The sequence below is a fragment of the Drosophila obscura genome, unplaced genomic scaffold (genome assembly GCF_018151105.1).
Source record: "Drosophila obscura isolate BZ-5 IFL unplaced genomic scaffold, ASM1815110v1 contig_208, whole genome shotgun sequence".
Taxonomy (NCBI): Eukaryota; Metazoa; Arthropoda; class Insecta; order Diptera; family Drosophilidae; genus Drosophila; species Drosophila obscura.
The window spans coordinates 1647984-1771047 of NW_024542799.1; the positions used below are offsets into that span (position 1 = coordinate 1647984).

General features: G+C 45.4%; 15 protein-coding genes and 5 non-coding genes across 26 annotated transcripts; 7 read left to right on the top strand and 13 right to left on the bottom strand.

Annotated features, from left to right (window-relative positions):
* The first annotated feature begins 14059 nt into the window (after positions 1–14059).
* Positions 14060–17101, top strand: LOC111064845 (tetratricopeptide repeat protein 27). The gene is made up of 4 exons (XM_022352654.2): positions 14060–14424; positions 14487–14848; positions 14905–15416; positions 15480–17101. Exons 1-4 carry the CDS (start codon positions 14352–14354, stop codon positions 16942–16944), a joined length of 2412 nt encoding a protein of 803 aa, XP_022208346.2. The 5' UTR covers positions 14060–14351; the 3' UTR covers positions 16945–17101.
* On the bottom strand, positions 16939–18371 carry LOC111064846 (WD repeat-containing protein 92). The gene is made up of 2 exons (XM_022352656.2): positions 18020–18371; positions 16939–17963 (listed from the first exon to the last, which is right to left on the bottom strand). The coding sequence occupies exons 1-2, from the start codon at positions 18292–18294 to the stop codon at positions 17111–17113; spliced, it is 1128 nt and encodes a 375-aa protein (XP_022208348.2). The 5' UTR covers positions 18295–18371; the 3' UTR covers positions 16939–17110.
* A 1035-nt stretch (positions 18372–19406) lies between these two features.
* Positions 19407–28458, top strand: LOC111064839 (sulfate anion transporter 1). 2 transcript variants are annotated; one of them, XM_022352644.2, is made up of 6 exons: positions 19407–19490; positions 25250–25650; positions 25719–26397; positions 26467–27210; positions 27283–27431; positions 27486–28458. In XM_022352644.2, exons 2-6 carry the CDS (start codon positions 25625–25627, stop codon positions 28075–28077), a joined length of 2190 nt encoding a protein of 729 aa, XP_022208336.2. In that variant the 5' UTR covers positions 19407–19490; positions 25250–25624; the 3' UTR covers positions 28078–28458. The 2 variants fall into 2 exon arrangements, with proteins under 2 accessions (XP_022208336.2, XP_022208335.2); XM_022352643.2 differs by lacking the exon at positions 19407–19490 and adding an exon at positions 22581–22601.
* A 4192-nt stretch (positions 28459–32650) lies between these two features.
* Positions 32651–47774, top strand: LOC111064750 (probable chitinase 10). The gene is made up of 8 exons (XM_022352507.2): positions 32651–32984; positions 41534–41615; positions 44454–44953; positions 45037–45993; positions 46069–46180; positions 46248–47218; positions 47283–47484; positions 47561–47774. The coding sequence occupies exons 1-8, from the start codon at positions 32982–32984 to the stop codon at positions 47764–47766; spliced, it is 3033 nt and encodes a 1010-aa protein (XP_022208199.1). The 5' UTR covers positions 32651–32981; the 3' UTR covers positions 47767–47774.
* On the bottom strand, positions 41676–41747 carry Trnac-gca. Its single transcript has one exon. It is a non-coding gene; the product is annotated as a tRNA-Cys (tRNA).
* Positions 42979–43050, bottom strand: Trnac-gca. The gene has a single exon. It is a non-coding gene; the product is annotated as a tRNA-Cys (tRNA).
* On the bottom strand, positions 43298–43369 carry Trnac-gca. The gene has a single exon. It is a non-coding gene; the product is annotated as a tRNA-Cys (tRNA).
* Positions 43543–43614, bottom strand: Trnac-gca. The gene has a single exon. It is a non-coding gene; the product is annotated as a tRNA-Cys (tRNA).
* An 891-nt stretch (positions 47775–48665) lies between the features above and the next one.
* On the bottom strand, positions 48666–53585 carry LOC111064749 (prominin-like protein). Its single transcript, XM_022352506.2, has 11 exons — positions 52338–53585; positions 52131–52278; positions 51938–52066; positions 51679–51866; positions 51448–51612; positions 51255–51385; positions 50851–51186; positions 50666–50778; positions 49662–50604; positions 49454–49596; positions 48666–49391 (listed from the first exon to the last, which is right to left on the bottom strand). The coding sequence occupies exons 1-11, from the start codon at positions 53146–53148 to the stop codon at positions 49214–49216; spliced, it is 3285 nt and encodes a 1094-aa protein (XP_022208198.2). The 5' UTR covers positions 53149–53585; the 3' UTR covers positions 48666–49213.
* On the bottom strand, positions 48683–48795 carry LOC121404512. The gene has a single exon (XR_005968057.1). It is a non-coding gene; the product is annotated as a U5 spliceosomal RNA (small nuclear RNA).
* A 3102-nt stretch (positions 53586–56687) lies between the features above and the next one.
* On the bottom strand, positions 56688–71100 carry LOC111064751 (PAN2-PAN3 deadenylation complex subunit PAN3). 4 transcript variants are annotated; one of them, XM_022352508.2, is made up of 13 exons: positions 70770–71100; positions 61725–61801; positions 60568–60678; positions 59598–60221; positions 59045–59531; positions 58868–58984; positions 58227–58347; positions 58049–58171; positions 57854–57983; positions 57645–57781; positions 57381–57569; positions 57117–57279; positions 56688–57053 (listed from the first exon to the last, which is right to left on the bottom strand). In XM_022352508.2, the coding sequence occupies exons 1-13, from the start codon at positions 70801–70803 to the stop codon at positions 56943–56945; spliced, it is 2424 nt and encodes an 807-aa protein (XP_022208200.2). In that variant the 5' UTR covers positions 70804–71100; the 3' UTR covers positions 56688–56942. The 4 variants fall into 4 exon arrangements, with proteins under 4 accessions (XP_022208200.2, XP_022208201.2, XP_022208203.2 ...); XM_022352509.2 differs by lacking the exon at positions 70770–71100 and adding an exon at positions 63319–63462; XM_022352511.2 differs by lacking the exon at positions 60568–60678 and having other exon boundaries at positions 70770–71099.
* A 3731-nt stretch (positions 71101–74831) lies between these two features.
* Positions 74832–81238, top strand: LOC111064758 (cysteine and histidine-rich protein 1 homolog). Of its 2 annotated transcripts, XM_022352520.2 has the most exons (9): positions 74832–75467; positions 79092–79150; positions 79255–79369; positions 79430–79553; positions 79618–79770; positions 79838–80115; positions 80204–80307; positions 80383–80450; positions 80539–81238. In XM_022352520.2, exons 1-8 carry the CDS (start codon positions 75093–75095, stop codon positions 80408–80410), a joined length of 1236 nt encoding a protein of 411 aa, XP_022208212.1. In that variant the 5' UTR covers positions 74832–75092; the 3' UTR covers positions 80411–80450; positions 80539–81238. The 2 variants fall into 2 exon arrangements, with proteins under 2 accessions (XP_022208212.1, XP_022208211.1); XM_022352519.2 differs by having other exon boundaries at positions 80383–81238.
* LOC111064760 (protein FAM207A) lies at positions 80678–81937 on the bottom strand. Its single transcript, XM_022352523.2, has one exon. The coding sequence runs from the start codon at positions 81879–81881 to the stop codon at positions 81345–81347; it is 537 nt and encodes a 178-aa protein (XP_022208215.1). The 5' UTR covers positions 81882–81937; the 3' UTR covers positions 80678–81344.
* Positions 81938–82020: 83 nt separating this feature from the next.
* On the top strand, positions 82021–83972 carry LOC111064755 (cyclin-dependent kinase 8). Its single transcript, XM_022352517.2, has 2 exons — positions 82021–82219; positions 82284–83972. The coding sequence occupies exons 1-2, from the start codon at positions 82089–82091 to the stop codon at positions 83521–83523; spliced, it is 1371 nt and encodes a 456-aa protein (XP_022208209.2). The 5' UTR covers positions 82021–82088; the 3' UTR covers positions 83524–83972.
* LOC111064754 (putative glycerol kinase 5) lies at positions 83541–85956 on the bottom strand. The gene is made up of 7 exons (XM_022352516.2): positions 85870–85956; positions 85472–85801; positions 85302–85395; positions 84731–85230; positions 84221–84673; positions 83987–84150; positions 83541–83922 (listed from the first exon to the last, which is right to left on the bottom strand). The coding sequence occupies exons 2-7, from the start codon at positions 85604–85606 to the stop codon at positions 83646–83648; spliced, it is 1623 nt and encodes a 540-aa protein (XP_022208208.1). The 5' UTR covers positions 85607–85801; positions 85870–85956; the 3' UTR covers positions 83541–83645.
* A 226-nt stretch (positions 85957–86182) lies between these two features.
* On the bottom strand, positions 86183–87465 carry LOC111064759 (CRAL-TRIO domain-containing protein C3H8.02). The gene is made up of 2 exons (XM_022352521.2): positions 87122–87465; positions 86183–87054 (listed from the first exon to the last, which is right to left on the bottom strand). The coding sequence occupies exons 1-2, from the start codon at positions 87278–87280 to the stop codon at positions 86542–86544; spliced, it is 672 nt and encodes a 223-aa protein (XP_022208213.1). The 5' UTR covers positions 87281–87465; the 3' UTR covers positions 86183–86541.
* Positions 87466–88212: 747 nt separating this feature from the next.
* On the bottom strand, positions 88213–90723 carry LOC111064752 (sphingosine kinase 2). Its single transcript, XM_022352513.2, has 2 exons — positions 89662–90723; positions 88213–89588 (listed from the first exon to the last, which is right to left on the bottom strand). Exons 1-2 carry the CDS (start codon positions 90609–90611, stop codon positions 88574–88576), a joined length of 1965 nt encoding a protein of 654 aa, XP_022208205.2. The 5' UTR covers positions 90612–90723; the 3' UTR covers positions 88213–88573.
* Positions 90724–90968: 245 nt separating this feature from the next.
* LOC111064753 (dnaJ homolog subfamily C member 2) lies at positions 90969–93395 on the top strand. 2 transcript variants are annotated; one of them, XM_022352515.2, is made up of 4 exons: positions 90969–91028; positions 91100–91369; positions 91506–91651; positions 91721–93395. In XM_022352515.2, exons 2-4 carry the CDS (start codon positions 91128–91130, stop codon positions 93289–93291), a joined length of 1959 nt encoding a protein of 652 aa, XP_022208207.1. In that variant the 5' UTR covers positions 90969–91028; positions 91100–91127; the 3' UTR covers positions 93292–93395. The 2 variants fall into 2 exon arrangements, with proteins under 2 accessions (XP_022208207.1, XP_022208206.1); XM_022352514.2 differs by having other exon boundaries at positions 90997–91369.
* LOC111064756 (islet cell autoantigen 1) lies at positions 93336–95204 on the bottom strand. The gene is made up of 3 exons (XM_022352518.2): positions 94348–95204; positions 94047–94286; positions 93336–93981 (listed from the first exon to the last, which is right to left on the bottom strand). Exons 1-3 carry the CDS (start codon positions 94927–94929, stop codon positions 93535–93537), a joined length of 1269 nt encoding a protein of 422 aa, XP_022208210.2. The 5' UTR covers positions 94930–95204; the 3' UTR covers positions 93336–93534.
* Positions 95205–116787: 21583 nt separating this feature from the next.
* Positions 116788–117343, top strand: LOC111064811 (enhancer of rudimentary homolog). Its single transcript, XM_022352598.2, has one exon. It carries the CDS (start codon positions 116876–116878, stop codon positions 117278–117280), a length of 405 nt encoding a protein of 134 aa, XP_022208290.1. The 5' UTR covers positions 116788–116875; the 3' UTR covers positions 117281–117343.
* The last annotated feature ends 5721 nt before the right edge of the window (positions 117344–123064 follow it).

The following is a 123064-nucleotide window of genomic DNA, read 5'->3' on the forward strand; positions in this document are numbered from 1 at the left end:
GGCTGGAGGGGCTGCTATCTACAGTTGGGTGGGTTTTTTGACCTTCAGCCGTGAGCTTTCCAACGAAGCTTATTTTTAGTCCCAAGTCGACGGAGATGCAGCAGGCGGCAGTACGAGAGGGAGAGACAGAGAGAGAGAGAGAGAGAGAGCGATGCATTGAAAGGTCATTCGTTTGACCGAACCACTGAAGTCCATGCACTGGATGAGCGTTCAAGGTCAAATCGCTGCAGCTGCAGCTGCCCTCCCTCCGCACAACGATAATTGCCACCAGCGCAACACCCCTATGGGGCATGGCGTTGGGGTCAGGGGGTTGACATTGACATTGACGCAAATTGCCGAGGGTCAAGCGCACACGACGGCTGTAGTGGCAGTGGCAGTGCCAGCAATCGCGCCATGACTGCGTAATAAGAATGAATCAAATTAGTTAAGCGCCACTTCTGGGGAAAGCTGGGGGCTACCAAGCTGGCCGGGGCGGGGACGGGGGCATGTTTCTGTGTTGGCTGTTAGTGCTGTCCATTGGATTCCATTTTCCGAGTGGGCGGCATAATGCAAGTGAAAGAGTGAATAGGGCAGTGCTCAGAATTGAACTAGAGGTGGCTTTGAAATATAAATAAATAAAAAATAAATATAAAGAAATATAAAGAAATATAAATAAATATAAAATTTAAAATATAAATATTTATTTTCTCTTTTACAATCCAATCTACCGATGCTACGAACGGCTGCTACGAGTACTCTATTATTTAGACAGTCGTCTGAAAATATTCTTTAGGATCTGCATCCCTTGCCAGTGATAATCCTCATTGGTATTCCGCCTTTCTCTCCTATAGCCCAGAACGTTCTTCTTAATTTCATTTCGTTTTTACTTTCTTATGGGAAAGTCTTAAAATTTCCATTCATTTTCTATGCATGAGTACAATGTGCACGCGTCCTGTCTTGTTGTTTGTTATGTTACAGTAATTGGTTTAGTTTTTATATGGAAAAACATGGCATTTATTTAATTGGTATGTCTGCCTTTTCATGTACAAAAGATTGCAAGAGATTGACGCACAGAAGGTCAACCCCATCTGTAGCTGGAAAGTCGTGCCCCAGCTGGTTGCCATAGACACAGCGAAAGCCTCTTAAGGGCCGCCACCCCACTACTCCTGCTCCACCACTGCGAGAGGAAAGGAAAGCTTGCGCATTCGCTGAGGTTGCTGAGGTTTAATCATCGCAAATGAAATTAATCAGAGCCCACAACAAAAGCAACAACAAAGAGTCCACAAGGAATCGCCATGAAGCGCCCATTGTTCTTTGTGTCTTCCATACAATCCATACAAAATATATATATATATAAATATATGTATGTATACTCATGCGAGTGTACATATTTAATATCAAATGATATGCAGAGCACAATTAAAAAACGTTGACGCTCGTGGCATGCAGGTCATAGACCGACCAACGGACGACGGATCCAGCCGCGATCGCGGTGCATTGTACTCCGCAGTGGCTAGGGGCGGTCGGAAAGGGAGTTTCGCGATATTCGCTTGGACAAAGACGAGCAGGAGGAGGGGAAGGGGAAGGCCGACAATCTCGAACATGACGGAAAGAAGTACTTACACGGCCCTAATTAAGCGGTCAATGAGCGGTTCCAGCGGTTCAAGCGGTTCAAGGGTGCAGCAGCGGCCAGTGGTCGTCCCCAGAGAGAGTGAGAGAGAAATCTCCGAGGGTTACCCTTGTTGTGCGGTTAATGCACATTTGCGATGAGTTAGTGACTCACGATCCCACTACTAAACCAGGTTTAAGATCCATCGGGTTAAAGAATAGGATACAGCTGCTATGCCTTGAGAGTATCATTAGTTCGAATTCGTTTCTCTAAAATGTTTGAGTTCTAATAAATAAATAAATAACTTTCATAAATAAAAAAAGCTCCTGCCCTGCAATATTCTCTCTTGGCAAATAATTCCTTAAGAATAAGTATATTTACTTCCCATCTGTAGTAAACACCGACACTCACTAACATCTCTCTCTCTCTCTCTGTCTTGGCAGCGCACAGAACTGCACTGCAAGCAGTGCATTTAATCATCGGTTCACTCACTCAATTCAAGGCGCGGCACAATAATATGCATAGATCCCAGGCCCCAGCAGATCACCAAACTGCAGCAGGGGGAAAACTGGAAAGGGAAGGCAAGGCAAGGCAAGGCAAGAAATTGCAGTAGGGCGACAAAGTTCAGGGTCTGCCAGCTGTTCTCTTGCGCAGATCTTTCTCCGATCTTTTGTCTGCATTTCTGCCGCTGCATGGAGCCCACTGCTGGCTGCAGAGGACGCAGCTAATAAGTGCCGCAAAAAGACAAAGGCAATAAAAGCTGAACAGCAGTGCAGCAGCAGCCGCAGCAAAAGAGCTACCGGAAATATTATGCGGCGACTCAATCAAGTTGTCCTTGGCGGCCCCAAATGGGTTAATGGTAGCACATACATAAATACATATGTACATACATATGTGTGGTCAGATTTTTTACTCCTTCTCCTCTTCCACCTCATCTTATTTTCTCACCCTTCATCTCTTTTGTCATGCGGTTGTGTGGGCTGGCGAATGCCCTTCTTGGTCCGTCAAATATTTTGAAATAAAAAAAAATATAAACTAAAATAAAATAAAGCAATGCTTGAACCAGATCTGATTTGTGGTTTCTACGGAGTGAAATAAGTAGTGTAATTCGATAAAGAAATTCCAAGAGTAGGGAAAGCCTTTTCTAGCTTAAAAACTTCCTTTAAATCTTTTTCTTTTCTTTTTTAAAAATTATAAAATGAAGTAGATATTGATTGTCCTTTCTGCGGCACTTCTGCTGCGACTTTCCATTGAATTTTGGTAATTCTGAAACGCGACAAAGTTGCAATCTACCTCAGACATCAGTCGACAGTTGGCCTTGGCACGAATCTCCCTGAAGATCATATCACACTCTGCACCTCTCTGCAGCTCCTTCTCGTGGCTCTGTCTCTGGCTTTGGCTTTGCCTTTTGGCTTTGGGTACTTTGGTGAGGTGTCCTCTTTCGCTGATTTTTTGCTGTTTTTTTTTTGGGGCGTGATTTACGGCGGCGTTCTTTATGATGAGTTATGAAAACATTTAAGCTCGTTGAGGATTCATTTCGTATGCGCTGCACGTTGCAGATTCATCCAAGAAACATAATTCCTGCAATTACAGGACTTGAGACCGGGGACAGCAGACAGAACCAAGATCCCTCATCGGGCACATGCAAATTGCGAATTTTGTTGACTCAATGCTGGTATGGAGGAGGGTGCAGCCATTGAACTTGAGCTCCCGTTCCACCCATTCCTCCCATTCTGCTATAAATAGAAAAATATCTTCAAGAGCAGTTTTCTATTTTCTTTGTGATTGGCTCCCTCCTATAGGGAGATTTCCATCTACCCACTGGGAACACTGTTTATTATTGGTTGGTTAGCCTGGATTTTTGTTTACATCAGATTTTGTTTTTCTTTGCTTTATTTTGCAATTGCCATCTTATCGGCCACTCTATGGGCGGAGTGGAATGTACTCTCATTCCCATTGGAATAATAAACATGGCTAGCAGAAATGTCAACTCATGTTTACCCCACACACAAAGTGGAATGAACGCAGAGACAGATCAGACCCCAACAGTTTGTTGATCCCACCATGCGATCCGATTCGATCTGATCTGTCTGAGTGGACTCTGGGGCCAAATGCTGAGATGGGCAAAATCGTAGCAGAAGAACAGATAAAACAGATACGAGATACCCAGCGGTACAGAACAGGAAACGACTGGAAATATGAAACTGTTTCTTTTTCTGTTTTTGTTTTCTTTTTGGGGTCTAAGCTTTTACTACTGTACACCCAGAGAAAAAATAATTTAATTTAATTTTAATTAAATTTTATTATTTATATTTTGAATTTAAAGCACACGGAGATTTAAATCCCTAAAAACTAGAATAGAAATTTACGAATTTGGTAATCCACATCCAGACCATTTATAGATCGAGCCCTAAGCCCACACCCTAAAAAAGGAACCGCAGAGACACAGATACCAGACCCCACCTACGGGTCAGGGTCAGGGCTCGCAAATTTAGGCCGGACGGACAATGGCAGATCGCCACCAAAATTGGGTCAAGTTTGGACCACGCTTTTCGGCAGCAGCAGACGAGACAACAAAAACTACAAACAAGAGCAAGAGCAACAACAGCAGCAAACAACAAACAACAAACAACGACAAACCCAACAAATTGAAGTCAAGGTATCGTCGAAGGTTTTTCCGCACTCCGAACTCGCCGAAACGGCGACCGCGACCGCCACCGCCGCCACCAGCGGCGGCTGGTCTTCGCTCGTATTTAGAGCGTCAGTCAATATTTGGATTTGGGCGTTGCTAAACGACTGACCTTAGGGTCGTACACGAGTAGCTATAGCTACGAATATATGAGGTTTGCTTTTGGAGCGGCGGAGAGATACAACCCAACCGATTTGGGTTGGGCGCTTGAACTTGAACAGAGATACAGCAGACCGAGAGCCAGACAGAAATTGGAAAACCAAAACTGTGGCATTCTTCCATTGATAACCGCGAAGTGTAGTACTCAGAAGATTTAACAATCGCCCGCATATACATCATAGAGAGGTAGGGTAGAGCGGCACTCACGGCCGACAGACACCCCGGCCAGGCCAAATCGGTAACCAGTTTTCCTTCGTTCATTTCTTGATCTTTGTTTGGGTTACTCATTCCTCCATTCATATTTGTTATGGATGCACAAGACACCGTTAGCTCAGCTACTTCCGATATTGAAGAGCCGCTCTCTCGCCGCTCATTTATTTATCTGTTCGATTTATGATTCCGATTTCGATTTGGATCTTATTTTCATCTCAGTCCTCAATGACAAGTGGGCCAGCCTTAGTCTCAGCCTCAGCCGCTCAGCATCAGGTGTGTGTGTGTGTCCAGTCCAGCCCATCGATCGATCGAAGCTGCTGCTGTCGACTTCCTCAACCAATTAATCAACACCAAAGCAGCGCATCGAAAATCATTTCAAAAGAGAAGAGAAGTCTCAACGAAAACTGCAAATGGCGTTAAGTGGCTTTAATATTAGATATACGATTTGGCAAATCGGTTTAAAGATAACAAACAACGCAATCGAATAAATATCACAACCAAAATATCATTAGCATTATTAGTTTTATGTGTTTGATCACAGAGAATATTTTTGTATTTTTTTTGGATTGAAAAGTTAACTTTAGATTGATAGATTAACTTTATTTTAATTGTTTGATCAGGAACCTGGCAATACGTGTATATTGTTCAGGCTCTGATTCCGTTTTAAATGGTGTTATTTTTAAAATATTGGATATAAACCATTGGAAACAGTATAAAATTTATTAAAAATTAAATTAATAAATTAATTAGGACATTCATAGTTGAATCAATTTCGAATTAATGTTCTATGGCCATACAGGGGTATCAATAACAAATGTATAAAATATACATATACATTTTTAGATAGAATAAATAAATATGTAAGATTATATGCAATGCACGAAGGCCAAATCGTACAATATTTCAATGTTTTTTGCAATTAGTAAACTGTAGTTACAGTCCACCTAAGGGACATGTTCCTGATAGTAGGCAATAGAGCTATCGATGTATTTTCTACTCTGTAAATATTTTAGTGCTCCCATCTGAATGAGTCTACGTGTGCATCCCAGGTGCCCACAGCACAGATATCCCCGAATAAATCAACATTAGGGAGCATCATCATCATATTATAATTATTACTTTCGTCTGAGCCAGTTTTTATTTCAGAAGCTTTTTGCGAGTTTTGCAAAATTTATCGACGTTCTGTCTGGCACGGCAATCGTTGCACACACCACACACACACACACACCACGCACACATGCACCTAGCTGGAACTGACAAACGTCCGTCTCCACAAAAGAGAGAAGCAAAAAACACATACATATACATATATATGTATTCGGATAACCTTGATCTTGGCAATGTGATAACCCTAACCTTGATCAACGTTTCGTGTTTGATTTTGTTGGTTTTTTGTGTTTTTTGTTGCTTTACTTTGCTTTGCTGTTGTGTGTGTGTGTGAGTGTTGTGTGGCCTTTGTTGCTGTACTCTTTATTTCTTTTGTATACATTTTAATGCCTTTTTACTTGTGTGATTCGCTGCGGGATTTTTCAGAATTTTGCCTTTTACATACTCTCGCACTGTGCGGCGCTGTCTGCGCCTTCAATTAGGCGAGGGCCCCTCCCTTCTTTTGAGTCACCCTCCTCCACCTCATGCACCGATCGGATGAGGCCTAGTCTTAGATCAGATTAGCCCCCAAAAGCTGTTCTGGCTTCCGCTTTGCAACGGCAACGGCTTTGGTTGCGACCAAAGGCAAGACTAAACTCGAAACTACGAATTTCCAAGTTCAGATCATTAATTAAAAGCACGAGCGAGCCCCCACCGTTAATTATTCAGAGTTTTTGATTTTATTCCATTTTTTTTAAGTTAATTTGAATTGATTTGAAACGAATGAACGGAACGTCAGTCCGGTGTCGTAGGCGCCTCACAGATGCTGCTCTTTTGACCCTCCCTGTATCGTATGATAAATTAACTGTAGGTTTTACGATGTTAAGGTATATGGGCATTCCATGTGGGGAAATGTCAAGTTCGGTCTCTGTTAATGATCGATAAACGGTGACTTGTTGTTTTTTTGTTTGAGGGCCTTTTCACAGAATAATTACGATCAGGAAGTTAGCAGGCGGTTCTAAGGGGCTAAGAGATAGCGTGTCCCGTAGTCGACTCGCATCCCACAAATCAGATCACCTTTCCTTCTGCTTTCATGCACTCAAAATTTCGAATTGAAGTTCGACAGCTCGTCTGCCGGTTAATCAGTTTGATTTTATTCCATTTTGTTGCTGCACTCGCTTATTTTTTTCTGTTCGTCATGATGTGCGTCCTTGACCTTGACCATAAACCCCCGAAATCGTTTTGTTCCCTATTTTCTTCATATTTGTTTTCAAAGCTGTTTTTGAGCTTGTTCTGTGTGTGTGTGTGTGTGCTGTTTGCTAAATTATCTCTTATTATTCAGTTATTCAGTGCGACATTTGTTGCTTTTAATTTGTATACCCGTTACTCAAAGAGCATCGGGGGTATATTCGATTTGTGAACAATTTTTGCACCCATAAACAATACATAAATAAAACTCACCATAATTATCCACTTTTTCCTGCAATCGTTTTTTCCCGCGCAAATTTTCAGTTTTTGCCGCATTTTTCTAGCACTGAACTCCGTTCCACGCATACACACACGTAAATTTATTTTAAAAGAGAGAGCACTTCCAATAAGAGCATAAATTAGGAGTGCATTAAAATAAGGTGAGGTCAGCACTTCCATGATGCTTGCACGCACTAAACGTGGGGGAGAGACAAATTCCAAGAGTTGGAATGCCTCACCTTTTACTATTACGACACTTGCACGGAGAGCGGACCTCTTCTTCTTTGCGCTCCTTACATGTAGGAGTGAGAAAAAGAAAAATTCGCGCCTTTTTGCATATTTTTCACCGACACATACATACGCACCACAACGAAAGATCACTGACCAAACGCACATTTTGCACATGAAAAAACTAAATTTATGCATAAAACAATATGCTTATGTGCTTATGCCTCTTACATATATGAACATATTTAAAGAATAAGTGAGGAAGAGAAGCAAACTTCGCGCCAATTTCGCACTTTTTTCACACGCGCACGCACACACTTGAAAGACAGCACATAGAAAAATGAGACCCATGGGACAGAAAAGGGTGCTCCACACATAATTCACATGAAAAAAATTAATGAATGCATAAAATAATATGCGTACATCTATATTAACTAGATAAAACACTAATTGCACTTCACTTGCTAATATTTCCGTGGATTTTACTCTGCCTGCCGTTTCTAGGCCATCTTGCCGCCGGACAACTGTTGGTGGTCTGATGCAGAGTTGCTCTCTCATTTCTTCTTCTCCCTTTGTTCCTTTTCATAAATGCTTGCTTATGGAATTGGCACTTGTATTTTGTTTCGCTCTCCCACTATAGATGTGTGTGATGGAGAGGGGAAACAGTTATTTGTGTCTGCTCGTATTTTTCTCTCTCTCTAATGCAAAGGAAGATCGAACGGAAAGGAAACATGTTGGAAGGAGGGGTGTGAGAATATGAATCCACTTATTAGATTCAGCGTATACGAAGTTCGGCGCTCGGAAGTTCTTGTTTTTGTTTTGCAAGCAAATCGCAGCGGCGTCTACTCCAGCAATAAGAAAAAAAAACCAAACGACGCGTCCTTGAAACCTGCGACAGGCCGCTAAACTCGAAAATGCCGACAGCGACAATGGCGCGACGCAAATAACTCACAAAGCACAGTGAATATGTAGGGAAGGAGGAGGCGTACGTGAGCTATAGAAAGTGAGTGAGTGAGAGCGGGGTAAGGCTCTCCTGTAAAGTGCAAGGTACTTTTGATCAAAGTGAGAGAGTGAGAGAGCAAATAGGAACCTCCTGAGAGCAGGCAGCCTGGGCAACGGCAAAACCCATTCAAAGAGAGAGAGAGAGAGGGGAAAGGTAAAGCCGAATGCAAGACACTGTATAAATTTACATCAATTATACAACAAATAAGGCAAATATATTTACAATCTATAGATTAAACCTTATTCAGTTGTAATCCCATGCAAATTGTAAGCCCTTGGAATTGAACCGATTGTGAAATTACACACGACACCCTTCTCGGCACTTTGCTATGGTGAGAGGGTATATGGGTCCAGTGGTAATACCTGGAAAGAGAGGTTTGTAATATCACAACAGTATACTACTGTTCGCAGCTATACAGGGTATTTTTACAGTCTTATTGGCCTCCGTCGCTCTCGGCACTTGTTTTTGCCAACGCCTCTTGTTTCGTTTAGTTATATTCCGTTATTATTGCGACTTCATTTGGGTGCAAAGTGTAGGGGAAATTATAATGCGAGAAGGAAGGGTTCAAGGATTTTTGCTCAGCACACGTACTCCTCGTACTTTTTCTCATGTTCTAGGCTGAACTTTTCCCTCTCTCTCTCCCTTTTAATTGATTGATTTGCAACGGATCCCAAGCCACCTCTCCACCCAATGCCACATTGTATGCATGAATGTGCACGTTCTGTTGTTTCCATGTCGAAACTTTTGATTTGCGGTCCGTTATTCGACACGTGTGCGTCTCGAATTGATTAATTCAAATAGTAAGTATAATTTCTAAGGGGTTGGGAGGGGGGACTAATATTTGGCGCGCGCCAAAACGAATCTCTAGCAAGCGGGAGAATCAACAGCAGAATCAGAGAAACAGGAATGAAGCGAAACGATCATAAAAACAGCAGCAACAACAACAAAAACAAATTAAATTAATAAGCAATAATGGTTCAAGGTCGACGTGTGAATGTTGCCTTTGATCACACCACAAGAGGAAAAGAAACAGCAACACCCACCAACAGCCACTGCTCTAACAGGTGCTGGAAAGAGGAGAACGGCGCTACAGCTGAGGGGGATATTATGACACGAATGTGCTTGCAGTTCTCCACAAGTGTGAAAAGCACAAAGGGAATTTGTGCCTGCCTACAACAACTACAAACAAATGTCATTAAAAAGTTAATTGGAAATTTAGCTGGGGTAATTTTGCCAAGTTTACAGTGACATGAATACATATTGGAATGGAAATGTGATACACAGCTGCCCCCCCAATCAGCTGTGACAAAACTATAAAATATCAAATAAATAATAACAAATAATTAAGGAAGACGCCAGGATAGCAAACTGAGATAACATCGAGTGCGGGAAACTATAAAAGAATATCCCATGTAAATAAACATTAGATATGCAAAATAAATCCCTCCCTATATCTAGTTTCATATTCTGCTTAGATTGCTTCACTCATCAGATTTCGAATCGCAGCAGATCCATCTCAATAGCAACAGATATTTTTTGCTGCTGTCAGCGCCTGGTGGCCTGCTCCCCGCCGGGATCCCAACATCCCAAACTAATTGCGCGCTATTTTTGATGAATTTTTCGCCCTCCCATATGTACGAGTAGCAAAACTATTTTCGAATGATCTTTAATTGTATTTTTTTTTTTTTGGGGTTACTTACACAAAGCTCTACAATACCCTTCCCCAGCCCCATCACCATGCCGCGATTGTTGTTGTGCTCGGCAATAGTAGATGTCCGAGCATGATCAGATTCTGCGGATTTTGCTGATTCTGCTGATTCTGTTGTTGTTTCGTTCTGGTCGTTATCCGATCCGAACCAGAAACGAGTAGCGTAGCAGCTGTGCAGTGAGTGGAGTGGGTGTGAGCGCGGCACGGGGCTGGCTGGGCAGAGAGCAGACGACGGCTCCCAAGGTCAGTTGAATAATTAAGTGCGAAATAAATTAATTTCGGTAGAACTTTTTTAGTATGCGTTGTATGGCATTTTAGTCAACAAAAGCAAAAAGCAAAAGCAACCAAAAATCAGCAGCAACAAAATATGAAAACTGACCAAACCAAACAAACAGTTAAAGCATCTCGAATGACAAAAACAAAAAACGAGAATAGACTCCCTCCTAATACTTCTGCAAGGTCGCATCGGATCAGATGATAATGATTGGAGAGCGGTGCGTGGGCGGGGCACTTATTAAAGATCTACTCAAAACGATGATACATAAATAAATGCTGGACATATCGATTATAAGTCTTGCCACAGTTCGTTGTGCAACGAAATAAACTGTAAAATTAAATTTAAAATAAAGACTTGCACATTTGTTGGCCCCTTTTTGTTTGAATCATTAACATCGGGGGAAAGCAGAAATGAAATGGAAACTGACTGTCTGCTCGCCACAAAATGGAATGCAACAATCAGTAGCAGCAGCAACAGCAGGAGGGTGAGACAGGTGTGGGGCCGTTTTTGGCGCGCGCCGATGGCGCTCTGGCAGTTGCTGTTGCTGTGGCTGTGAAAGTTGCGGCGCGAAAGTGAAAACTGATTTGAAATTGAAAATGTTGCGCCCCAGCGCCAAAGACATGGAAACCCACTGACACCAATTCGGTTGGGGACATGGAAAAATCAGAGAGAGAAAAAACAGTGGTGGGGGGGTCTGTGGGAATGGGGCTCTGAAGCAGGCCAATGTTTGTACAGTTGGAGGCGCCTTTGTGTCACGCGGCAATTAAATTATTTTCACAACAAGTGAAACAAGTGCCCGAAACAAATTCTATTTATGCATTTGCCATAACAAAAGCAGCAGAACAGAAAATAAAATAAAAGTATATTGAAACACAAACCAGAACGTGACCTTGAGAGGCAGAATAGGCGGTATAAAAGGTAAAAATTAAAAAAACATATAAATTAAACAAAATGCAATTAAAGCCAGCAAAAAAGATATAAATAAATACAAATAGAGACGACGGCAGGCCAGCAACTGTTTCGCTGTTTATTTGAAGTTAACTTCAAATTCAAACCCAAACCCAAACCCAAATTATTTATTTAGAATAGAATATGCCAGTTGAGCAAATTAAAAAAAAAAAAACAAGATATAATACATATACTGGCAGCCAGACGATGCTCACCGGTTCAGGGAGTACCCTTACCATACAAGAGAAACAAACTCTTATAAAACAAACACACATTTTTAGTTATACTTTAAAAACAACATCAAATAAGTTAAAAATCTACAAAGACTGTGCTATGAGTCGCCTTTTACCTGTAGAGTAAAGTAAGGCTGATGGAAAGTTTTTCTCTTTTTTAAAACAATTTTGTTGCGTTAAGTTTTAAGTTTTTGTTTTGTTAAGTTGAGTGGAATGGTTAATGGTGACCAGGGATTGCCGATTTAGGTTCCTAAGCACCCAAAATGCTGCTGTAAGCTCCAATGGGAGTCAGTGCAGGAGGATGGATGCCTCTGCCGTTGTAAGAAAATATCTTTGAACAGCAAGAAGGCAACTTTCCCAGTACGGTGTTTTTGTTGTGTCTTGATTTTTGATTGGAATCTCGTCTTTTACGCATTTGCATTGCAGCTTTTGTTGCATTTGTTGTCTGTGCATTATTCATGGCATGGCTGACGATCAATTTCATGGAGACAACAAGAGGCCGGCAGCGGCAGCTGCCATTTTTGGGTCATGATGACGTTCAGACTGCAGCCGCATGCCGCGTGCTGCTGCTGCTGCTGCTACCGGCGTTCCAGCCCCATGCCATGCAATGTGCATTTAACCATGCCATGCAACCCCGTGCCGGCATGCCACATAGCCCCGTCGAGGGGGGTACGGGTGCGAAACAAGCGCGCCAAAAGATGACTAAGCGCTAAAGAGCAGGAAAGCGAGCAGGCATGGAGAATGAGTAGAAAAAGGCGAAGAGCAAAGAACCCAAAAAAAAGAGAAGAGTCAGTCAGTGTCGAAATGAAAGAGAAACAGCAAAGCAAACAATGAGAGCTTTTAAGCAAAGTGGTGGAATAAGAAATTTGAATTTAATATTTAAGAGAGGCGCTGCTGAAAAACCGTTAAAATTTATTCGAACTAAAGCTGTTTGTTGGTCAATTTACAAGTATTTGTGCAGCTTTAACTTAAAGGCACTTTAGTGCATTCTGTTGTTAGTCCATCCATCTTTGTGCTGAGTATACGTAACTGCAATGCTTCGATTATTATTTTACATGCAGAATGGATGGACGCTTTTGCCTTTGATATTTATCCTTTAGCAGAGTTATTGACAGGCAAATATCTGAGCAGATACCAAATGATAGCCTTGAACTCGAGTGATTTCAGAGTCAGATAAGAGGCACACGATAGATAGCAGGACCCGCGAAACCCCCACACAATCCCAATCCAATGGTAGCTATAAAAATGGCATTTACCAAAGGCACGGCACACACACACACACACACACACACACACCCCACCACACCAATACAGGCAGCTTCTGTGCAGGCAAACTGTGCTATCGAATTTCGCCGGAATGCTTGTATACAAAGTATCTGATAGATACGGTTTCATTTCTTTTGTTTTCCCCCATAAACTGTACTGCGTTCTGTGGCGCTGCTGTTTTCGCTGTACTGTGTGCCCCGCCTCCGCACTGCACCGCACCACACCACACCAGCCAAGCAACCGTCCGTCGTCTACGAAAGCGTTGGCAATCGACGACCTTGACCGTGAAATTTAAATTTAGAAGCTACGGCGGCGACGGCTGAGACGTAAAAAAATTAAATACCAAATAGCTTTCCGACCGTCTCCATCTATCTGTGTGTCTGTGCTATCTTATATATATATATATGTGTGTGTGTGTGTGTGGGTTCGTAATTAGCAAAGAAAAAAGCTGCGCTCTGTCACAGGTGTTTCATGAGTCCACCGCCCCACCGCCCACCACCACGGAATCCCCACGGGACACAGATTCAAAGGAACTTTGCCAATTTCGCGTGCATGTGACTTATGTAAATATTTATGTGTCTGTTTTGGGATGTTTGGGGGATTTATTTTTATATGCACAAGACGCCGGGCGATTTAATTGAAATTTGAACTTGCGTCTCGGCGCCGCCGTGACTTGTGCAATGATGCAAATTGTTCTAATTATATGAAATTGGGTGAAGCTGGGCCAGTCAAGTGCTAATCTATAAATAAATAGTTATGTTTCAAAATTCTTTATTCCGATCTGTTTGAAAATGGCGCCAAATAACAACCATTCCTGTGCAGTGCTAGAAAATGCTAGAGATGGGAAACGGGTAGCAAAATATCATGGTGGCAGCCCGCAACTACGAATTGTACGAGTCTGGCAGCGCCACCAACAACGACGTCACATTCGTTTTATGTTCTTTTTGTTTGAACCTTCTTATTGAAACAATGCAATAAAAAGGACTTCTGAAAACTTGCCAATCTTGTAGAAAGTTTATGTATCTATCGGATAAAATTATTTTTGTAGGGCTGAGAGGGCCAACTAGCTAGTAATATTAAACGGAATATCAAAATCGAGGAATATCAACGTTGAATGTTTTGAAAAAAAAAAAAAACAATCGATACTATCGTAAAAGTATCGGGCTCAAATAATGAAAAAACTTTGTGGTATTTTTCTTGCTATCGAAAAAGTGCCAGCAACAGCTGAGCGCGCTTGTGTTTTTTCCGAAGAATTTGCAAATTTGTCCATTGTAAAAATTAGATGCCACCTGTCGATTTGTTTACAAATTTGTCTTCGTATTTAATAGCAGCCCATCCAAACATATCGAGAGCGCAACGACTGTAGCTCTTGGAGGCCTATTTAATCACGGAAAGCTAGAAGCGCGCCGAAAGTGGCCGCCTTGGTTAGCACGTGAAGCACGTGGAGGAAGAGTCTTTGTTTATTTGCTACGCTTATTAATTCTAAATGAAAATGTTGGAAGAGGACACATTTAGTGAATATTATTTATGCAATTTCAACGATGCAGTGCCCCTGGATGGTGAGTTCCGTCCCTCCCCTACCCAACCGAGTCTGCTAATACTAATTGTAACGCACCCAAAGATTTACCGGCGGATGAGCAACTGCGCCAGTTGTGGGCCGGCAAGGAGCTGTGGACAGTGCAGGAGATACGGCAGATCATCAGAAACTGGCAGGATAAAGACTTTAAGGAGACTCCGACGCAGCTACTCAACAGCTTTCTGCGCCTGTTCTTTGCGTTTGTGCAGAACAACTGCACCGGACCCTTCGACAAAGTCGCAGACTGCAAGCAAATGCTAAGCCAACTGCAGTTGGAGGCATTTGAGCCACAGGAGCAGCTAAAGGCCAGTGGCGAGGAGTTGAATCCCAACGTCAAGACAGGCGAACTGTTGGTTGTTGCCAGGGAAATACTGCGAGGTTTGCTGGAAGCTTACCCCGCCTCACAGGTAGGGAAGATCTGAATATTTGTGAGCTATAATTTCAAAGTCAGTCCCTCCTATAGGTCCTGGCCGTGTGGAACATACGGCTGATTTGCCAGCATCAGCTTATCATGGACGATCTGGCAGCCTCCCTCTACGAGCAGTTCAAGGCGTGCGCTGTTGTGCTGCGGCCCCAAGCGAAGCAATTTGCCAGCCGGGAGCTGCAGTGTCTGCTGCTGTTGGAGCTGGCCAACGGCTACCTGCTGTTCCATCGCTCCGAAATGGCCTCCCAAGTTCTGGATGAGCTTTGCGCCCAGCTCCAGGTGGAACTGAAAGTCGAGGGTTTGCTTGGCGTGCGAACAAAGTTCCAGCAGAAAGCCTTGCCCCAGCTCTGCCTGAAAGTGGAGCAGCTGTCGGAGGAGGCAACCAGTCCCGACCTGCCGGCGGCTGCCGACACCAACAGGCACACAAAGCTGCCCAAGCTGCTGCTCCTGGAGGATGATACACGGCTGGAGCGTATACGCTTCATTGAGCCAAAGGACAATGATGTGATGACTCTGCCCAGCGTTCTCCAGGTCCTCGTACTGGCCAAGGTGTGAGTATTGATAGATCAGTAGGACAAGATACGACCTCTTCTTATCGCTTATTTCTCCGACAGCAAACAGTTGAAGCGCTCGCAGCCCAAGGACCGCCTGGCAGACGAGCAGCTGGAGCCGTACACACAGACGTTGCTCTACCAGGAGCACGGACCCCTGCAAGTGCGTCAGGCAGCCTTGCTATTGAACTGCCTGCAAGAGTCTGGCCAGCGCCGGACTGTGGAGCGTAGCTGGAAGCAGTGCGAGGAGTGCGTCAAGCTGTTGGATCACAATGAAGAGCAGCAGTCGCTCCGGTCTAGGCTATCGTATGGATTTGCGGCTCATCTACAGCCCATCTGGCATGTGCAGCTCCAGCTGGTGGATCTGCTGCGCTCCCTGGGAATGACCAAGACTGCTCTGGACATTTGCCTGAAGATTCATGCCTGGCAACAGGTGATTGACTGCTACACCAGTCTGGAGCTGCGTCACAAGGCAGCGGAGATTATACGCCAGGAGCTGGAGAAGAAGCCCACGGCGCTGCTCTACTGCCTTCTGGGGGACGCCATCGATGATCCGCAGTGCTACGAGCAGGCGTGGCTGCATTCCAAGAAGACGAGCAGCAAGGCCCAGTCCTACTGGGGAAACTACTTCTACCGGAGGGCAGAATACGCCCAGGCCTTGGAGCACTTTCAGCTTTCGCTTGAGATCAATACGCTGCAGGAGTCGACGCTCCTGCGCTGCGGCTACTCTGCGATGCAGCTGGAGAAATGGGAGGCGGCCGTTAAATCGTACCTGGCCTACACCCACCTGGAAGCCAACGGGTTCGAGTCGTGGAACAATCTGGCCAAAGCCCTGATCAACCTGGGCGACAAGCAGCGAGCGCATCGCGTGCTGGGCGAGGCACTCAAGTGCAACTACAGCAACTGGAAGGTGTGGGAGAACTACATGCTGGTGGCTGTGGACACCGCCCACTGGGACGATGCCATGCGCGGCTATCAGCGTCTGTCCGAGCTGAAGCAGCACTACCTCGACCAGGAAGTGCTCGCGAGAATCGTGTACGGCATAGCCAAGCAGCATCAGGAAGCATCCTGCCAGCTGTTGATCAAGCGGGTTGTCCAACTGCTGGGTCAGCAGTGCATTCAGCATGGAAACGAACCCCTGGTCTGGGAGCTGGCTGCGGTGGTGGCAGCCACACCGCTAAAGAAGGCCGAGCGGCTGGTCAAGTCGTATCGGGCCTACACGGCCAAGCATTTGGGATGGGAGGTCAAGGCAGAGCATGCCCAGAAGGCGCTGGATCTATGCCTGGAGGTGGCCGAGTTGTCTCAGGCGGCGGTGCAGGAGCATGCCCCGGACGAGAGTGAAGTCATGATAACATCCACACTAAACTCGGCTCGCCTGTCCGGTACATCCTGTCTCAATGCCCTGCGGCGGGCCATCAACGTCAATGTGCCGGCAGAGCAGCAGGAGAAGGTGGAGCAGCTGGACAAACGGATCGCAGATCTTACCCAAGTGGTGCAGCAACGGATGAACACTCAACGTTCGGTTTAGCCTGACTCTGGCCTAGATTTAATCTTAGTTATACATACTTAGCTGTGCATTTGTGTGTCTGTCTGGAACTGAAGGACTTCTTGGACGTCAATTGAGTGTGGCAAATGTTGCCGTATTGTGTTGAAGTGTTGCAAAGTAAAGGGGCATCGAAAACAAACAAAATGATTTAAAGTACGTTCAGCTTGGTGGTGATCAGGACCCGGACGCTCTGATCGAAGGCCCCACAGACGGCCAGGCCCAGCTTGTCCGGATGCCAGTCGAAGCAGTGCACGGGCTGGGAGCTCAATGTGGCCGCGCTGACCATGTGCAGAGTACCAGCCACGCCCGATTTGGTGCCATCCGCATCCTCGACGACTCGCTTGTCGGGATACTCGTATTGCCAGAGGCGTATGGAGCCCGTGCCACCGCCCGTGAGGAAGATATCGCGATTCTGGGGCAAATGTCGAGCCACCCAGACAGTCGCTTTGGGGCCGCTGATGACACCGTTTGTGCCCACGCTACGGCCGGCATTCCGCTCCTCCACATAGCTGAATCCCTTGGTGGGATGCTGGTGGCGCATATCGTAGACGAGGAGTCCTCCCTCCAGCGTGGTTACGGCCAGCTTATTCATAGGAATGTCGCGGCGATCAAACTCGAGGCCACAAATGCCGTTCTTCATGGTCGCCTCCCAGCGCACGGAGAGCGAGCGAAGATCGAAGAGCTTCAGGTCGCCGTTGTCATAGCCAGCCGCTACGATTCGCTCCTCGGCGTTGAAGGTATTGCCAAAGGCAACGGCCCAGCAATCGCGCCGGCCGCTGCTTTGGTTGATCCCGTCACCCATTTGCGGTGGCGGTGAGATGTCAACCACAGGAGACTGTCCCTGGCGTATGTCCCACACCTTGACGGCACCATCGCGGCTGCCAGTGACGATTTCTGGGGCGCCACAGTCGAGCTGGTTGCCGCCAATGGCATCGATGGTATTGATGATGGCGGTGTGGGCCTTTACATTGTACACCGGCAGTTCGGGACGCTCCATATCCCTGAAAAATGTAGGCATATATGAACAGATCTAGCAAGTGGTTCCTGGTGTTCTTACAGCACTTGCAGCCTGCCCTCGAAGTCTCCAATGGCAATGTGACGGTTGCGCAAAGACGAGGCGCCGAATGTGCCGCACTTGAAGGCCACCTTCTTCTCGACAGTCTTCACCTTGACCAGCTGGTCCTCGTTCAGCTCGTAGATGTCCATAATGCCATGGCTATTCGCCTTTGAGCCCAGCACCACAAACTTGGCCGAGAGTGGAATCCATTTTGTGTCGTACACCGTGTAGTTAACGGACGCGTTCAGGTGCTCAATCAACTGGGGCTTGTCCATTTTGTTCGTTTTCTAATTCAAGCCGAGCCTGATTATGAAAAGTGAACGGAATTTCACAAACAACTTGTTCAAAATGCGTTGCCATAGTTTTTAGCTCAGAAGTGCCGGCGGGAGTGAGTTATCGATAATTCGTACTGGGTATTCCTGAAACTGTCGCAAGCATCGTTGGACTGCTCTAATGCGCAATGAAAAGGAAGGAAGCAGTGAAAAGTTAGCCAATCTAGTAGAAAATTAATTCATCTATCGGATAAAATTATTTGTTTAGGGCTGAGAGTCCCAGCTAGCTAGTAATATTAAACGGAATATCAAAATCGAGGAATATCAACTTTAAATGTTTTGAAAAAACAATCGATACTATCGTGATAGCTCTAATATTTATTAAAAAACCATTCAAACCTTTTAGGAACTTGTCCATTGTAAAAATTAGATGCCACCTGTCGATGATTTGTTTAAAAATGTGTCTTCGTATCTTATAGCAGACAATCCAAACATATTAAAAGCGCAACGACTGTAGCTCGATACTATCATGATAGTCTCAAAACCATCGATAGTAAAGGCTAGCAGTAAAAACTATCGATAGTGCCCTCGATGGTTTGACACCTCTAGCTCACACGCTCAGTCGTTTTTGGGGCCGTTTTCGCTGTCGGTGTGTGTTCCTTTTACCGCGTATGCATCTTTTTTTGGCGCTCGTCCCCAGCAGCAGCAAGCAACAGCAACAACGACAAACTTTTACGTGTGTCGCAAGCGTCGCTTCTCGGCAATAAACAAAAACAAAAGCAACACAGCTACATTCATCGGGCGGTTGAATAAGAAGAAATAACAAAATAAGAGAATAACGGAATTGCCCGAAAGCACGCACGCCCAGCGCCAGCAGTCGGTGAAAATATAATAATTAGCTTTAATCTGTTGGCTTTAACATTTCATATGTGATAATTATGAAACAAAAAGTTCTTAAAGTTCGTAAAGGATTGTGAAAAGTGTTAATCAAATATTTTATTGGCAACAAGTGACACAGCAGCCGCAGCAGCAGCAGCAACAAAACCAGAACGGCTGCTATCAAAAGTTGAAGGTGACAACAATCGACAACGCGAAATACCCAGTAACTGCAACAACAAAAGCAACCAAACAGACAACGTAATTGTTTGGCAACCGAATCGAATACCAACCAAATTTCATTTACGAGTTGTTTCCGCAAGGTAAAAACACCAGAGATTCCTACATTTCGCTCTATACATAGTTCGCTGTTAAGTTCATTTCTGAACTCTCGTCTCTTCGCCCTCTTTCGATTTCTTGTCAATTTAGGCCAATCAAATTAATTGTACATTTTGCTCAGCTTTTTCATCGCCTTTATTGTTTTCATTTGCTTGACTCTTCCGTCCACCCCGTTTTCCCCCTCTTTTAGCCCTGACCATTGCTGTTGTCGTTTCTCTCTTGAGTGCATTCGCACTCGATACACGAGTCTGATTGGGGGCTCTATTTAATGTTGTTGTTTTTGCATTCCCTTTCATACCCATATGTATGTAAATGCATACATACTATATGCATGTCTATGTCGTTCTTCCCGTTTTGATGCTCTCTATGTCCGTCAGACTGTCGCGCACTATTGATGCTGTCGATGAGGGTTCTGCCTCCTCCTCCTACTGTACTCCTCTCTGATCATTATCTTTTACTGCCTTATGAACTTTCAATGATGGAGAAAAAGAGAGAGGAGTGGAACAGTGATGCATATTTCGTGATTGAGGCCGATCGTGATGATTGCATTGCCAATAAGAGATTCATATATATTTTAAGTTGCGAGTTCTATGTATATTTTATTGATTTGCGGGGGTGATCAATTCGTGATCTGCGTGGGGTGTCTCAATAAAGTTTTTGTACCTAAAAAAAACCCCCGCTAATGAGTACTTCCACAAGTATCTGGTTAGCTTCTAGATTGAGAGTTAAATTCAACTTTCCTTTATTTGCAAGGGAATGAATGCGTAATAAGGTACATAGTATGTATGTACATATGTATAATATATTTCCAGAAAAGTACATTAAACTGTCAACCAGTTAATTTATCAGCTGATTAGTCGATTCATTTATCAGACATACATATGTATGTATGTACGTGGGTCTTATCTACACCTTCGCCATTTGCCATTATCGGAGTGCAAAAACCCCTCTTCCACGCTCGTTACACCTGTTGTGCCTCGTTTTATTAGAGTTTCTGATAGCATTTCGACTAAAAATTGTACAGCTATGAGTACCTACTAATAACAGCTGGGCTGGTGGCGATTGCCAGCAAAAAATTCTAAGGTCGGTCGCGGCGAACACTGATAACACACGGAAAACTCAAACGTTTGCGCGTCTATTGAACACTGCTCCAATTAATTTTCATGTGTGTGTGGTTAAGCTTTCATTGCGCTGTCAGAAGTGGAATTCGTGCGTGCGCAAGTGGCAAATGTTTCGTTGCACATATTCAACTTCTCTGCCCGGCCCCGACCTCGCAATTATGCCAGTCAAGCCCTCTGAAAGCTATAGAAAATAAATAAATGCCGCCACCAATCGAAATCTAAACAAAGAGATATAAAAAATCTGCCAACTGCGGCGCACCAGAACTACTTCCCTTACTCCAAAGCAAACGAGAAGGAACGTGTGAGTCGCTTCTGGGGACGCGACTCTACTTATACCCGTACTCAGTCAGCATATACATTTTTAAGCATATAATTATTTAAAACTTAAAAAAAAAAAAATTTTACATTTTTTTGCTATGACTGTTATCTACATCTACATATACTATTTATATTATACATCTAACATGTATATTCTACATGTACCATTTAGATTCTACATCTCCTCCGCTAGGGGTTGCTCGCGCACTGAACGCGGCGGAGTGTGCGAGCGAGAAGGAAAATGAGTTGCGATGTTGTTTGCGGGAGGGGGGACAGGGGAAGCAACTGAAAATTAATTTCTTCATTCTGGCTATAATTATGATCCGATCTGATTCAGATTCGGCAATCTGGTAGATATGGGCATTCTCTACTATACTGCGTTTTAGTCTATCGTATCTTTAAAATTGTGGCTGCCACTGATTTTCGTCCTTTGTGGGGGCGGAAGGGGACGGGGCGAAATTCTGAAATACACTTGTAGCAGTGTGATATCACACGAGTGTGGAAACCAAATTTGGTTGCCCTAGCTCTTATAGTCTCTGAGATCCAGGCGCTCATCGAGACGGACAGACGGACAGACGGACGGACGGACGGACGGACGGACGGACAGACAGACATGGCTATATCGACTCGGCTATTGATGCTGATCAAGAATATATATACTTTATGGGGTCGGAAAATTTTCCTTCTCTGCGTTACACACATCCACTTTTACCACAAATCTAATATACCCCTTAACTCTTTTTTGAGTACGGGTATAAAAAAAACAAAGTATCAAAGTCCAGGCCACAAACAAATGCAATCTATATCCAGCAGATACGAAACGGAAGCTAAAAAACACTGCAAAAAAATAAACACATTGTATTATTGTTTGATTGAATCGAAAATGAGCGCGCGTCTCTCTCCCATGCAATAGTTTGACTCCACTGATAAGACTTTGAACCGCATCCAAACCCCGCCGAACAGTAGCCTACAATACTATGTACACCGGCCAGTTGGCAACACGAGTTGTGGAGCTCATAATGATTACTCATAAATTTTTGTTTGAACTTATTGCTTTTTTGCTTGGTTTGGGCTTGAACTATGCCAATTTTAGAGAGAAATTCCATGCAAAACTGATCTGAGTTTGCCCAACTGACTCACTCATTACCCCCCAAATACCTTTTCAGCGTTTGAGCACTTTGGGCACTGAGTCAGAATCGCATTTAGAAGCCAACGCACACCTCCCTAATCAAACCTAAACACTGTTATTATTATTTACCCCGCCGCACTCACTGTTTAACTTTCATATTATATTATATTATTTTATGTGGATTTGTGGTAGATTAAAGTTTATAAAAAAAATAAATCTCGCGTGCCCCCATAAATTTCCAGAGGTTGGCAAATATTTTACCCCAAAATAAGCACTCCACTCCGCTCTTTTATGTACTTGCACGTCCATCAACGTTTATCAAGATGAACCTACAGCAGCAGCAGCATCCACTGAAATCTAAATACGAAATATGGAATACGGAATAAGAAACCCCAGAGATCAGACAAATAAAGGCCCAGCTCCAAAATTAGTTTGCTTTATTCTATAGTGCAGAGAAGTCGCGTGGTTCATTTACGGAAAGGGCACACATACATACATCAGAGACAGAGTCAATCAACATGATTGAAGTGCGTACTACACCTAACACTAAGAGCTTCACTTCACTTTCATTTCGACACTGTCTGGTGCTACTGTCTATGACGTGATTGGAGCTTACGTAATCAATAATGTGATATCAATTTTCCACGCCTGAATGGCGGGCGGTTCCGTGGCTCGGTTGGGAACGGAACGTAACGATGTGTATTTAGCTTAGTGCAGCTATGTGAAGGCCACTCGAGACCTGATAAGGACAAGGGCTGCCCGCTCTATCATTCGACACCCGTTTGTGGGAGAGAGGGTTCGAATGGGAAAACAATGGTGGAGCACATCGCTGTGGGTGGCCTAGAGGGAAGTTTTGTGGCAAATCACAGCCACGTGATCTCGTTGAACCTATGCTCTGATGGTTCTGTATGTTGAAAACAATTTAATCATTCTCTCAATCGGATGAATTGCGGATTTTTGTCTCTGTTTCGCAGACTAAAACATTGATTTATGAGCTGCGATGGAATTGTTTGTGGCCTGCTGATAAGCTGATAGGCAAAGTGGACGACACTTCTGCTTCTGATAAGCAGCCTAGACGGGACGTCACAAAATGTCAGCCGAAAAAACAAAAATCAAACAAAAAACCAACCCCGACAGCTGTTCGTCATTAGTTGAACGCTTTAGCCATCCATCCAACCATCCCGGCCCCTGGTCATGTGTTCGGTTAAAGCCAATTGTTAGATTCCGTTTTTTGTACTTTACTCTTAACAGCTAGCCGGTTGGCTGGTAGAACTAATGGCATCGGATCGGAGAGAGAGAGAGAGAGAAAGAGTTTACGGAGTGGAGAGGCAGATTATGTGTTGAATGTTTCCACTGAGTCTTGACGCAATTCTTTTGGAAATTGCACTCCATAAATGCTCAAATAATGGGTAGATTGAAGGCTGGCTAATTGCATGGTCTATATCTATATATATTGTATCTAAGTTTCTGGCTGAAAACTATTCTTGGTGGGACTGAGGGTATTCAGTTTTAAGTCCCTTAGCTTGTTAAATATTCCCCCCACTCAGTGGAAATCTTTGCGCTGTTTCCTCACATTTGAAATGCAAATTTAAATGCAACAAGTGGCAGCTGTTGATCTGAGGGCGGCCTGCAATGTCAACGACTGCCCATAAAGTCCAGAATGATCTTGTGATTGATTCTACACGTTGTTTAACTGGTGCCTTACTACTCGCACATATTATATGTTTCCAGTCTCGTCTCTCAGTTTGCACGGTTTCCAATCAAAGCGTTGAACTTGACATTGCGGTCAAGTCGCCAACGGGTTTTTCGAGGAAAAAGTTGTGTAAATGTTGCTCTCGAAATATATATTTAAAGATACGACTATACATACATATGTACATATGTATGTGTGGATCCGTCTTATGCAGTTGCTTTACTTTGGATTATGGAGTGCGATTATGCGTACGTACGTATAATGGTCACTTGGCGCAAAACTGTGTCAGTCGGTAAAGCAAATGTTAAGGGAACTATAGAGATTGAGCACATGGCTTTGTTATGGAAATAGACATACGAGTATTCCAGTTTGTTAATTTTGTATATAATGATTTGTAATAGCTGCAGCTATAAGTCTGCCCTTAGAGGGTTCGCCAAATTCCATTAAACAACGTTCTGAATGATTTCCCTATTGTTTATGATATATCCCACAGGAGAAATCCCGTTTGATTGTTCTGGATTGTCCACATTCCATGCGAGGCTACACCCTGCCTTGGTTTTTTACCTGTTATTCCCCGCTTTAGCGCTTATTTGTTCATTATAAACCCTCTGCTATCTGTAAAGTGTATATGCCAACTCAGACATTTTCCATAAAGTTAATCCACCATTAACCGATTACTGTAGGCGATTATAGCTTAGGCCAATAAAGGGAACAGCACGCCACGTACAATATTCCCCCGTTGAATGCGAATTTCAGTTTCTTTATTGAACATTTAGCAAGTGGCTTTCGCTGGGAGTTGGCCTGGCCTGGCCTGGCCTGCCTGATTGGATGGAGGGGGACATCTTCAGCACAGACGTCAATATAACTATGCGCAATCAGACAACGACTACGACGAGTACAATAGATAACCGATGCGTGAATTGGCTGGCAGCCCTCGGACTCATGTTGATCAAATGATTTCATCAATTAGCATTCGCCATTGTATCTGAAACTGGGCAACGCTTCGGCTGGGAACAATGGCTTCTCTTTGAAGATCAGTCTGCCGTGATCGATGTTTCAGTTGCTTTTTGTCTGTGTGATAAGCTCAACCACCCCAGTCCCGGACTGGACGGAACACCCGAACGTAGAAGGTGATGCTAATTGTTGATTAGTGGAAGTTATCTAACTAAAAGGAGTATTGGGAAGTGTGTGTTTTTCTTGTGAAATACCTATTTTCGTATACCTGTAGTCTTTCTCGTACTATCTATTGACGTACTTTGATTACAGGGGGGTCCATTGAAAGTCAAATAATTAATAGGAACTCGAAATGGATGGGAATAAATGATTAAAATGTTGCTAAAAAATGTCCAGCGATCTAATGGCATTTCATGTCTTCATTAATCTGAGTTCAGCTCTTTAAAGACAGCATTTAAAGGTCAAACTTGGTATATAGATAGTAAATACTATTCATAATATTAATTATTGTTCTAACTGCAATTTTAGAAACCCAAACATCATATAAAATCGGTGGGCAGAGAGGCCTGGAAGCGTTTAAAAGACTTGCACGATCGCCAGCAAAGGCGACGTCGACTACTAACCCACGAGGATAATCCCATCCTATATACGAACATCAATAGCGAAGACGTAACCTTGTTAATACCTATATCTAAGAAGAGACTAAGCGGTGCAATACCCAAGCCAAAAGACGCACCCGAAGGGGATACTGAGGACACAGAGGACACCAACTGCTCCGTGTTCCAGCTAAGAGAGTCGCAATTTCAGCGAGATCTACGAATCCATCCCTACACAGACACCAATGTAGCACGTTGTGGTGGAGGGAAACAGAGAGTCCAAGAAGTAGCAGAAGATATTGCCATCATGCCTAGCGATAAAGAGAGTCAAGAGTGAGTACAGCAGAACAGGCACAAAACCCATTGCAAAACAATCACAAATATACTCCTGATCTTTCCAGAACCAATCCCCTGAACAATAACAACACAAATGGAAATGGAAACGGAAGTGCAGGTGGCAGTGGGAGTGGCAATGGGAGCACACAAAGCAAACCAAAAATCCAGCCCAAGTACAGCATCCATCGGGATGTGCTCACCCACGAGTTGGTCATCAAGGAGACGGGCTACGCGGCACGCGACAAGAGCATACCCTCGTCCCTGCGCAGCTGCTGGCAGAGCTGGAACTTCTTCGCACTCTTCACGGGCGTGATACCCATCCTGCAGTGGCTGCCCAAGTACTCGCTCAGGCGGGATCTCGCTGGCGATGTCATTGCCGGCTTTACGGTGGCTATTATGAACATCCCTCACGGCATGGCCTACGGCCTCCTGGCCGGTGTCTCCGCTGGCAACGGCCTATACATGGCTGTCTTTCCGGTGCTGGTCTATCTGCTGCTCGGCACGTCCAAACACATATCGATTGGCACCTTTGCGGTGGCCAGCATGATGACGCTTAAGGTGGTGCAGACTTACGCCACTGTGGATTCCACGGGCTCCCCACTGACGGCGCCTACGAATGTTACAATGACAGGGGCGCCCCTGCTGCTGGCCAACGCCACGGCGGCGAGCCTTACGCCGCCGGTGGATGTGATCACAAACCTGGAGGTCGTCACATCCCTGGCCCTGGCGGTGGGCATTGTAAATGTGAGCATTCCTCCCTCCTACTTTTAACTGCCACAAAATTTACTTATTCCCCGTTTTCTTTTCTTTTAGCTGTTGATGGCCTTCTTAAGACTGGGCACGCTGGCCTCCCTGCTGAGTGATCCGCTGGTGAATGGATTTACGACGGCGGCCGCCTGTCATGTGGTCACGGCGCAGCTGAAGGATGTACTGGGCATCGAGGTGGAGCGGTACAAGGGCGCTTTCAAGATCGTTTACACGCTGATCGATGTGGTCAAGAGCGTGCCGCAAACGAATCTGGTCAACTTTGGCTTCTGCGTGGGCGTGATCGTCTTCATGGTGATATGCAACGAGTGCCTGAAGCCGTACCTGAGCAAACACTGTCGCCTGCCGCTGCCCGCCGAGCTGATAGCCGTGATTGGTGGCACCCTGATCTCGAAGTGCTTCGATCTGTATCCGCAGTTCGACGTGAAGCTGGTGGGAGTGATACCCAGCGGTTTGCCGGAGCCCGTTCTGCCGCGCCTCGATCTCGTGCCGAAGGTGGCCCTGGACTCGATTGCCATTGCCGTCGTCACCTATTCGATCATCATGTCCATGGGCCTCACATTCGCCCGCAAGCACGGCTACGAGGTGCGCGCCAATCAGGAGCTCTTTGCCATGGGCATTGGCAACATTGTCGGCGGCTGCTTCTCCTGCATACCCATGGCCTGTTCGCTGTCACGATCGGTCATCCAGGACCAGACGGGCGGCGTGTCGCAGATAGCCTCCCTGGTATCTGCCTCCCTGGTGGTGGTCACCCTCATGTGGATTGGACCCTTCTTCAGTGACCTGCCACGGGTAATTATATGCTCTTTAATCTTCATTTAAGCATGTTTAACTCAATGTGGACTGTCTCCTCCCCCCCTCCAGTGCGTTCTTGCTGGTGTGATCATAGTGGCGCTGAAGCCGATGTTCATGCAGGCCAGGGAGCTGAAGAAGTTCTCCAAGCAGGGCAAGCTGGAGATGTTCACCTGGATATCCACCTTCCTGTGCGTGGTGCTCATCGACATAGACATTGGGTAGGTCTGAATTACAGATAGACTGGAATCTTTGTTAACCCCCTCCATTGGCAGTCTGCTGATCGGCATCTGCATCTCTCTGCTGGCTCTGTACATTAAGGGCCTGAAGCCGTACTCCTGTCTGCTGGGCTACATGCCCGAGTCGCCCGGCATCTACATGGACCTCAACCAGCACCGCAACGCAATGCAAGTGCCCGAGACGCGGATCTATCGCTACAGCGGATCCCTCAACTTTGCCACCAGTCTGTTCTTCCGTCGGTCGCTGTACGAGGCGGTCGGCCTGGACAAGATGCCGCTCAGCAGCCCCAGTCCGAGCAGGACGGCAGGCAACAAGTCCAGCTATTCGCCTGTGTCGCAAAACGGGGGCAAGGCCAACAATGGCCAGCTCGTGGAGGCTTCGGACATGTTCAAGATCCTCATACTGGACTTCTCCATGCTGGGACACATAGATGTGGCTGGCTGCCGCACGCTCAGTGACCTGAGCAAGGAGCTGAAGGTGAGGGGAGCACGTCTCCTGCTGGCTAGCCCCGTGGATCGGGTATACGACACACTGGTGCATAGCATGGCCCTCAGCGAGGGCCCCTTCGAGATTTTTCCCACCTTGCACGATTGCGTCGAGTATGCCAATGCCTGTCGAACTGCGTGAGAGTCGTCGTCCCCACGCAGGGACGATGTGGAGCGGGGAGCACGCGTTTTGTGATATGTCCAAGTGATAGCTTGCGAATCGTAGCACCAAAACCCTTTTCTAGCTGCTAAGTCCTATTTTAAACTGAATGCAAACAAACGTAAGCGTCAACAATCAATCGTAAGTGCGCGTAAGTGTCTCCTCAAAGAGTTTACAACAACCCAAACGCCGGATACAATAATAGATTTTGTACTTAAAGTCAGGTCAAGCACTTAAGCACCGAAGACACGATCAATTTATTTATTGATTTTGCAATGCAATTTGTACCAAAATGAACACACAGTTAGATCCTAAGGATATGTAAATTGTACATAAATATAAAACTGAAACTGTTATCATTTATATAGTGACGGGGTTTTGTGCGGCTCTTTCGATGCTCTCAGCTGATTTCAAGATTATCTTTCATATCATGTTCATCCCAATCGATCAAGGATATTATTCCGATCGCGAGAAGCAGTGGTAGGCGCAGATCGGCCAACAAATCATGCTTTTTGATTCCGATCGACAGTCTGGATCCTCAGGATCTGCCCTATTTGGCCGAGATGTAGTTTATGGAAGAACAACCAGTATTTTATGTGATGCGATAATCTCGGCTGTTTGTTGACCGTTTTGGGCGGGCCATGAACAGGAGAATCCCGCGCTATTTTTTAAAAGATAGGCCAAAAGATATACCAGCCTGAAAGCATGCACTACTTTTTTAATAACGCCAAGCCCAAAAGATACTTCATAAATTTGACTACTCGAGCACAATATTCCTCGATTTTGATATTCGGTTTAATATTACTAGCTAGCTAGGACTCTTCGAACTAAGCATTTAAATTTATCACATAGGAGAATCAATTTAGCAGGAGATTGTCAAGTTTAAAGGACTCCCTTTTATTTTATTTTATTGCTTTTCAATAAATTTGTTAAACACGTCGCTGTTTTTGCTTGGCTAGCCAGTGCTGCAAAACATACAATGGAACTATCGATAGGAAACCCGCATAAATTCAAACAGAAAGGCGCCAAGCTGGGTACAGATAATATTCAGCTGTAACTGAAACTATCTTTTTAGTCAATTAAAATTGTATTCATGCACAGATCGGATGGATCACTGTAAACGAAGTATTTAAATGTGTCAGATCGACAGACATATTCTGCCTGGCCACAAATATCAAATATGAGAACTGATTGAAATAACATTCACACAAAATATGATTCTGACGTGGCAGAAGCTTGGCTTTCTTCTGGCTATCGTGCTGCTCTACACACTGCACTGGACTGCCAGCTCGAGGGAGACTCTGCTACCGGGTGGGGACAACTACAGCCGGGCCTCGTTGGAGATGTGTGGCCTGGAGTTCAGCCACTGCTACTCCATCTGCTGGCTGCTGTTCCAGCTGACGCCCTGCCCTTTGATGTCGCTGCTGGTGCTCGTCCTGATAACCGGGTCTTTCTACTACGCGCTGTTCCTCGCCTTTGGGTATTTCGATTGCCCCCGCACTCGTCAGCGGCACGCGATTCAAGTAACTCAGATCTCCCACAAAAGGCTCCTCAACCGAACAGCCTCAAGCACTGCGGAGTGTTCACTGATGGACACACAGCTTGAGGGGCAAACTGGCACGCCACAAGGGGCCTTAGATCCACCTCCTGTCCAGCCGAAGCCGCCGCCTCGCAATAGAAAGCGACAGGCACCCACGCCACCAGCCCCGAATCCCCACCCCAGCCCCAAGAATTCGTTTGGCTCGACATCGTGCCTGCAGCGCTTCACGCAAGAAGCGCATCCTGATCTTTACAGGAGTCTGCGGCAAAACTTGCAACGAGCCCTGGATGGATTGCAGAAACCCCTTCCTACGCAAACACCGCTGCCGCTGCCGCTGCCGGTGCCGGTGCCGGTGGCACTTCCGCTACCCCCATACCCCACCCAATTGAATGAGTCCCTATCTGGGTACTCGGTCGCCCAGGAAAAGATGAAATCACGTCCCAAATTGCTGCGTGGGATATTGAATCGGCTCGGCGTAAGCTCGAAAAAGAGTCAGCGAGACAAAGGCTCAAGCAGCAGCAGCAGCAGCAGTATTTTACGGCCGCTCTGGCAGAGACTGAGACCCCGCTCCCGTGGAAAGATTGAAGCTGATACTCCACACAGCACATGCAGCTCCAGCTGCTCGTCCAGATCAGATGAGAGTCGCGTTATGTGCCCCACTGAACGGAGCCAGAGAACGGCTTGGCAGAGCAGCTACACATAGCTGCAGCCATAAGCTTCTTCCTGGACAGCGCGGCCTTGAATCGGTGTGATTATATTTTGTTACGATTAAAAGCAGTTTGGAGCGAACCTTGCTACCGTGCGGGACCTTGGGGCTGAATTTGGCTTTATTAGAACACATCCGGCCAGCGGAGGTCTCGACCAACAAACGAATTAAGCGACAAACCTTGTTCTCGCATCAATCATGATCATAGGAGGGGGGCAGGCTTTTGCGCTCGTCGACTGTTCGATTTGGTGGCACCGAAAACAGATTGCTATCGTCGCTCCATTTGTCTGGCAGCAATGGCAGGAAAGAAACCGAAAGGGAAAAATAAGACCCTCATTTCCACGGAAATTAACATAAGCTGCTCTGCGCAGTTCTGTTTGGGATGAGAGATGAGCCCACACCAGTGCAGAGCCCTGCTGCCAATTCCCAGAGTGGTCTGTTCTTTCTGCCGCAGCTGAAATTGTGGCCCACGTCTCTCTCTCAGCCCGGGCAAGGCCGTTGGAAAGTGAAAAGCAGCGAATGATTTTCATAATTTGTAGCTAAAAATTAAATCACGTTCCTTATCACTGATGTGGCGGTGTGGTGCGGTGCGGTGCGGTGTGGTGCTGTGCTGTGCGATTGTGAGTGCCTTTCTTTTTCAACAATTACCAAAATCGGAAAGGCGGCCAGCGGAATTACCAACCAGAGCAGCAACAGAAACAGCAACAATGAAATTTCACTTTCAGTTTGTGTGTGCGAGTAAATCTGATGTCGGAGAGGCATACAAACAAAAGACTTAAGGCACGAACTTGCCGCAGTGAAGGTTAAGCCATCCGATTTGATATTCAATTGGTACAACTTTTGTACAACTTTTGTACAACGGTTTCGAAAGCCAAGTCAAGCCAATGCACTCATCACACACGTTGATGTGTCCCCCTCGCCCACCTGAACTGCATAGCCAATGTCCCAAACATCTGAATGTCTGTGTGTCCCAAGATCACTTCTCATTTGGATCTTCCCATCCGATCTGATCCAAAGCGATCCCCTAAAGCCTCGCCTGACCGCTTTGGCAAACAGAGCGAAAAGAGTTTTCTCGTGAAAACTGGCACAGAATGGCAATAAGCAAAGGAAACGCAAACGCAAAAGCAAAAGCAAAGCCACCATCAAATGGAAAATGGCACGCAATGCAGTCGGCGCGGCATTAAAATGCACGCAATTAAGTCGCGACGAACAAATGATTTACAGTGAAAGGCAGTGAAATTTATGGGATGCCAGGACTGGCCACAGGCACAGGCCACAGGCAGAAGTGGCAGTTCTCCCGAACTGGCAGAACCCAACCGATACAATACAGCTTCAAATTCCCGAAGCTATCCAGTTCGTACTTTTCTTTTCTTTTCCTTTGAGCGCCATTTGTGCATGTCCCACTGATTGCTGCTGCTGCTTTTGTAGGGGGATTATGTCTGGGGGGATGTGGAGTCTGATTGGAGCTTGGGAAACCCTTTACATTATTCATATCCACACAAACACAATAATAAAGGTACCTATGCAAATGCAAATGCAAATGCTAAACGCCTGCTTTCTATCGTAGCGTCTTAATGGTTATGCGCTGCTCCGGCACTGCCCTGCTCCGTCTTCGCATTTTGTAAATCATATTTGGGATTTGCATCAACCGCAGCAGCGTTGAGGGTATGTTATGGCCAAGATGGCTATGGTTATGGCTATGGGTATGGGGGGGTTATCTGTGGCCAAGACGTTTTGCTGTCGCTGTGTGGTATTTTGTTTATATGCTAATCGAAACGTGTGTTGCTGCCTTACCAAATCCGTATCGAATTTGATAACAAATGGATGGCTGCTATCCCGTTTCCTATAACTCCCCCAAACTCTCAGACCCCCATCCCAGTCGACTGTCTGTTAAACTGTCTGTTAATGGCTAACAGAGGCTCTGGCTCTGGCTCTGGAGCTCCGCTCCGCTCTTTCCATCACCACAAAAGAGTGGACCCAACGGGAGCGCAGCACAAAGCTCATTTTCCATGCAGCTCACAGCGCCAGCTAGCTGCAAACTGAAACTGTAGTTTATGTTGCTGTTGTTGTTGCTTGTTGCTGTTGTTGCTGTTGTTGCTGTTGTTGCTGTTGTTGCTGTTGGAGTTGTGGCTGCTCTGTTGTGGCTGCTCGTTCGCATATGGGGCCACTCGTACGTGGCGGGTCTGTAGCCTAAACCTGTCGCTGTTGCTGTTGCTGCTGTTGCCGTTCGCCGTTGCTGCTGCTGCTGCTGTTGCTGTTGCCCGTCCGTTGCCTTGTCTTGACAGCGTGCTGTGGCCGCAGCGCTCGAATCAGTCTCAGTTTTCCAGTCCACCGTGCAAGTACGCAGCGCCAAGCGGTTCGCCGCCATCCAAAACAAAGTAAAGTGACTGTGTCCAGTGACAAATGCAAGGCTAGCCGAGCCCAAGTCTCAAGCCAAACCAAACCAAACCAAACCGAGAGTGACCGACCACAGCCGGTTGTCCGTCCAGTGTCCCTCAACCGTGTGCTACCCCCAAAAAATTAATCAGTTATCGAAGGATCTTTTCCAATTCGATTCGAGTCGCCGAATTGCCGTCGAAGGAGAGCTACTTGGTTACCTTGTGGGTATAAGCGCGCTCTGAGTGCCGGAGACCAGTCGAAATGGTGAGTGCAAAAGTGTGTCAGGCATCGGAGAACGAGAACCGAGCCGAACCTAACCGAACCTAACCGAACTGAACCGAACCGATACGAACCCATGGAGCGAACTATAGAAAATTATCATATTCCAAGCAGAACACAAAGCATGCCAAAGAATATTGAAAGTCCGTTGACGCAACGGAAAAATGAATGTTAAACAGGCAACAACAACAACAACAGCAGCAACAATTCAGGCAAAAGACTGGAACTAAGACAGAGACATAAAAGTGGCAGAGGCAGAAACAAGGGACAGGGGACAGGGGACAGAGGACAGAGGACAGAGGCAGATATAGACACATAGACAGAGACAGCGACAGAATAATGGCCTGAAGTGTGAGAAACAGAAACACCAACAGAGACAACAACGAGTTCTACCCGCTGACCGATCGAAGTTGAAGGCAAACTTGTCAAAGACAATGGAAGGGTAGGCAAGGGGCTTCAGGCTGGCATGAGGGGTAAGGCAGGGGAGCTTCGCTTCGCTTCGGTTTCGCTTTCAAAGCGATTCAAAACTGACTGGAAAAACGCTCGATAAATCCAATCCGTGTCCGTCTTCGTCTTCGTCTCCGGCTCTTACTTCCTTGCCTGAGAGAGAGAGAGAGAGATGGAGAGAAAGATTTCCATAATGGCCGCAGCAGGCGGGAGGCAGGCAGGCAGTCTGGACACGCCTCAATTTGGCAGCAGCCGCCAACTGCCACCACCGGGGCCGGGGCCGGGGCAGCAGCAAGTAAAAGTTGCAGGCAAACAACAATAGCAATAGCGATAGCGATAGCAACAATAACAAACAAGTTTTCGCTTTTGTTTTACCAACAATTAATATTGGCCAAAAGGAAAACAACAAAAAGAAAAGACAGACCTATGGCTGGCTGGCTGGCTGGCTGGCTGGTCGATGTTGTCGACGATTGGCAAATCGTTGGCAAAGCGGCCACTAAAAAAAAAACAACAGCAAAAACAACAACTAAACTGGTCTCAAAAATGAAAAACCCGCAAAAAAAAATTAGGTTCGACTCGCAGACTCGCAGGCGAAATCGAAATCGAAGTCGAAACAGTCTCGAAACTAGTGGAAAAGCAGCAAAAACAGCGCACAGCGGCAGCAGCAGCAGCAGCAGCAAAGGCAATCAAAATCCACTTCCAAATCGAATGCGAACTTTGCGTAGTTTATAAATTAAACATTTAATGTTTGGCTCTTTCTCTTGCTACACAGTTTTGTGGTACAATGGTACTTACTACACACAGATTTGCCATGCCCCATTATACATAGTACATATGCATATATACATGTGTATATATACATAGGTGTAAACTGGTATATACAATGTGGAGCAGGTCGAAATTTAACTATTTTTTTGAAAGAGGGGAAAACAATGAGAAATGTTAATTACCAGGCGGGGGCTAGCCTTTGTGCACTTTTTGCAGCTGTTTTCATTAGTTGGCAATGCTGTTTTCCGGCCGGGCACGCCTTCGTGCCTCCTGAGACGCGGCGGGCATGGCATTGACAGCCCTCGCGACGGATGGAATAGCGTCACAGACAAAACTCTCACTTTCGTTTGGAAGTGCGCTGTCTCTGCTGGGGCTCCGCCACGACAATCGACTGGAGACAGACACTCGGCATGGAGAATTTTGTTTGGAAAACAAACAGACCGAGTGGCACGACAAAGCTTACGAGTATGTACGTTCGAAAACCCCCCCTTTCGGCGGGGTTTAACATTATAATTGCACGCAGAGGCAGCGCGGCAGAGGCAGAGGTAGACTTTCTCCCTTACGGACGGCAAGCAGCGCGAGTTTTTCATTTTCTACTTCTCTGTCGCCTTTTGTACGAGTATTATTTTGTTTATTTTGTCGGAAGTCGATAATGCAGCCCACCCACCCGGTCGTATGCGTAATATGATTGCCAGATAACGTATACAACGGCTGCCAGTTCCAAGAAGGAGCAGAACTCCCAAAAAGAATATTAAAATTATCTGGGTAACTTAAATATTTTGTAGCCAGATCTTAAGGCAGAAATCGAAATACTTCCAGATGGATTTTTGCATCCAATCTTAAATAGTTTCTAGACATTTAATAGCTATCGCAGTGAACGCAGATGGAAGCCGTTTAACCAGAAGTTTTCTGTCAGCCAAGACACGTTTGTTCGGGCCATTAAGTATTTATGTTATTTCCCATCAAATAAATAAAATTAAATTTTATGTTATTCTGCACAAAATGGCAGCAGCACTCACCAGAGCTCAGCCTCGACTCGACTCGAGTCGAACTCGGGTTTTGGCATGCCGTGCCCCAATACTCGTAACAGTTTGTCTAGAATGTTCGTTCGTTCGTTCGCGAGGGGGGAGGCTGCTCGATTCTGATCGGTTGGCAGTCACTTTGGGGCCTAGCCCTGACAGGCAGAATGCAGCATGCAGCTGCAACGGTAGTGACTGATGCTGATGCTAATGCTTAGGTGTGTGTGTGTGGGTCGTGGATTGGATGGCCTGGATCTGCCTGCATAGTGCTCTGCTCATAATCAGGGCCAGAAGGCACAAGTCGACGCTGTAGAGCTTCGCTCACATTTATGCAGATGATTTGGCTGAAACCAAAAAGCATCAACTGGTTATTGAACTCGCTGCGACAGCGACAGTCAGTCAGTCAGCGGTAGCTCGAAGAGTGAGTGGCGAATGCAAGGCCTGCCACTGCGGAGCATTCAAAAGACTGCGACTGAGGCTGAGACTGAGACAACGAACCTGGAACACATCCGCACATGTTTGGGCTTAGGGTCTGGTCTTTCTTGCAGGAAGTGACAGTGACACAAAGCAATCTAGCAGGCAAATTGCCAAAGTGAGATATGAGATCCATCATAATTAACTCACACCCTCCCCAGTAGCAGCCGCCGCATGCCACATACATGGACTTGATGTGAAGTGCCCGGCCATATAGTCGTAGCTATCCACTCGAGGCACTCGGGCCGGGGCATATCAATCATTTGTCAGGCGGCGAAGGTGACAAAACCAAAATAAAAGCAAACTCCCAGGCAAAGCCGAGCGGCAAACTCGTTCAGAGCTTTTCATTATGTAAAGGCGCTGAGTATCTGTATCTAAATATATCTGCCGTATACTCGTATCCACACATTCGACATCGGACACTGACAGCGGCATAATCGAGCAGCTCGCCGTCGCAGCCAAAATGTCAAATCATTATCAGCGAAACTTAGCGTTCAGCCAGCCAGCTAGACACGGGGCTGTGGCTGTGGCTGTGGCTATGGCTCTATGGCTATGGCTTCAGCAGTCTGCCAATAGATATATTTATGTATGTATCTGATCGATAGCAGCAGCAGCAACAACAACAGCAGCAGCAGATTGCACAACATCTCGGCTTCTCGTATTATAATTGAAGCTAATTAAGTGAAAAACTTAGTTTTTATATCACTTTTGTTGGCAGCCCTTCCACAATTGTCAGCGACAGAGTATTTGGCAATAAATTCAACTGACCAGCCATAAAGTGGCTCGACTTAATACCGTTTTATTGTCTGGGCCATAAACATCGATCGAGGCTCTAAACAGCCATAGACTAGACTGGACTGTACTGGCCATTGGCCATTGGGCATTGGACAGCCTCGAGTGGCAATCGCATCTTTTAATTTTAATTTTAATTTGAATATTTGTACGCGTTGGACAAACGAGTTTCTGGTGCGCTTAATTCGTATCGGCCGAAAGGTTAAAGTTGAGCACAATGCCACCTGCTTTCTACCATAATAATAATACAACAAATTTCACCATTTCATGGGACTGTGATTATTTTTGCTGGATGCGCTTCCCTATGATTTATTGTGTTGCTGGGGGCTGACGTCTTTTTAGACGCTTTGTTTATAAATAAAAGCGCATATGGGGGTTACATAAGGATGTTGCTGCCTGCTGCCACTGCTGCTGTTGCACTTGCTGAACTGATGATGATGATGATGATGATGACGACGATGACATAATGTCCGCACAGTCAGTTCCTTATTGCAGAGCCCGAGTCTTGGGTGCACGACACGCCTCTCGACAAGAAAGTGCAAGTGAAAATATGAATTTTAAGCAACATTTGACAGGGACAGCCAAGCCAAGCCAAGCCAAGCCCGAGACAGAGACAGAGGCAGAGCCACAGCCATAGCATTTTCCAGGCCGCTGGCTTCCATTTGCGGCCTTTGCCACTCGCACTACTTGCATGTGTGTCGGTCGCGTCGCTTGGCGTCTTTTGTTTCGGTAGAGCGAGCGAGCAGCAAAAAGCGACGAAAACTCCAATGCGACACTGACAAATGTGCAAATTCTTGGCGAGGCCAGACAACAACCAACAAACAACAAACAACCAACAAACAGCCAGCAAACAGACAAACAAACGGACATAAATTTTATTGACATTATGAACAAGTTCTTGGATCGTAGGAAATGCTTGGTGGTCCGACTCCATTAGCACTGGAACGGAAGTGGTGCGCACTCAACTGTTGAGATCTGGCTGAATAATGGCCATTATGGGTTCTTGTTCAATCTGTGCTGATGTTGCGACTGTTGTCTGATATTTACGAGTATGCTGACTCAGCAGCAGCAAACGAGGCAACAGCAGCTGGCTGGCTGGCTGGCTGGCATTTTATGTGGCTCACGTTTGGGGCATTAAAAAGTCAAGCCAAAAGTGCAGTTCGTTCCATAACTCACGGCAAGCCGAGCCCGTGGCTGGCGTATCCATCAAAAATATGAGGATGGAGCCTAGAATTGGCTTGCAGCCACAGCCCCAATGGACTGGTTTGCCAGAACAGCGACTCGTCCAGCCGGTTCAGGGCTAGGCTGCAGCAGGAAGTAATTGCCAGAGCGGCCCACCCGTAATTGAAGTCGCATTTTTTTTTTCGCCCAACTAATTGGCTAAGCTGTGCGGAGCATTAAAGCATTATTCTGATTGAGCAGCAGTGGACCAGTTTTCGGTTTAAGTACACAACTGAGTCATGTCTCTTTCACTCTGTCTCACCTTCTCCCCCTCTCTGTCTATCTGTCCCTCTCTGAACTCGTTCATGGAGCGAGCCCGTGGCCGGATTGCGCAAGGTCGTCTGGTCAGGACAGGTGCTCGCGAATGCGACTACGACTCGGCCTGATTGTGACGTATGCAACTAACTGGCTTGCAGCGCAAAGCAGCGTTAATAAATAAACAGTTTGCCACCAAAATCAAAGCCAAATTATTGCCGAAACAGTTATGACTTATGGCTGTATGGAATCCGTTAAGTCATCAGGTTTACATATACATACATATATGCAACTTGCGAGTGTGCACCCATGACGCTTGTTTGCCGGCACTGTGCTGCCATTTTCCTTTTATTTTCTCTTTAATTTTGTTGACTTGACTGTCTGCTTTATGGCGCTGTGGGGCTGTGATGCCTCACCTTGAGCTTAATTTCGGTCAAGTCGTAGTCATTCAAAATTTTAATTAAAGCTCAAAGCAGCAACGCAGCAACGCAGCAAAGCGACAATAAACAGTCAAAACAACATCGAGTCGACAGCCGTTAAAGTGTCAAACGTGGGGAGTTGGGTGAGGGGAAAAGGCAATGGCAGCAGCATTTTAATAAATTTGCAAATAATAATGGCTTAGAAAGGCCAAACAAAAGACTTAGGCGACGAACTCCACTTTGAACTGCGCTTGCAAGCAGTTGATACTCGTGTGTGCCACACTTTGCGCAATTTGTCGCACGAAGACGAAGAGCGGAGAGCGGAGAGCGGAGTGCTGCCCGGTAAATGCAAATGGCAGCCACAAATGTACGCAAATGAATTGCAATTTCTGCGCTTTCTTTGGCGCCAATCAATTCAATGCTTTCCATGCAAGTGAAATCAGCAATCGCCCAGACTGACACAGACAGACAGACAGACAGATGGTATTTTGTGGCATCCTCTGTTTGTGGTGCTAAGAGGGGGGGGGGGGGGTATACGCGACCATAGCTCGAAAGACATTCAAAGTACTGCCTTGATTTAATTTAATTTTAATTCTAATTCAATGATTGTGTTGGCTGAAATTCCCTGAAATAAGCATCTGGATACTGGATACGCCAGCTCTCCACTGTGCTCCTCTTGTTTACCCATACCCATAAAGCAGAGTGTCTTTTTGGTCGTAACTCTCACACAGAAACTGCACTTTTCTCTGGTTTTTCTTTTCGTTTTGCCATTTCCATTTCTGTTTTGGTTTTTGCGCAAGACAATTGAATAAATCGAATCATGCTGCTGGAATGTACATAGTATGTACATACGAGTAGTTCGTTCGTTTGTCGTCCCTCTACTTGTCGCTGCACCTCCTCCTCCAACCCGCCCGGCACCCAACACCCAACTGCCGACTCTTTCTATTATTTATCGACTTTTATTTGGTGGCTGTCGTAACCACAGACTTTGGTGCGGCTTTCAGCGAAACACAAACACACACACAGACACGCGCCAAAACGGAGACTGTAACCAAAGACTCGGCCGCAAATTTGAGCCAGAGCAGGCGGCTGCCTGTCCGTCCGTCCCACCAAGAAAGAAAAGCTACATAGCTCCGCTTCAAGCTCCAAGCCGCAAGCTACAATCAACAGCCACTTGGCTGTGCTCCAGCGAGCCGTTAGACAACGCGGACCCTGGCTAATGATACTCACACACAGGGGCACACAGTTACTTGCACTTGTGCACCCTCTCCTCACCCTCACCCTCTCGCATTTTGTAGAAAAGCTGTGCAATGCGACTTGGACAACTGCCCGGAATGGAATCGAACAAAACATACTCGTACAGACTTTGCGCAAGGCACCTCACCTCACCTCAGCACAGCACAGCACAGCACACACCTGGAGAATGCAACTGAAAGATGATTTGCCAAAATTGAACATCGACAGCCATCCAGAGAAGACAGAGAAGACAGAAAGACGGAGAGACGGACACAGACAGCCATTCAGTCAACGGTTATGGGTTCGCTGATTGCTGACTTTCGGTTCTGGGACTTTTCGCTTTCGCACAAGGAAAATGAAAGGCATTTGGGAGCTTGTTTTCACTTTATGGTCATTTCGTTTATTTCCGCGCCCCGGCCAACGCCATCAACGTACTGCGTACTCCGCCGAGCCAAAGCGAGAGTCAGGCCAAAACCAAAACCAAAACCAGTTGGTCCAGTCCATTGGATGTTGTGGATGGGCCTGATGGCTGGGCTGGGCTGGACTGGGCGCAGTGGCCAACAGACTAACTGGTCGTCGGGTCGCGCAGTGGCCACACGCGATAAGGAACTTTGTGTGCTGGCGGCGCATTAAGTTTATTATAATTTATTCATCAATTTTTTTGGCTGCTAAAACATTTAAACAAATAGCCCCAAATATGCGCGAACCAGTTTCACTTTTGATCAGCCTCAGCACCAGCCCCAGCCTCAGCCCCAGCCTCAGCCACAGCGCCAATGCCACTGGGATTTGTCGTATTCACATCTTGATCAAGAGATCTGAGGAAGCAGCGATCCGCCGAGAACGAGCGGACGACGAACACGGAGATTTATGGGCTGGCCTGGGTGCTCGGGGGATTGGGCTCATGGCGGGGACTGAGACCAAGATTGGGACTTAGATAGAGCCATAAATTAGACAAGCCTTTGTTGGAGACACGACCTTGAGCCCTCGTGCTGGCCGATGGGAGAAGTGTGTGTGTGTGTTTGCGGATAGATTGCCGGTGGCTTCTAACTGTATCTATTGTCCGTTAGCAAGCGACTCACGCTTGTGCCAATTTGGGCCATTTCTCCGCTGTGCTGTCGTCGCTTATTACCGCTAACTGTTTTGCCGCTCGCTCGCCGCGAGCATTTGCATAACTGCGGCGTTGTGTAAGGTGTTCTTAATGGAGATGCCCGCTGAATGCCTAAGCAGGCAATATACGAACGGACAAGACAAAGGCCCAAAGACTCAATGTCGTGGCTCTTCAAAGGGGTGGAGAGTGGAGCTTCAACCCAAGATGTCAGCCACTAATTGGCACATCTGAGCTGAGCTCAAACAATGAGTGAGCTCGGGCTCGGTTTCGGTCTCGGTCTCGGGTCCATCCGAACTGAGACAGTAAACTTGAATAATTATGAGCAGCGAATTGTTTGTAGTTATTTGTACATAATTAGTTGTCCAAGCAATCGACGGAGCAGCATTGTTTAGGCCTGGCTGGGTCGGGTCGCGGCCCGTCTCTACTCCACTTGGGAACTGGGTCAATGTCGCGACGTGGTCGGCTCGGGGGCTCCGCTCATGTGGGATGTGAGTGCCCAAAGGGCGGTACAGCGGGACAAGTGGCCATCCGACTGACCTCTGTCTCACTCGCTAAGCCGGCGAAAGCGAGTGTGAAGTGCAATCGACAAATATGCCCCTGCTGACCTTCACATCGCCCCAATTTGGGGGACTGTCGGGGACTGCCGCCAGCAGGTGACACGTAATTTGTTGAAAATCGACGTGCACCCCACACACGAATCGCTGCGTGTCCAAGATTATTTATTATCCGTACATCAAAAGCATCAAAAAACTGTGATTAATAATTGCCTGTGTTTTTCTTCTTTCTACTTTACAGTTTCCGCCGCGGCTGCTGCAAGTCGCCTTTGTGATATGCCTGCTGATTGTCTTGCTATCACCATCCACTGACAGTGCACAGAGTAAGTATTTTATAACAAATTAAGCAGTGGGAACAGCAGCAGCAACAAAAAGGTTACTCAAGGGGACACCCGGGTTTGAACCGGGGACCTCTCGATCTGCAGTCGAATGCTCTACCACTGAGCTATATCCCCAGTTATAAAAAATGGGAGAATTCACAGAACAAAAGCCAACAGAACAAGAGTCAGAGACATGGAGCCACACCACAACTCGTTCTCCTTATGTGGGCGTCATACTACGCGTATTTATCTGCAGTCGCCAGTCTCTCTATTTCTACCCGATGCTCGCACGAGAACGAGGGTATATTGTGTAGGGCAGCTGTATGTAACAGCTAGATGTAGCATACAAACTATATATATATATAGTCTTGATCATCAGCATAGGCCTATCGATCTAGCCTTTTCTTTCGGTTTTCTCAGTGTTCCTGTCTGAAATCCTCTCTCCCTCTGTTTTGCAGATTATATTTGCTTTGAACTCTGTCGCAGAAAATCGAAATATATATAATATATCCTTAGTTTAGTGAGTCTTACACTCAGCACAATATCAATCCCCGAATATAACTGATTAGCGAGGTATCCAATGGTCGGAATCTCGACTCTGAAGTTCTTTTCTGTCAATACGTTTTTCATTTTGTGTCTGGCAGACGGAAGTTGATAAACAATTGTTGCTCTTTCTGTTGTTTTGTATTGTACTGAGATTGCATCTATCTGATACTCTACTTATCACACCGACAGCCACTCTACCAAATGAGTTTTTTATGTTGGCAGCGATTTGTTGAGTTACTTAACCTCACCCCAAAATGGGAAAAGGGAAAGGTTTCCCCAGTGCGAAACGTATGCAGTAATTAGAGCGATCATATCAGAGCAATCAACGAGGCAACGAAAGAAAGGACGGAATATTACGTATAAGTAATACTGAATAGTAGCAATAGGAACCCCAAGATAGGGGCTTGACTGCTGATTGCTTAATGCAGGACTGAAAAGTGAAAGATCTTAATTCCCATGCATACTTCATTCATATCAAAGGTTTGGAAGTCTTCTCTATACCTCAGATATAATGAAATCAAAGCCCTATTTCACATTCAGTTATTGCATTACTTAAAGATCATGCACCTGAGTCTTGGCATTTACAGTTGCATGCTCAACCCAAATATAAATAATTAGGTAATTAATACATATTAATGACAACCTATTTGGAATAAATCGTGATTGAACTTTAAACAGGTGTGAAATATGTTTTTAGAATATTCCTTTTCATTTTCATGGGAGGGCTTCATCTTATTCCTTTAAAACGTACAGGAAAATATTTTTTTGATTAAAAATCAATTAAAACTGTTATAAAAAAGAAAATATAAACAAAAAAATTAGGGGACACCCGGGTTTGAACCGGGGACCTCTCGATCTGCAGTCGAATGCTCTACCACTGAGCTATATCCCCATGTTCTAAAGTGTGTCTAACTTTCTACTAGTACTTCAGAGCTGGCAGTCGCTTATTAGCTTTTAACCCTGGACTGGACAAAGATTTTTATCTTTAAAAAAGTTAACTACACCCCACTTGCAATTATTAAGTGCCAATATATATTATTTATGAACTCCCATTTTCATTAGCAACAAAAAAAGAAAAATTCGTAATATTTATCAAAGAATAGCGACAGATTTAATTATTTAAAAAAAAAAATTTACTTAGGGGACACCCGGGTTTGAACCGGGGACCTCTCGATCTGCAGTCGAATGCTCTACCACTGAGCTATATCCCCATGCGTGTTGCACCGTTCCAAATGAGCCCCAATCAGCTAACTACAGATAGTTTCTATTTTTAGAAAAATAAGCATCCAGTTGCATGCTATCAGTGGCAAAAAGAAGATAGCAATTGATCGACTTAATGCATTGTTGAAAAAACTAAAAGAAAAAAGAGAAAAAAGGTTACTCAAGGGGACACCCGGGTTTGAACCGGGGACCTCTCGATCTGCAGTCGAATGCTCTACCACTGAGCTATATCCCCAGATGAGCTTCGTTCGACCAAACATCGAGTGTAGCTACATAGCGAGCAGAGATTGCTATTAATAGTCATTCCTTCCCATTCATGGGGACTGTGGTGCACGAGGCTGAGGCTGTGTGTGTGTGTGTGTGTGGACTTGCGCGCAGTGCCCAAGTGAGGTGTGGACTGCAAAATGGAAAAGACACAGGCCATTTAATGAAATACGAGTATTTAAACAGGTTTAGCAATAATTTCGCATTGTTATTTCTGCTGCAACAATTCGACTTCATTTAGCGAAATTGAGCAGCGAGATAATGCCCAAAACCGGTGTGGGCAAGAGCCATGCCATGCCATGCCATGCCATGCCATGCCATGCCATGCCATGCATATGTACTCACAGTACGAGTATGTGCGGCAAATCTGTCTTCGATATCTTTATTATTGCGATAGACAGAATTGAGTAAATCTCTGCGTCACGACTTTTGGCTTGGCTCAATCTTATCCACGTTAATTCGAAACTATCGACACAACTATCAACGATCGGACAATCCGACGATCCCAAGTGGTTGAAAATCCACTGGAATGGCCATTACGATAGTGATTGCGATCAAGATTGCGCCAGGCCCCCCATCATTACCATTGATGGATGACTTGAGGAGCAGCTCGTAGCTCAAATGACAGACAGCTGGCACCTGTGCAGGCGTCGAACTCAAGTTATGATCCCATTGTACGATGGATGTGGGGGTGCATAATTTTCAATTTTAGGACTCACACAATCACAGCTATCAACGCTATTCTGTAATTAGTCTCTCCTATTTGGTGGGCAACATTTAATTGATAATCTGATCTTGATTTTACTTCAGCCAAAACCCGGAGACGCTTGCGACGCCCCACAACAGCGGCCAGCTCGTCGCGTAGCAATTTGATCGAGTCCAAGAAATCGACCGAGTCTCCCGTGGCGGAGAAGCGCATCGATCAGATAACCGCCTCCACCACCACAAGTGTACGCCGCACCCGTCTGCGCGCTAAGTCGAAGCTGGGCGGAGGAGCTGCAGCAGCAGCAGTCGGCGGATCGGCCTTGGTGGCCAGTGGATCCTCGCTGAAGGGCAAGAAGACCAAGGTGGAAGATAACACGCCAAAGATTGTCTGCTACTACACCAATTGGTCGCAGTATCGCGTGAAGATTGGCAAATTTGTGCCGGAGGATATACCGGCCGATCTCTGCACCCACATCATATTCGCCTTCGGCTGGCTGAAGAAGGGCAAGCTGAGCTCCTACGAGTCCAACGATGAGACCAAGGACAATGTCCCTGGACTGTACGACCGCATGATGAGCCTGCGCAAGGCCAATCCCAAGCTGAAGGTAAGTCGAGCACACAGCTCCCCCAAACAGATTGAACTTATACGATATATGTATGCCCTGCCCTCTCTTCGCTGCCCTGCCAGATCCTGCTTGCTTTGGGCGGATGGTCGTTTGGTACCCAGAAGTTCAAGGACATGTCTGCCACACGGTACACGCGCCAGACCTTTGTCTATTCGGCCATTCCCTTCCTGCGGAAGCGTGGCTTCGACGGCCTGGACATGGATTGGGAGTACCCCAAGGGCTCGGACGACAAGAAGAACTTTGTGCTGCTGCTGAAGGAGTTGCGCGAGGCCTTCGAGGCCGAGGCCCAGGAGCTAAAGAAACCGCGTCTCCTGCTCTCCGCTGCCGTGCCCGTGGGACCGGACAATGTGCGTGGCGGCTACGATGTGCCGGCCATCGCCAGCTATCTGGATTTCATCAACCTGATGGCCTACGACTTCCACGGCAAGTGGGAGAAGGAGACGGGCCACAATGCACCGCTGTATGCGCCCTCGACGGACTCCGAGTGGCGCAAGCAGCTGTCCGTGGATAATGCTGCCAGTCTGTGGGTCAAGCTGGGCGCCCCCAAGGAGAAGCTGGTGATCGGCATGCCCACCTACGGGCGTTCATTTACGCTGGCGAACACCGACAAACACGGCCCCAATGCCCCCGCCTCTGCCGGCGGTCGGGAGGGAGTCTACACGAAGGAGAGCGGCTTCCTGGCCTACTACGAGATCTGTGAGATGCTGCTGAACGGTGCCGTCTACGTCTGGGACGAGGAGATGAAGGTGCCCTACCTGGTCGACGGCGACCAGTGGGTGGGCTTCGATGACGAGCGCGCCATTAGGAACAAAATGCAGTGGATCAAATCGAATGGCTTTGGCGGCGCCATGGTGTGGACCATCGACATGGATGACTTCAAGGGCGAGGTGTGCGGCGGCAATGTCAAGTACCCATTGATTGGCGCCATGCGTGAGGAACTGCTGGGCATATCACGCGGCAAGGAGGCCAAGGACGTCAACTGGACAGCCATAGCCGCCACATTCGAGGACATCGAAGAGGTTTGTTCCCAGCCTCCAGTTTCGCTACTTATCCCATCCAGCTAAGCTAATCGGCGCGATATGCGATATTTACAGAAACCGGAACCCATCAAAATCTCAGTGGACGAAGTGCTGAAGAAGGTGCGCAAGCCCCAGGGTTCCAAGAAGCAGCGCATCAAGTCCGGCGCCAATGCCATCGAACAGAACAGTGAGTCCCACACAATGTGATTGATCAGGTTGATCCATTTGCTAATACTTCACATTCCGTTTTGCAGCACGTCCCGCGCAGGTGTTCTGCTATCTGACCAGCTGGTCCGCCAAGCGACCTGGTGCCGGAAAGTTCCAGCCGGAGAACATTGATCCCAAGCTCTGCACGCACATCGTCTACGCGTTCGCCACGCTGCAGGACTACAAGCTGACGGAGGCAACCGATGACGATCCGGAGAACTACGAGAGTGTGATTGCCCTGCGGGACGCCAATCCTGATCTGCAGATTTTGTTGGCCATCGGGGGCTGGGCCTTCGGCTCGACGCCCTTCAAGGAGCTCACCTCCAACGTGTTCCGCATGAACCAGTTCGTCTACGAGGCCATCGATTTTCTGCGAGACTACAAGTTCAACGGCCTGGACGTGGACTGGGAGTACCCGCGCGGTGCCGAGGATCGTGTGGCCTACTTGAGCCTGCTGAAGGAGCTGCGCGTCGCGTTCGAGGGGGAGGCAAAGTCCTCTGGGCTGCCGCGTCTGCTTTTGACGGCTGCTGTGCCGGCTTCGTTTGAGGCCATCGCCGCTGGCTACGATGTGCCGGAGATCTCCAAGTATCTGGACTTTATCAATGTGATGACGTACGACTTCCACGGCCAGTGGGAGCGCACGGTGGGGCACAACTCGCCGCTGTTTGCCCTGGAGTCGGCCACCGGCTACCAGAAGAAGCTCACCGTCGACTACAGCGCCCGCGAGTGGGTGAAACAGGGCGCCCCCAAGGAGAAGCTGCTGATCGGCATGCCCACCTACGGACGCAGCTTCGAGCTGGTCAACGACACTCAGTTCGACATCGGCTCGCCATCGTCGGGCGGCGGCAAGGCGGGCAAGTTCACCAACGAGGCCGGCTTCCTCAGCTACTACGAGGTGTGCTCCTTCCTGGCGGCGGACAACACAACGCTGGTCTGGGACTCGGAGCAGCAGGTGCCCTTCGCCTACAGGGGCAACCAGTGGGTTGGCTTTGACGACGAGCGCTCGCTGAAGACGAAGGTGAGTTGGACGGCCGAAGGGGGTGTTGTCGGAATACTTTTGTTAACTTGGATTTTGCTTGCAGACCGAATGGCTGAAGGAGCAGGGCTTTGGTGGCATTATGGTGTGGTCCATTGACATGGACGACTTCTCCGGCCGCTGCGGCAGTGGCAAGTATCCACTGTTGAACGCCCTCAACGATGAACTGAAGGACTACAAGGTTGCGCTGGAGTACGATGGACCCTATGAGTCCCATGGCCCACGCGGCGCATACACAACGAAAGATCGTAGGTTTCCCGCCCTTCCTGATTTGCCCTTATTGAACTTTGTTTAATGCTGAGCCATTCGCTTTCTCTGCCACAGCTCATGACGTCACCTGCGCCGAGGAGGAGGGCCACATCAGCTATCACAAGGACTGGGCTGACTGCACCCACTACTACATGTGCGAGGGCGAGCGCAAGCACCATATGCCATGTCCTGCCAACTTGGTGTTCAATCCCAACGAGAATGTCTGCGATTGGCCCGAGAATGTCGAAGGATGCCACTCCCCCACGGAGGCACCAGCCTAAGCTGCACCCAACCCTACCCCAACACGCCACGAGTGGCCCACTCGATTTGTTAATATTATGAAGCGGATGCCCTAGAACTAGTAATAATTATGAAACGAAACTGCCACGAAACTAAATCTATTGCTGCCCCCCTCCCCCTGCCCAACTCCACTAACAAAATACTCGAAAACTTGCTACATTTCGGCTGAATTTTTTTAATATTATTACTGAATAAGGTTAGTTAGTGCCCCTCTAAGTAGTTTTTATGTGTTAGTTACAAATGCGCGCATGTTCGGAAATCATTGCTAGAATACAACTCCCCCCTCCCCGACCCCCAACAACCAGTTTCCCGTTGACTTCAATGCGAGGTAACAAAATGGTTCATATGGAAGCGTCCCGAAACTTCTGTGTATCATATCCATACTGTGATAATCATAAGAAACACCAACCAATCAACATTTTTTTTTGTCTAAATCGAAATCAAAGCAAAATCGTTTCCGCATTAATTTCACAAAGCTTTTGCTGTCTTTGCCCGTCCTTAAAGATCCTCCTCCTCCCCCTCTTTCGTATCTAATGATCTGATGATGACAACAACAACAGAACAACAGGCGCACAAAGAAAATTGTACATTTTCAAGTTTTATCAATAAAATTTGTATTATAGAGTTGTAATTACGTAGTTTAAATAAAATTGTTTAATATAAGTATTTTTGTGTACTTTACCTGCCAATCAACACTTCTGGGATGATATTATCCGAAATCGATTTCTGCGAGAGAAGAACTTCACTTGAGAGACCGTTTTTCTGCTTTTACTTAGTTTTCAGCTACTACCGAGAGTCAGACGATAATTAACACAAACTCCCACGCACTGCACGCACTATTTTTCATCTAACTTTTATTTTAAACTTTTTCAATGTATCCTTTATGGCCCCAGGTCTTGCGACAGGGCACTAAAAAAAATTATTTTAGACTCATTAGAGTGCCCCTCTCCACGGAAATCTTTAGTAAAAGGCGAAAGATTTATTCGACAATTGAAGAGAAGCCAGAGTAACGATCGAGCGCACAGTTCAGCAATCAAATGCTGGCCGCGCCAGAACCAATTGGGAATTCTAAGGGCATAGCACAGCACAGCAAACGTCCAGTTCGAACTGCGCAGCATGGAACGACGTGCAAGTTCGTGCATGCACGATCATACATGTTGCGCGTTACATGTTCGATGTGCTTGCAAATGTGTTGGGTTTAGCTGCACATTTAGGAATGGCAGTTTCGGTCACACTTCTCTCCTCAGTAACAAGACACTGGCTGGCATCGATAATGGATTAAAGTGGTACATACGAACATACATATATTGCACATGTGTTACACCCTGTTCGGCTGAGTATGTACATATGTATGAAAAGTATTCCCTGATGATATTTTTCTACATTTGTAAATGTACAACTATGTAAATCATCGAGCCTTGATTTGATTTAGTCATTCTTTTGCCTTTTTCCACCAGTCACCGGGTTTGTGTCCGCCCATTGGACTTGGTGTTCCGACTGCTGTGCCGCCTGGTCTGTCCTGGCGCCGAAGGGGCACTCACAATACGCCTGTTGGCCATCCACGCAGATACGAATCGGCGCTGGCTTACCAGTGCAGAAGGGACAGCTGCGGGAAAGAAAGTCAGTTATACTCCAAGTATAAACCATTTTTGCGGTTCGAGGACTCACCCTCCCCTCGCCACAGCTCCTGCTGCTCCTGCTACAGCGATAATCGGATAGACTTTGAGGTACAGGCACATCAGGCGATGGCATACATAGAGCGCCGGTAGAAGGAGCAAGGCGCACAGAATTATCGCCACCCAAAATGCATTCTACAAGGGGATGGGGGTAACACGATATTGTGTGGTGGGACATTCAGGTGGAAATCTGTACTCACTATTGGATCCACAAGACGGGTGCAAACAAAGTGAGCGCCTTGATAGTAAATGTATGCCAGGGGCTGACAATGTCCAACGTTTTTTTTGCTTTCTAAGATCACCCTTTCGACATACTCTGCAATCACTTCGTTGGTTGTCGCCGTAAGGTTTTTCGCCAGTTTATTGATGAAATTCCTTCCCATTTCCCTAACAAATTTCTCGGACTTTTCTGCCGCCTCCATCAGTAACGAAATAGACGTATTAAAGTCATTGTTATTGTGTAGAATGAGGCTGTCGATCAGTCGCAATTTATCCAATATTTTGTGCACGGACCTCCTCAGTGGTTCGTGCATTTGTTCAAAGTATAGCCGGGTATTAGTGTAATCCAACTTGAAAGAGATTGAAGCCGGCCTATTTTCATTTGCTGAGAGAAAGTTGGACATGTCATGTAACTTTTCTGCCAGAACACTCATGTCCATATGCACAAATTTCGTGCACAGATGCTGCTTGTATAGGATGCTGTGGTACTGCGATAGATTGCCTTCGCGCATCTCATTGAGTTTAATCTTCTCCTCGTCTGTTAACAATTTCACTTGGGATAAATCCTCAGCGAACAAGGGTGTGTCCTCATCGTCAGTGACGAGTATTTCCCTATTCCTCAAATCGTTTATATTGAAAACGTTTCTCCTTATCAGCAGCTCAAAGATGGACTCATTTGCCTGGCAGGCCTTGATTGAATTTTTCACTGCTAGCGTTCGCGACGACAACGTGCCATCGCCGTGCCGATTCTGCGCCATAAGCCGATTGATATCGATCAGGGAGTCGAGCTGGCGAAAGATGACAGCATCATCACCGCCATGGGACGTGGCACAGGCGGTCTCGTGTGTTACGATCCCGATCATCAAGTAGAATAGTCCAACCAGTGCGATGAACGAGAACACACAAAATATCAGGATAATGGCACTGAAAACAATCACACAAATTACATTACGCATTACGTCTGAACTCAAGATTTTTCACCCACATTAGCATGCATGAGGCGGCCATGCCCTTGCTACAAAATCCAGATCGTCCAGGTGCCCTTCGCGCAGACCCAACGCAGCCGCATATCAAAGCCAAACTGAGGATTACGATAATCTAAGGGCGATGCAATTATGAGAAAGTGGGGTTGCTCTTTCCGCTCGAGGAACAGCCCGCTGTTCGACTCACTATAAAGATTAATGTGATAATTATTTGGTTAAGAGCACTGCGATCTGGGCCAAACATTTCGTAGACATCGTCAAAGGTCTTTGTGCTGCTCAGTGTATTAAGGTGAATGTCGCTAATGACATCCTCGATTATGTCGCGTATTTCTGTGGCTTTTTCCAAATACATAAGCCGTCCATTGTCAATGCTTTTCAACATTGGCGGAATAACGAGTTTCATCTGTTTCCCGATCATAACTTTAACTTCGTTGAGACGGACTATAGCCCTTTTTGGTATAGCATGATAACCATTCTTTATAATTTTCTCAATTGCCTCCAGATAGACTGTAGAATTGGGAATCTGGAAAGGACACACACGCGTATTAGCTTAGCCATTGGGTAAGTTCTGAGCAGGGAAATTGGCAATACCAAGTCAAAGTGCAGACAGGATGAAGTATCAATAAGCGCTATACGATTATCGTGGTGGAATTTATAGCAGTGCGTATAGGGGCATAGCCAGGAGGCCGCGTAGCTAACGGTTCGCTTGATGCCCCGCAGACCTGCAAATGGCAAACAGATGGCGATGACGATGACGATGGCCAAGCCAACACAACATAGTTACCGTCTCTGAGCTGGGACCCAAGCAGGCGGATTTCCTTCTCCAGAAGATTCACTTGCTTCATCAACTGGTAGGCTTTTGGCATATTGTCTAAAATGCGCTCCAGTTCAGTGAGAGAATTACCCTCAGAAGTGTCCGCCAGGTCCAGAAAGATGTGATCATGCGCATCTGCAATACGAATGGAAGATGGGTGTGGGGGGCACAGATGGCAGCAGATGGGCAGGATGCACTCACTATTTAGATGCTCATCGAAGTGGGCCTCCAGCTCCTGGTAGTTGTACACCATCAGGTGGTGAATGTGTTCAGCCACATCATTCAGAAAGACACAAGTGTCATCATTGCCACGTCGCATTGTCACCTTGGCTTCCCCAAAGCCCCGATCCATGAACTTGTTCGCCACAAACGCTGTGACAAGGCCAAAGCTACGGACGGACAATCGCAAGCTAATTATTTTTGCCTGCCATCAAGTCTGACTGACTCCAACCAGACTCACATCAGACCAAGGATTATCAGGAAGAGGCATACGCCGCAACAAATGCGCCATCGGAAGTCCTTGCGACCCGTGCACTGCAGACAACCCTGTTTGCACCTTAGACAGCAGCACAGGCAGCAGTAGCACACTCTGCAGTGTGTGTGGCAGTGAGAAGTGGCATGAGAAGAGGACGTTTTGGGGACCCTCAACTTACCCAACGAAAGGTATGACAATGATCCACGCCAAGAGGAATATCACGAACAGCAACAGAAACCAGTACCGATCCAGCAGTGCAGCCCAATCGTTCTGATGCACCTTGGGACCGAGCACCAATTGGCCTTCGGACGTCGCCACAACATAGCCTGGCAAGGCAAGGGAAGGAATGCCAATCAGAATCAAAAGCTCGACTGGCTGTACTCACCCGGCGGCAGGGCTGGCTCCTCGGTGATCGCCAGATCCAAGATGAAATGCGTAAAGTCGTAAACGGGATTCAAGGCCTTGGAGGTAGAGGCCAAGTCCCGTGAATATGGCGCGTAGTTCACATATTTGGTGTACTCTACGGTTGGCCAGTGCCTCTGTCCAAGCTGCTCGTGTGTCGTACCATCTCCCAAATAGCCCACGCGCCAAATGACATCTAACGATTCCGAACTCATGGTAGTTGCTCCTCCCCCATCATCACTTGCAGTGGTTGGTCCATCATCATCAGCTTTTACGATCCTGTTTGTGGCACGATCAGCCCGTGCAAAGAATAACGGATCACGGGAATATGACGGGAAGCCCCCGTAGTTGTTGTCGGCTGCATTAGCTTTTCCATTGGGGTTTTCACGAAAGATGAACGGATCCTGTGAATATGGCGGGTAGCCCATGAAGTGGCTGTTGTCTTCGGCAGGCCAGAGCTTCTGTCCAAGCTGCTCGTCAGCTTTTACATTGCTTGCTCCCACGGCTGGTGCAGTAGTTGATGCTGCATTAGTTTTTAGAATTTTTGCTCCAGCCGATTTGATTCTGGGTGCTTCTTTCGATTTTACAGTTTTTGCTCCGCCAGCAGCCCGTGCCAAAACTATCAGAATTATTGGGATCAACACAAGGATCACCTTCACCGCATGGAACCGACGAGCAGGAAGGGTAGCGGCGAGCTGACGCCTCCGTCGCCTGCCTGTGGATTTTCCGATGCATTCGCACACCAGACAATGGCAGCCTCGACAGTGGTCCCTCCCGTATCCGCTTGAATACATCTTCCAACAGCGACGAATCCTTTCCACAGGGCACTCAAGTGCGGAAAGCACCTGAAACTGTGTAAAATTGTGTAGTTGTATGTGGGAGTGGGAGTGTGTAGTCTTTTGTGTACTGTTTTTGTGTGTCGAGCGGGAGGTATTAGCTTGTGTATAAATAAGGCAATATGTGAAATTTCCAATATAACAGTTAAGTCTGAAGCTGACTTGATTTCCTGCCCCTTGCTCATTGAGCTGAGGGAATCTACACTAGTAGTCCTCTCAACGCGGTCCTCAGATATCTTTGCTATCATTATTGATGTTCACCCGCAATGAGGAAGACAAGTTAACGGTCGTGGCTGACATTTCTTCTCCCAGAGAGGCTTAGCAGCGTTGAGTGGCAGTTTTCATGTCCGGCATGCACTCGGCGGGAGAGCGCACGGCGTGGCCTGCGTGTTTATTTCATCCCACCGCGGTGCACTGCTAGCTCTTTCCTATGCATCCTAGTCTAGGATATATATATATTTATAGATACTATATATGTTGATATACATTTATATAGTAACTGAGTACCGGTGTATTTTAATGTCGAGGCACATGTGGTTTCTGTTTGTAGCCTAAATAATCATATTGTTTCGAAATTTGTTAGACTTCAAACTAAAATTGTCAGTGGTATCAACACAAGGATCAACTCCAACGCAAGGACCCTTCGGACAGCTGGGAAGGTTCCACCTTTCCGCTTGAATACATCTTTCAACAGCGACGAATTCTTACACTGGGCACTCGAGTGCTGAAACAACTAAGAGGAAGAAGATGACTTCTCAAAGCATTGGTACATACATACATACATACATACAGATGTCATTGTTTTGTCGAGCGGAACTGACAAATTTAACTGACAAATAACTTTTAGCTTGAGCTGAAAACCGTCAAAATGACAATAAAGTCCTGAACCTGGTACTCATATATATACATATGTACGAGAGAATAAAACTAGAGCGAGCATATACAACTATACATATATATAGTATACATATACATATACAACTAATCGATGATGTTCTTGTACCCGTAATGAGAACAACAAGACGTCCATCGCTACATCATAAATATATATAATATATATAATATAAATATATATAAATATAAATATATAATATATAATATAAATAAATATATAATTATCTGAATTGATTATCTGCACATACGTACGTACATAGGATAATACTTCAGTTGGGACCTTTAAGCACAATTAGTTTAAGGTCAATCGGTTGAATTACGTTCTCATAAAAGCATTCTGTTGATTTAAAATTTTTATTATTTTTTTTATTGGTTTTCTCAAAAAGTTTTTATACATTTTGTTTTATTTTACTCGTTTTGTTGTTTCAATTAAATAATTAGTCTTACGTTGATGTATACAGTAATTGAATTGAAAAAGAAAGTACGCGGTAATTCGGACAAAACTTATGCAGAGAGTAGGGAAAGTACAAATTAGTTAGGAAAGGTAAAGCAAAAATAAAAAAAAAATCAAGAAAAATAATTGTAAAATTTTAGTTAAATCACAAATCAATTCATCTGAATAACTCGAGTTTGGCCAACAACAAGTACAAAAAATTATTATAAATCACACATAGCTGGTAAAGAAACCACAGCATCTACAGAATATTTTGTTGTATAACACTTAGGATAGAATTGCATTGCCAAAAATGGGAAACGTTTTTGCTTAGAGGAATTATGAGTGGACTCTGTAAAATTGGATCCTTACGATTTGTTGCTTTGCTTGGTATTTGTTTTCGTCTTACTGTTTTGTACAACAAAATAATGATATCGTGTTTGAAGTTAGCAAGAGTCTCCAAATCAAATTGCACTTAATATGTATTACAAATTCCTTGCCTTCTCCATTGAATACGTTTCTTTCGTTACTTTACTTTTCTGTTCTTTTATTTTGTTTTGTTTGCTGGTGGTGCGGAGTAGTTGAAGCCTTTTAATATTTCTCCTGTTCCTTCGCTCTCTTTCTGATACGAATCGCGGATGTTTACGGTTGACAGTTTTCGGAGTGTGATATGCGTTCGCGCTGGCTCAACGCGACTTTTGGACTGCCTGCGAGTGGGTGTGGGGGCGAGAAAGGTGTGGAGTTCTGGAGTTTTACAGTTTTAGAGCTAGATACAGACTTTCGTTAGTAAAATATTGTACTCGGAATTTCAGCGCGTGCATTACAATATACATTTGCATCAGAGTGTAATCGATTAAGATCGTAAACAAATTATTCGAACGCAGATAAAGTTGATCGAAGACTCGCTCAAAATGGATGTATGTACATATCACGCTATGGCCTAGACAGTTTCAGTTTCAGTTACAGTTACAGTTACGGTTACGGTTACGGTTTCACTGCCAGTACCAGTTTCAGTATCAGATTTTGAATATCGTTTTTGTTTTGTTTTTATTTTTGTGGTTTGAGCTACTTTCTAAAGTCGCGCTGTGCGTCGCTTTGCATGTTCCTTGAACCAACATTTACATTTTTGTTTTTCATTCTTTACAATTACATACATACAATACATACTCGTAGTTGCACTTTGCATTTGGTTTGGTTTTTTTGTAAACGTTTTAAACTGTCTTTAGAAAATTTGTTTTTTTGCTTCTTTTCTTTTTGTTTTTTTGTTAAAAATATTTCACTATAAAAAATACATAGTTGAAAAATAAAAACGTTTTTTCGGTTGCTGTTTCTTGTCTTCCATTTCCATTTCCTGTTCCTTTCCTCGTCTTCCGCTTCCGCTTAAGCTTTATTTTTTGCAATTTCATAATCTTTTCCGGTTTTTGGAAGCCAGGGGTGCGGTAGAGGGCGGCTGTTAGAGGCATACATTCGCTCATTTTTTAGACATGCTTTATAAACATTTGATGTGGTTCCTTGTCCTCATTTGTATTCTGCTTTCAAGTGGTTTTCTTTTTTTGTTGTTGCTCAACGCTTTTTTCTGCACTGCAGCGCAATATTTTTTGTTTGTTTTTGTTATTACAGTTATTTATTGTTGCAAAATTTTACAATTTTTTTTCTTATGACCTTTTTTTAATACACACTTATAAATACTTTCATCCATTCCTCTCTCTCTCTCTCTCTCTGTCTCTTCTCTTAGCTCTGTAAAAATAGATCCATGTTGTTTCAGCTCTTTCGCAAGTTTACTTTTCGTTTTCTTTTTAACTTTTTTTTGTTCTTTTTCCCTTTTTTTTCTCTTTAAAGAATTTTTCAAGTTTTTTTGTTTGCTTTTGTTTTTGCTTTTACGTTTAGTTGTTTTCTTTTTTTTCTTTTTTTTGTATCGTTTACCTTTTTTTGTATTTTGAAGTTTTTGTCGTGTATTTTTTGTTTGGAGAGATTTCGTTTTCAAAAAGTTGCTTTTTTTTTGTGGTTTGTGGATGTGGTTTATGCTCTTCTCGTGATATCTACCGATTTTTTGTGTTAAATTATTGTTTTGTTTCTTTTGTTTGTAGTGGATTTCGGTTGTTTAAATGCCTAAAATGTAGAGTTAAGAGCTAAACATAACATGGGGGATATCATCAGTTTTCTTTCTTTCTTTCCGTTTTGGCTTATCAATATAAACTTTCGTATTTGAATGGATGTTTAGGGTTCTTATCGTTTTGGTGGAGGGGGGGGGTTCTGTTTTGATCGGCTTGCGCCAAAATGTCTTAGTCATAATTAATGTTTCGCTTATGTTTAATTCTTTTAATCGTAGTCGTATTGGGGGGGAGGATCATTTCGGGTATTGGGTCTGGGGTGGCTAGGGAGAGCTGCGCGTGTTTTCAGTTTCATTTTGAGGTGTTGAGGCTCATCAATTGGCCGCACTAGACATCAGTTCGGAGAAGGCGTTCTCCAGACAATTCTTGAGTTCAGCGTAGGAAACAATTAGGACAGACTGCTCGTCGCGCGACATCAGTTGCACCTAGGAATCGGAATCGCATTACTCTCCTCTCTCTCCATCGCTTCCTCTCTCGTTTCCACTTACGCGCTCGATGGAGCCGGCATCCAGCTTATTGAGGGATTGTACAATGTGTGCGTGATCCATCCAGGGCCGGCCATCCTCGGTGACGGAATGAAACAAATAATCACGGAATAATTTCAACATGTATCTATCGCCAGTCTCCGACCAGGTGCAGTCCAAATTAAAACTATAATAAATGGAACAATGGGCAAATGTAATCGCAGTCGATGAAGAATGATGAGTTAGCTCTGAACTCTGATCTCTGATCTCTGATCTCTGGGGACTTACTCGGGCCGTTCGTTGATGCTGTTTAGTTTCACCAATATTCGGTAGAGGCGCCCGTTCTCCATCTCCTTGGCCAGCTCATCCTCCTGCATATCGATTTGGCTCTGCAGCGCATCCAGTTGAGTATAGAAACGGGCACCAATCATCGGCATCAGATCGGTTACAGATCGGCGGTTCGTGGTGAAGAGGTAACTGCAACGCGCCAAATCAGTCGTAGGGGATTATTAAGAATAATTCTAGCCGCTGCATGTGGCTGTATTTTCTTACACAATGAAGTTACGAAGATCGGTGGAGTAGTTGCGCGTTACCATGTCAATGCTCGACTGGACATTGTCCCGCTGCACAGACTGAAGGCAGCGACAGGCCAGCGCCAATACCAAACGACCCAACGCGGTCAGATCGTCCTGTTAACGTATGTACAAGTAAAAGTACATCAATTAAACTTTGTCTACAGTCTATTCGTGTTTCTATTTTACCTGCTGATGCATGTTAACGAGAGCCAGGGGATTGGCCGCGTTTGGATCGAACTGCGTAATGTCCGATATGCAACAGGAGCTGAAGCGCACTCGTTTGCCCGTCACAATGATCTTCGTGGGATCCAGTACCCTGGCAATGGAAAGTAAGGGATTAATATCTATATCTATCTATCAGTTTCTATCTATCAAACGTACTTGCAGGCAAGCCCCGCCTGGTGTATGGCCCTCAGGCCGGCGGTTAGCTGCATGATAATCGACCAGATGGTGGCCTCCGGCAGCAATGGTCCGTTGCTGGTCCGCTGCATGTTACTCTTATGACTGCAATGGGTACATTATAGTCATCTGACATGAGCCTTTGCTTTGGTTTACCCACCTGAATGGGCGAGCTTCGCCTTGGAATGGATCAGTGTAACCGTTGGTCTCCGGCGCGGGCGTAAAGTATTTGGCCAGCAATGTCTGTGAGCTGGGATAGTAGTCGTACACTAATACTAAGGCTGCGGGAGGCAAACAAAACACAATTAGAATTCGGCAGAAACTAAAATTTCCATGGAAATGGGGCTGGGCTATAATACCCTGGTTCCACTATGACCCAGCCCATAAACGTATGGCAAACAAGACGAACAGTAAGCGAACATAAATTAAGTCTTACTGGAACAGAGGGGTACAGTCGACCCGCCAAGGAAGATGTACATAACCCTTCTACGTTGCTCTATCTGATCCCTCTCTCTCTCTCTCTATATATATATAATATATAATATATAAAATATATAAAATCCCGCTAAGAACGATTGTCGATAGAATTTGGCTTGATATTAAGGCGCTTAAGTCCTAGTTTTATGGTTTAACTTTTCCAGAACATTTCATTTGAAATCTCATTCAGCTGCTGCTTGTATCCCCCAGTAGTTTTTGGGCTCTCGCTCTCCAACACGTGCCACAAGGCTAAAGAATTCACAATGAGATCCGAGAAGCACCTTAACAAACCCTTTTTATGTGTCGCCTGAACCCCTCACTCACAGTTATCACCAAATGCTTTCGTCGTGAACACCTCGCGCAGTTGCACCACATTCGTGTGCTGCAGTTTCTTCCACATCTCCACCAGCGTCATGCATTTGGTTGACTGCAAGCGGAACCCTAAAGTGGAGGCATACGATTAGCTCATGGCAGCGTGGAACAGAGAGAAGCTAGACCTACCGTGCAGCCTGCGCAGGCAGTACTTATAGCCGGTCGTGTTGTGCGTGGCCCGGTACGTGCTGGCGGGTAGCGTGAGCTTGGCGTGCAGCGGCTGGGCCGGCGGCTCCAGCGGATAGAGGGCATGGTAGTTGTCCACTTCGTGTGGTAGGGCATGCTGAGCAGCCTCCACGGCGTCCATGATCAGGTTGGAGATCTCGTTGCGGGCAAGAATGTCGGACCGCATTTCGTCGGGTATGAAGAAGGCGGACTCCAGCTGCGTCTTCGGCTGCATGGTGATCACATTCGAGGCCGGACCCGGATAGACATGACCCGTGTACAGGAGCGTCGAGGACACGCCACCCACACTGCTCATCGCGGGCCCAGAGCTGACCCCATGATGTGCCGGATGAGCCGGATGCGTGGCATCCACCACCACGGAATTAACAACTGGCTGGTTGTTCTGCGCATTGGCAGTCGGATAAAAGTAGATGGTGCCGCCGACATTCTCCTGCAGGAACAAGACACGGGTTACTATGTGCCATCATGGGATCAATGGATCAGTCAATGGTCTCACCTGATGTACGCTCGTGGGCAGCGTCGTGGGTATGGGCGAGGCGCCGTGCGGTGTCATGCCGTGAGGTGGTGACTTCTCGCCCGGTCCGCCCGATAGCATTGCTGCCGTGGGCGACTCCTGCCGGAGCATTGGCCCCCGACCCTTGAGTGGTGTTTGCGCGGACATGTTGCTCACAAAGGGGGCGGCGCCAGGATTCGGTGGTGCGCCGCTTATTGCTATGGGTGCCGATGGGGCAGACCCCGAGTTGGCATGCACCAGCGGAGACTGCTGTTGCTGTTTCTGTTGTTGTTGTTGCTGCTGCTGCTGCTGCTGCTGCTGGTGCTGTTGCTGTTGTGCAATGCTGACAATGGAGGAGGCGGACTTCTGCAGGGAGAGCATCGAGCTGCTTCCGTTCGCCGTCTTGGTGATGGTCACGGATACGGCGGCCGCTGCTGCCGCTGTGGATGCGGGTGCTACGGCTGCACCTGCTGCTGCTGCTGCTGCTGCTGCGGCGGCGGCGGCAGTTAACCCATTGACGCCATTGAGCCCGTTACTCAGTTGCATGGGCGTGTTCGGATATGGTGCGTAGAAATTGGGGGACGAATTGATGCGCGTTGGAATGAATTCTGGCGATTGCGGCGTGACCTGTAGGGATGGAAAGGATCGAGGCACACGATTAATACATCAATAATGCTCCTGAACGGACTCTGACACTCATCTAAGTACCATTCTACACGCAGCCACACGCAGCGGGGGGGATGGGTGCGGGAAAAGCACTATATGGGGTTCTCTACTGTACGGACACAGGACTTGGGGCTGGGCTGGGGCTTGTTCTACAGGCGACTTGTTCTACTTGTTCTAATCGATGCTGGAATACCAACCCGTTACGGCAACACACGTATTTACGTTTACGACTCTCACTTATCCGACTCCTCCTCGTATATGTAGGATACAGAGGGAGCAGCGGTTGAGACACATATCTCTGCTTTACCTGGGACTTTTTGTTCACTGCTGCTGCCAGGGGCGCATCCAGATTGAGTAGCGAGAATCCGCTATTCAGCCCAAAGCCACCGCCGCTCGGTGTGGCAACATTCTGTCGATTCTGACATACATACACATATCGAGGAAAGCAGTGCAGTGCAGGGCACAGATCAATGCACGGTGGCACACATGAAGGGAGAGACAGACATAAAGATAAAGAGAGAGGAAGATTCAGATCAGAGAGGCATTAAGGTGGCACGGCGGAAAGGTGGAAAGTGTGCAAAGGAAGACTGGTAGGAGCGTTCTGTTCCCAAATATCTGTCTTCTACTCGTATATGTATGTGTTTGGTACTCGTTCTACAGCCTCCCTGTTAACGTCGCCATGGTAATAATATCAACTGCCATTGGGAACGGACTAGGAACTGGCTGGGCTGACGGTGGGCTACCCACTGCATCCATTGCTCCGCGATTTATTCTTCGGACTGAAGATCGGGGCCGAGTATGCAAAAACCAAATACACACAGTGTGTGGGCGCAGTGATAAGATAAGGGTTTGTTTCCTCTTGATGTTGGACTGTTCTCAGAGCAGTTCCATGCGATTAGTGTATATATATTTTATAGAGCGGTATTTGTTATTAAATCGAACTTTAATAGGCTGTTTTCTTTGTACGATATGCCACGATCGGAAAATTCGCTTAGCAGCCAACATATCCGTGTGATTTCTTTTACTCATTCGCGCTGATATCTGGAATAACTATTTATCGTTATGTACATTTCACAGCCCCCACCCCAAAGTAAGTACATAAAAGTCGTGTATACGCACAAAAACTATGTGGCGGTTCGTTGAATGTTCCACATGGTATATTTTTTATCGTTAATAATTTTCCAGAGCATTAATGTTTTTCCCCGGTCGATATTTACATATAATAAAAAGCCATGCATTAACACAAATTGATATTTAACGTGCATATAGACGACTTATATGGCAGTTTATGTGTCAGTGGTCCCAACAAAAAAATCACAAAAAAAATATATAGACAAATACAATCCCAAAAGTCGGTCAAGAGCACACTCGAATGAAAATCGAATTAGAATAAAGACCAATTACACAGCTGGGGAGCTGTTCTCAAAGCGGGAATTTCCTTCTGAAACGGGGCCCTTAACTTACCATATAAGTGGCGAGTTTACTCTCTGACGGAATACCATTCGTGGGCGAGTAGAAAATTGGATCCATAGCAGCCGTATCTGTGAATAGAGAGAGCGAGAGAGAGAGAGAGAGAGAGAAAGCATGAATAAGAGACCAATAGATAGATATAGATAGAGAGGACCCACAACACATATGATAATTGATTAGAAATCAATTAAACAAACATCAACAGAATTCCATTTGCTACCCATATCTCTCTGCTCTGGGACCCCTTTGAGACCCACCCACCCCACAGCCCACATCCCACTCGTTCTTCTATTTCCTGTTATTTTCCACAACATTCACCATTTTCGGAGTATGCGCAATTTATTGTCGCTGACGAAGAGGCACAGAAACATCAACAGCACTGCTTCTTCTTCTGCTGCTGCTGCTGCTGCTGTTTGCGTCAAAATAAACTAAAGCCAAGACGCAATTTCTGTCAGAGGCAGGCAGAAGTCAGCCGCACCACCACCACCTCCACTGCTCTTCAAACTTTGGAATTCGAATTTCACACATTTCGTGGATTTCAGATAGAACTCAGCATTTTTACGGCATAGAACCTTTCGCTGATGAAAACCCAATGAATATTCTAGCGAAAAATGACTTCGGAACTAAGGGTACATAGAGCACCTTAGGGGTTCACTGAAAGCATTTCTGATGGTTACATTTTAGGGGCGCTCTAGGCAGTAGTAAAGATAAAATAACAATTTTTTTAATAATAATAATAATACAGATCGATTAATCTGCGGGACTATGTAAGTCCATAGTGTTAAATATGTGCCTTGCCGAATATAATCCGCGTCTAAAATGTGCAAAACGTGCTCAAGAATTATAAAACATATCAAAATGAAGATATTTTTATGAATTGAAACATCAATCAGCAGGTATAATTATAGTGTCATACGGCACGTCGACAACTCATTTGAAATGCATTGAAAAATTCGAGTGTACTGTAAAACAGAAAGTGAAAAGTAATTTCAAAAGCAAAACATTTCGTACGTTTTTTTTTTTTGTTTGAACGGTGCCAGGTAGAACGAGAGACGACATCCAATGTCGAAGTCGGATGTCAGGGGGTACGGGGCCAATGCCCATGGCTGAAATAACAAGTGATATTAGCCTTGAATTCTGTACAAAAATACCCAAGCTTTTGAAGATTATTACGAGCTGGCTATATTCACTTGGCCAAGAGCCCATACCAATCTATTTTGGCAGGTGGTGGGCAAATTTTAAACCTTTTAACGGCGAAATTATCGAAAAAAAAAAGAATATTATACACAAAAAAGAATTAAGTTAATTATTTTACAAAAAAAACTGTCACCAAAGCCAGTTTTACAGGGTATCCAGAGTGCGAATTGCGAGATAATGTCGTGAAAAAAAATTATATTAAATATTTCTGGTCGTAAGTGCAATAATTTCTTGCCAGAGTTTATTTATTCGATTTTTAATTTGAAAAAAAAATGTTCTAATTGAATGCTCAGTTTTCGTGTTGGCATTATTTGGCGGGGAAGGAGGCATCCAGACCCGTTCTGGCAGTTTGAGAGTTACAATCAGGTGTTGTCTACAGTTTGGCACTTACTTGAGCATGTTCAGTCAGTGCATTCGAAATCGGTTAGAACGATTAACCCGAACCGAAAAACTGTTGCCTAGCAGTGGGCAATCACTTTCCAACTGTATTTCTGTTGTTGTTGTTGTTGTTGTGGCTGTGGCTGTTGCTTTTGCTGGTTTTTGTTTTTTTTTTCACTTTACATTTACATTAATTGCTAGCCACTGGCTGTTTGTTGGCATGACGTCGGCAAAAAATTATATATCGCTATACATGCATATGTAAAGTATTTATGTATATAAATACATATTTTTGTGTTTGTATTTCTGTGTGTGTTGATATATGTATATATGTATATATAGACAACTGATTATTATTTTTGCTTCTGCTACGTTTCACGGCAAAAACGGAGACAGCTTTTGTTTTGCTTCAAAGATCACGAACGCGTTCATGAAAACGCCACAAACACACACGCACACACGCGCACGCACACGCACAAACGCTCACAGCAAATGCCCTGCACACTTACGTTGCGACCATACACACACTCTCACCTCACTAACTCTCTTCTCTCTTACGTAGCAATTCTGGCGCAAACAGAGAGTCAGGTAAACCACTCACACATGTTGCAGAAGGGCGGAGAGATGCGGGGGGGCGCCAAACAATAACAAAAAGCCTGCTGTTACGTCACGTAATATGCGTTGATGTGGCAGCACGGGCAACCACGTCGTTTACCGTTATGTGTCACTTGGCCCAAGTCGCGGGCCACAAGAGGCGGTAAATGTACGTATTGAATATGCAAAAATTTCAAATAAAAACGATCGCTCGCGAACCGACCGGCACCACAGCCCACTTTCAACTGTGGAGGCGCAGTGGGAAAGCACACAGCAAACAGCAGAGAGAGAGAGAGAGAGAGAGAGAGAGAGAGAGAGAGAGAGTGTGAGCGCCACAGATTTGGGAGAGAGAAAGAGAGTGAGCGAGCCCCACAGTGTGTGTCAAACTGTGTGACGATGGATAGACGAGAAGCAGGCAAAGTGGGCGTGCACTCGTTTCTATTAACTGTAAATATGTGGCCATCGTTCTTGTTGCTGTTGCTGCAGCCACTTGGAAAGTTCAAACTCTGAATGCACACGCTCAGCAGCAGCAACAACAACTCGAAAGTCATGCAATGTAACACATTAAGAGGTGAGAGGAGACGAAAGTGGAGCTATAGTCTAAGATTTCTGTTGTATATTGGGCGTCGTGATATTAAGGCTTTACAGATCTCTTATGTCGAATAAGCTGTGCTGCTCTCTGTTGCACACAACTACACAGAGCTGAATATACCCGACAACTACGCGACCAGAGAGTACTGGGTATGCCAGTCTCTTCTGTTTTGTTTGTTTATTCTTGGGGCGGCAATAAAGCGAAGCGCGTACAGTTTCACAAGCACTCGTCTCGATTCCAATGACCCCTTTGGAGGGGACGACTGCATTCTGATCGTGTTCACGATCATGTGTTTGCCCATTGCCGAACCGCCGTGCACCACCTCCCGCTCACTCGCTCTTCCACTCTCTTCGAGAAACTCAACCAAATCGAGTATTTTGCGGATTTTAAATATGCAATGGGATGGAAGTGGGAAGTGGGGAGTGAAGTGTGGGGTGTGTGTGTGTGTGTATGATCATCTGATAACTTCGAATGTAAATGGGATTGAGAGAGAGGGCGAGTGCGAGAGCGAGCGAGACAGCACGAACACACGTGGCTCTTACTGTAATAATAATTTACACACGCACTCACACACATAAGCGAACAAACAGAATACAAACACACACACAGACACAAACCAATCTGTAAGTACATTATAAATGAAATATTTATAGACAAGGCTTTTGCTTCATTATCAGCACCCCAGCACTCAAATAAAAGTACTCCAGGCCTATCTTTATACATATATTTTATATACATACATATATATCTACAAACACAAATGGATGTGTGTCAAAACGCTACCCTGAATGGATCAACTCCTGATTGCTTGAAACCGATCAGGGAGGGAAACTTTTGATATATGTATGTACCTACGAGCATATGATATGATAGGAGCTGCTTTGGCGGGAGATTGGAACAATACTATGACGGAAAATCAAGGTAAACAATACTACAAATTCGTTGGAGCTGTTTTGGAATACATGTAATGTCACCTCTATTCGCTACCAGCTTAGAATCGAGATAATGATCATTCGGCTTCTGTTCCTAGTCGTATCTCGAAAACTGACCCACACTCCTCCTACACTACACTACACTACACTACCCTGCAACTCGTTTATTGCTCGTCAATCTTTTTTCTTCTTCTTTTTTTTTTGTAATTCTGATCGAAACCTCCGTTGCTGTGGGACAGACAGCAGGGCCATGCGAGTCGAGATTTGAGCATTGGCCAAGACAAGTTTGTCTGGTCTCTGACTCTGCCACTGCCAGCGGTGGCAATGGTAACGGCAACACATCAGCGGCAGCAGAGACAGCAACAGTGTGACCCAATTCGCCCGCGACGCTCAGCAACAGCTGCTGGAAATCATAGTTGCTGCCCGAACAGCTGTGCAAGTGTTTAAGTGAGCGGGCGGGCGCCGGGGGGGCTGGTGTGTAACACTTCGAGCGCCTAGGCTCAACAATTGCGAAAGCGAAAACGTTAAAAAAATGTAAATTGTGTGGTAAATATGAACAACAGAAATTAAGCCTATACGCGTTTTTTTCCATTATTTATTCGGCCATTCGTATGCGAGAGATTTCGATTTCGACAGCTTTACAGTTTTACATTTTTTGAAATGCGGCCAGAGCTGGGCCAAAGGTAGTCGGGGGCGGGGGAGTGACACCCAGTAGCGGAAGTTGTAAATGTGAAACGAGCCGCAAAATGATATGCAGAATGAGATACACAGAGAGAGATAGATAAAAGGAGAATGAAAAGCACAAGGGCCGACATTGGGCAAGTTCTCCCCATCTTTGTGTCATTTGTTCTTCTTTGTCTTTGCCCCTTTACACATTTTCTGCTGCCTCTCTTGCTGTCTGCGAGAGCAAAGCTCAGTTTCAGCTACCTTGTTGGGTTGCGGGTTAGGGAGGGGGGCTTAACACATGTCACGTATTGCACTCCGACTCACAACATTTCATCGCTACTCTGCTCATTCTTGTTCCACTTTCCCAGCACATTTACCGTTGCACGCACTCCCCCACCACCATATGACGGACACTTTCAGAGACTCGCAACTTTAGCGATTACCTTACGACCGGGTGGGGTAACTTTCGTGGCCTCCGCCAAAGAGTGACTAACAGCGACAGCGGTAGTGTGGTGGCAGTGGCAGCTCAAGCAACAGCAGCGAACGAAGCAGTCAAAGCGGAGACGACAAAAATAAAAGCAAACACCTCAACACCAATAAGCACAAAAACAGAAAAACATCCACAAAAAAACACACGAAGCAAAGTGCAAAAGCAAACAACGAGCAATAATACAAAACCAACACACAAAAGCAAAACAAAAACAAAACAAAAAACCAAAGCGAAGGGAAAGCAAAACATAGCAAAAGCGATAAATACAGTTGTGGGGTCACTGGGCGGTCAAACGTGTGGCCTCTCAAACTGTAGATTTTTTAAGGTGCATCGCATTGCGATACAACAAAAAAATACTAATACTACTAATATCAAATATCAGAAAGGTAACGAAAATAACCAATATTTGTAGATAAGATTTCGGCCTCGAAAGACATATACATAATTCTATAAATATACAGCGCTTCAGACAGTATTGTTTATGTCGCTATAACCGCTATCTCTACCCAATCAGATAAACACAGTCAACACAAAAAGAAAATACGGCTACCCTGGGCTCTATTCTGGGTAAACTAAAAACCTATCTTTCCTATTGAAGAAGATACTAATGCCAGTTCTTAAAACAAATATAAAAATTATTTGATTGTTTAAACTTATTTTCCAACATACCAGTAAGAGCTACGTTAAGGTCCCCGGGCCAAGGAACAACTCAACGATTAAATTATATGTATCTAATAATTAATTAAATTACTTGATCCACTTAAACTATCTTTAATCCGTATTCAGCAGTCCAAAGACATTCTAGGGATTATTATATTCATTATCTAATGACCTTCAAAAATTGAACTAACAAATCAAATAGTTTAGATCATGAGTTTTGAAGTAATACGCACTTCACGGAAAGAACTCTTCCTCCAAAGAACTATGGACTATTGCCGAATCTCCTGGGAAATGACCACTCTCAGCTTTTCCTGCGGGAAACCCGTTGAGTGGCTCCAGCGTGGAATGGGCTAATGGCGGGAGCCAGCCATTCCGTTCCCTCTCCTGTAGGCTGGCACGTGTCCGGGCCACGCACTTGGCCAAATTGCTTTATGGCCACTAGACTTGTGGCACAGACCCAGAGGCATATTTAGGAGAGGAAAATCGTATGCGGGATGTTTGCGGAGCAGAAATGAGTAATGCGTGTGTGCAAAGCATTTCTACCCAAGGGCGCAATGAGATTTTGGCAGGCGAAAGCGAATGCGAAATTAAATGGCCAAAAAGACAGAAGCAGACACATACATACATACATACATACATATGTACATATGTACATATCTAGACAAAGAGGAAGAGGCAGACGAAGGCAGGAGAGGGGCTCGCACGGGCGTCATTATTAGCCGCTTGCCAAGGCAAAGAGGAAGAAGAGCCATAGAGCAAGAAGGCAACACGGCGAAGGCAATGGGCAAGACAGCGGCCAAAATATGTAAGGCTCGTGCCACAAAAGAATGTGTTGCATACTTTGTTGCGTCGTGTGTTGGAATTCCGCGAGAAACAGTCAAAGAGGGGGGGGGCAACGTAAAGGGTAGAAGGCCGAGCCAAAACAAAAGTGACAAACGTCGCACATTAGCGACGTCAGCTTGTCTGCGCCTGCCTGCAATGGTGCGGCGCCTCGCGCGATAATTAAATTATGGGGAAGCGCAAAATGAAACGAAACGGAATGAGTGACACAAAGAGGAAGAGCACAGAGGACACCGAGAATGCCAGCACCCGCTCCCCACCTGATATGAAACGAAAAATTGGTTTAAAAACATTCACAGGATCAGAGAGGGAGCGAGATGGGGGCGGAGCGGAGCCGATTTATCGACGAAGGCAAGATGGTGAACAGAAGGGGGCATCCTGGGACAGCAAGCTAGCTGAATAACTAGAGCTGGCATTGAACTAACTAGAGTTGACTAGTTAAAGCTAATTTCAAGCTTCCCTTTGGCTTGCATGATTCTCTTTCGAAAATTTTCTGTGCTGGAATATTATCTGCTTCTGCCAGGCTCCCACATGACACCCTCCTGCTAACCGAAGCCCAGCCCTCTCTGCAATTATCCATCTATATTTGGCGACAAAACAAAGGCAGCCTAGGGGAAATTGTTATGGCCCATTGATGAGAGTTATTTTCCAGCAATTTCCTCGAATATTCATAAACAAAGGGCGAACGACAGACAGACAAACCAATCGACTATAATCAATCGATAGTTATTGTTTTCGCTCACACCGACTCCCCCTATCAACCCCCTCCCCTGCCTTGCCGCCCACATACAGTTCGCTACAGTTTCCATGGATCATGTTCCGTGCACTTGGCGGATAATGGAGAGTGGAGGATGGAATAACGAAATCCTTTCACGAATCGTTGGGCAATAAAAATTTGATAGAAATAAAATAAAGTCTCTTCTTGTCTCTGTGTGTTTTCGAGTATAAGCGAAATGATGGGATAGGAGAACAACAAGGCGGGTGGACCTTTAGGGGGAGCTTTTAGTGTGGGCGTCAATAAAATGGGGCCGAAAAATATTTGCACAGCGTTCGCTTTCTTTTTGCAGCTCTCTGTTTTATGTGCCATAAACAAAGGCCAAAATGGATTCAGTTCAGTGGAAAGCACTGTTGTGAGGACACCCAGGGTTATGGCGTTTCAAGATGCAAGTACATATATGGTACACCCATCTAAGATGTTTCGGTAGCGAGTGTTCGCCCAAAGAAGTTAAGAAAAATATTATAGTTTTTGCACCACTTTCATCTGGCACTGGGCCCCAAAGCAAGGAAGTTGTGCTCTACTTAGTCTTTCCTTTCGTTTTAAAAACAGTTAATAGTAATAGAACCAAGGAAAATAATCTTGAAGGAATATAGCAGCCTCAGAGAGGAGAAAAGATAGAGGGAGAGAGAGAGAGAGAGAGAGATGGTGTGTAAATGTGAGAAAGATTGATATAGTGGAACCTTTTTAATTTTATTTTGCAATAGACAAACGTTTCAGATTTAGCAACCTTTTTTTATGAACCTCCATAGAAGACAATGATAGATGCACTACAGATTCGGCTCTGGGGGGCTCATGAGCCCGTAAAAACAGTTCAAAACAAGGCAGAAGCAGAAGCAGCAGCAGAAAGGAGCGAGTGCGAAACCAGTTCTCCCAGCTGCACTCTACCAGAACGGACAGTATCAGTGGCAGCAGCAGCACCACCACCACCACCAGAAGCAGCGCCAAAGAAGGGCCGTCAACAGGTAACGTAACCCAGTGCACCACCTTCAGACACAACGCTCTGCTCTGCTCTGCACCAGAAGCACCCGCCGACCCGACGTTGAAGTCAATGTATTTCCGTCAGCTGCCGTTGCCCTCAGACCGAGAGGAATTGTTGGTTGTTATGCCTCTTCTTGTTTTGATGCCACCGAGTGAGTCGAGTGATCCGGAGGGCTGGATTTTCGGCTCTGCAAACTGGTTTGAGGAGTGCACATCCCCCCACTGCCATCTTTTATATGAATTTTTTTTTTGTTTGGTATAGGAAGTGGTTTTCAAGCAGGACAAAGAAAATTCCACAGAAGAAGGCTCACTCTTGCAGTGTGGAACTTGTTTCCGATCCCTAGATTGTGGATCCAGATTCCTAGCTAGGGTTGAATCTGGCAATCTGGCAAGAAGAAGGGAAAACAATAATCTATGCTTGTAATTAATGGGAAACGACGTTCGGCCGTTCTCTGGATCTTGCGGAGCAGATTGATTACTCGGAGCTACACCATCGCCGCTCTCCGTGCTCTCACGGTCACGTCCAGCGAGTGAGCCATGTAATTGCCAATAATCACACAACAAAATTCAATTTAAATGAGTGAAAGAGAGGGAGAATCAAATTACAGGATAACCCAGACCACAGGCAAGAGTAGAGTGCTGGCTATGAGTGTATGACGCTCGCTTGGCTACACAGAAAGCAGTTTATAGGTCGATGAAGCAGTGTCTCACAGACAAAACAAGACACTGCCATCCTGTGTGCCATCTGCATTCTCTCTTCGCTCACTTCTCTGGTGCGAGTGTCATACAGTCTTCATAAGATATGCCAAAGGTGACTTTCAATTGAAGGGCCGACCGAAGCCATTTCCTCCGTCCCGTTTCTTCCCTTCCCTTCCTTTTTTTTTTTTCTTTCCAGCATTCTTTGATTTTTATGTTTAATTTTGCTTTTTCTTACCTGCCGGGAAGAAATTGTTTAAGAACGTTGACATGTTTCTCTCTCACGCTTTGGTTGCGTTCTCCTCTGAGCCGTCACACCTGCGTCCACAGAAGCAATTCTTCGTTTTTGTTTTTTTTATTTGGTCCTTCTGCTGCTGCTGCTGCTTCTTCCCATCGGTTGTTATTGGTCCTTCTGCTGCTTCTTTCTCTTATTTTCTCACGCTGTTTTGGTCCTTTTTCTGCTTCCTCCTCTCCTTTTATTCCACCGCTCGCTTTGATTTTGTTTTTTATATTATTTTTTTTTTATGCACTAATTGAACGTTTTTTGTTTTTTTTTTTTTTGCTTTTACGGTTTTTTTGTTTTTCTTCTTTTTTTATGCTTTTAACTTATTTTGTACAAAATGAAACAAAAATTTTAAATAATACATACAATTCGCGCTTAACTTCTAGAATTTCACATTACACAATTTCACATTGTACGTTTGAATATTAGATTATACGTTTTTTTTATATTTGTCATTGTTTTCAATGTTTCATTCGTTTGTTTTATTGAAATGCATTTTAACGGCGTTAGTTATTAAACATTGAGACGCGTCGACTGGAATGGAAAGGCAAAAGGTGGATGAAAAGGGAGGAAACAAAAATCTTTTTAGTACTATGTATTATGTATTATTACAGTAAACCAAACACAGTCCGCTGCTGTTTGTGTTTGCTCTGCGGACTGTTTGTTTTTGCAAAAAGGGCGACAAAACGAAATCCAAAAAAAAGCAACAGCCAACAGCCAAGTGGGGGGCAACCTCTGTCTGACTTTGCTCTGCTTGGATTTCATTTAATTTGTGCTCGTGTGTGTGTGTATGTACTGTCTGCTGTGCTGTATGTTTGCGTGACTCCAAATAAACAGGGACGCGTTTTCACACATATACAGACAAAATTGCGCGCATATTTGTTGTTTTTCTTCTTTCACTTTATCATTTATATTTTCACACGCGAACACGCACTCACGTACGCACTCCCACACACGAATCCATACATATATTTTACATTTGCAACTCCCCCCCCACTTCCGCAATTGAACATACTTGAGGCTGAACCTGCGCCAACATATTTCAAGGCTGTAAAGAGAAGGGTGAGGAGAAGTCGCATTAGATTAGCAACAAATTGAGTTCGTCTGTGTGAGTGTGTGTGTTCCTGTGAGTGGAGTGCATTGGAGTGTTTCCTCTTGGGATTAGGGAATTTCTCCACCTCCTATTGGGGCTTACAGGCAATTATCGAACGGAGCAGCGAGGGGAGATAAACCGAACGGGAAAAGCGAACGGCGCGACTGGCGCCCCACGAAGGTACTGAAAAGGCAGACAACGAAGCCTAATGGTAGCCAGAAGCGTACCGAATAGAGTCCACACACAGACCCTGTCTGTGTACGTGCGAGCAGAGCCCGAAGGATGATACAAACAACAACAATTACAGCTGTGTGCAACAGTGGAACGAATCGTGACATTGCGAGGTGGTGGTGGGAATGTGTGTTGTGTTTGCTCCCACTGTACCACTGGAAAGGATATTTTGCAGGATATATGGATACACAAAAGAGAAGCCATAGCAATTGCCGTTGTTATACACACTCACACACACACACACACACACACACTCTCAAGAGAGTTCAACAGGACCCAACAGCTGGCACACACACAGAGCAACAATAACAAGCCAAACGACATCCACAAAGAGAAATGTCGGACCCAGAATGGGATCCAGTCCAGCCATATTTGTGGAACAGAAAACAGCTGGGCTGCAAAACTTTTGATACCGACAGCGCTTTCTATGCTTGTGTGTGTGCGATGTGTGTTTTTCCTCAGAGTGGGAACCAGCTGGCATTAATTTTGCAGTGCCTCTTTTCCGTGTACGGGGGGTCGGTCGGGCCACCCAACAAGTGCCACAGATACACAGCCGCCACTGGGGGGGCGGTGGAAGTAGGACCTCCACCAGCCGACTGGCTCTCGATCCGTTCGTGGTGCATTGATTAACGATTCAATTAATTAGAGTAACGAGGCGTGAAATAGACACCAGCAGCAGCACCAGCGCACTTCTGCCGCAGTTCCATAAGACGCCATTGGGTTTCGGCTTTCGGCTATCAGGCCGTGGAAATAGCCAGATTCGGGCGCAGAACTTCTTCCAAATTTTTGTTGTTTTTCTCGTTCCCACAGCCAGACGCAAACCACACAAACACACACACACATACACCGCACCGATGCCAACATGTCTGCTCGCAGTTTGTTTGGCTGCTCCATGGGGGAAAACTACGAAAACCAGGTTCGGTTCCACTAAATATTAATACCCGGCTATTTAAATCACTTGTGTGCTTTTAACTAATTTCTGCGTAAGTTCACCATTAAAAAAGTTTTTTGGGAATATAAATTGTAAGAAGTTTTTGGTTTTGTTTAAAAACGCCAAACGCCAAAACCTTGCCAAAATCCCGAAAAAATATAGTACACGGTCACGCTGTACGCTTTTTCCATTTTTGATATGTAGCAAATTTGTAGTTACCGTGTAGTTACAATGTAAATACTCGGATATTTTTGTTGATCATATTGTTTAAGTATTATTTTATAAAAAATCCAATAAAATGAGTCTTTAAAATAAACCAATCGGATCAAATTCTATGTTCTGTGTTGAGAGGGCTAACAAGCTGGTCTTATTTAACCGAATACCAAAATCGAGGCATATCAACGCATTTTGTCGTGTCAGTCAGTATATTTACGGCATATTTTGAAAATTACGTTTCTGAGGTTCCAGTCACACACGACAAAACAAATCAAGTGAAATATTTATTTTTCCATATATTAATATACTTTTGAAAATGACCGCCAAACTCATTTAGCGCACAAAAAATACTGACATTTTTCGCTCTAAATTCGTGGTAGTTTTTCAAAATGTTCTCTCTTTTCCGAGGTGAAGAGAGCGCTTTCGTGGTGACTTTCCCCTTTTTTTTCGTGGTGTGAGCCACGTTTTGCGTATGGAATGAAGATTCATTGTTGCGTCATTCCATACGCGATACATTTAATTTGTATGGGACAAATTTCAGCAACATCTGGAAATGAATAGGCAGCATTGTTGTGAAACTTTGGCATGAAATGAGCAACAAATTTGAATGCCTTGGGAAAATGAATATTATGGACTTGAGATATTGTTTGTAATTTCAGGCTCCAAGTAATGCAGAAACTACTCAGTCTCTGTTTTAAAGATAACGAAATTTTTCAGCTCCCGGGTTCCAATTATAGGTATCAGAACCGGGATAAATGTAAATATATAACACAAACATGTGCATTAATAGTTAAAAAACATGTCAATCTAGGATAAAATCAGAAATGTTTCAATGGAGCTTGGAACAAAACATTTAACATCAATTAAAAGAAATAAGGTGTTCAAAAGTACATACGCATAGAAGAAACTTGGTTGACCAGCAACACTGACGTCACATTTAGTCAACATTTACGTTTTTTGCTTTGGCCGTTTTTGTTTGAACCTTTTTATGGAAACAATGCAAACTGAAAACTTGCCAATCTTGTAGAAAATTTATGTATCTATCGGATAAAATGATTTGTTTAGGGCTGAGAGGGCCAACTATCTAGTAATATTAGACTGAATATCAAAATTGACGAATTTCATATCACAAAATATCATGGTATGGCAGCCCGCAGCAACTACGAATTGCACGAGTCTGGCAACGCCACAAAAACGTATCAAAATATCGATCCTATAGATAGTGGCTCACAATTTGAACGCAGAAATGAGTCCGGAGAGCGTTTTGAGTGATCTCTTTCGACTGGGTCATGGCAAGGTATGGCCCCAGTATTAAGACGGCCAAACTTTTGTTAAGGGCCTCGTAAGGACCTCACCCTAGCCCCGACGGAATAAATATACCATGTTAGCGCGAAAGCACAAAATCCCACATGGTGAGTTATGTGGTGAGGTGGGTTTTTTCCTTGAAATCTCTGGATTTTGTGACGTCATACTTCACACCTCACCTCGCAATCAAAAGTTCAACTCACCATTGAGCGTCTTTATTCGTCAAAAATTTCATTAATAAATCCGGTCACACTGCGTTAAGAGTGTTGTTGTGTGCTATAGGCAATAGAGAATTTTGAAGTGCAGTGTAACACAGAGAATTGATTGTGAAGTGCAGTGTAACACTGCGCCAAGTGTGTGAGTGTTTTGTGTGTGCGTTACAAAGAGAGGGAGGCGAACGAGAGAACGTCAATTTGAAAACATCAGTGGCTGGGTGTGTGAGATTTAGAACGTAACTAAACAAAATAAAATTTAAAACGAAAGTATCCAAAAAAGAAGAGACATGTCGAATGTGGAATCTTCAAGTTCCGCGGCCCAGCAGCCCCCCACATCCACTCTGCCAATGCTGGGGGACAACCAGGTGATGCAGGCGTCCACCTCGGCCAGCTCCACCTCGAACAGCAGCACTAGTAGCAGCAGTGGCAATGGTGGGGGCGGTGGCAACAACGTAGTGGGAGTGCCACTCGACACCCAGATCAGCGGCGAGCCGCCTTCCAAGAAATCATGTCTTGATGCAAATGCAGCCTCTTCTAGCTCGGGGGGAGCTCTATCCAGCGCTGCTGCTGCATCGGGAACGCACGAGAAGCTGGCATACCGCATCTCCACAGCCCTCTGCTGTGCCGTTTGCTTGGATTTGCCAAAAACGGCCATGTACCAGGTGAGTGCAGCGTGGAGGCCCGAATTCTTTTCTTTTTTCCCCAATATTTTAGCTACAGAAAAACTACAACAAAGGCCAGATTTTTTCTATCTGTATGCGTGTGTTTTTGAGAGTAACAGTTTTGTGTGTGTGTGTGCGTGCGAGTACCATTCTGTATACAAACAAATCGCCAGCTGTAAGAGGAAACCACCCCACTCCTCCGTCGCCCCCCAGAATGCACTACTCTCACAGCTGTGCCAGAGCGAGACCGATAGCACACTATCTGCTGCGTGTATTTATTTGCTCTCGTTCTAGCTTGCTGCTACGACTGTTACGTCGCTGCTGCCTTGCACTCGCCTTGAAAACAACAAAACACAATGCCAGGCATCCGCTGCAACTGTTTGCCCCCATACACACGTTTTTGGTTATTTCTTACTGCTGCGCATATCAGAATTAAAGAGGGAGAGCCCCCCACTATTCGCTTACATAGCATACATACACATATTGCTCTCGCTCGCACTCTGTGTCTAATGCACTTTATTGCGTTTTAGAGACGAGCGACGACAGAACCGAACCTACCCCCGCCTGGCACTCATTTCCAATTCCGCGTTGCATTTGACACTCTGAGCCGCCACTGTGTTTTCTGCTCCCCCCTGTCCTACCCTGACCCCACCCCGCTGACATTTGCGCAGTAACATTTACTGCAAAACTTTTCTGTATTGCGTCACAAAAGCCAAAATCAGAATAGGAATCGCTGTTGGCTTTCCCGTAGAATCTATGATGTGGTCTTGCTCCGATTTGGCCTATTTTTAGCAGCAGCTGCCCCGCCCCGCCCGTCACCAGCAGCACAGCACAAAGTGCTTACAATGCTTTTAATTTGAACAAGTTTGTGTGTGTCTCTTTCGGCTTCCTCTTTACTCATTTCGCTTCTAAGGCCATTCTTTTTCATTCATGCGAATGCGCTTTTCTCTTCTGATTGATTAAATTATTTGCTAAAATATTGAGAATTTAGATCTTTTTACGTAATGCGTGGTTGACTTTGCTCTCTTTCGTTCTTGTCGAAACCAGACACACATGCATGCATGCACATACATACATACACATGCATACATGTGCTGTGAAATACGATAACTGCGTCATTGAAACGTCGTTACGGTACAAACATCAATAAATGATTTTAATGAATAAATTCTTTGGTGGAAAATAGTTTAGCAATGTTCTTAGGCACACCTTTTCGAAAGAATGCCATGTAAGCAGGAAATATATCTGCGTTCTCAGCCCCCCCGCCCACTGTACTGTTGAAACGTGACCAAGCTGAATGGAAAATGAATCATATCCCGTCCAAAGGTCTCGTCTCGGCTTCGATTATGGAGGGAGAACAACCCGCACAAGTCGGCTAATTAATTATTTTCTGCCTACCCGCTCTCTGAAGTTATAGAAAGTTGGACAGAAACCATCGTTCTTTTCCTGTTTTGCATTTCTATATCTCTTCTGATTGACGTTTGTATGTATGTCGGGTGCGTGCGTACTACTACTACACAAAAGTGTGTGCGTGTGTGCACGCTCTCTGTTATTGTTTTGCTTTGCGTTGTTTTGACACATTCGTTGTCTCGCTCTTCCTCACAGCGTGGGCCAAATCAGCTGTTCGGCCCCTGGGGAAAAGAAATGGATTCCGGATTCGGACTTTGACAAAACAACGCAATATTGAAAAGCATGGAAGGCAACGCTTTTTGGGGGAATAGTTTTTTATGTTGCAGGTTGTTGTTCTTTCTCTTGCTGATTGTTCTATAGACGTGTAATCTAGAACAAACCCGTTTAACCAGTTTGCCTGCCACATGTGCATGTATGTTCTCTTGGGGAGGCAGAGAGAAACAGAGAGAGAGGTACAACATATACCTGTAAAAGATAATGCTCGAGCTAGTGTGCGAGATCTCTGCAGCTACCTACCTACCCCGCTTTCATCATCACATCGTGGCTACTTATCTACAAAAACATCATCAGCTGGGTTTTGTTGTGTCCGAGAGAGAGGCCAGAGCTGGAGAGCTATGCCAGAGAGAGTAAACACCCTGACGGGGGTAAAACGGGTTGATATTCTTCTTTTGTGGAGATTTTCCTATCAAAAAACAATTGAATCGGATCGTATTGAAGGCCTGCTGGTGCTGCAGTTGCTCTAGGTCATAAATTCCCCCTCTCTGCCGACTTTTCCGGAGTTCGTTCAACTTGCAGGCACTGACACTGAATCCGAAATTGCCTTGGGGATGGATGCCATTCCCTTTTCAGATGCATCTACATCTATTCATTTATACTTATGTACGTGTGTGTGTGTGTGTGTCTCTTTAATTGAAGATACATGAACAAACAAAACGAACAATCACCGAAATGTTGGTTATCGCTTGAAAGTCTCTCTCTCTGTCCCTGGAATGGTCGCATATGTCGCCTCCTCTGACGGTGGCTGATTCCTGAAATAGAAATTCCAAAATGAAGGAGGCCCGCATATCCACAGACCGAAATAACTTACGACCCGTACAGATATAATGAAATGAGGGCTGGCAACATGGTTCCTGCGACGATAACTCTATTGACTTTGAATGACCGCCGTCCCGTTCCTTATCTAAAAACTCACCCACCCAAAATACTTGACCCAACAATATCCATCAATTTCTCCACGAAAACCATTTTCAATTCCAAAAAAGAAATACTCATCAACCAAAGATACAGAACTACACAGATACAAATACAGCTCCATTTATGTGGCCCCTATTGGACGCAATACACTCACAAATAAAACGATAAAGAATTGTGACCTTTAATCAGGAATTTATTTTTATAATTTCGACTAGACTTTAACACCCTCTAACTATCGCTGCTAATGATTAATCCTAGTTAAGTCGATCTCCTAACATTTGTAAGCAAAAGAAAAGTAAACAAAAAATAATAATGCAACAAAAAAAGTAAAAGATTGTAAATGTAAATGCTAAGTACTTAGAACAGACTCCATCGTAGTATTAAAGTAATACTCTAAAATGTATACAAAAAAACAAAAACAAAACAAACAAAAAAGATATATAAAGATAAAGATGGGAAAACCAACAAAGAAAAAAATGATTTTAATAAATTTGCAGAGGAAAGTGCAAACTGGAAAATGCAATATAAAACCAAATACAAACATAGCGTTTTTATTTCAATCGGAATCGGAATCGTAATGAGACCAACGAATGAAACACAAGACCAACGGGTCTCTGTACTATATATATACTCTCTTTCTATCCCTCCTCCTTTCCTCCCCCAGCCCACCCCAACAAACAGATCACATTTATCTATCCGATCCACTCCACTCCACTCCATCTCACCATCTCACAAAATGTCGATCCATTTCAATCCAACCCACCACCACCACCCCACCAGACACTCACTTCACCCCACATAAAGGCCGTATTTTGACTAATAGCAAACTTTTCTTCTTTTTTCTTTAATTGCAGGTTAATTTTCATTCCACTTTTGCTTTAGTTTTTCAATCTACTCGTACATAATTACATATATAAATATATATATCCATACCATATTCATATGCTACCCATCAATTGTCTTGACAAGAGATCATGCTAACACCCAAATTTTTCTCTACTCTGATCTGTTCAATTTCAGTGCCAGATGGGCCACCTGATGTGTGCCGCTTGCTTCACTCACCTTCTGGCGGATGGACGGTATGAATATCCCTAAACACACACCCACAGCCATCTCTTGTACCCAGCAAATCCAGAAATTTATTTGTTTGTAACACCTTCCATATCTGTTTCTCATTCTGCAGCCTACGTGATCAGATTGCCACGTGCCCCAATTGTCGCGTGGAGATATCAAAGAGCACTGCATCACGCAACCTGGCCGTAGAGAAGGCTGCCTCCGAGCTGCCCAGCGAGTGTCAGGCATGTGTCACATTGATCTCACTCGTTAAACTCAATCTTTGACCTTTGAATCTTCCACAGTTTTGCAACAAAGAATTCCCATACAAATCTCTTGAACGCCATGAACAACACGAGTGCCAGGAGCGTCCCACTAAATGCAAATATCATCGCATTGGCTGCCAGTGGCGCGGCCCCTACCATGAGAGTGAGTCCCACCCACCCAACCAGTATTTTGACTCCTAATTCTATAATTTCGTTATTCTCTCTAGCAACTGAACACGAACGCAATTGCTCGCACCCCAAGAAGTCTGGCTACGAGGTGATGGCTGCCCTCGAAGCCCACGATCTGAAGATCAAGGAGGAGAAGAAGATGTTCAGTACACTGATCGATTTGCTCAGCTATGAGAAGATCATCTTTAATGGTGCGCACTACTATACTTGACTTTAGTTCGAGTTCGTAATTTATATATATTTATTGGTTTTGTGCAGATCTACAAATGAAACCCTATCGCACGGACGAGTATGTGCACAAGTTGTTCTATGAGACGGCCCGGTTCTCGGCCTTCAATCAGCAGTGGGTGGTGAAGGCGCGCATCAACAATAGCCAGCGCGATCCGCATCAATCGAACGAGCGCACCATCACCTATCAGCTGATCCTGAAGACCAAGACCAGCACGCCCATGAGCATACATTTCTTTGCCCTGAAGGGCCCATTCTCTGACATGAAGGTGTGCACACAGATCTACAAGCACGAGTTTACAGAAACGGTGGGGCTACTCTTCTACACAATATACGATATATTTATATTCTCAATGTATTATCAATGCTAATGCTTGACTTTCTCTTTATATGTAGAACACTGAGAGCGATTATTATGTGTTGCCGCTGCCTGATGGCATTGGAGGCAGCGGCTCAAGTGAATGCAATCGTATGCTGGCCAACAAAGGCATCAATTTCCGGTAAGCAGATCAGTAGCTCAGCAGCTCAGCTCTATCTGTGTTCTAATACCAACTAATTCCATGTCTTTTTTGCAGGCTGCTTATGTTTCTGCTAAACAAGTAGAACATAGTCGATGAAAATACGCAGAGAGAAGCATATTCAAGTTAGTTTAAGATTCGTTGTTTCAACTCTAATGTGCAAAAACCTAGGCATAGTTTATATTTTCTTCTACTGTATATGTATACCCCCAGGTGTATACCCGCCCGCCCCGCCCCTTCAATCCAACTCCCAGCACAGAAACGACACATAAATATAATTGCAATCACGTTCAGAAGAATCACAGTGTAACGCGTTAGGTTGTAACCAAAATTTAGTGAATAACTAAGATTAGTATCAATATTTGTCCAGAAACTGCTTTCAAAATTTTTGTAAACATGAAGAGGAGGCCACTTTTTTGGGTAAGACGCTTTCAATACGAATAACTGTTATTTTTGTATGTGCAGGCGAGGAGAGAATGCGAATAGGATTGATTGTTGGTGTGTTTTTGACTAGCGTTTAATGATCTCACAGAAAGGAGCCAGCCAGCACACACCCGCTAACAAAACAAGTAACCATAAAGTAGATGTAGCACTGTAAGAAGACTAAAACAAAAAGAAACACCAAGCTAAACAGATTTACGAGCATGTGTCGTATGCAGTAACCATTCTTTGATGTAATGTAAGCTCTAGACCTAGCATAGCCCCGAAGTAACGTACTCCATGCGAGTGGAACGGAACCCAGACTACACTACACTACAGAACACAACACACACATTCAATCTTGTCTAATTCTAATCGCGTTTTGTTGACCGTCTACGTTTAAATGCTTACAAACTTACATTCGTATGTGTAATATTTATATGATATGCATTGTCGTTAATAATAAATGATAAAACTATACCTAATGCATATACATTAATTATAATTCTTAATTAATAAATAAATCAAAGTGCAAGGCATTTCTTTCCTCTGGGACTTTCAGGCACTCCGGTGGGCACTCCGTATTCCGGTCCAGTCTATTATTCGTCTTCCTCCATTGTTTGGTACTTGTTGCGCACTAGGGATCCGATCACGCTGCGTGGATTCTGTTTGAAGTTCTTGTCCTTGACGAGCTTCTCAAAGGACTTTACACGATTCACCATGTCAGCGCGCTTCTGTTTGATCTTCTGCTTGACACTTAGCTGTGCCTCGGGCTCGGTGAGCGCCTTCAGCTCGGGTGCATCCTTCGACTTGCTCTTCACCAGCTTGTAGAGATCCGAGAGCGAGGGCAGGGCATCGCGCAGCGGCTTCAGATCCCCAACGACGGTTTTCTTTTCGCCCTTCTTGCCGGACTGGTCCTTTTTGCGCTCTTTCCGGGAGTCGGCGAAGCGCTGCAATAGCTTCTTATGCTTGAGCGCAGATTTTTCCTTCTTCGTTGTAGTCTTCTTGGGCGTGAGGGTCTTGTGCAGCAGTCGCTCGGACTTGTTCAGTTGCGCCTGCACATCCTGGGCCTTTTGCTTGGCCACGCCCACAGCTCCTTTGGCCTTGGCGCGTATATTTTTCTTGGTTTTTGCCATGTTAGCTGAATTTTATTGAATCAAAACAAACGCGAAACGTGCTTGCGGTATCGATATGGAGAATATCGATGGTTTTATAAGCGATAGAATTCTGATATTATATCGATATAAGTGATATTTTTTATTTTTGATACGATAATATCGGAAAACAGCTGGATTGGCGGCCTCATAATTTACAAACAATTTGTTTTGGCAAATTTTAGCAAAATGGACTACGACTTTAAGATGAAAACGCAAATGGAGCGCACCAAGGTGGAGGACCTGTTCAATTACGAGGGCTGCAAGGTGGGCCGCGGCACCTACGGCCACGTGTACAAGGCAAAGTGGAAAGAGACGAGGTAGGGACCGGACCGGGAGCAAGCATCAACCATAACTCCCAATACTATTGTTTCTGTTTTACAGCGATGGCAAGGAGTACGCCCTTAAGCAGATCGACGGCACGGGCCTATCCATGTCCGCCTGCCGAGAGATCGCTTTGCTGCGGGAGCTCAAGCACCAGAACGTGATTACCCTTATACGGGTATTCCTCTCGCACAACGACCGAAAGGTGTTCCTGCTCATCGACTATGCCGAGCACGATCTGTGGCACATCATCAAGTTCCATCGTGCGGCGAAGGCAACCAAAAAACAGGTGGTTGTGCCCCGGGGAATGGTCAAGAGTCTGCTGTACCAGATTCTGGATGGCATACACTACCTGCACAGCAACTGGGTGCTGCATCGTGATCTGAAGCCAGCCAACATTCTGGTCATGGGCGACGGCAATGAGCGGGGGCGCGTAAAGATTGCCGACATGGGTTTTGCCCGCCTTTTCAATGCTCCACTGAAGCCACTGGCCGACCTTGACCCCGTTGTGGTCACATTCTGGTATCGCGCGCCAGAGCTGCTGCTGGGTGCGCGCCACTACACCAAGGCCATCGACATCTGGGCCATTGGCTGCATCTTTGCCGAGCTGCTGACATCCGAGCCGATTTTCCACTGCCGTCAGGAGGACATCAAGACCAGCAATCCGTATCACCACGACCAGCTGGATCGCATATTCAATGTGATGGGCTTTCCGCAGGACAAGGACTGGGAGGATATCAAGAAGATGCCCGAGCATCATACACTCACGAAGGACTTTAAGCGCTCCACCTACTCGACCTGTTCACTGGCCAAGTACATGGAGCGGCACAAGATCAAGCCCGACAGCAAGGCGTTCCATCTGCTGCAGAAGCTGCTGCTTATGGACCCCAACAAGCGCATCACCTCCGAGCAGGCCATGCAGGATCAGTATTTCCAGGAGGAGCCACTGCCGACGCAGGACGTCTTTGCGGGCTGCCCCATACCGTATCCCAAGCGTGAGTTCCTCACCGACGACGACCAGGAGGATAAGTCGGACAACAAGCGACAACAACAGCAGCAGCAGCAGCAACAGCAACAACAACAACAACAACAACAACAGCAGCAGCAACAACAGCAGCAGCAGCAGATGAACCCCAACGAGCCGAATGCCAAGCGGGTGCGCCTGTCGGGAGCCGGCAATCAGCAGGACTTCCACCATCAGCAGCAGCAGCAACAACAACAACAACAACAACAGCAGCAGCAGCAACAGCAACAGATGATGTTCAATCAGCAGCAGAACTTCCAGCAGCGCTTCAACTGAAAGACTGAGCACCGACAGCATTTTACTACGACATCCAATATTTTACTAGCCCCTAAGTAATTTAATTGCTTTAGTGTATAACAAATAGAGAGTAATGCAAAAAGTAGTCCGTCCACACGCCCCTAGTACCAGTCACTGAAGCGGTCTATGGCCCGACTCCACTTGTCCATGCGCTCAATTACCTCCTCGTAGACCTTGGGACGTGGCTCGAACACCCGCTCCACTTTGTGAAAACACTTGAGATCTTCTACATCGTTCCAGATGCCGTGATTGATGCCCGCCATGAATGTGGCACCCATGATGCTGGACTCTATGTTCTCGGCACGCTCCACCTTCAGGCGGCTGAGATCAGCCAGGAACTGACAGACAAAATCATTGCGCGAGACGCCGCCACTAACTCTGATAGAAGATAAAATAGATTTTTAATGGTAGAAAATGTGAAAATAGACGGGCGGAAGATTACCTAATCATTTTGAGCTTTTGCGAGGTTTCCTTCTCGGTGGCATCGATCAGTTGGACCAGCCTAAAGACAATGCTCTCGAGCAGGGCACGCACCATGTGTGCTTTGGTAGTAGACGGTGTAAGTCCTATAAAACCGCTGGCAGAGCGGTAATCGTTCACAGGTGGCTATAAAAAAAAGAGAAATGAGTGTATACCTATAGAAGAGTTAAGCCCACTTGCGTTGTGCTGCACTCACCCCCAGACCACTGAATGCGGGCATAAAGAACACATCGTTGGTATCCGGCACAGACTCGGCAATGTGCGACGTTTCGTTTGGCTTCTTGAACAGCTCACAGGACTGCGCCCAGGTCACCACAGTGCCAAAGTCATGTGATGCCCCCTCGATGCAGTAGACGGCGCCTTGGTTCTTTGATTTGTTCTTGATTTGCCAGGCCACCAGAGGATACATGCCGCTGACTGCGGCACGGCATTCGGTGCCCGTAATCAAATTAAGAAAGGCCCCCGTACCCATGGTGACCTTGACGTCGTTCTTCCTAAAGCACTGAGAGCCCCACATGGACGCCGCCTGATCACTGAGCGAGGCGGCAATGGGTATGCAAGTGTTGTCCCAATCCGGCCCAAAGGCGGCTGGATGAACATGCCCAAAGCCCTTGTAGCCATTGTCCACCACGCGGGGCAGGATCTTTGCCTAGAATGGGAGACCATTGGAGCTAATACTGTTCGGAAATTCCCCTCTTGCACTCACATCTAAGCCAAAAAGCCAGCTAATGAGCGGCGACCAGCTGAGCGTGAAGGGATCGTACAGTCCGGTGGCTGTGCTCGAGGTTATATCGGTGATATGCTCGATACTCGTGTCTATGCCATTGCCCGAGCGCAGCTTGTGGAGTATCCAAGAGTCTAGCAGCTCCACCCGAGCCTTGTTTTCGCGCAGTGCCTGCTTCAGTCGCTTGTTGTGGACTATTTCAAAGAGCAGTCGCGGCGTCACCTGGCCATTCATCAGCTTTAACACACTGCCGGCCAGGAAGCGAGGATTCCTGGTGACCAAATACAGGGCATAGGAGACCCCATTCATTGAGCGTTTGGTCCAGCTGCAGTTCCATTGATCCACCAGTTGGTCGGCCCGCAAATCCTTCCAGGTGATGAAATTGTGGTAGTATTCCCCGGTCTTGTGGTTCCAGGTCAGGAATGTACAGCGCTGCGTGGAGATGGTTAGGCAGGTAATCTGCGCGGGCGTCAGCTTGGCATCTGAAACAGGCACGACCCGACCCCAAGAATTAACAGGGAGCGAGAGTCTGGGGAGAGCGTAAGGCACTTACCCCGTATCGCCAGGGTTATCACATTCACAATCTTGCGCCACAAGCTCTCTGGCTCAATTTCGAAATAGCCCGGCTGCGGATTTAATAGTTCCACCTAACAGCCAGCCACACAGAAAACAATTTTCATTAAATTTTGCCACAGCCAGTTGTCGAACGATCAATTAACTTACCGCATCAGTCGCCGACCCTTTGACCAGGCACTTCTCGTCGAGCACAAAGCAGCGGACACAAGTTGTTCCAACGTCTATTGCGGCTATATAAGCCGTTGCAGGCGGGGCATCATCGGATGTGGTCGAGGTCGACATGTTTCTCAGTGCACGCTCCGTATTTCACTGATATTCGAACGCCGCTACTGTCGCCCCAAGCTGGTTGAAATTGGCTTATCCATTTTGTTGTTATTGGGGCGTCTCATATTAGTCCGCAGGGGTTCAAGTTTCGCTTATCAAATGCTTCAAGTGTTTTGGTTTCAATTCCGGCTGATAACTAGTTGTGGGTCAGTGCTGGAAAATGGAAAAATATAGAATAAAAAAACTCTACAAATTAAAAGCTAGAGTTAAAGCAGATTTACTCCGTGAATAGGTGAATTATCTTATATTTTCAGTGGAAATGTTTTATTTAAAGACGACAACAAAAAGTCGCTACGACTGAAGAGCACCTCTGGATCAGTGTTGATTAGCGCACAAAAGCCCACTGCTGGCGCAAAATAAAAAGCTTTTGAAATCAATGAATGCCATTTGCAATCAATACCACTATTTAGATAAGAATTGGATTATGATTGTTATCATTTTATGGGTTGACAAGCACTCTAAAAAATTGCACCACTATCAGGCTGCGTGGGTGTGCGTCATGTGTGATGTGTCGTACCACTGCTTAATCTTTGCGAGAGTTTCGTTTTAGAACTTTATTTTTCTGTACACATCGACACATGCATATACATATAGTATAGAGTACGAATACAAGGTATATGGGGTATACTACTGATGCTATATACAATATATAAATATGCGCATAGATAAACCTTTATCTAAAATAGTCGCTTGTACTAGTAGGTTGGGCAATAAAATACAATCAACACTTGTTAAACACATCGATTTACACATAGAGTACACAGGGTCAAAGCTAACAGAAGCCTCCCTACACCTCGTTCGCTTTCCATTCGCTCACCGCCTTTAGGTACTGGTTTCTCTTTAGAGATATGTCTACGACTAAATTGTAATCAAACGAGGGGCCGGGCACCGGCTTACATGTCAGTGGGGAGAATGTCGGGTATCAGGTATTGACATAGATCCACATCATCGCTGACAAACTTCACCTTCTTGGCGGTGTTGTCGTCGAGCAGCACGCGAATGGCCGGCCAAACGGTGGAGAAGAGGCCCGGCGAATTGAGTATCAAGCAGACGCCAAGGCGCTCCGGAAAGTGCTTGCCCAGCAGCCAGATGAGGTTCTGCACCAGCTGGTAGTCCATGCACGAAGTACTGAACTCGGCCAGGTCGAAGACGATGCACAGTCGGTCGGTGACCTCCTCGAAGCACTTCTTGCACGCCTCCTCCAGGTTGTAGACAATGAAACGGGTCAGCTCATCAATGTCACGGGTGGAGGAGCCGTGGTTCTTGGCCGGAATGTAGATAACTGGACGGCCAATGCAGTCGCGGTGGCGCAGCAGACGGGCCTTGTTCTCCAGCTGGCTGCGGTCCATCTCGGCCAGCTTCTCCACGCCATATGTCTCACGCCACTTGTTCGTCTTCAGTATGGCCTGTGTGGGTGGTTCGAATAATCGACGTAAGCTCTGCCGAGGGTGGTGGGCTCAGGTGACAACTTACTTGGAATGCGTCATCTGTTGTCTTAAAGGCGCGCAGATATCGCCTGAGAGAGAAATCATTGTGGTACTGCTTGGGATCCGCTTCCACAATCAGTTTCATGCGCTCCTTAAGGTCCTTCAGGTCCTGCTCGTTAATTGGCGCCAGCTCCTCGGACGACATATTGTTACACTTGACGCTGCTTTCGCGGATGAAAACTGTATCTTTGGTACTCAAGAGCCTCTTCTTTCCTCTTCCTTGGTATGGAATGTGCTGACACAGAGCAACTGTCGTCTTTATCAAATTTTTTTTCCAACGAATTGGTTTTTTACAGGCATTTAGTGTCGTAAATATACCTAGGAATCGAATTTAACCCACCTAACCCCGCTCTATTTTACAGTGAACAACTTGAGTTAAGCCGCGGAAAATAATTCAGTTTTAATATGCTACTTGTATATACATCGCGCCATGATTGTAGCGCCATCCTTTTTACTTACAAATAATTTACGAGATCTTTCAATTTAAATGCGACAAATTTTTTAATATTTTCAATACATTCGTGCGTAAATTGGAATTCCCACTGGTCGACAATGGGTTAAACGTTCTCTGTCCATGAACGGAAATCATGTTCCCCCATTTTAATATTCAGTTCAATATTACTAGCAAGCTAAAACTTTAAACACGGAAAATATTATTTTACCCGATAGATGCATAAATTTTCAACAATATTGGCTAACTTTGGAAATTCCTTTTTATTGAATTGCTTATAAAATAAGTTTTACACAAAAAAGGTCCACGAACAATAAAAGCATAAAACGCAAGTGGGAATGGAATGTTACGTAATTTGAGCTCTAGTTTACTTGTCAAACGGTACCAACGTCATTTCTATACCCTATTTCATTTAATTAATGTTTATATTCAATTTTGCAAGCAACTTTTAAAAATTAAGAATGACTTGTTTGTAACCTGTTCAGGTATTTTGTGTACGATCTGGATACATATTCTCGGAATCTATAAACCTAAAAATTTCCTTGATATCGATGTAAAACAGGGACTCAGTTTGTTCTCTACTATACCCTTCAAAATTATATTTAATAGTTGATAATGTTGATTTATACCGTTATATACTGCAGGCGCATTTGTTTTTTTCTTCTTCGATTTTTCTCAGCTAGAACCTATCGATAACGATTGTCTGCTGCCACAGCAGTTCAATGTGGAGCGGCAGTTATTTTTTAAATTGTATATATGTACATGCTAATATATTTTTGTTTTGTTAATTTAATGTTGAAAATGTTAACAATATAAAGGTATGTATTTTGTAGAAGCATGCAACTACAAAATGACAAAAAAGAATGCACAGCTTCCATTACTCCTAAGTACCAATAACAAATATTTGCTACATATACAAAATGCAGAGATTCCTATAAAGAGATTATATTGCTCCTGTCTGAAATTCTTTCTCCTCTTCCTGTAGTTTCACTTGGGCACCATCACACGGGCAATGCCCGGCAGTACTTCGGCCTGCAGTGGCCCAAACTCGACGCGTTCGCCATCGATGGTGATGATGCCGTGATTGTCGTGTGGCTCCAGGCGGAAGGCACGCACCGGCAGCACCTTCACGTACTCGTTGTTCACCTCGGGCAGGTGTGTGCCCGTGCTCATGTTGTACAGAAAGCTGAGCAGTTGGGGGCGACTGATGCCGCCGCGTATGAGAATCAGATAAATGGTGCCGTCGTTCATTTGGGCCTTGGGCGCAAAGTGGCAATCGATTCCCAGATGTGTCTGATATACGGCATGCATCATGATGAATTCGCCCTCCTCGACAAGCCATCCTTCGTCCTCTGGCAGCGGCTCATCCAGCTCAGGCAGGCTGCTCGTCGGCCCAAAGTTCTGCTGGCGATTTTCCAGGGCCATCGCCGCCTGAACGGCAAAGTCGCTCTCGTCAGCCAAACTGTGATAGATGCTCTCGGATATGGAATAATAGTAGCTGCGCCGGGACCCGCCCGAGAGCCAGCTGTCACAGCGGGATCGAAATGATTGATTGATAGACGTCTCCAGCGAGATAACATCCGCAAATTCATGCGGCAGGTACTCGTTGGAATGATGGAAGCTCGGGTTATTGTTGGTTGTGGACAGTTTGTCGATATGAGTGTTGCAGCTCCTACTCGTCTGCATCTTCAGCTGCGGTGTGTGCTGCGTATCCTCCTCTCCCGACGGTTCATGCGGCTCGGTGAGCAGGTAACTGATCTTGCCATTGTAAGTGCGGAGATTCGCCAAGCGGTACAGGGTCCAGATGGTGAAGCGTTGATAGCCCACCACACGAATGCGCTCGCTCTCAATGTCCACGTCCGAAATGAAGCCCCAGCCGATGGATAGGAAGGAGTACAGGGATCGATTCTGCAGCTGCACCCGAACCACATCCATCGGGGAGCTGCAGCCGCTGATGACGGTCAATGCGGCACCCAGCACTGGCTTGCTAAAGTACGGTTCGCTGTAGGAGACACAAAATATGACATTAATAAATAGAAACTCGTAATCGAAGAGTCTGAATCTTCTACACTCACTTGTATCCATGGGCAATGGACCTGGCCAAGCCGTTGCCGGATCCGCAGGGAATAATGCCAAGGGCTATTTTGGGCAGCACCTTTGCCCAGTCCTCGCGTTGCATCAGTCCGTTCACTATCTCGTGGAAGAGCCCATCGCCGCCGACAGCGACAACGCAGCACCAGGCGTCCAGGCAACGGGTGCTCATAAATTCAATGGCGAAATTGGAATGCTTCGTTACGTAAAGATCGTACGGCACCTCGGCCTCGTTCAGCACAGGCGTCACATGCATGTTAAACACTTCCCGGGCATTTCCCGAGCCCGACTTTGGATTGAGCATGACCAAAACACGACGTCGTCGATCTTCCTCGTTCCGCACCACAAAGATACTCTCCAGCGTGCGATGCAGCTGCCAGCGCAGGGCGCGATACCAGCGATCCGCCTCGCGCATATTGTCCTCGAAGGTGTCAAACGACCGGAAGCGCAGTGTGAGGACAGTGCGCTCCCTGTGGAACTCACTACGCAGGCTCTTCTTCTTGAGGACATAGGCAAACACGTAAAGGTAGGCGCTCACATCGCCGTCGCAGGGATAATCCTCCTTGCTGGCCGTGCTGCACTTGCTGGGCGTGGCCCCACTGCGGTTGACCGAGGCTGCGGGCGAATTTGGATTGCCGTTGCTGCAGGCGCACGCACTGGCCACCAGGCGGCGCGTCTTCTTCAGACGCATGCATCGTGCACCAACAATATCGCATATTTTCACAGTCTGCTCCTTGACAATGGTTCCGCTGGGCGACTCGCGCTGCAGTGTGAAGCCGTTGATGTCCAGCCGTACGCGAAACACGTACTTCCTACCCTTTCGCTGGCTGGTGTAAAAGGTGTCGCTCACATCGTGGCGTTCGGGCAAGTCCGTCCCAGCTGTGGGTGTGGAGCACGCTGTGCTGCTGCTGCTCTTCTCATAAGATTCGTTCATAATTGCTTGAGTTTCGGATGCTTTGCAGCATTTTTAATTTTCGTTTTTTCCTATTCTTGCTCCGACCCAATCCATCGGTTCGATCATAGTTATCGAATTCTAAAGATATTTTTGTACATAGAATAGCTATTCTGGGATTAAATTAACCCATTGTCAACAAGGGTGTATTTCAACTTGAAACATTTCTTACGCATTTCAGGTGATAGTTATCATAGTACTACTATTTTTTTTGTCAGTAAAGAAGACGAATATACCAAGCAGTATTATTTTCCGCGTATTTATTGAAGTGTTTTCACTTTTTAAATAGAAGGGGTTTTGTGGAATAATTATTTTTTTCTTCGGTATATTTAAAAAAGGAGAAGGTATATTTTGGTATGTTTCTGAGGGTCGTCCGCGGTCACTGGGAAAATAAACGTGGTGCGAATTAATTTTGTGAATTTGTTTATTCCAATAAAATTTTAAAGTGAAGTTGGTGTTTTATGTAATAGACGTGCTTGTTTTGGTAACTGGGACGTCATGACTAACAGCCTGGAGTTGGAGGTACCGCTCAAGGTCGCGCGTCACCTAATCGAGCGCGTTGGCTTCGCCTATTTTAACGCACGCCGCAAAATCGCGCCAGGTGGTGTCGAGCGCAGTGAATCCGATGAGAAGTTGGAGGGCGTCGGCGAGGAAGTGGACATCAGCTACCTCAAGTCCCTAGATCCCAAGGAGTGGAAGGACCAAGATCACTACAGTGTCCTCGGCCTGGGCAAATTGAGGTAAGTCGCCCCTCCCCCCCACTCCCTTCAACTCATCTAGGCCTGACCTGGCCTCTTTGTGTGCGCGAGTGTGTGCGTGTTAGTGTGTGTTTCTGCTGAGCACGTGTCTGACTGTGCGCGTCTGTTCCTTTTGCAGATTCGAAGCCAGTGACGATGACATTCGTCGCGCCTACAGACGCATGGTGCTGCAGCACCATCCGGACAAGCGAAAAGCCAAGGGTGAGGTGGTGATCAACGACGAGGACTATTTCACGTGCATAACAAAGGCCTACGAGATATTGGGTTCGTACCATAATTCGTTGTTTGCATTAGTTCCTTCTGTAATCTATATTTATTTTCACCAACCACCAGGCACTTCCAAGCCACGCCGCAGTTTTGATTCTGTGGATCCCGAATTCGACGACTCGCTACCCTCGCAAACAGACATCGATAATGACTATTTCGCGGTATTCAACAAAATGTTCAAGCTGAATGGACGCTGGAGCGAGAAGCCGCAGGTGCCAGTCTTCGGCGAGGTGGACGCTAAGCGCGAGGAGGTTGAGCGCTTCTATAACTTCTGGTATGACTTCAAATCGTGGCGTGAGTTCAGCTACATGGACGAGGAGGACAAGGAGAAGGGTCAGGATCGGGACGAGCGTCGCTGGATCGAGAAGGAGAACAAGGCGGCGCGCATCAAGCGAAAAAAGGAGGAGATGAGCCGCATTCGAGACCTTGTCAATTTGGCGTATAACAACGACAAGCGTATACAGCGCTTCAAGCAGGAGGAGAAGGACCGCAAGGCGGCGGCAAAGCGGGCCAAAATGGATGCCGTCCAGGCTCAAAAGGCTGAGCAGGAGAAGGCCGTACGCGAGGCGGCCATGGCCAAAGAGCGCGCCGATAAGGCCGAACAGAAGCGCATCGAGCAAATTCGTATTGAACGCGAGCAGCAGAAGAAGGTGCTCAAGAAGGAGCGGAAAACGCTTCGGGACAAGGTTAAGGAATGCAAATACTATGCCAAAAACGACAAGGATCAGCTGAAGCACATGGAGGGCACAGAGAAAATATGCGAAACATTTAACCTGGCCGAGCTGCAGGCTCTGAACAAGGCCATGGAGTCAAAAGGTCGCGAATCCTTTGTGGCTGCCCTTCAGACAGCCGATCAGAAAATCGCCGCTGAACTGGAGGAGATCAACCAGACGCACCAAAAGAAGCTGGCGACCGCCGCTGCACCCAAAGCCAGCGTCAAGGAGGTGAAGAAGGGCGAACTCTGGAGCAACGAAAATGTTCAGCTGCTCATCAAGGCGGTGAACCTGTTCCCGGCCGGTACTGCCCAGCGTTGGGACGTAATCGCAACGTTTATCAATCAGCACAGTGGCTCGGGAGGGGCCCAGGTCCTGGCCAGAGATGTACTGAACAAGGCCAAGGCCCTGCAGAACAGCGATCACTCCAAGAGCAGCCTCAAGACACAGGCCAACGATGCCGCCTTTGCCAGCTTCGAGAAGTCCAAGAAGGAAGTGCAAGTCTCAAACGACATAACCATTGGCGAGGAGGCGCCCTCACAGGAGAGCAAGGAGAATGTCAAGCAGAATGGCGGTGCCCATCCCAATCAGGTGAACAATCAGAAGCCCAAGCAGAACGGCATTGCGACACCAGCAGCCCCAACAGCTGCAGCATCAGCAGCACCAGCGGGAGAGCCTTCGGCAGCTCCCCTGACCAATGGCACAGGGGGCGGCGGCGGTGGTGGTGCATCCAAGACCTGGACCAAGGAGGAGCAGGCTCTGCTAGAGCAGGCCATTAAATCTTATCCGACCACGACACCCGATCGCTGGGACTGCATTGCTGCCTGCATACCGAACCGCAGTAAAAAGGATTGCCTGCGACGCGTCAAGGAGCTGGTCGAGCTGGTCAACTCCAAAAAGGAGGCTCAGGCGGCGGTCAAATGAGAGCGAACCCCCGAAACACTACACTACTCCTCTTCTAGCTGCTGTGTCCCATATAAATTTTATTTAAATAAACCATAAAAAGTTTTTGAACGTTTAGCGAAAAGTTACATCCAAAGATTCTTCTCCATTTGACTAGCTAGTTCCCACAGGTATGTAAAGATATATATATATATATATGCTATATATTCGTACTATGTGTATATGCCGACGGGATTGGGCCGGAAACCAAGGCGTACGCCAATTTTATGTCTGCTCCGCCACGCTGCGTCCTCCACTCATTTTCAGATCGAACGCCTGCGGATTGGCCAGGGGATCCAGATCGGCAAAAAGGTCCAGCCACGGATTGTTGGTCGTCTGGGATTTGCTGACAGCTGCCGTCAGAGCTGGGCCACTGGTGGCTGACTTTGCGGCTGTGGTGGTTGGCATTGGCTTCTGCGCCTGCTGCTGATTGAACATGCGTGCCCAGAACTTGCTGTTGGTGCTCGTGTGATTGGCATCCATCAGTGGGGATTCCTGCCCCACGGGCGCATCGATCAGCGGACTATCCTCCTCCAGCTGCTTGGAGAGTTCTATGAGCAGGGACTCATTGTCGCCGCAGACCGGGGGGGCTGGCTCTGACGGGGCTCTCTCCCCACTGGGTGGTGGCTGCTTCAACTCCAACGACGAGTCTGGCTTGTCCTGATATTCACTCTGAAAAATGAAGCCACGTTCAACTGGATGCAGCCAGGGGGTGCGGTACGGTAAGCCACACTCACAGCAAAGAACAGCGACTGATCCTTATCGACGGCATCAAGCGGCGGCACCTTCTCGCTGGGTCCCTCGTTTTGGGACAGTTCCTTCAGCACACAGAAGTCGTACTTGGGCTTGGCCATCAGCGCATTGGATATCGTCTGGAATGTGGAGGCGGCTTTCTGGGCGAAGCTCTTCAGCTCCGCCACGTAGGCAACCAAAGCATGCGAATACATATTGCAGCGAGCCGCAGCCAGCAAATCAATCTGGAAACAAAAGAATCCATCAATCTTCACTTTGAATTGACAGTGCCTGGCGCTGGCTCACCTTTTGGATGGAGTCCAAGGAGTAGCCATCGAAATTGTGTTTGGCTACGCGCACATGTGCCTGGGCAGTGCGAAACTTATCCAGGCCCTTGCCCGTGTCGGGGTCCAGCTCCTGGCTGGCCGACTTCATCCAGCACAGGGCGGCTCTGTACTCCGTTCGCTCCTTCTCCATCGTCTGCAGCGTGACCTCCGTGTCCTTGATGGCGCGACAGCGAAACACGTCCACCTCGTGCTGCAGTCGCAGCAATGGCACCCGCACACACATCCGCTGCTGTCCTGCAAAGGACATGGCCTTCGCTGTGTGGTTGATGCTGTTGCCCGTCGTCTTGCTCCGCTTGCCCGCCTCCTTCAGAAATCGGCCAAAGACACACTCCTCCTGCGACAGGATGCACAGGCGCTCCTGGTACTGGTCTATTATCTTGCACAGCTCCAGACTGGTGTCCGATATTGATTTGAAAACCTCAATCTTGGCGTCTAGGTCCGCGTCCGAGGATATTATGTGCTTGTCCTCCTTGGAGCCCAGCTTGCGCTGCACCGCCTTCTTGGTGATCCAAAATTGGTGTTGCACCTCGGATTTTAGCATATTTTCGGGGGTGCTGTGGCTGCTGCGTACGTTAAAAAAAATGGAACAAGTGAGTGGAAAAAACGAGTGAAGCAGCGACGTCGGCAGCGCTGCCTTCGGTGATAGCGTTGATATTCCACGATTTTGATATTCGCCTTGCAGTCTCTAGCTAACTAGCACCCACAACACAGAACATATAATTTTATCCAATAAAGTAATCCATTTTCTATAAGATTGACTAACTTTAAATGCTCGTTTTTGTTAGATAGTTTATTAATTATAGTTTAAATAAAAGGAGCTGGAAAATTTACACAAAATCGAATTAAGTTTGCTACATGACAACTACACAGGGCTGCAATTCACACGGAGCCATTGTGAAAAATTGTCGTACGAATTGATGCTTAGTATTATTTAGTATTTTTAATACCTTTTGGTCCCACTGGCTATTTGAATATGAGTATGAAAAGCTTTAAAAAAAGTGGCCTATAGGAATAAATTCAGCTTTAAATAATGTTCTTTGAATGCCTTTGACATTTAACTATTTAGATGTGTGTATTTCAAGTCAATTAGCCAAACGCGACAGAGCTGTATTGAATAGAAGAGAATATTAAGAACCGTCAGTTAGAATGCTAGGAGAACGAGAGTGACAGCTAGAAATTGGCATTGGTCACACTTATGTGGGATTTTCTAGTCCATTTTTACCGCGGGAACTTATGCTCTTCATCTCTGCACGCCGTCGTCGTCAAGTGCATCCATTTCTCCCATTTCTCTCTCTGTTTTGGCGCTTGGCGCTGCGCTGGGGCTGCATTCAACGGAGATCCAGAATACGCTTCGTTTCGTTTGGTTTCGCGTCTTCAAATTTTATTCTCGCCAAGACAAATATTTACGCAAGTGCTGAAGTCCGTGGCGTCGCGCTACGAATTCGTGTGTGTGTGTGTTTTGGCCGTGTTTGTAAGCCGGTGGACAAGGGGTCTGGTCTAAAGTTCGAGTGGAGTCCGAGTCGAGTTGCAATTGCAATTGAAAGCGACACATATTTTGCGGTTTTGCTAATTTGCTGGACAGGTATGTACAAATGTATGAGAGTGAGTGAGTGCAAGCTACACACAGATGCACGCATATGTAGTTACAGTTACTTTCAGTTCACGGGATGCTGTGGACAATCCACACACACACTCACACACATACGCAATGGTTGCAGCAGCAAGAAGAAAGTGAACAAGTGTGTGCAAAAGTTTAGTTTTTCTTGCAACCAAAAACGGGTTGCGTTGCAAGCCGCGCTGCCTGCCAGCCTGCCTGCCTGCCACCTGCAGAAGCCGGGGAATATGCGTGGGTGTGTGCGTGCGTATGCGTGTGTGTGTGCCCCAGCTATATAAATTGATTGTGTGCCGTGCCGTGCCCCCAACTCTCTGTGGCACAAAGATAATGCCACTCTTCTCCCGTCTTTTAACACCAACGGCGCGTGACTAAAGGGGCTGAGGGGGGAGCTGCTACCTGCCACTTGCGGAGAGCCGCTCGCGCAATTAGATTCGGTTTCTGCCCCCGCCCCCCTAAAAATCCAAAAAAGTTCCAAAAAAGAACTCGTATTGAAAGAAAGACAGAAAAAGGTCACGGCACTTGCTGGCCTAAGCTTTGATGGGCGCACAGCCAAAAAAAAAACACATAAAAATAAAAGCTGCGGCTTTAAGGCCGGCTCGTTACCAGCCTCTCGAAGCCCCCTCAACGCCTTCAAAGCCGCGCTCCGCCTTGGGTAAACAATGCAACCGCACTCTGCCCCCCCCCAGCCGTCTGTCCCCTCACTGTGCCCCATCACTGAGTTTATGGAAAACCTTCCTACTCGTGTATTTGTTATTGAAAAATGAAGATTTCTCAGCAATTGCACTTGAATGCTGTTTGCTGCCTGGCTCCACTGTGACACTGTTGTGCCTGTGTATGTGTGTGTGTGTGTGTGTGTGCTTGCCACACACTCATCATCGATAATGCGGGTCCGTTGTCGTTACTGAAATCAGAACAGAGCAACAGATCAGACAGATCATCTTTATCTACATATTTATATGTATGCTCCCATTCACTATTGCACTTTTAACCCGTGCAAACAGTGGGCACTAGAATTTAACGTACAGTTGTTAAAAGAGGCTACATATTTAAGGTATATCAATCGAGTAAATTAGCATGGGGCTAAGGTAATACTTCTCTAGTAAAAGAAGGAAACATTCAAGCTGTTTTTGGTAGCATTTATTTCCTAAAAAATTCCATATATTTGTATGGTTTTGAGGACATTTTACCTTACAAATTAGTGCATTAGTGCCTTCAATTTTTGTATAGATTTCTATACAAAATTTAAATATTTAAACTTATATATCAGCATCTGCATCGACTAATCTTACTAATCTATCAAACTTTGATCACTGTGCTGCTTAAAAGCGATCTATAATCGTAATACTCAAAGGATCTGAAGATTTTTACTAGCAAGCTAATACTTCCATGGCTTAGGACCCTCAAAACCTCAAGCTACAGCAAAATATGTCCTCTAAATTTGCTCAAAAATATCCCAAATAAGGCAAACATATCACAAACTTAGTTTATTCTCCTATGACTAAAACTCCCAGAAGTGAATAGATCAAGTGAACTGCTGGAAGCAACTTAAGACCACAGTGAAACTGTGAGGCAAGCACGGGATTTATGACTGCACTTATTGCCCCGAGGAGACCCACCCTAAGACCAAAAAAAAAGATCAAAAAGTTTTCTGTTTCAGCTGCTTTGCATATTTTCTCACAGTTCCCGCGCTGCAACAGAAAAAAAAACAAACAAAAAATGTGACAATTTTTACAAATACCTGCATACAGAAGAAATACTCGTACTCGTACCCGTACATAATTTTTGCCACTGTTGGCTGTTGGCTGTTGCCTGTTGTTGCTGGTGTTGTTTTTCTTTGCAAAATTTGTATCGAGTTACTTTGGTTGCATTGCTGCTGCTGCTGCTTGGCTGCTCTCATTTGCATGCTGAGACGTTGCTCTCGTTGCTGTGGCTTGCTGTATACCCTTACCAGAGCGGGGCACTCCGACTATGCGCAGAACTAGATCCCTAAAGAATTTCCGCAACCATGTGCTGCCCGTTGGCCAGTTTATCTATCTATATCTGGATCCATAAACAATTTATGACACATTTAGATATCTGGCAAGAGTATCTCAAGCTTCGGCTCTCCATGAGGAGGAGGAGAGGGGGGGCGCTATCTCTTCCCTGACTTGTTTCTCCACTGATTATTTCTTGTGTCGTTGCCGCTCGGCGTTGCTGCAACTAAATTGGCCTTAATTGGTTGCCTTTTTGTTGCCAATTTCGTTGTTGCTGTTGTTGCTGTTATTGTTGTTGCCTTGCTCTGACCATATTTCTGTTGTCTTTGTCTGTTATCGGTCGTTGCCGGCCGGGCCGGCTGTAAGCACTTTGGCCACTTGTGGCATGCCAAAGAGTGCTGCTGCCGCGTATGGATGTGGAGTGCATTTGTAGTTGTCTGCCTTCAGCCTCCATGCCCTTTCCGTTTGAGCCTAATTGCTATGCAATTTGATTTGACTAAAGGTTAAGATTTCACTAGAGGTAAAGTTCAGGTACAGGTGGGGGGCGGGTAGAGAGAAAATATACAAAAGGGATTTAATTTTTGGACTGTATTTATTTTATAGTGGAATTTCGAAAGCGAAGAGGTGCTGATGCTTGTAGATTTTATGTCTGGCAAAATTTCGATTATGGAGAAGATAGACAGCTGAAGAAGGATCCCTACGGCTAGACAGATGCAAAGGGGATGCCCAAGGATTAAATACGCTTCAAATTTCTTTGAGCAAATGGCACAGAGATTTCCTGCTGTTGCTCGGTAGAGCATTCACTGTTCGGCGTGTGACATAAATCTATTCTATTTCCCAATTTTTTCTTTACTTTGTCCAGTGTCTGCCTGCTCGACTTTTTGTGTGCACTTTTAATGCGCTTGCCTGGCTTATTTGATTTAATTAGCCAACCAGGCAGACAGCCAACCAGACAGTCAGACAGCCAGCCAGCCAGTAAGCCAGCCAGTAAGCCACGGTTTCATTATTGTTTGCAAATTGTGGGAAAAAATTCATTTGGCTTTGCAATTTCCATAGTCACCAAAGGTTTGTTTTTGTTATTGTTTTTTTGGGGGGGAGGGCTGCTGATGCTGATGCTGCTGCTGCTATGCTGATATTATGCAATCGAAACTCCAGAGCCAATAAATCAAAATGCCATTCTCAAGACTGCGATGCAAGTGCTTGCTGCATGCCACACAGCCACACAGCCACACAGCAACAGCAGCAGCCAACAGCAGCGGCTGTGACCGCGGGCAGCAGCAGCAACAATGAGTGCCCCCCTCCGCCACTCAGTGCCCCCACAGTATTCAGAGCATGTCAATGTGGGCCTCTGGTAATGTTAGCCTATGCCTCCCCAGGCACCTCAGTCCCCCCTCAGTCCCACACACACAACTTCCTCCATCCATGTCCGTGTCGGTGTCCGTGTCGCACATGGATCTGAGTACAACATTTACCGTTTGGCTGGCTTGGCCAGCTGCTTTCAGCTGCTCTCAGATTCTTTGCCACACTTGTGCCACATGTGTGTGTTTGTGTGTGTGTGTGTGCCTGCCACCCATTGCACAATCGGTGCAAATGTGGCACCGTTCCTGTCCTCCAACCAATCCCGCTGCTGTCAATAAGCCAACCAAAACCTCGTTTATTGAGTCGTCGTCGTCGTCGTCATCTAGTTGGGCCAACCTGTCGAGGCGGCCCACGCCAAGAGGCCAAGAGTGGCCCGGAGCACAGCTAAAATGCATTCAAGTGGCGGCCATTCATTCTGTCGGTCTGTCATACCCAGCTACCCCGCAGTTGAAGGGAATCGAATCTCCTGCGCTCAGGTGTGAAGTGAGCTTGAGTCGCAGCTTCAGTTCTTTAGAAATTCAAAGGGTATAACCTACTGCCAGTTCTCGTTTCGAAATCCTTCTCCCAGATCTGTTCAGAGGTATCCCCTAGTCGATAGGCCCACTTTCGCACACACACACACTTCCTGTGCCATTGCAAGTGTTTTTTTTTCCTGATTAAGTTTCAATTTTGAATGGAAATTGTTCTTTGCATTGAAGGTGGAAGGGTGCTGTGTGGTGTGGTGTGGTGTGGGGTCAGCTGCAGGTGGGCATTGGTCGGCCCATGGGTTGACCCAATTGCTGCCACATGCCACATGCTGCATCCAACGCCTCAGAAATGTGCCTCCTACATGGATAGCCAGCCAGCCGGCCGCTGCTCGACTGACCCACAAAGGAGCCTTCGGGCGGCAGACACTGCGACTGGACTTAAATATAGCTATCAGTTTTTAAGTGGCAGCCCGCCGCTGCCTGCCGCCTGGTGGCAAATTTATTGAATCTCATTTGAGCGAGCAGGCAGCAGCTTTCTATACTTTCTCGGCGCTCAAAGCAGAGATTTGTTTATTGGCGGAAGAAGTGAAAAAGTATACCAGGCAAAGGCAGAGGCGCCGCTACTGATGCCACCTCTCAGGTCTGTGCAAATTAATTTATCTTAGAGACATTTCAAAGGCATCTCACGGATGCTGCTGCTGATGCTGCTGCTGCTGAGGTTGCTGCGGTTTTTGCGGTCATTCAAATATTTACATTTCATTCGGTATCGATATGGATGTGCCTGCCCCCCCGCCATCCTTTTGTAGTAGGAGCCGAGGCCCCATCATCCCATTCGCCTCATTGACTTCTTCTTCTTTATATATTTATTTCTTTTCTTTCCTTCATTCATTGGCCACAAAGTGCGTTTTAATTAACCCACGAGGCGACCTGGCCAATTACTTTTGCCTGCTTCTGCTTAGGATTTGATGGCGTCGGGTGCGGGGGGATTCGCAATGACTTTCACTTTTAACCGGAGGGTTGGGTGGTTGGGGAGTGGGGGTTAATGAGGATGCCACATTGCTGCACATTTCGTGCCGCTTCATTGTGATTATCTTGTTGAAAAAGATTCAAACTGTGGCAGGCAGCCAGCCAGCAGCCAGCAGCAGCAGACGCTTTCATGTAATTTATTTGTTTATTGTCTTGGCCCAAGCGGCATACAGGGCATGGCCTTACACATACACACACACACACACACACTTAACCACACGAATCCCGAACTGTTCAGCCACCACCCACCCACCACACCAGGAGGCACTCAACCCAAAACCTTCAACACGAGAGCCCTGCCATGGGGATGGGCCGGCCAAATGGACAGATGCTTCGTCGTGATTCGTAGATGCAGCAGAATGGAGTCGAACATTTTAAAGGATTACGAAATGTGAAGGATTCGGGGAATGGTTATCCGAATCCTTAGTGGGTTGAAAATGTTCAAGGGAATGTAATAAGTTTCTAAAGAGATGATTGATTGTCTTTCCTGCGATAGAGGAGTGTAAGGGATCTAAAAACAATATTTGGGGTTATCCTTGAAGGTATTGCCATTGAAATAGCTCTGACAAAATAATTTTCAATATTATTGAAATTATATCTACCAGTCGTAAAATGTGTCAAAATATTTGCTCATTTCCACTCCAGTATTTCCCCATTCAAATTCTTTAAATTTCGATCATGGACAATTTATATTTTTTGTTATTTAAATATTTAAAACTATCCATAGAATAATCTAATCGTATGATTAGTTGACATCCGATCTGCCAATTTACTCAAAATAGCCTTCAACATACGCGTATTATGTACAACATTTTGTTATGTTTTTCAATGCCTGATGCTATCGTGTTCGGTGGCTTTTATCTTGCCACTTCGTCACGTGTCCATCTCTAGAGCGGCACTGGGGTCTGCTTCTGTGTTGCTGCCGCTTCAGCTTCTGCTGCTGCTGCTGGTGCTGCTGTTGTTACACTTGCACTTGCACCATTTGCTACCTGTTGTGGCTGTTGTTGTTTACCTATCGTGAAAACGTTCATCGTCGGTCCATCCATCCAGCCAGCCAGCCAGCCCAGCCATCCGTCTGCATGTCGCTCCGTTAGCTCGTTAGAGCTGAAGATGAACAAGTTTTTCCTCCTAGACTCATTTTCTTTCATGCAGCCAGGAAGCTGGCGATTTCTCATCTTTGTTGTTGCTGTTGTTGTTGTTGTTGTTGTTGCATTAGTTGTTGAAGTTGCAGTTGCAGGTTAGTGCTTTCCCTTAGTGCAACACCCCCACCACGACTTAATTAGCCCAGCAGAAGAGTAGCAAAGCGAGGAGAGGAGAGAAGAGAGGTCTGGAATTCGAAAGATCTGCCAAGCGTTTCGCTTTTTTTCGCTTTCGTTCTCCCCTCAATGGGTTTTTCCAATGTGAATGAGATTTTCCTAGCGTAATTTTTCACCAGATCAGAAAGAAAGTTCCTAGCGGGTTTTTGGGTCCTCGCATAAAAAAAAAAATTAAATCACCTTATTCCCAGAGTGAAAGAGAGCGATAGAGAGGCAGCTAGCTACCGCGTGTGTGCAGAAAAGAGAGCAAGAAAGAGAAAGAGCCAACATGCATTTCCTGGAAATAACGTTTCCTCTGCCACAGACACAGCCAGAGTTGCAGCCACAGACACAGCGCCACACAGTCAAAGTTGCAACTGAAGCAAGCCCCACCTCACCTGCGTTCAGTTTGTCACGCTTCGTTAGCTTTCAACTTGTTTTGGGTTGCATCTTTGTGAAAAAGAGTTGCGGCAAAGAGTGGCACCTGAAGTTCTAGTCGTAATACGATGTGACTCATGCGATTCTCGTGAGACTGGATTGGGAGTCATCTTTCACGATGACTGGGTTCGAGTGCTGAAATTTGGTTTGGTTTCGACCTGTTAAGAGGTGCAGAGATTGAAGATATACTTTAAGGATTTTATCGTAAAAGATTCATTGTTTAAACCACTTAAAAGTAATAGAATAGTCATGGGCTGGAATCTCTTTAAATTAGCATGGGAACTAAATAAATAAATAGATATCGATCATCGATTAAAATCGATTTAAATCTGTGTGTAATATATCTACAAAATGCGATGCTGGATTTAAGCTTTTAGTTCATTTTGGTTTGTGCCATTTTCCATCTCTAGCTGCTGGCTGAGTCATGCGAATTGTAAGTCAGAACTGGCCAAGAGAACCCGTCTCGAGTTAGCCTCAACATCAGCATCAGCATCAGCATCAACGTCATCATTATTGTTATCATCATTATCTCTGGTGGTAAGTTCAGCGTAGAGCGCAGAGTCGAAATATGTTTTGTGGCAAACTCGATTTCAGTTTGTTGTCTTCTTTTCGTTTGTTTTTTCGGTGCCACATGCCGCTGCCCCGGCCACTATCCTATCCTGCTCGTTGACTTCTGCTCTTCTCTTCTCACATGATTAAGCCAGATTGCTTTCAGCTGCATCTTGCAACTGCAGTATTTTTCCGCATTTGTTGTTTGCCTATTTATAGCACTCGCACTCTGGGTTGGACTTTGACCAACCCAAAAGCTTAGCCAGCGAAGAGGGAAGAGGGAAGAGAGCAGAGCCGGCTAGAACGATGCCACCAATGACGCAGCGTCTTCTGCCATTCACTTGAAGGGGAGTTCAAGTCTTTGGCCTGGCGAAGAGGTCGAATCCACATTGCAAAAATCTTCAGCACACACACTCGAGAGATCTCGTAATATTCTTACGGACTGCAGTCGCTTGTTGATATTGCTTTTGCTTTTGCCATTGCTATTGCGAAATGCAAATATCAACAAATGAGCCAAGTCTTTTCATTGCATCAAAGTGGGTAAACAAAGCCTGGAGAGCGCCGAGCGCCGAGCGCAGAGCGCAGATCGTAGAAGAGATGTTACCTTGGAGGCCACAGCACTCGTAACCGCACTCGCACCCGCACCACCGCCCGTGGAGCGTTCGGGGCATCCAAGTTCTTCGCTCTGATGAACGGTTGACCCAGTCGAGTGGATTTCGGCATCTATGGTCGCCATATGTGGAGATTCTTTGCCTCAATTGATGCTAATTGCTAATTGCATAATAATTCAATTTGGCTGCAGACGGTACCAGACGGGCTTCCGCATCGCATCGCATCGCCAGTGGATGTGCAGGGGGAGTGGCATTCGCTCTTGGCTCGGGCTCTGCCAAATGCAAATCTCTCAACTTTAGCTGCAGCTCTTTAATTAAACCCAAAAGGATCATTTTGGCCTTTGTAAAAAACACTTTATGGGTGTCTTTCCTACCCTAGCCTCTCCCCTCCCCCCTCCTAGATGAGAAAAACAAGGCGTTTGGATTATGAGCAGCCCGTGTGCATTACTCATACGCCCCGTATAACGGACACGCCTCGGACACGAATCACCGGCCAAAGTTTCGCTGCCTGGTTCATTTTACGGGTATTTTCCCTGTGTCATGCCACATGACTGGTGCATTTTCCTTGCTAGTAGGATGAATCTTCACCCAGTGAACAACCCCCTTAAATGTTAACATTTACATTTAGGTTTCGTAAGGATTTAAGTACATTTTTGTAATTCATCTGCTATATAACACCCAAAGATATTTAAATATGCTTTAAAATAAATATATTTAAATTAATTCTATTTTCTGCAAATTAAATACATTGGATTTATTTTAAAGTATTTTTTATTTCGATATTCGACTTTTTAATACATTTCTGTTTAAATCAAAGTGAATTCTATTAAATTGCACTGCAATTTACACTTCAGCAATGAAAATTCTTCTTTTCCCTTTCCCTTTCTTTTTCCTTGCCAACGTTTAGAGTATTCCTTTTCAGTTTTCCGTTTTTTCCTTTTTCACTGGCTTGTTAATTTTCACTTTGTCCGGCACAAAAAAGAAATTCGTACAAAAAGCAAGAAAAGAGGGTGGGGCGGTGTGGGGCTGCCCTCTCTTTTTTTTCAAGTTCAGGGCTAGAAGCGAACGACCAACAACATGGCAACGCGACGCCTGAGAGCTGCAATTTTTGAATTAGCCAAATTACTATTATTTGCCGCAACACAGGCACAAACATACATACATGCAGACATGCATAGATACATCCATAGAAACATAGATATCTGTACGAGCATAGTTCGTATGTGTTATGGGTGGATGGCACAGCCTTGTGTGTCTATCTGTCTGTCTGTCTGGTGTCTCGCCTTGGCCCTGGTTCTGGCCTTTGGTCCCTACTACAACTATTTTGGCTCTGAGTTCTGAATGATTTAATGTCCTTTTTGGCAGGAACCACACCCCAAAAAGCACCCTCCATGGATCTCCCCTGCACATCCTGCTGCAGTGTTGGTTGTGCTGCAAAAATGTTTGTTGTCTAGACTGCGGAAAATGAACTTTATTTGGCTTTGCTTTGCTTTGTTTTTTGTTTTTGTTTTTTGTATATTTCTCATTTATTTTTCGGCGAAAAGTGAGTTTAGTTTCTGTGTGTTTTATTCGGGGATGTTTGGTCGTAGGTTCCCGTGACGCCCTGTACGTCCGTCAGTTAGTCAGGGGCTTAAGGACCTCGTTCCGCCTCGTTTCGTTTCGCTTCGCTTTTTCCCCCTCAATTCAATTTATTCGTAATGCCGCGACATTTTGCACTTTGCTTTGGCTTCGGCTTCGGCTTCGGGTTTGGTTTGCGTGACTCTCAAGTCTCGAGGCAGCACACACCAAAACCAGCAACCAACAAAAAATTAGCCAAATGATAAAGTTTTTTTTTTGTATTTTTATTTTTATTTCAATTTTAATTCAAAGCGGATTTTGGCATTACCTTGGCGGCGGGGTCTTTGTTTTTCGCCTGCCACAAACTGTGTACCACTGGGATTTGAGGTGGGAGGGCGGGGAGGCGTCGGGCGGCTGGCGGTTCAATGGAGTTCAGTTGTTTGTGTGATATTTGCGTGTGCCGCTTCTCCTGGCTTGCCACACACACAGAAAAAAATAAAAGAAACTTTGAGCGTTTTTAATGCTGCACAACGATGCGCATTGCCGATAAGGTGCCTTTTTCCTTCCTCTCTAGGAAAGGGTTGCCATTGCCATTGCCATTGCATAACACCATCAATCTTTTGACCAGACGAGCGCCAGTGCCAGGGATAGGAAGGTGGATAGGCTCTGCCGCAGGCCATATATCATTCACAGTGTCTGGGGCCCCCTCTCTCTCTCTCTCTCTCTCTCGCTCGCTCGCTCGCTTAACAACATGCAATAGCAATTAAAGTCCATGAATTGACAACAAAACAAGAGACCGACCGCCATAAAGGCAGGCATATCTGCAGAAACCATTGTGATCCCCTACCTAACAGATCCCCCCTCCCACCAAAAGAGCGAGGGAGGGGGAGAGAGAGACAATTGGTCTTTTATCTTCTAGCAGGTTTTCAGGGTGAGGCTGGTCAAAATGTTGGCCAAATCTTTGCGTATCGTTTGCTGCCATGATTTGTCATTATTTATGAATAGTTTTATTCGGTTTGGCAAAATGAGAAAGTCAGGGGATAGATGGATAGCCAGCCAGCCCTGTACATGACCAAGAAATACCGCGAGTGTCAAGGAGATTAATACAATAAAATAAATGTAGGATGTTTGTTTGATTTATTGTGGCTTAAGCATGGGTTAAGTTGGGCTTGGGAAGTATATTTTGGCACAGTTGGCACAGTTCTCTTCGTCATCAGCTATGATGCACTGCAATTCCCTCACGAGTTGTTTGTTTTTACTACTACGTAATTTTCTTTTACAGAGTTTCGTACGAATGCCTAAGAGGGTAACACACATGTTCCTTTTTTTATAGTTAGAAACATTTTGAGGCTTGTTCCTGGGTGTTCCTGCAGACTCATTCCTATTTAAAATAGTAAATAAACCTTAGAGTACTAATAGAGACATGATAAATCCGCAGATAACAAGTACGCCCAGCTATTCCCTACCTTAAAGTTTCTGTATACTTTTTTTAGGGTGAGAAATTATTTTATTTTATTTTTTTTTACTTCGTTTATTTTACGCTGAGTCAGCTGCAGCACTTGCAATGCCATAATCTTAAATACTTTTCAAATGATTCATTCCAATAAATTGCAAATGTAATTTTCAACAAAATACCTTTGCAAATTAATTATAAAAATTTCGTTTGACATGATTTACAGCATTTTTAGCCGGAGAACATGCCACAGAGCAGAATATCTGTATATTTCATTCACAAACATTAAACCGGGTTGCATACAAAGCAAAATCCCCGCCAGGTTGTTATGGCCAAGGTCCAGCAGCAGAAGCAGAAGCAGCAGCTACCAAATTTATGAGCTCGATATGAAGTCACCGAGCGAGCTGTTGCAGCAGTTTTTGTGGCAGTTGCAGTTGCACTTGGCGCTGGAGCTGCAGCTGAAGCCGGTGTGGAAGTTGCAGAATCGAGAACCATTTGCTGTTAGTGCATTTTCCTGCTTACAGCATCGTCATCATCTTCTCTGGCAATTACGTGGCTCAATTTTCTGCACCGAAATTCGTTTGTTTCTGTTTCCGTTTCGTAATTAAATTGTGTTGGGGCAGGGGCAGCACAAACATAGGTGGCGGCGCTTCCACAGCAGAAGGGTCAGCAGACAGAGACGCTGAGAGCTTTAATCAGGTCAAGCCGCAGCTGAAAACACGACTCAAACTCGACCTTAATCGCAATTTGTGCGCAATTTATAATTTATATTTTTATATTTTATTTTACTTGGTTTTGTTTTGTTTGTTTTGTATTCAGTATTCACCTTCAGATTGAAACATATGCAGAACTCTCTTGAGTGTTATGGAGGCTATAAAAAAAAATAACCAGGACATCCTTTAAAATCCAATTAAACCTCGAATATTCCGAATGTGTGTTTCAAATGCAGGACTGCACTTCAGACAGTGCCCTGGAATTAAATATTTAATCTCTTGGCTTATTTCCACTGAACTGCTATCGCTTATTCTTAGCTTTGCTCACTTTCGCTGAAAAACCAACAAAAAGTGTGGGGAAAATCTACCAAAGCAAATGAAATCCAACAATCCAAGCAGTAAAAGCTGTAAAATAAAAAAAAATAACGCCTTGGGGCTCTCCACTGCCGATGCATCCTATGGCTCGATGATCCCCTCCACCCTCTCGATGGACCACGCCCACGCAACTGATTTCATCAAAATGCGCATAAATTTGTGCCACGGCGATGTTGATGGGGCGGGCCACTGCAGCAAAGCGGTGCGGTGCGGTGCGGTGTGGTCTGCACAGCAAGTGAGACGTTTGTGTGGCGCCCACTGTCCCATCCATGTGGGTGGTCGAAACGGCAGATGGGGAGAAAAGACAATTTGCATCTATCTTCTCTTTTTTGGATACCCTATATCACAGAGAGAGGTATACTGACTTTGGGAATACATATTTGGGAGGGAGAACATCTTAGAAGAATTTGATGCCTGTCTTTAGAAGAACCATTCAAGTTTTGCTACCTAGAAACGATACATTTTCTAGGGTATTCCAAGCTTCGTTCAGCTCCAAAGAAAGCCTTTCATTTCAGTGCAGTGGGCAGTGTGTTTGGCAACGATTTCTAAAACAAGAAAAATTTGCATTTAATTGGGCAAACGAGTCTTTGGCGTTGTTATTGGGCGCTCTAGAAAGGTGCGACAAATTGTATTTATTCTACTTTGAAGTGCTGCCCCACCCCCTGCTGCCTGGCTGGGAGTTGTGAGCCGGGAGCCTGGGAAAGATGTGCTACAATACCACAAGTTGTATACCCCATCAATCAGCAAAAAAGAGACCCACAGATCTCTTTGCATTTGTTTGTTTGTTGTTTGGTATGTTATTTTATCTGCGACACGATGACGTTTTCAAAAATTGAATTGAACAACAACAACAAAAAAAGCGATGAGTGAAAGTACATTTTCGTATGCAGTTGTTGTCATTTCTTTTGCTTCGTTGTAATGTGTGTGTAATGTTTGGCAGCAGCAGCAGCAGCAACAACGACTAAGAGTTCCAGCTTCTCATGGCCCCGGCTGTCGTATCTTCGTCTTTCTGATTGTCCGGCGATAGCCAATTGAGATTTTCATTTGTCAGTCAAAAAAGCAAAACAGCATAAACAGGCAAAGTATCGAGGCATTGGATACCCTGGAACTCTAGACTTATATGTATGTACCTACCTCTGGCTATAGCGCAGACCTTTCTGTACAGAGACTGCAGAGCGTATTAGTAGACAGAAGAGCACTAGCAAAGGCTGATCCGCATTGAATACCCTTTATTCGCTGCCTTGCATACAAAACAAACAGAGCATCAGCAGTACTCGCTCGCTCTCCCTCTCAAGGGTATCAAAAGGAAAAGGAAAGAAGCATCAGGCAAAAGAGAGACGAACAACGACAAAAGACGAAGACTGTGACGACGACGCGTCTGTCAATGACATAGAAAGAGAGTTTAAGAGCTTTAAGCATGAGACATGATATGTACTTGTTGTAGTTGTTGTTGTAGTTGTTGCTGTTGCGGCCACAGTCTGATTAGACTTTTAGTTGTTGTTGTTGCGTTTCACTTTCGCTCTCGCGCGGTTTTCGGTTTCGATTTCCCCTTCAATTCCCCCGAACCGACGGAACCCAATCGCTGGGCACGTGCTCCCCGGCTATTTTGTTTGGGTGTTCCACTCTTGTACGGCAAATAATCAAAATACGGAAATGCATTGCTTACTCATTAGCAGAGAATCTTTAAGATAAACGTTACTAGAGACAGAAATGATAAGATCTTCAGGATAAATAGTGGGACAGATTTAGCACCGAGATTTAACTTGTAGCTCCGACGCTACGAAATCTAGAGGGTTCTTTGTCAGTTTATAGATTACGTTCTTCTTTCTTATACATAGTATAAACTTAGTATTCACCTTTTTGCTCCTCTTCGAGACGTTTTCTCCAGCTCTCTTTGTTCTTTCTTTGGGTTGGTCAAGCTCCGTTGAACCTTTTGGCTGCTTTAGAGACTTTGACCTCAGTAAATTCGTTTTTACTGATTCCACGACTTGTCCTTCAAAAATTAATTACGCCCTTTACTTTGCACTGCATTGCATTACTTTACTTTACTTTACTTTACCTTTACCCCACCCATGCCCATGTACATGTACATGCCCATGCTCATGCCCCCCACCTGTGCAGTCGAAAAGTTTACCTTTTTTGGAGGCTTAAACTTTACACTCCACGCATAAATCTTGCCAGAGCTGAACCGAACTGAACTGAAGCCTAAAATGTATAGCCGGCTAATTACGTTGGCAATCTTTTAATTGTGGGTCCAACAAATTGTTTTGGAAAATGGAGACAAGAGCGAACCCAAAGCAAACCAAAAAAAAACTATGCCCAGAGATTTCCACCGGTCTCTCTTTCTCTCTCTCTGTGTCTCTTTCTCTCTCTCTGTGTCTCTTTCTCTCTGTCTCTCTCTCTCTGTAGCCCTCTGGGTAGGGTCTACTCCATTCATTACGAACGGTTCTTGTCGCTAATAACAATGCCTTGCCGAATGCCAAAGAACAAAATTAAGAAAAAGACACAAATGCTAAATAAAAAATACAAAAAAAGAATTAAAAAAAAAACCTCAACAAATGTAACTGGGTCAAGTGGTTGTTGTGTTTCTGCTGTTTCTGTCGCTCGAATACAAAATAATTGTGGAAAATCTCAAGATCTTTTTATCTGCGGTTTTATTTTGTTGTTCGGTTTTGTTTGTTTTTTGTTCGTTTAATGGGCCTGAGGTTGAGAGACTGACTGACTGACTGACTGACTGGTGGTGCTGCCTCCGTGGAGTACCGTAGAGTGGGGAACTGGGCCGAGTTTCAATTAAGTTTTTCGGCTTGGAGCACGCTCAACGCCACCCCCACCCCATACCATCATCCATCCGTCAGCAGATGATGAGGTCTCTCTGCGGCCACCTTACGCACTCGAGAATCTCAGGGAAAGGCTTGAGAATGAGTCTGAGACGGCCCAATTAGGTTCTACTACAATACTATTCGACAATTACGAGTCAACGAAAATGTCTGTTAATTATGTTGGAGAGAATTATGTGTACTTAGATGAGTATACAATGCATGACTCCCCAGTACTTTTGGAGAAGCAACGTCGTGCACGAGTATGTAGGAGGAAGCACTTCCGTCTCTCCATAATGATAATGCATCAAGTATCAGTATAGTTTATAGTGTTTATTGTCTTTTTTGGGCGAAAGCTGACTTTCTACTTTTCGAATAAAAGTTCTTAAAGTGAAATATTATATTTAAGTAGAGAGAACCTTTAACCATAGAAATTGCATCCAATTCGTAATTAATTTAATGAGATCAATTAGTTTTAAGAAGGTTTAAGGCGTGGGTAGCTATTAAATTATGACTGAAATGCTGCAAATAATCCAAAAAATAAAAAGACAAGACCGCCGTCTCGTTTCATGTTTTGAATTATTATTTATGATACTCTTTGTTCCTTTATTTTTTATTCTGATATTTAATTCTTAATAATGTAAGTAATAATTAAGTCTGTCCGACTGCTTTGATCTGTCGTATACTTTTGATGGGTAATCTCCAATATAATCATAATCATTTTTTCGGATGGCAATAATTACTTGGCTAATAAATAATCATGGTTATTGTGATTATAAACCGTCTTTAATCTTCCCCGAGCGCTATCCAACGATTAACTCTGTTTTGGGAGAAAGAAAAAATGGGAAAGGTGAATTCGTGCGACCATCCCCCCGAGCAGCAGCACTAGCAGTAGCAGCAGCAGGCAGGTTCCGAGGTCTGATCCATTGTCCGATTGTGCGATTGTCCGACAGGGGGGAATGGAGGGAGAGTCAATAAAAATTATTTCGCGAAAGTTGTCGCACAGTCGTCGGTATGGCCAGTCGCACATTTTCATTAAGTTGTATTTTTGTAGTTTATTTTCTCTATGTTTTTATTAGATTGTATGCTGCTCAGTCGGTGCTGCGCTGCTGCTGCTGCTGCTGCCACATTTCGCAGGCCATAATTCAACTAATTAAATGCACATGAAAAATTCAGCACTCGAAATGGCAAATGGCAAAACTTGACAAAATGGAACCAACACGGGGTGGGGAGGGGATGATGATGTGGCATGCCAAAGCCAAAAACCAAAAACATTTTGAATGAAAACGCACTGAGAAATATTTCAATTTGAAATGTACATCAAATGAAATTACTGAATTTTGAGCAAAGTGAAAGAAAAGAAAGAGTTTCCACGCCACCCCCACACCACACCACACCACACTTTGGATGGTTTTTCGTGTGGTCTGGGAATGGAAATGCAATGCATACCACCTCGTGTTAGTCATGGGAAAATACTGCAAACCGAACGATCAGTGGTTTGTCTTAATGATTCCGATATTAACTCATTTTGTATTCATTAGTTACACTTAGATATTTTGGTTAAATAATTTCTTGCTGATACTCGTATTTTGCGAAAATTCCGAGCATTCCATTCCGCAGAGTTGGTTTGCCTTGAAGATATTTGTTTATTTTTGGATTAAGATTAGTTATGGGAAATTAAACAAAATGCTGCTTCCTATTGATGCTAATTTTTGGGGTCTCTAGCTTTTAGAGTCTCGCATTTCCCTACCCAGATAAATCGTAAGGGCATGGGTCATTTCCTCACATGTTTACGAGCATATCCTCACTTGATCTCGAAACAAATTAATGCTCACCTGATTAATGTTCAAACAGTTGATCTTCGTCAAAAACAAAGAAAGAAAACAAACCCATGCTAATGGAATTATCCAGATTAGCCCTGCCATACGTTGCGCTTCATCTGGGGGTATATTGATGCTTATTATCCATACAAAATGGTAACCAAAGAGTCGACAAGAAATGGGGTTTTCCAATCAATTAGGCCTGACCTCCAGTTGCCCTTGGGGGGGTCCACTCTCCTTAAATTTTCTTTCTTTATCGCTGGCCCGTGATCGCCGACACGATATTGCCCTAGGTTTGGGCTACCGTTCGGACTGCTGGCTCTCCATCCACCAGCAACAACCCGAAAAAAAAAAAACAACAACCGATGCAACACCATCTTAACCAACAACAACAACAACAACAACCTGGGAGTTGGGCGCAACTTTCACTAATTTTCAATGCGAGCAAACTTGATTTGTAAATTGCGGCAGCAGGACAGGACGCACTCCACATAATATTTCTCACCCATTCTCGGAGCTGCAGCGGTGGCGACACCTCACCGCCCAATATCCAGTGCCCAATCAGTCGCTGACAATTTCCCACTTGAGTTTTCCCCACTAATTGGAATGAACAGACAGACAGACAGACACATGGGAATGGGTAACCCCAACCCGAAACATTCTTCCCGTTTAGATACCCTTTTTGACTGGTGGATAGTACGGTTTTTGGGGGCAAATTCGGTGGAAATATTTTTGCCTCTATTATGAGCACTATGAGCATTATTATGAGCGGTAGAAAAATGTTCTTAACTAACAAATTTCCTTTAAAAAGTATTAAATATAAATATAAATCGATTCAAAAAATAAGTCTATCGTATAAAGTACAGTATTATAATTGCTAGGGTATATCTGTAATGGGTATTCGAAGGCCTGACACTTTGTCCAGACTTCCGACTTCCTTTTGGGGGCTCTCTTTCCGCTACAGCTTATCGTTTTATTATGGCATGCAAATGGCAAAATTGGTGAAAAGACTGCACTTATAATTATAATATACACATATCGCATCGCCCTGCTCTGCTCTGCCGTAATTCGTAATAGACTTGTTTGTTCGCTTGGCCAGACCCGTCCGCCCCCCGCCTCCACCACTCCACCACTCCATTGAATGTTTCGCTTAAGTTGGCCAAATCTCTGGTGTTTTATTTTCATTTAATTACTGACTCTGTGGCTATGTCGTATTGGTGGTGGTGGCCGCCGCAGCAGCATTAATTGGCTTGTTTTGCTAGATAATGATTATTGGTTTTTACGACTCTTTGATTATGCGATGATGATGATCGTCATGATGATGATGATGATGCATCGGAAAAAGTAGAGTCCGACAGCGGGAAAGTGCTGGCCTGGCCGTCGCTATGGCTCTTTTCCGTCGAGGTGTTGAGCATTTTGCTGGAGTTGATGGCCTGTCAGTCAGTCAGGCAGGCATCTCCCTCTCTCTCTCTCCTCCTCTGGGCTGTCCGTCTGGGCAGACATTGCACTCTTGGTGTGGCGGCTGTTGCTTTGGCTGCTGTTTCTGGTGCTGGTGCTGGTGCTTGCTGTCTTAATTATGTAATATGGTGCGCATTGGAAGACAATTTAAATGGCCGGCAGTTTTTTATGTAGAAAAACCAAACACGAACGAACTTCAGCAGTGGCCCAGAAATGCCAGAAACGCTGGGAAAGGCGTTCCATCAAAAGGCAGACAGCAAAGGCAAGTCGACCATTGTAATGCCCTATGACAAAGCGCAGCTATCCCTTTTGGGTTTGTTTATGTGGGAAAAGAAATAGAACCTGCCAGGTACATATTTACATATTACCTTTCCAAGGAGTAGCTCTTGATTTGCTTTTTAAGTTGGTGTATTTTGATTTAGCGGCGTAAACATAAACATTGAGCATGTCCATGCATGTCACTTCTTTTGCATTTCCTTTTTGTGCATCGTTGTCTTATCTCTACGATCTACGAGCTTTGCGCCTCTCACACAATACATGCGAGAGAGAGCATTTGCTTCATTTTATTGCTGGCTCTCTCATGGCACCGCTTGCCATTGCTCTCTCAGTTAATCCCACGCTCTCTTAGTTAGTTAGAGTGAGACAACACTGCCTTTCTTTCGCTCTCAGGGCTCTGCTCCCAGCAAAGTTCCTTTGAGTTTTACAGCAAGAAATACATTCTAGAATCTAGATCGTTATGGAATGCATATAAAATATAAGATTTGATATAAATGTTTAGTGAAAGTTCTCTTAATTAAATTAATTCATTGAATTTCGCACTGAACATTACCCAAAGGGAATCATGAATAGATAATTATTGGAGTAAAATGGTGTCATATGCCACAATAAACTAGCTATGACCTGTGCCCATTATGCAGTGCAGGGTATTACCCCCCGCATAATTATATGCACTTGATACGCTGGAGAACTGAGTGTGAGTGAATGAGATGCAGCATGCAGAAAAATGTGCAAAGTGCAATGTGCAACGTGCAACTGAAGTGGACACCAAGTGGACAACAAATTATGAGTGATTATGCAAGGCATAAAAGCTGAAAATCGATTGCATTGCCACAGCCACAGCCAACAGCCAACAGCCATGATGGTTGGTTGCTCCTTCTTGAAGCTCTTGACCCCATTTCGGATTTGGTTGGAGATGAGATGGGTCTTTGCAATGCTTCAGAAACTTTTTGGACGCGACGCCCCCGAAAGTTGCGCTGCGTTTTAATTGCTTCATAATTAAGCGGCAATTACATAAAAATCAAAACGAAAACCAAACCAAAACAAAACAAAAACCAAAGTTGATTTCAAATTAAATGATTACGGCAGAAGCAGCAGAAGAAAGGGAAACAGAGGAAAAAGACGAACGCATGGCTAAGCAGAAGAAAGAAAGTGAGAAGTGGGGAAAAAGAGAGCACTGCAAGAGGATGGGATACCCCCCATTTCGCAGGCGAAGCATAAACGATTAGTTACATTCGCTTAACAAAATGTTGGATAATTATTTGTAATTATTATAATTCAACTAAATACTTGGTGTGTGCGGGCGGTTGCATCAGCAGCAGCTGCAATTTGCACCACTAACCCACACACATACACATAAACACACATTTGGCAGCACTTTCCATGCCTTGCCCACCCCTCCCGCTTGGCACCACTGGCACAGACACACCACACACACACTAATAGCGGCTAGAGACGCCACTGCCATCGCTACACTTGGTTGGTTAATTTATGTCATGATTCCGCACATAAATTCCAAAGGAATTTTCCTATAAATTACTGGGGCTTTTCCCTGTCGGCCTTTGCCTCTCTCTCTCACTCCATTTTCCCTTTCTTCCTCCCTCCCCCCATTTCTCTGTGTCTCTTTTAGTGTGTGTTTTTAGTTGGCAAAGATGTCAACGATTTAGTTTTTGGGTTTTTATTCTTCTTTCTGCTCCCCGTCATTACGAAATGAGTCTCTCTTGCTTTTTTAGCTTTTACTCGTGCCACAGCACACGGTCTTGTGGCAGCTGCCCCTTACGGCTGCACACACAAACACACACTAATGAAATGCTCTAAATGCCTTTTCCCGGACGAGACGACGACGGCGACGACGACGATCCCTGTGACATCTTCCCATGAGGAGGCCTCCCACAAAAAAAAATGTTTCTGCATGCGACGACACGAACAGAATATTCTGTATATACCCTTGAAGCGGCCTATATCAATTTTCCACAGAAGGAAGCATTTTCCGATGCTGTCTGGATTAATCTAGCAGATGAGACCGATTTACACAAACATCTCTCCCTGGAGGAGATCGCTCGAAACATTAAAATCATCTCTAACGAATCGATAGAGTAAATAGCATTCGGCGTTCTTACTTCGCGAGCAAGGCAACTGGGAGCAGGGAAAATCAGGGGCTGGCTGCACCAATAAATTTAGCTCATATCGCGGAGTGACAGTAATGTGTCATCGCGGCAGCCAGGAATCTTTTCTAATGATGTGGGAGTTTTGTGGGCGTGTATTTTTATATCTTAAATGAGAAATGAGCTTGTCTTTCCGCAGAGGTGTCAGAATCTATTTGATCTGATTTTTCGGTAACGATATAATGATGATTATTTCTGTCTATATCCCAGCCATAAGACGAATTTATTCAGCATAAATATTGATCGATCAATGGAATGTAAGGGCATAAGAATGGGCATACAAATGTATCCACAAGATATGGCATGATACCGTAGAATACCAGCCACCGATGGATGATTCTTTGGTGCTTCGACTCTGTAATACGGAAAGGAGATCGAATTGAAAAGGAAATCGATTCGAAAGAGTAGGCATTGTTTTGAGTTCGAATTAATCTAAATATATCTACAACCAAGCAGTCGCTGAACCTTAAATCGTGTGCAAAAGTCTTTCGTAATATTGAAAAAAAAAAAAAGGCCCGAAAATGTCTCGCACAATTCTACTGATCCAGCTTGATGGCCGAGAAAAGAGCCGCTCCTACGCCTACTTCCAGAGCGTCGACGATTGCGTGGAGCGCGTGTGCAAGATCTACGAGGAGCACCTGAAGCGCTGCACCCCGATAGCGCGTGTCATCACTTACGACATCATCCAATTGTTTGACTTCATCGACGTGCTGAAGGATCTCACCTGCTTGGTGTACCAGGAGGACGCCAAGGCCTACACGCCATGCAATAAGGAGTGGATCAAGAGTCAGATAAGTGAGAAGTTGACGAAGGCGGCTAACAAAAGCAGCGAAGCTACAGCGAAACTACAGCAGGGAGTTGCCCCTTCAAAGGATAATGGGGAAACGGCCACCACAAACGAGAATCGGATTATAATCGAGCGCTAAATCCAAAGGACTTCAATTAAATGTTCCTCTTCATTTTGAAATCTACGATCCTGATCTTTCCAGAGGGTATTTAGCTAGCTGTAGCTGTTTGCCACCTGATCGAAAGCTTCGTCAGAGACAGAAGCAAAGGTGTTAAACAATTTTCCACACACACACACAAACACACACACACACACATACAGAGACAGATACGAGTATATGCAAATGAGTCTGGAAAATGTCTCTCAATTATGCAGTGTCTCGTTTGGATTGTTTTCATTTGTGAGTTTCGCTCGTGTGCATAATTTAAAATAATGACAGCACATGAAACTTAATGCGTCTGCCCCGAAACAGATCGATCGAGCGTCACGGCATGCCACGACACGCCAGCAGGTGCCCACGGGCGTTTGAGGCAGCCTGATGTTGATGTTGATGCTGATGAGGCATCATGCTCAACGTCTGATGCTTGGGGACAAGAGGCAGCAGGCCAAAAACACACGCACCCAGATTACACGCACTGATTGGAGGTGGGAGACGAGATCCGCGGTTAAACAGGTGTCGCCTGGCCCCCCTCGTCTCACTCTCACTTTTGGCGTGAATTGTGCCCCTCCGCTGCACCCACACTACGCTACGACCACGAATATGTATCTGACAATTAGCTAACGGACACACATAGACGACACCCCCTGCACAGACAATTATTGCATCTTCCCAGCCACACACATCCCCAGCCTCATCTCTCTGTCTCCTGGCCATATATTGTATCTGTGATTTGTGATTTGTGATCGGTGATCGGTGATTGCCACCGTCACCGCCACCGCCATGGCCAAAAGTGTCGACTACTGTCACCGGGCGATATATGTAAGCTTTTATCACCATTTTTTGCATACCCTTTTCGGGGTATAAAAGTCCATTCAATAGCCGAAATTTCAGATACGAAAAATGCATAGACGCAGAATCATAAAGGTTGTTCATATCTCCTTGATTCCAGAAAAACGTCAAGATAAAATCATTATTATAGCCAGAATGAAGAAAATAAGTTGAAGTTTGGCTGTTTGAACACCTGGCTTTCGCCTAATCCTAGAGCAACGCGATTTTTCCTTTGTGTTAGATGCTGAATGGAAAGCCCTACATAAAAAACATCTTTTAAATGCCATAGTAACGATGTGGATGCTCCAAGAGTATTTGAAGCTTCGGCCCCCAAGGCTAGAGCCTTTCTTTCTGGTTTTTACTGCTGTTGCTGTTGTTGTTGTCACTTTCCTTTTGCAATGCAAATTTCTCGTGCCGTCTATTAATTGCTAATGGCAGTCGACAGGAGAAATAACAGTTAAGAAAAACGCCAAGGAAAACCAGCCATAAAAATCGTCAACTAAATGCAGTGGCACTGGCATTGGCACTGGCAGTGCAGCAGGCTTCTCCTCCTCCACGATCAGCCACTTCTCTGGATACTGGACTCTCTCTCTCTCTTCTCTCTCCCACTCTCTACCAACTGTGAATAATTTTAGTAGGCTCTGGCCCACACTCCTGGAGTCCTGTGTGTGTGTGTGTGTGTGCAACAAAAATAAAACTTTCTTTGCATAGAGGTTGCTGCTACTGCTGCTGCCTCTCCAAGACGACTGACTCCCTCTCTTATGGCTTATCAGCGATCTTTAGACGTTGGCACGTTTCGTTCATTGCCTTGAATGTGGTTGTAGCTGTTGCTGTTGACGTGTTGCCAAATAGCCATATTCAAGTTTTTATTGTGCTTCATATTAGATTGCCACGGCCAATGCATAAATCTGCTATTGAATGCGAATCCCGCATCGGAATCCGATCAACGAGTGTTTCCAAGAAAGCCAACAACAACAGCAGCAACATCAGCAACAGCAGCAGCAGCAGAAGGCCATGAAAGTAATTTTATTCGAGGGTAAACCATCGATGGCATCCATTCTGTATGGCTGCATATTTGGAATAAGTTAAACTTAAAGGAATTTATGTGGAATATTTATTTATTTAAGTGTGGAATATTGAATCATTAGGATTTACGATTATTTTTTATTGGATTATTATTTTATTTTTATTATTTACGGTTTTTCTTGTTTATGGAATGTATTTTTTTTATTAGATATTCAGGGAGTTGAGTTGCTAGCTTTAGACAGTTCTTTAAGTATATTAATAGAATTTAATGCATTTTTCTTCTATAACTTTTGTTGCACTTTAATGAAGATCTTATCATAGAAGAATTCCCATATAAATTAAAATCAAAATGCCGAATGGGATAGCCTGTTAATAGTTTATAACTAAAATGGATTTTTTATTCGCTAGAATAAATAAGTTTTCGGTTAAAATAAACCTTACAGCAGGTAGTATATCAAATTCGGAGCATAAAATAAACTCAAAGGGCATGAGAAAGTGGCAAAAGCTACAAACAGAAACACCGAAAAATTCCGATACCTGGAAAGTTCTCAAGTTTCAGCAGTCTTCCCTTTGAGTCACCCACCCCAGAGAGCAGTGCCCCAATGGGACCACGGCCCCAAAAAAGACTACAGCATAAATTCAGGCACAGAAAGCAGCGAAACGATCTTCTATCTGCGGCTAGCCAGTGCTCCCCCTTTCTCGTTCTAATAAGCCAAACAATAAATCATCATTGGGTCTTATATTTTTAGCAGATTTCTTCTTTTTTTTTTTGCCTAAACTCAGCTGACTCACGATCCCCAAAAGAGCTCCGGGGCACCATGTACATTCTGATGCCCATTCCCATTCCCAGACCCAAGACCCAAGACTGGAACGGAACGGAACGGCGCTTTACTTTGTGTGTTCTCTCCCTGTCCCTGTCTGTCCTGCTGCTCTCGGTCCATGCTCTCCCTCTGCACTGCTTGGGTTTCCTTCATCTTCTTCTCAGGCTAACAAATTCTGGCAGGCCAAGAAAAAAACACTCAAGAGAGAGAGAGGGAGAGAGAGAGAAAGAAGCAAGGAACAAAAAAACAAAACAGGCTTGGGCACATTGCTGGACATCACGCAAGCAGCAGTGGCATGGCAGGAGGAGCCCCGGAGGAAGGAGAAAGTCTCCACAAAGGGCAGGCGGCAGGCTGAGGCGGCTCCAGAATCTCCAAATCTCTTTGCCAAAAAGAAACACACACGAGGTTCGTTTCGGTTCTGTTATTTTAAAGAGATTTGTTATATGTGTGGCTTACATTAGTGGGTGCCATGCCATGCCATGCCATGGGCCTCCTCTGGGACACCTCCCCCTCGCTCCCTGGCACTGTGCATTGTGTGTGGGGTAAGCGGGCAGCGGCACCAGAATTGACATTTCCTTTTACAACATCCAAAAAACAAGTCAAAATCAGCTGGCCGAAGCTTCACATACACTAAGAAACGCAATGCTTCCATTTAAGTTGAAATCGACGCTGCAAATATCTGTTCTATAGCGTAATGCGAGTGTACCGTTTGCTTAGGGTATAAGCAAGTGCTGTGCGGAGGGGTGTGGAGACGGGGGATCAGTGCAAAATGAAAACGATAAATCAGCAACAACAGCAACAACAACGCGCTGTGTTCCATGTGATTGTCACGCTTGAAGGACTTTTCTCGTTGGAAAGCAGCAACAAAAGCGAAAATGAATTTGTTGCTGCAGCTGTTAACAGCATTTGTTGGCAATGTTGCAGCTCGTTGCTGCCGCTGCCGCTGCTGCTGTTGCTGCTGCTGCTGCTGCCGCCTGTTTTTTATGAAGTAGGTTACTGTGTTTGTTGAGTAATTGAGTTTAGTCTCTTTTTTTTTCACACACACACGAATACCCATTGTTGCCGCTTTTGTTGTTTAGGAAGCTGTCGTACATGCAACTTACAGCGGAAAACAGTTTTCTTTCTTGTACATATCTTGCATGTGTACACTGTACAGTCTTCTGCTTCCCCTCCTCATCATCCCTCTTCGCTACTGTGAAGCCTGATGGAGCTACCTTAAATGTCAATGATTTCAACCAACCCACCCGCACCCGCACCAGCCCCATCGTTAGCCAATAAGTGAATTGCAACCTAAATGCCTGACCTGCACTGTGCTTCCTATTCCACTTCTCACTCTATTCCCCGTTTCCCGTTTCCCGCTCCCACCCCTCCTCACCGCCGCTGGCTTCCTTCTCTGCAGTCACGTTCCAGCTTCCAGCTTCCAGTCCGTCAACTCGCCTCTGCAGTCCCGCTCTGCGCGCTCTGCCCGCGTCCCTCTTTTGACTGTCTGCCTGTGATCTAATTACTGTATTTGCTGTCCGTTTTGACTGCTGCCTCCTGCTCTCCTTTGGCTTTGGCCTCGTCTGTCCCCTGCTCTCTGTCGCTCCCCTTTGGTTTCAGCTTTGCCGCCTGCCTGCTCCCCCCTCTCTCACTGTCTCTCTCTCTCTCTCTGTAGCCATTGCTTGGCCTGTTTGTGCATTCGTCGTGCTCTACCTGTCCAAGGTGTATTTTTTGCAAGGTGAGGTATTCGCGAAGTCTTTTTTTTTTGCTAATCTCTCTCTTTCGTTATCTCAGGTTCCCACCCTCCCACAACTATTTCTGGCAATGCATATCAAGGCTCCACCTTATGCTATGTACACTTCCTGTTCCTGTCCTATCGTCTCGCATCCCGTTTTCGTTGAATCGTTGATATCTTTGCCGTTATTCTTTTATGACATCATTCGCTTCCATTGACCGCTTCGAATCGTTTAATAAATTCGACTTTGATCTCTCTAATCGAAAGAGTTCTCATCGATGATACGTGGCCCCACCAACTGAGAGAGATCTATCTCTCTCTCTCTCTCTTTCACTCTTTCACTCTCTTACTCTCTTTTTGTCGTTTAGCTGCCGTCCCCATTTTCATTAAACGAATTTCCGTGACTGGTGTATAAAAATATTGAAATCCATAAGGAAATCGATGCCGCGATGCATCAATTTTCACTTTCCACGGATACAAGACACTTAAATACTTACTTATATAAGGTTGTTGGCCGGGGGGGCGGTTGGGGGTGGAGTGTAGGGTTACCCCCTCCAACGCCTGCACCCCCTCACCGGCAGCATTTGCGAAAAAGAAATCCTTGTACGTGAGGTTTGTCTTCGAGGTCACGTGAGAAACACCAAAAACTTAACTTAACTGCTTGAGATTTCACATCAGGAGGCAGCAGCGGCATTGAGCCCCACAGATTGAGATCCAAAATAAAGTACAGTGAAAGCACATTGGGCCGGACACGCGCAGTTATGGTCCGTCCAAGAGCGGTTGTACTTAATACTTAATACATAATAAATAAATGCATAAATGCCTGTACTGGATGCTTCACCAAAGAGTGCTCACTGTAATCAAGCTAAATGAATCGACACGGCGAAGGTTATGTAAACCTTTTGGGGGGGTTGTGGAGGTCGGGAACATTCCTTATGTATTAATTATTATTTATTAATTATTATTCAAACATTGTAAGATAATCTTTAGCAGATCTACCGCTCCCCCACCTCTCTCTCTCACTGTCTGTCTGTCTGTCGTTTCCTTTTGTTATCCCGTTTATTATTGCATTGCGTGGATTTCGCAATTCGAGATGAAAGTTTTGTCGCATGCATTAATCCAACCGATTACATCACAAAGTAAGACACAGAGAGAGAGAGAGTGGGAGAGGGAGATAAAGAGAGGGATAAAGAGAGGGTGGATGGGGTGGAGTGAATGAATGATACCCAACTGAGGCAGTCAGTCATTCAGTCAGTGCAAACAGTCAGTTCAGTTGGTCAAACGTGTTTACATAAAGCTAAATATAGACACGGACAAATGTACAAACAGGACGAACAGACAGGCGCCTGCCTGCTGGCCTGCAGCAGGATGGAG

Coding starts and splice junctions, on each gene's coding strand:
- LOC111064845 (XM_022352654.2), top strand. CDS start 14,352: ATGAAAATGTTGGAAGAGGACACATTTAGTGAATATTATTTATGCAAT. Junction 14,425..14,486: donor CGATGCAGTGCCCCTGGATG/GTGAGTTCCGTC, acceptor ACGCACCCAAAG/ATTTACCGGCGGATGAGCAA. Junction 15,417..15,479: donor GTCCTCGTACTGGCCAAGGT/GTGAGTATTGAT, acceptor TTTCTCCGACAG/CAAACAGTTGAAGCGCTCGC.
- LOC111064846 (XM_022352656.2), bottom strand. CDS start 18,294: ATGGACAAGCCCCAGTTGATTGAGCACCTGAACGCGTCCGTTAACTAC. Junction 17,964..18,019: donor GAGGGCAGGCTGCAAGTGCT/GTAAGAACACCA, acceptor TACATTTTTCAG/GGATATGGAGCGTCCCGAAC.
- LOC111064839 (XM_022352643.2), top strand. Junction 27,211..27,282: donor TCTTCAGTGACCTGCCACGG/GTAATTATATGC, acceptor CCCCCCCTCCAG/TGCGTTCTTGCTGGTGTGAT. Junction 27,432..27,485: donor CTCATCGACATAGACATTGG/GTAGGTCTGAAT, acceptor CTCCATTGGCAG/TCTGCTGATCGGCATCTGCA.
- LOC111064750 (XM_022352507.2), top strand. Junction 41,616..44,453: donor ATCCACTGACAGTGCACAGA/GTAAGTATTTTA, acceptor ATTTTACTTCAG/CCAAAACCCGGAGACGCTTG. Junction 47,485..47,560: donor CGCATACACAACGAAAGATC/GTAGGTTTCCCG, acceptor TCTCTGCCACAG/CTCATGACGTCACCTGCGCC.
- LOC111064749 (XM_022352506.2), bottom strand. CDS start 53,148: ATGTATTCAAGCGGATACGGGAGGGACCACTGTCGAGGCTGCCATTGT. Junction 51,613..51,678: donor CTTCGATGAGCATCTAAATA/GTGAGTGCATCC, acceptor TTCGTATTGCAG/ATGCGCATGATCACATCTTT. Junction 51,386..51,447: donor TGGGTCCCAGCTCAGAGACG/GTAACTATGTTG, acceptor TGCCATTTGCAG/GTCTGCGGGGCATCAAGCGA.
- LOC111064751 (XM_022352508.2), bottom strand. CDS start 70,803: ATGTCAACGTTCTTAAACAATTTCTTCCCGGCAG. Junction 60,679..61,724: donor GTAAACTCGCCACTTATATG/GTAAGTTAAGGG, acceptor TATGTATGTCAG/AATCGACAGAATGTTGCCAC. Junction 58,348..58,867: donor GAAAGCATTTGGTGATAACT/GTGAGTGAGGGG, acceptor TGCCTCCCGCAG/CCTTAGTATTAGTGTACGAC.
- LOC111064758 (XM_022352519.2), top strand. CDS start 75,093: ATGTCGAATGTGGAATCTTCAAGTTCCGCGGCCCAGCAGCCCCCCACA. Junction 79,771..79,837: donor TGAGAAGATCATCTTTAATG/GTGCGCACTACT, acceptor GGTTTTGTGCAG/ATCTACAAATGAAACCCTAT. Junction 80,116..80,203: donor AGCACGAGTTTACAGAAACG/GTGGGGCTACTC, acceptor CTTTATATGTAG/AACACTGAGAGCGATTATTA.
- LOC111064760 (XM_022352523.2), bottom strand. CDS start 81,881: ATGGCAAAAACCAAGAAAAATATACGCGCCAAGGCCAAAGGAGCTGTG.
- LOC111064755 (XM_022352517.2), top strand. CDS start 82,089: ATGGACTACGACTTTAAGATGAAAACGCAAATGGAGCGCACCAAGGTG. Junction 82,220..82,283: donor GCAAAGTGGAAAGAGACGAG/GTAGGGACCGGA, acceptor TCTGTTTTACAG/CGATGGCAAGGAGTACGCCC.
- LOC111064754 (XM_022352516.2), bottom strand. CDS start 85,606: ATGTCGACCTCGACCACATCCGATGATGCCCCGCCTGCAACGGCTTAT. Junction 85,396..85,471: donor AAGGGTCGGCGACTGATGCG/GTAAGTTAATTG, acceptor GCTGGCTGTTAG/GTGGAACTATTAAATCCGCA. Junction 84,151..84,220: donor CCGCATTCAGTGGTCTGGGG/GTGAGTGCAGCA, acceptor TTTTTTTTATAG/CCACCTGTGAACGATTACCG.
- LOC111064759 (XM_022352521.2), bottom strand. CDS start 87,280: ATGTCGTCCGAGGAGCTGGCGCCAATTAACGAGCAGGACCTGAAGGAC. Junction 87,055..87,121: donor CAACAGATGACGCATTCCAA/GTAAGTTGTCAC, acceptor CCACCCACACAG/GCCATACTGAAGACGAACAA.
- LOC111064752 (XM_022352513.2), bottom strand. CDS start 90,611: ATGAACGAATCTTATGAGAAGAGCAGCAGCAGCACAGCGTGCTCCACA. Junction 89,589..89,661: donor TCCATTGCCCATGGATACAA/GTGAGTGTAGAA, acceptor TGTCTCCTACAG/CGAACCGTACTTTAGCAAGC.
- LOC111064753 (XM_022352515.2), top strand. CDS start 91,128: ATGACTAACAGCCTGGAGTTGGAGGTACCGCTCAAGGTCGCGCGTCAC. Junction 91,370..91,505: donor CTCGGCCTGGGCAAATTGAG/GTAAGTCGCCCC, acceptor TTCCTTTTGCAG/ATTCGAAGCCAGTGACGATG. Junction 91,652..91,720: donor AAAGGCCTACGAGATATTGG/GTTCGTACCATA, acceptor ACCAACCACCAG/GCACTTCCAAGCCACGCCGC.
- LOC111064756 (XM_022352518.2), bottom strand. CDS start 94,929: ATGCTAAAATCCGAGGTGCAACACCAATTTTGGATCACCAAGAAGGCG. Junction 94,287..94,347: donor CCTTGGACTCCATCCAAAAG/GTGAGCCAGCGC, acceptor TTTTGTTTCCAG/ATTGATTTGCTGGCTGCGGC. Junction 93,982..94,046: donor ATCAGTCGCTGTTCTTTGCT/GTGAGTGTGGCT, acceptor TTCATTTTTCAG/AGTGAATATCAGGACAAGCC.
- LOC111064811 (XM_022352598.2), top strand. CDS start 116,876: ATGTCTCGCACAATTCTACTGATCCAGCTTGATGGCCGAGAAAAGAGC.